General features: G+C 42.5%; 1 protein-coding gene across 1 annotated transcript; it reads right to left on the bottom strand.

Annotated features, from left to right (window-relative positions):
- Positions 1 to 48959: 48959 nt before the first annotated feature.
- On the bottom strand, positions 48960 to 134818 carry FGF10 (fibroblast growth factor 10). Its single transcript, XM_083703720.1, has 4 exons — positions 133911 to 134818; positions 132802 to 133757; positions 60319 to 60422; positions 48960 to 54602 (listed from the first exon to the last, which is right to left on the bottom strand). Exons 2-4 carry the CDS (start codon positions 133196 to 133198, stop codon positions 54384 to 54386), a joined length of 720 nt encoding a protein of 239 aa, XP_083559846.1. The 5' UTR covers positions 133199 to 133757; positions 133911 to 134818; the 3' UTR covers positions 48960 to 54383.
- Positions 134819 to 144179: the final 9361 nt, after the last annotated feature.

The following is a 144179-nucleotide window of genomic DNA, read 5'->3' as shown; positions in this document are numbered from 1 at the left end:
GAGTAGAGGGAGAAACAGTTTCCAGCCATTCAGAAGACCAGCTATTGATGGCGATTAGCCAATCTTCTTTCTAAAAAGAAAGGTTAAGTAGCAACTTTCCTGGAGAGCCAGTGTGGTGTAGTGGTTAAGAGCGGTAGTCTCGTAATCCTGGGTAACCGGGTTCGTGTCTCCACTCCTCCACATGCAGCTGCTGGGTGACCTTGGGCCAGTCACACTTCCTTGAAGTCTCTCAGCCCCACTCACCTCACAGAGTGTTTGTTGTGGGGGAGGAAGGGAAAGGAGAATGTTAGCCGCTTTGAGACTCCTTAAAGGGAGTGAAAGGCGGGATATCAAATCCAAACTCTTCTTCTTCTTCTTCTGGGACTATTAAGACAGTCACCCACTCCCTTAACCTTCTCCTGTTGAAATACACACCCCTCAGTCTTTCAGCAATACAGTGGTACCTTGGGTTAAGTACTTAATTTGTTCCAGAGGTCCATTCTTAACCTGAAACTGTTCTTAACCTGAAGCACCACTTTAGCTAATGGGGCCTCCTGCTGCCGCCGCGCCGCCGGAGCACGGTTTCTGTTCTCATCCTGAAGCAAAGTTCTAAACCCGAGGTACTATTTCTGGGTTAGCAGAGTCTGTAACCTGAAGCGTATGTAACCTGAAGCGTATGTAACCCGAGGTACCACTGTACTGTGGTTGCAGTAAGCCATTGGTGTGTGCACTTGTTTGAATCATTGATGTGGCAACTGCAGTGTATCTCCCACTGGAGATTTTCAGGGGGAATTCAAAAGCATTCTTTTGAAAGCATTACCCAGGCATTTGGTGGTTGCAGGATATTGTTCCTGGCAACCTAGAAGATAATATTTTTAACTGTTTTAAAAATTCTTTTAAAATAATAATAATATTGATGTGCTTGCTGCACTGGCTTCCTTTGGGTAGAAGGGCATGATACAAATGGAATAAATACATAAATGCAATGATATAAACAACTGCTCATCATTTGCTAGGTGAAATGGCAGCCACCCTGAGCACAGTTGATTACTCTTATATGTGAGCAAATGGGAATGATCAGTTGAGGTAGATGAAGGGAGCATTATTCCAAAGTCCCTGCTGTTCTCACTGAAGATAAGTCCATTTGTTGGGTCTTAGCTTGTGAAGGATAGTCAGTGGACAAAATGAGTGTTGAATAGCCTTCAACGTTTATTCAAAATATGGCCCCAGTTTGAAAAGAGCTAATAAATACCCAGTTTAGGGACAGGTAAGAAAAACAACTACCGATATGCAGTAAGTGTACTGGAATTTCACTGATTGCAGAAAATGTAGCTGCTATGAAGCAATTTGTCTTTGTAAGAAGATACGTCCATCAAGAATCCCAAGATGGAGCACACAATGTGGTTAGAAGATTTTTGCTTAATACTTTCCCCCAAGGTGCTTGACTGTATAAATGTACACAATTCATATAAATGGAGTCTATTGTTTGGTAATGGCACCAGAAAACAAATGGAACTGATGCATGCCCTGTTTTTTTTGTTTTTGTTTTTGTTTAAAAGCATCAACAGATTCCCCAGAAGACTTGGCAGGGTTTTCTTCTAGCTTTGCGTCTCTTCATCGCTTCCTGCACCACAAAATTGAAATGTGGTCAATTGTTTGTTTTCATAATTCCCAGCCTCCAGTTCTTTCTCATTCAATTGGAGTCATTTTTTATTAGAGTAAAGTTAGGCTGTCTTCCAGAAAATGATAGCTATTTTGCCCACAAGAAACTTTCAGAAGATGACATGCTTATTAATCCAGTTTTGTTTGTGTTCCAAAATCCTTGAGAATTCCGGTTTCTAGTTCTGTCTAAGGATGGGCTCAGAGTGCAAGGCAACATTCATAGTTAGACAGTCTCTCTCTCTCTCTGCTGGAATCTGCTGCTGGACTCTTTGTCAGGAAGACTTGCATGGCTGAATACCTCATTGAAGTGGGTCCATCCTTTGCAAACCTAGTGCCCTCCAGATGTTCTGAACCACAATTCCCATCAGCTCCAGCCAGAACGTGGCTGATGAGAGTTGTAGTCCAAAACAGATGAAGGTGTCCAGTTGGTGAAGGCTGATTTACAGAGTGCCTCTAAAAAACACATATACAAGGCTTCATTCAAGGTGGCGATAAAGTTTTGTCAGGGCTCAGGCAGAAGAAAGAAAGTACTTCTTCACACAACACATCATCAATTTATGGAATTCGCTGCCCCAGGATGTGGTGATAGCTGCTAGCTTACATGGCTTTAAAGGAGATCTGACAAATTCATGAAGTATTGGTGTCTCAAAGGTCTATTCACCGTGATGGCTATATGGAATCTCCAGATTCAGAGGCTGCAGGCTGTTAAATGCCAGTTGCTGGTTGAGCAACAACAGGTCCACATCCAGTCTACAGGCTGTCCAGAGGCATGTTAGATGGCTGTAAAAGTGAATTAGACAAATTCATAGAGAATAAGGCACTGTTTATGTTCTAATTCCCCCATTGGAGGCAGTGCCTCTGTGTCGGTTGTTGGGAATCAAAAGAAGGCAGAGTGCTTTTGTGCTTAGATCCTGCTTTTAAGAACAATTTTAAAATTACCTGGAGAATTCTGATTTGAATAATACTCTGCCTATCATATGTGTGAAATTCCTTATTGCTCAATGGTGCCAGGTTTATCTTGCAAAAGAAACTGGATGGTATGTTGTTTTATATCACTTTGATTTTAACTGCTGCTCCATTTGTTTTGTTTTTTAAGATTTGTTATAATTTCTAATTACGTGTGCCTTCAGTTATTAGATTTTGATGTTGTTCTACTGTATTTTTTCTTTATCATTTCTTGGTGATCAGTCACTTTAGGAGGACATTTTGTTTGAAAAGCAGCATAAATATTGTGTACACACACACACGCACACACACGCACACACACACACTTCTAGTCCCTAGACTACTGTTTAGAGGCTAGGCTGGTTCTCAGATTGGCCAACCTTGCTGTAGACGAAACATGTTGCATCTGATATAATCCTAGATCTGCTAGAGCTTGTATAATATCTTACAATATTCTGTCTTGCTTTCTGCCAGATCGACTTTCCTATACAGTGGTACCTCAGGTTACATACGCTTCAGGTTACATACACTTCAGGTTACAGACTCCGCTAACCCGGAAATAGTGCTTCAGGTTAAGAACTTTGCTTCAGGATGAGAACAGAAATCATGCTCTGGCGGTGCAGCGGCAGCAGGAGGCCCCATTAGTTAAAGTGGTGCTTCAGGTTAAGAACAGTTTCAGGTTAAGTACGGACCTCCGGAACGAATTAAGTACTTAACCCGAGGTACCATTGTACATGCTTTGATTATAGTGTTTGAGCTAAACACCCCCCCCCGGGCCAAATGAAAACCACACATTATTGGAAAGTAGATATAGAAGGCAAGGTGGATGCTGTCATGAACAAAATTGTAGAATCCATACCTATAACCGCCTCTCTTTGTGTGTTCCATTTATTGAGCAAGACAAGCCCAATGGCTCAGGCAACTTAGTTACTGGAAAGAAGCTTAAGTATTCTAAGAGCCAAAGGGCGAATGACTAATAGAATCTGCGGAGCCTCAGATCTTGTGTATATGAGTGGGGAGCTATTATATAAATATACATGTTTATTTATTTATCCATCAAGATGCTTCCTGAACTGATAGCTCCAAGTCCTGTTTTCTTCTGAATTAAACTCGAAGGCACACTTCATTCTCAGAATAAGACCTACCCAGCCCCATACATCCACCTGCCGGTAAGTCTCACTGAACTCAGTGGGGCTTGTATTTGAGTAGACATATCTAAGAATGCACCGTGAGTCACTTTTCTGGGCATACAGAAAGTAGGAAATTGCAAGCCTGGAACAGTTAGTCACTGTGATGTCATAGAAGTTCATAATTTCCTGGACTGGAATGTTCAGTATATTTATGAATTGAGCATCTGCAACAACCCCCCCCCCCCAGTTCTAATTGTCCCAAATTGTGAAATGGGATTGCGTGCATGGTACAGTCATCATTTAGCATACCCTTTCTCTTCATTCTCACTGCAGCATCTAAGAACATAAGCTGAGACTGCTGGATCAGGCCAATGGCTCAGCTAACCCAGCATCCAGTTGCTTATGGGAAGCTTTAAAGCATTATATTCTATGAAGGTTATCCATACTTTGGACAAACCTTTGTGATCTAAGACCTTTAAGGTTTTAGTTATATATTAAATTTTCATAAATGTACCAACCAAGCACGTACATAGATCAGCACAGGAAGACCGACCTGAAACCATTTTTGATTCCCAAACTGAACCAAATGTTTTCTTTACAAGGAGGGAGGGGGTCAGGGAGCCTTCCCATTGTCTCAGGAATTGAGTAATCAGCATTTTAATGGGCGACAGACTATCAGGAAAGGCAATCAGATAACCTTGCAGACAGGAAAAACATTCAAATTTCCGTTTTAGACCACCTTTTTTGTGATGTGGTTATGTGGCGGGTATGTCACGCTGGCCACGTGACCCGGAAGTGTCTCCGGACAGCACTGGCCCCTGGCCTCTTGAGTGAGATGGGCGCACAACCCCAGAGTCTGGCAAGACTGGCCCCTACGGGCAGGGGTACCTTTACCTTTACCTTTACCTATGTGGCGGGTGGTCTTGGGTTACACCCCTTTTGTGATGTATGTATGATGTATGGAGGGGTGGTCTTGAGCTCCAGGGCAGGGAATTAAAAATGTCTATATAAGGGCAGGCACACCTTGGTTCTGGGTTCCTCCTCCTTTCCAGCATGTGAGGGGAGCACCCTGTTGCAACAGATCAATAAAGATCAGGCTTACTAGCTGCTTTGCTTCTCAATATTCTCTGGTTGGCCTCTGTTATTTTCTCCTATCAATAGGGACCAACGTAAGGACTCTATACGGGCTCTTGGATACCCCATAAGGGAAAAAGGGCAGATGTTTTATTTACAACACCTTACATTGATTGCAGTCCACTCTAAGTCCAGACTACTTAGACATTGAGTTGGAAGGGATCTCAAAACTCATCTACTCCAACCCCAGCTGATGCAGGAAACCTGCTGTTACATTTCCGATAGGAGGCCATCCAGCCTCTGCATAGAAACCTCTAAACACCTTCTGGAGCACCCTGTTCCATGCTGAACAGTTCATACCCAGTGGCGGAGGAAGGGGTGTGTGGTGGGTGCGGGTCGCCCTGGGTGTCATCACTGAGGGGTGTGTGTGACAAAATGGCAATGCAGTGCCCCACTGCTACTACTGCAGTAGGATTCACTACTGTACGTGGAATGAGTGCATGTGTGCACCAGTTTGCCCCTATGCCCCAGGCTGGAAAATGTCTTGGGCTGGCTTTGAAGGCAATACACTTAAAATTTGTTGTTGTTTAGTCGTTTAGTCGTGTCTGACTCTTCGTGACCCCATGGACCAGAGTGCGCCAGGCACTTCTGTCTTCCACTGTCTCCCGCAGTTTGGTCAGACTCATGCTGGTAGCTTCGAGAACACTGTCCAACCATCTCGTCCTCTGTCATCCCCTTCTCCTAGTGCCTTCCATCTTTCCCACACTTAAAATTAAGCACATCTGAATACATGCTCAAAGAAAGAATTCACTTTCAGTAGAAGTGAGCTTGCAGTCCTTTCAGACAAAAATCCACTCCTCGTTCCTTCTCCCCAATATTTTTTTTTAAAATTTCACCAGCAGTGAAAGGGTGTGGAGGGGAGAGGCTTTATTGTTAATGCTAGTGATAGAAGAATTGGGAGTAATATATTGTGAATCTTCTGAAAATCCATCAGAGATTTGCTGGTAGGTGGGGAGATCTATCTTCTGACTTCTTTTGGTTTAGAATGTGCCCAATGGGATTATTTTTAAAAAATTAAAAAGAAGAACAAAATGTTGACTCAGGGACCTCTGCTTGCTTGGTAATGAAACCTGGCAGACTTGGATAAAAACTTGCAAGACAATTCTCTTTTACTATAGCCTATCCAACTATGCTCATAAACCACAGGCTATGTATCTAATAGGAGAACAATAGATCTAAATTTAGAATTTTCTGATCTGGTTTGCAAAAGACCAGTAAAAGCTAGCAATTGTGGTGATTGGCAAAAGTCCTCTTCACCTTTCCAGAGTCATAGAGCAAATACCTGGATAACATGAAACATTTATTAGTCCTAAATGTTGTAAGATGGTTAAGCACTGTCACAGTCAAATCATCCAAGTTCTTTTTAAACACACACACACACACACACACACACACACACACACACGCTAGTTCTATCCAAAGCTCAACTTGTTTGAGTTGTGATGTCTATATTAGCACAATGGAGGGCAGCAGATGTAGACGGAAAGCTACTGGGTTGATCTGTTCCTCTACCTCAAAGGGACCAATATACTTTGGGTTCAACTTCTTACTCAGTGGTAGAGCATCTGCTTTGTATGCAGAAGAATACAGGGATAGGGATAGGAGAGATGTTGCCATATACAGTTACTGACTCACACTTGCATGCATGGAAGAGTTAACCTGAGCCTCAGCTCAAGTTAGCAGGCTCTCAAGAGCCTCCGCTCCCTGCTCCCTGAAGAAGGAGCCATGTGGCTATGGCTCCCTGCAAGTGAACTGAATCTCTAAAATGAGATTTTACAGCCTGAATCTTTGCTAATCCAAAGATTGTGCGATCCTTTTTGTTAGGAAACCAAATACTTTTCTTTTTAAGTCAGTTAGAACCTTTTTCTTTTCCTTTCTTTTACTGCCAACAGATGGAAACTGCTTTGATGCAATTTCTGGAAACTCTGTGAGCAAAACATTAACTTATTTTCAAAGCTAGGTGTCTGTGGTTTATTCTAGCCTAAGTGTTTTTGGTGGGAACATTTGTTTAAAGGTGGATGAGGGCAGATATAATCTAACCAAGTTTTAACATGTTTGGAGTAGTCACCCTTGTGCTTAAATCTGCTATGAGAGAGTAAGGATCTCTCTCCCAAACCTCTCTTTTCAACAGGAGACCCCTGCCTGAAACTCTGGACAGCTGCTGCCAGTCTTACATGGAGACTTACTTGTAGCCTTCCAGCTTTACAGAGAGGTAAGATAAGCTTCCCTGAAAGACAGCTTGCACACCACCAGTGTAGCCATGTGCCCTACTTTCCAGAGGACACTTCCAAGATAGAAAAGGAACCATAATAAGGGGATGCAGGGGCCTTAACATTGCTGGTCAAGAATGATCTCCTGGACAGCAGACTGAACAGGTCACCTTGTCACTGTCTTCTCCTCTATGGCAAGATGTGCTGCCTTTCTAGTTAAATTGCAGATATAATTTCTAAATTAGCATGTATAAATTTTATGTGCATCTTTGGATTGGGGGGGGGGTATGTCTTCTTCGTTTTTGCTATGCAAAGTTGCCACCCTACTGAAATTCCTATGCAACATATATGAAGTGTTGGGTGCCCCCCAGAGAACATTCTCAGTTTATGCAGGTGAAAACAGGACTGGCCACCAGCTCTAAAACAAGCTCATAAACCCCATTTCCAAGTAATACAAGGATTCCTTGGAGAAAACCAGATAGGGACAGGGCTTTGAGAAGAAAGAAAATTTCTGATCTAAGCCATTTCTGGCTCTTCTGAGGCAGGCGTTTATGTACTTGCTGGTCTTCTCTGGTTGATTCCTCTACAGAATATATGGTCAAAAAGGATTTCAGTTTAATTCATAAACAGAAATGTAGGAAAGCCAGCTGTTGCTGCAGAGAGGGGGGGGGGGAGCAACTAAAAAAAAAGAAAAAAGGAATGCACGACAGCTTGACTTGCTGTTGACTTCTTAAGTGACCAGTTCAAATAGCCAGGGGATATGTTAACTAAACCGACAACCAGATTCCAGCGGGTGGAGGTTATGACAACATTTGTCTTTCCAGCTGCGCGCTTGCCAAAATGGTCACAGGCAAATCTCTCCCGCTTCTGAAGCCAGCCTCTACCACACACTGTAGTTCTGTGTTTTTCATTCATTCAGCCGGTTGCTGTCACACAATTCAATCACTGGGTGAAAGACCAATTATGGAACAGTCCTAGTGCGCATTTTAAAGGCCAAATTAGATTTACTCATTATAACCAAGAATGTGTATCTGTGCCCTTTGGCAACTGTGGGGAGAAGTGTGGGGGAGAAGATTCAGATGTAAACTATCCATTCAACAAAAAGAAAAAGGAAAAAAAAATCACAGAAGGGACATACATATGAAGCTGCTTAATGCTGAATGGGACCATTTCCCCTTCCAGTCCAGGGACTCATTCTGACCAACAGCTGTTCTCCCAAATCACAAGTGGGGATCTTTTTTAGACTTTTGATTTTTTTAGTGGCAGTACGAGGGACTTGAATCTGGGATCTTCTGCCTAGAAGGCATGTGCCCATCCCCAACATTGCACTCACTGTTTTACACTAGCAATACTTAACTCGAGATGGGGCTTATGAGGCTTAGCTGCACCACCTGTTTTCAATGCCAGAGCACGAATCCATGGCACATGTGAAGCAATATGAAAGAAGGGAATAACTGAGTGTCTTCCTTCACTTTGATGTTTCTACATCTTGTTCCTCACATAGGAAGGATTTAGCGGGTCAATGGGGATGACTTCTACATGGCTTAGAGGCTTGATGCCCTTTTGTTTTGTAGCTCAGTAGTAACAATGTTCCTGGCTCACAACCAACCTTACGAAAGTGTCCATTGCAAAATAGTCCAGGCAACATTTGATACAAATGTCCCCATGTTCAGAGGTTAGGTGGGTAGCTACTGGACAGAGGACCTTTTCTGTTGTTCCACCATCATTGTGGAACACCCTCTCCAGAAACACTTGTCTAGCATCATTTTTAAATAATTATTTACATGTGCACTAGATCCATCTGGTTTCTCTTGGTTTTAATACTGAACATTGATCCAATGTTGACCTGCCTCCTATTTTTTTTTACTTTTTTGAACTGCTTGGGTTTTAGATCAGCTGGGATCAAGCTTCCATACTGTAAACCAGGGGTGGCTAATCTCTAGCCCTCCAGACTTTGTTGAATTAAATTCCCATCATCCATGGCCCTTAGCCATGTTGACAGGCTGGTAGGAGTTGGTCCTTCAACATCTAGAGGGCTACATCTGCTCTAAACAGATAATGGCATTTAGAAGACTCAATAGAGCCTTCAGCAACTTGTAAACAGAAAAGAAGGCTCAGGAAGTAATCCTTGGTATCATAAGTGGGGAGTTACAACCATCTCCGTGCTTTCATACATGAAATGATGGAGGGTATGAGACTGAGGCTAACACTTAAGGGAAGGGCCATCACTCAGTGGTACATTGCTATGCAAAAGGCCATGGGCTCACTTCTTAGTATCTCCCAGTAGGGCTGGGAACGAGTCCCTATCCAAAACACTGGAGACCTGATGCCAAATGGTGTTGAAAATACTGACCCAGAGGGGGGAAATGATATGACTTTGTATAAAGCAGCTTCCTAGGGACTGGAATCATTTTCTTATATGTCTTTCAGGGGAAAGCTTGTCTCACCCCTTATTTTAGCAGGGGCATAGTTGATGCTGATGCTAATAAGAAGAACAATACTCAAAACACATTGGGATTATGGCATTTCAATACTTATTTCTTCATTTATTGTACAGGCTTGATATTTTTAATCCCACACATGTGTTTTCCACATTTCCTCCCCCTCTTTTTAAATGACTGTTGGTGCAGTCCTTTCTCTAGCTCAGTATAAGGCACAGTTAGGCCTAGGAAGAAGACATTTCATAAACGGTGCAAGAATGTGGTGTTTTGGGTTATTGGGCCACTGTGTCTTTTGAATAGTCAAGTCTTGAACTGGAATACTCCTGTAAAAGCTACCTGATGAAGGAGCAAGGCTGCATTCAGATTAGGGATGAGGGAGAACTTTGATTCCATTCTCATTCACCTAATTTGCACTTTCTGAATCAGCAATGTAGTCCTCCAGGCAAGTAATGTGTACAAAAATGCACATGCTATGTAATGTTTGCATATATATACATATATGTATGAAAACATATACAATGCATATATTAGGAATAATTGTGTATATTAGGAGAAACTGGCATTAAATGTAGGTGAATTTTCATGAGGACTAATGTGGAAATGTAGAGAAACTGAATTTAAGATTGGAAAAATCAAAACTGAGAGAAACCAAAATTGGTACATTTACCCATCCCTTATTCAAGTAAGATTACCTTCCCCCACTCTGAGCATCTTTGCAGATCCTAAAACACATTGCTGGTTTCTGAATTCCTTGACTTCAAGCTCTGCAATTGCCCCTTGAACCAATAACTTGCAGGTTAATTGCAGGATAGGAAGTGGAGGGGAAGTACAGTAATTTGCCAAATAAAGAATTGAGTTTTTCAGCAACAGAGCAATTACAGACCTTGCTCCATGGTTCAGTGGGAATAATAATAATCATCATCATCCATCATTAACATTTATAAAATAGGTTTTTTTTAATCAGAAATACACAAAGCGCTGTACAATTTAGAAAGCAGAAAGATAAAATCAGCAGTTCAAATGCAAAGGGCACATGCATAATTTTTTATGAAATAAATAAAAATAGCCTACTCAGATGCTTGTAAAGCTGAGGTAATTTTAATCTGTTTTGGTATATTAACTTTTGTATGTTTTAAATTATGGTTGTGAATTTACACAGTTTCACTGGGTTTTTTTTTTTTTGTAAACCTCTTCAATGTTGTTTTTTTAAACAATCAAGCCATGTATAAATCTTATGAAATAAGAAAATATGTAAATAAATGTCATAAGTCAACACAGTCATAACAAAATATAACCTGCTCATCAGCCCCAAGGAAAGCTTTACCCAAGTATGAACTTGGCTACCTCTTAAGACAACATAGCCTCATTTTTCTTGATGGTTCCTGAGGTCAAGGAGCTGGTATTTATGTATTTTGTATCTACGTTTGGATAAAATAAGATGCCATTTTGAATAAGCATGGTGGACCAAAGCTTTCAAAACTTCATTGATCTTAGCCACTGACTTCAAATTTTTGGTCCCTGAGAATTCCTGAGCAGCTCTGGGTACAAGGCTGTGAGTAAATGATAAAACCAATATTCTAAACAGGCCCATTTAAGTGAAACAATATTCACTTAAAAACAGGCAATGATAGAATCAGATGTACCTCTCCTGGGAGGCCATTCTACATCACAGGTGCCACAACTGAAAAGGCCCTGTTCCAAATACAGTGGTGCCTCGCTAGACGAAATTAATCCGTTCCGCGATTCTCTTCGTCTAGCGGTTTTTTCGTCTTGCGAAGCAAGCCCATTGACAGCTTAGCGGATTAGTGCTAGAGCTGTCAAGCGGCTTCCAGCGATCAGCTGTTAAGCGGCTTATCAGCGGAACAGCTGATAAGCGGCTTAGCGGCTTAGGAAAAGGGCAAAAAAAGCAAAAAAAACCCGCTGGGGGACGCAAGATTTTTTCGTCTTGTGAAGCAACCCCATAGGGAAATTCGTTTTGCGAAGCGCCTCCAAAACAGAAAAACCCTTTCGTCTAGCGGGTTTTTCGTCTTGCGAGGCGTTCGTCTTGCGGGGCACCACTGTACTCATTCACTGTATTATTTCAGATGGTGGTGGGTCCCAAATGAGAGTGTCCAAAATGGAAGGGCCAAAGACTGTATAAATCAGCCAAACTGTAGAATTGGAAGGTAACCCAAAGGTCATCTAGTCCAACTCTCTGCAATGCAGGAATCTCAACTAAAGCATCCATGACAGATGGCCACCCAACCTCTCTTTATAAAACCTCAAAGAAAGGAGAGCCCACCGCCTTCTGAGCAAGTCCGTTCCACTGTTGAACAGCTCTTACCACCATAAAGTTCTGCCTCATGTTGAGTCAGAATCTCTTTTCTTGCAAGTCAGAAGCTCCTTGCCGCCTGCTCACAAAATGGATGCCCTCTGAGAAAGTGCTTGAAATTGCATTTGCACAGCACAGCCTTTTCCAACCTGGTGCCTTCCAGTGGCGTAGTGTGGGTTGTTAGCACCCGCGGCAAGGCAAGTAATTTGCTCCCCCTAACCCGTGGATTTGCGCCCCCTAACCCGTGGATTTGCACCCCCTAACCCTAACCCCCAGATGTTGTGCCCGGTGCAGCCGGTCCCCCTGCGCCTCCCACGCTACGCCACTGGTGCCTTCCAGGTGTTTTGGACAACTACAACCATGCTGGGGGTGGCTAATGGGAGCTGTAGTCCAAATATCGGGAGGACTCCAAGCCGGATGAAGGTTGGCGTGAGGAGGTTCTCCACACAATGAACTTCTAGCATGAGGCGTCTAGCCATATGTGCTGGCTGCCTGCAGTTGGCATGCAGTTTCCCTCCATGCTATTGCAAAGCACTGACAGAAATGTTTTGCAGCGATACAGAGAGTGCGGCATTGGCCGATCTAAGGTGACAGCAAATGCTAATCCTTAAAAGCTGACGACTGATAAAACAGTGAAAAGAACAGTAGCATCCCCAGTTCCCACAGAGCCTTCTCCACACAGCTGCTATCTCAAATGCCGTCTGTGCGAAGCAGATCTGAGTCCATATCCAATCACCAATTCATTCTCTTTTCTGAAGCTGATTTGCAAGGCTCTTGACATCTGTTTCTACTCAGAAGATGAGTAAAAGTATGTAGGATTTTGAAAACGAGGGATGAGATAATAAATTGTGATAGAATTAAAAGCCATGCAGACTTTTGACTGAAACGTACATGGAACCAGAGCTGAAATGTTTTGTTCAGGTTGGGGAAGAAGCTTAAGTTAAAAAGCAATAACAAAGTTAGTGTTTGCGTGCCTTTGCTATCCCTGGTTCTGGCAGATATGGGCAGCTAGAACGCCAAAATCCTGCAAGGCAGACTGTTTTTACTGTGTTTCTGGCCTAGTACTAGAGACTCTAAAATGTTTTAAAGGGGTTGGATAAAGCTTGACAAACACCTAAAAGCTTGGATGGTTATCACAGCCAAACCTCGGAATCCTTTGAAGTCTGTACATTCCCAGGGGGAGGAAAAAAATCATCTGAAAAAAAAATTTATTGCGGTATCTATTTTTCATTATTTTATCTTCATTATTCTATCTTCCTTAAAGGTAAAAGAGCCTACCAAATCTTCATGAGGTTGGGGTACATACATGCAGTGGTTTCCATAAGGTTATATGGGCTCATGAAACAGGGGTCCTTAATTTACCCCAGTGGGAAACAGGGTTGTAACCAAACAGCTCCTGTTGAAAAGATTGATTTTAAATACACCAGCAGAAGAACAGCAAATGCATTTCAGCTTACAAAAGCTGTAAGAATAATATAAAAGAGAAATCAATACCACATTGTACATGGATGAATCTTGGGGAATGGAAAAATAAGGAACAATCTATGCAACTAGGGATTACATGGGAAAAGATAGAATTTGAATATGCAGCTCAACAGTTTACTCAGAGGAACAACATGCAACTTAGTTTGCAAACAATGATTATGGCATGCAAAACTAACATTTTTAACTATTATGCAACTGTACTTTTATTGGTCCTCCAAAACACCCCACTTCTGAACTAGTTAAAAACCTTTGCTATCCTCCAGCTACATAGTAGGTAGCCCTGTTTAGGGAACTTTTTAATGTCTGAAGTTTTATTCTTGTTAAGTTGTGGGTGAACATATCAGACGACACAGTGATTCTTCAAACAGCTCTTGTTTATTCACAGGCCAGAACAGAACAGAACTGAAGGGTTCAGCCAGCCTGCTTATATAGAGCTCCACTAGAACGCAACAGTAACCATTTTCTGTAACTATCCAATCACTGAAGGTCACTTTCAATCCCTTATTTGCATATGTGGACCTGAACTATCTACAGTATCCCCCTGCTGGCCCAGGATGAGAACTTCAGTACATAACAATTCTCTTTTTAGTCCTTTGTTGGGAGCCGCCCAGAGTGGCTGGGGAAACCCAGCCAGGTGGCGGGGTATTATTATTATTATTATTATTATTATTATTATTATTATTAATAATCCTAAATGTTAAGGAAAGAGGAAAGAGAGACTATGTTGCCACCTACCCAAGCAGGGATTCAAAGGAACCAGTTTCTGTGGGTTCAGGGGCGAGCTGAGAGATGACTGTCAAGGTCCTTTGAGTAGGACCAGTGGATTCCAGATGAAGGAAAAAAGGTTGGGAAAATAAAATGGTGAAGTATAAACCTCACCCAGGAACAAGGAAAAATCAAAATCTGTTCAAAATTGTTTATTGCCACAGCCAACTTCAAATCTGAAGATGGGACAAGTTCAAAGCAAGATATCCCTTCCTCTCTTAAAAAGAAGGCAAAAAGACAATCTGTCTCCCTGCAAAACAAAATGCATTTCTGTACTGGTAATCAAGAGGACATAGGAGTGCAAAAACACGTTTCCATTATTTCAGGGGTTGGCATGTTTCCAGGCCTTGTTGGGGTACAGGGAGACTCTCAAAGGGACATTAATTGTGGAGGCATCCATAAACCAAGAGAAAGAGGGGTGAATTCTATTCTTGTAATGGTGAACCCTCCACAAGGGACTTAATTGCAAGCACAATGTAGTATAAAAATCTAAATTTGCAATAGGAGGCAGTTTGCCCACTGAAAAATTATATTTGGATGTGTGAGAGCTTTCTCCTCTTTGCCTCAGATTGACCTGGAGATTATCAAGTTCTTTCTCCAAAACGAGAAGAACTCAAGATTGTTTTTCAAGCCAATCAGAGTCTTAGAAAATGATCCCTTTGTCTGCCATGCCAACCCTCTCAAATTTTCTCTTCCTGTTACTTTTCTGGCCAACAGTGGTGGGAGAAGTGGCTGTGTGCCCAAGAGAGAAGATGTGAGGGCTGCCATTCCTCTCCTTTCCATCAAGGTTTAATGGCCTATGAGGCTTGTAGGCTTCCAAATAGCTATTGCAATGGTAATGAAGGCATTGGGCTGGATGTTTTTGATGGGTGTGTATGTGAGAGAATTTGATGGCCCCTTCCAAGTGTCCTTTCTATGGTGAATTCTTTGGTGCTCATGACAGTACAGTGGTACCTCGGGTTAAGTACTTAATTCGTTCCGGAGGTCCGTTCTTAACCTCAAATTGTTCTTAACCTGCAGCACCACTTTAGCTAATGGGGCCTTCTGCTGCCACCTTGCCGCCGGAGCATGATTTCTGTTCTCATCCTGAAGCAAAGTTCTTAACCCAAGGTAATATTTTTGGGTTAGTGGAGTCTGTAACCTGAAGCGTATGTAACCTGAAGTGTATGTAACCCGAGGTACCACTGCATCAGGGGAGTTAAATGCAATCTTGCTTTCAATACTGTTTGTGCACGCAAAACGTTTTGGGTGGACAGACAGCTTTATTTCCAGGTTGTGCGCGTCTTATACCTTCCAGATGAAATCTCATAAAATTTCACAGCACAAATGTTCCAGGGCTGTTGTTCTTTTTGTTCTGCTTTTGCAGTGTTGCGGCATAAGGGTGCCCCTCGTGATGGCAATAATACCATATAATTTTAATGTGTGACATTTTGATGTATTTTTAATCTTTGTTGGAAGCTGCCCAGAGTGGCTGGGGAAACCCAGTCAGATGGGCAGGGTACAAATAAATTATTATTATTATTATTATTATTATTATTATTATTATTATTATTACACTGGGGGAAGTGTCACAGAACAAGTAATAAAGCAGAATGATATGTGTCTGGCCCAGCATAAACCCACCAGTTGCAGAATACAGTTGCCAAAAGAAAATCCTCACCACTTTGAAACGTCCCTGAACCAATCTGATTCAATGTGGGGAACCCCACACACCATAGGCAACACTCACACGGCAGCAACAATGTGTGTCAGAATTAGGCAGAAGTGAAAGCCTGACAACCTCACTGCTGATCTCACGTACTTCCCCTTTCCATTCAGAATATATGCCACAAATTCCAAGTACCTGTGCCATTTGAGTGTGTTAGAACCTGTTCTTTCGGTGCTTTATTCCAGTTTCACCATACTATGGACCCACCTCATCTGATGCAGCTAGTACAGTTAGGATGATTAATTTTATTTATAGATAGATAAATCTCCCCCTTCCTTTCTGTCTCTGTCTTATGCATGCATCTCACCAACAAATAAAGTAAGTAATGAAAAAGAGGTGAATATTTATAGCTGTTGCTCTCAAGCAGGAAAAGAAAGAAAAAAGGATGATCCTCACCATAAATTGTCACTACCTCTTCCTGCCCCTTTCATCTTTTCTTTCTTCCCCTTTGGTGTTTCTTAAAAGGATTATCACTGGTTCCCATTTGGGCCTCACAGGAAAACTCCCTTTTAAACTTCCAAGCCAAGTTGAAAACACTCTCTCTTGCACACACTTAACCATCAATCAAATTTGGAAGAGAGAGGGGAAAAAATCACAGGAAGGAACAGTTAAAAGATAGGATGTAACATTCTAGATAAGTTAAATCAATATTAAATCTCTCACAAAGAGTAAGTGTTGTGGACATTAATAGAAGAAGCCATAGATAGATGATAGATAGACAGACAGACAGACAGATGATAGATCGATAGAAAGATGATAGATAACAATATATATCAATCTATCTAAAAAAAATATCTATACAGCCTTGGACACCCCAATCCAGAACATCTGTGTGAATGTATTTCCACTTTTAATGCTGGTATAACAGTATAACATCCTTCTAAGGTCAGTGAAATGCCATATTGTTTGATATTACACCAGCATAGCTCATGATACATCCCAACTAAACATTCAGAACTGGTCTGTAAGCATGTTAATGAAATAATATATTTGTCACTGGTTAAGAACGTACTTGATTTCCTCATTTTTTTCATGTATCTGTTTCTTATTATAAAACCCTCATTGAAATAAATGAGGCTTAAATAGTCTTAATTTTGAATGACCACATATCTCCACCCACTACATTCATAATTTTTTATTTTTTTTTTAAGATTCTGAGGGAGGGAATTGTCATTTCATTATATTTTTATGTGATGGGCCACGATGTGCTCAGGATAACAGAAGCCACCCCTCCATATGACCTGCACAAAGCTAACGTTGAAGTTAGATCATATCGGGTCTTTTTTGAGCATTCATCCTGGTTTGTGGGGAAATGTCATGACCATGAGTATTTATCCTGAATTCATCCCAGCTTGCTTGACAAGCAATTTTAAGTCTTCCCATTAATCATTCGTTCATTTTACATAACTGCAATAAGTCAATTTCATTTTTAAAGTGGCACCGTTACATGAAGGCAACAGAGCAGTTTAATCCACTTTAATTTGCGCCTACACCTCCTTTCCCCCTCCCACAAAATGAGTGACAACCTAGAGGCAAAAGCAGAAAAGATCCAGAGAATTTGGAAGGCTTCTCCTTGACCAAAACATCTGAGAAATTTAAGCAGAGCTCCAGTAAAACCAGCAACATTTAGCAGGAATTGTGGGTGATGGTTGCACACTATGAGGTTCCCACCAAATTCCACCTACAGCTAAAACAGAGGCGTCAATCGGGTAAAAAATTATATGCTGTATAAAATGACACAGGGTGTGGAGAATGTGGGTAGAGGATTTTTTTCTCCCTCTCAGAACTCAGGGTCACCAAGTGCAGCTGACTGGTTTGGCAGTAGATTCAGAACAGACAAAAGAAAGTAGGTCACATAACACATACTTAAAATCTTCCTATGTTCTGAACATGTAAATGCATATGCAACCAGGGTGGTTAACCTGTGGCCCTCTCATCACCACTGACCATTGCCCATGTTGGCTGGGCCTTATGAGAGTTTAGACATCCCATAATATTTCAAAGTATATTTTAACATACAATGCACAATGTAATTGTGAGGCTATGCAATTTATATTGACGTGTAGGGGGCACCCAATGCTGTATGTCTGCCGATAGAAGGAATCTGTCAGTGGAACAGGGGAAGCAGATAAGTGTGAGGTTCCCCCCGTTCTCAGGATAAGATTTGGGGTGTGGGGGGACAGCCCTGGACACAACTCATAGTTGATTTGTGATATTTGTGTTTTGTTGTTGAGGTAATTTTGGCATGTATATATGTATGTATATATGTGTGTTTTAAATGTTGGACATGTTTTTGTTCAAAACAACCAAAAAATGAAAAATGAAAACAAAAGTTCACATGCAAAAATAAATCACCAAATAAAAGCCACACATTTATAAAGGCAGCACAAAACGGTCAGCAGAATCCAAATGTATTTGCATGACACCAAAAGGCCAATAAAAGTTGTTTCTGGGTAGGGATGGTCACATTGTTCAGTTTCATTATCTCATTTATCAAATCTTTTATTCAGTTCTCCACATTTCCATATCAGTTTGCAATTCTTTAAAAATCAAAGTTCTCACGAAAGTTCTCTCTCTCACACACAGAAATCTCGCATATATTTATCAGGATTTTAGCACATTTTCCTCCCACATCTATTCATTCACATTCAATGTTACCCAATATATACATTCTTGCAAACAATAATCTCTAATACAATGACTTTTTGCATGGTCTTTTCACTAATAAATGCATTTTTGAATACACATTCCACTAGCACATACATTTTTGTATGTGAGGTTAGAGGACCACATTGCAAAATTCAGAAAAGTATGAATTTCAAAGGGTAACTGCATTTCAGTTTGCGTATTGTTTCTGGAGACATGAATTGGACAGGTTCACAATATGATGATGATAATAATAATAATAATAATAATAATAATAATAATAATAATAATAAACCTGAATGAAATTTCTCGCCCATCCCCAGTGCCAGGCAAACCTGTCTGGGGAGAGTGTTCCACAATCGGCCAACTACACCTTCCGATGGCAGAGGCACCTGCAGAAGGTTAGGCATGGAGACAAGGAGTCCTTTGAGTACCCGGTTCCTACATTGTAAACTGGTTAAAAGATCAAAGTCTGCCCTTTGAGTTGGGCTCAGAAAAGATGGACTTGGAGCCAGTGAAGTTGGCACAGTCTAGGCAAGAAGCATGAAGACATTCAACTGCCTACTAATTTGCTGTTTAGAGATAAGCCACCAATAAGTCTTAACTAACCGTTTTATTTAGCGTCTCCCAGACATTGCACATTATAGACAAAATCCCCATCTTGCAAGGTGTTCAGATAACAGGGCTGTTCTGTATTGCCTGATAATATATAATTACCCCAACTGTTGTTTCAACAAAATTGACTCATACTTGATAATGTACAGTTTACATATAAAAAATATTTATCATGTGAATACATGAGAAAGGACCCTGCCTGCCAGATGTGTTGACATTGCTAAATTGGTTACACATGGATCCCCCTCTTCTAACTCTGATTTACTTAATGGCTTTGTTTTGCTTACTTTTCTCTCTCATCTTGCTTCTATTTTCTCTTTAATCTATGGAAAAAATGCCCCTAGGATTTTGTCATGACACTCTCTAAATGGACTTGGGTTAATGTATCTATGATAGCATAGGGAACTCCAAAAGTGTATTTATGCTTATATGTTTACATGAGTATGCAGCAAAAGATTTACTGTATTAAGTTTCCAATAATAAATGAGAGCAATTAGCTCCCTGTGAGTTCAGCTCACTGATGGGAAAAAAAGTTAAAAGAGGGTGTACGTTAAAAAGGTACCATCTTTCTTAAAATAAAAAAGTGCCATTTCTAAGCTGAGTTACCTTAAACTCTCGCAAAAGGTTCCCAGAGTATTTAATACTTTCTCTTTGAAAATAGAAAACACACACACACACACACACACACACACACATATATATGTTAATTTTGGCTTCTCTCAGTTTCTCATTTTCCCACTCTTAATTTCAGTTCACATTTCCACATCAGTCTGTGATTTTTAAAATATAAAAATCCTCTTGAAAAATTCACCGGCATTATAGTACAAATTCTTCTTAATATACACATTTCTGTATGTAATTTTGCATAACAGAAACATTTTTGCAAGGCAATTTCCCCAAATACAATGCACGCTTGTATGTTAGGTAGCTTCATATTTAAATGAGAATTGAATCAATTTTCTTCCCCATCTCTAGCTGTCCATCATATGTTGTAGAATGAGGAAAGATTTAGACTCTCCCATACAACCAAACAGGTGATCTGTGCTGTCGAAAGGACTGATCTATCAATGCAGCTGGTACCATGTTCACAGGGCATCGTGGACCATATTAGACTACAGGAACCGTCTGATTCAGCAGCCTGTTCTCTCAGTGGCCAATCAGATACCTGTGGGAAGCTCACAAGCAGAACCTGAGCACCCTCCTCTCCTGAAGTCCCCAACAACTGGTATTAAGAAGCACTCTGCCTTCAACAGTGGAGGTAGAGCATAACTGTCAGGGTTAATAGCCACTGACAGCTTTATCCTCCCATGAATTTTTGTCTAACCCTCATTTAAAGTCATCCACGTTGGTGACCATGACTGTCTCTTATGGGAGTGCATTCTACAGCTTAGCTTTGTGCTATGTGTGGAAGTACAGTGGTACCTCGGGTTAAGAATTTAATTCGTTCCGGAGGTCCGTTCTTAACCTGAAACTGTTCTTAACCTGAGCTACCACTTTAGCTAATGGGGCCTCCCGCTGCCACTGCTGCCGTCACCACCGTGCGATATCTGTTCTCATCTTGAAGCAAAGTTCTTAACCCGAGGTTTCTGGGTTAAGCGGGTTAGCGGAGTCTGTAACCTGAAGCGTCTGTAACCTGAAGCGTCTGTAATCTGAAGCATCTGTAACCCGAGGTACCACTGTACTTCTTTTTGTCCAACCTGAATCTTCCAACATTCAGCTTCATTGAATGTCTGAGGGAGAAAGTTCTCTCTGTCCATTTTCTCCACGCTGTGCATGCTTTCATCCACCTCTCATCATGTGCCCTCTTGCCTTTTCTCTACCCAAAAAACCCCCAGTTGTCACCTTTCCTCAGAGGGCAGCTGCTCCATCCTCTGGGTCATTTTGGTTGTCCTTTTTGAACCTTTGCCAGATCCACAACATCCTTTTTGAGGTGAGCTGACCAGACCAGAAAAGAACAGAATAGTATACAGTATTCAAAGTGCGGACACATCATAAATTTGTATGACAACATTATGGTATCAGCAGTTTTATTTTCAATTCCTTTCCTAATGATTCCTCTCATGAAGTTCACCTTTTTCATACCTGTCACGCACTGAGTCAACATGTTCATCAAGTTATCCACTTCGACCCCAAGGTCTCATTCCTGCTCCGTCACCACCAGTTCAGACCCCATCAGGAGTTTTATTTTCAATTCCTTTCCTAATGATTCCTCCCATAACACACATCCAATTGACACACAACCAACTTTGTAAATTAATACAAGGACATTGAACATGAATTGGTAGTAGATGGGCAGCCATAATTGTTATTTATACTGGAGTTGTGTAGCTTTTACGCAGTTACACTTCAGCTTTGCTAAACCAACTTTGAAAGGGACTTAGGAGCCCAGTGTAGAATAGGCCACGAGCTCTGCAGATATTATTGCTTCATGAGAAGTCTGGATGAGAAATGAAGTGCTCTGTACTTTGATAGTTTCAAGATGTCTCCCTGAGGTTAAAATGTTGCTCAGTCGCATGGTATCGATGGGGTTAATTGGTGCTCTTGCCCTGTTCAACTGTTTGAGTGATTGGCCATGACTTTTGTCAAATTGCTGGTTGGTTCTTTCTGGGTTTAAAACACACTCAATCATTTAATGCCACAGACTGGGTTAAATTAAAAACTTTGTATCAGTAAATGGCTTTAACGGGTCATCAGCTTGCCCAGAAAAATCTAACATTAAAGCCAGAAATTATTTTCAAGTTTCCAAGACACAAATATCTGGTATTTAAGGTTTAATTTAATAAGAAACTATTAGCATACATGAAAGCCGAAACTCATCACATCTATGGTTCCTCTCCAGCCTTTGTGGGAGATTGGAGGTATTTTTTGCACCAAAAAACATCATTAGTTATAATCTCTAATTAAGGATTTGCCTCTATTACTGTGCTTCCTATCTCCCAGAAAACAGTGAACCACAGACAGAAAATGGGGAACCAATTTGAAAAATGCCAAAAAAAGACATCTAACTTTGCCCACAGGAATGATGGAAACATTGTAGAGGGTAAACAAAGTAAGGTAACCATTATTCCATCTAGAGGCAGGCGCTATTCAGTGACCACTGAGAAGTCCTAATGTTTGAGAAAAGTCTGCATGGCGAAGGCAAATATTTAGCACAGTTCGCTGAAACTTTACAAAACTATGATGGTTTCAGCAGGATGGATGCTGGAGTAAGGGTGGGGCAGAAACAATGAACTGAAAATGAGCTACCCTTCAAAGTTCACACTTTTCTGAATTTTGCAATACTGTTTTCCAACCAAAAATAAAGTCAATAAAGATGCCCATAAAAACATCATTTGAAACATCAACAAAACCAATTGGATTTCTTTTTAAAAAAGAAAATTCATATTACAAAGGCCTGTCTTAAACAAAATAAGTTTTCAAAAGCTGTCTGAAAGAGAGAAGAAGCATAACAGAATTGAAGATGTATATTATTCTGTTTATTTTCATCTTTCTCTTTTCTTCTCTCTGTTGCCTTCACTGTGCAGCAGATTGTAAGATCCTCCTGTCTGCAAAGCACCACATATAATAATGACACTATCTTCATCATCACCATCAAAATTTGTCCCTGACTCCAGTCTGCATAGAATGCCATGTAACTGAAAAACATATAGGAATGAATTCCACAGTCCCAAATATTCTGAAGGAAATGTTTTATGAAATGAAGTTCCAACTAAACTTTAGTGAATCCTAGGTACTCAGTGTCTCTGGCTAGTCATGAACATACTGGATTCAAAGTCCCATAGAAATCAGGAGAATTTATTCCCGAGTAAGGATTTTGTTGCATGGTCTCAAGATGCTAATGTGCAGTTATACTGTACATAATATATAGTTATACTGAAGCCTGTTGGGTTACTTTGGAATAAATCATTTGAGTATCAGAACCACGCTCTCTGGTAGCATGACTGAAACCAAAATGGAAGCCAATCCCATAATGACTGCAGTCTAAGCTTTCTGTGGGGAAAAAAAAAATCCACAAAAAGTGACTTGTTTGTGGAGAGGTTACCCTGCATATACATCAACAATAAAATCATGCTTTAACGTATTTTGGAACATGTTGTAAAAAGGTGGCTTTTCTATGATGGAGTAAAGAGAGATCCTTTTGGGTGGGATGGTATGAAAGCATTTCTTCCTGTTTCACCAGATCTAGATATATTTAGTGTGGACCTTTAAAGTTAGATCCTCCATGACGTGCCTTCCCTTAAACTGAATCCTCCCTCAAATGCCTTCCTTTGACAAATCTGACCCAAGGCCCAAATTTGGGTTACCTATGCAACAAGAATAAAATGTGTTCCTTATTTTTGGATCTGGACTAGCCAGTATGGAATTGCTGTTGCTGCAACAACTGTCAACTCGCGGGGAGTGAATTGGGTGACGCACTTGTAAAGATGCAGTCAAGAGGCTGATGTTATGAACAGAAGCATTTAGCCTGACAGCATATTTATTTTCATAAAAGTTTGAGAAGAGGAACCCATTTCGTCGAATGTGTGTGTGTCTATTTTTAAATTATAGGAGTGTAAGAAAGCAAACAAAATTGATAGGGGGATGGGGGTAGAGGAAGTTACTACTTGCAGATGTCCCTCCACACTTCCATAACTCAAACAATGCTTTGTTTGCTCACACTGAAATCTTGCAGACACCCTTTTTCATAACATGGAGCTTGTAGACTGGTACTTTTGAGAAATAAACATCTACCATAGCTGAGCATATTTGTGGGGAACTGCCATGAAGTGACCCGTTTTTGCACTTGATTTCTTGCTGATGATCAGTGGAACTTTCTTCCCTGGGCATCTGGAAGATGGTTATTTAGATGGCCCATTAAAGTTGGAGGTTACTCCCAAGAAGGGCACACTTCCCAGCCTGGGTAGGGTGATAAATGATAAATGTTCTGAAGGTTTGTATGTGTATCCGTGCAAAGAATTAAAAATAAAAAGATTGGTTTTGGAGATGGAATTTGACCAAAAAGACACAGAGATCTGAGACTTGCAGCTGGCTAGAAGACACAGCCTTGGGTAAAGCAACAGGGGTGAGACCAGGTGGATGCTATTTGCAATTGAGGGAAGGGATATTGTAATGGGAAAAGGGGGCTGCTCGTGCGTAAGCGTTTAAGCCCTCCAAGCTTTGCCATCAGTTCCTAAACTCTCCCAGTCCGCGGAGCCATGGGTGCATGGCTACCTCAATCACTGGCAGAATCCGTCAGTGGGCGCTTCCGGAATTTACGCCAACATAAGAGTTCCTTGACGGAAACTCTCCTTCTGGATTCTCTGTGTGACAGTTTCCTGCGCGGAGTGGGCGTCCCCAGCGGAGGTCCTGAGCCCTCCCCGCTGTTCTCACTGGAAACATCTTGGAGCCATTCCTCCGATTGAGTTTCTGCAGGAACTCTCCCTCTCCCCCTACTGGTTCCTTCCTCCGCATTCGAAGGTCTCCTAGCCTCCTGGAGCCCTTCCACCACCTGACTCTCCGTTGGCAGTTCCCTGACAGATATTTTTGTTTTTTTAACAGACTAGTGTATCCTGCCTGCTCCCCCTTGCTCAACTGGTGTATTGTACGTACACATACACACATAAAAAGGAGACACGAAAAGGAAACAGATTTTTGGGACCACAATAGCAATACATTTTTTTTTTACACTTAAAAGATCTGCCAACAGGTAACAACTGCTATGTGAACTGAATCAGAACAGTGCTGGATCTTATAAATCTGAAGCATGCAAACATTTTACCCATGCTTCAAGTTTTTGGGTGAACACCCTTGGCTCAGGGTCTCCAGGTAATTTCTGCTCCCCACTTTCCCCTGAAAGAGGCCTGACTGACTGAATGAAACATTGGGCCAGAGCACTTCATGCTGCAATTTTTTGTTGCTACTCCCATTTTTGTCTATTGGATTAAACCATTGTTTTAAACCAGAAACCAGCAGAGTTGAATTGCTGTCAGAAAGTGGTAAATTGATGTGGTTAGAAAAAAAAAAGCCATGACAGTCAAACTGGTATCAAAATGATACATGTCTGTAGTACAGGAATGTTCTAAGGACTGTGTTATTCTTCCCAATGTAAGGGCATCACTTGAGAAAGGAATGTAATTTGTATTATCAATACATTTTAATATAATAAAATACATAGCCGCTATGTCCATGACTCAGAAGGTACAATTCCACGCTCTGTTCTAATGAAAGGCCCACATAGGAAGAGCTATTATTTCTTGGATATATAAAGCTCTTGTTAATTGCTTTCAATTTCCCCTCTTTGTTGAAAAGTTTGATTCTGCTGAGAAAGTATTAGTCTCTCTAGAAAAAGCTGGAAAATATGAATGCCTTTAAAATTCTTTTAAAAACCCACAGAGCCAAGTAATGGAAGATTCGTCTCAACCACAAATTATAGTTAGATTCCTTACTCAGCATATTCTGATTGTTTCATGGGGTCAGTGAATATTTGGAGACTGCGATTCATTGTTAGAACACGTGCATACACAAACAGATCTTAGGCCACTTGGCCTGAGGGAATAATTGTACAACCGCTTTAGGATGTATTGCTCTAGTCTAGACACTGAGTACAGTGGTACCTCGGTTTACGAACTTAATCCGTTCCAGAAGTCCGTTCTTAAACCAAATCCTTAAACCGAGGCTCGCTTTCCCTAATGAGGCCTACCACCGCCAGTGCCCTTCCACCTTTCGGCTTCCATTCATAGACTGAGGTAAAGTTCACAAACCAGAGCACTACTTCCGGTTTTGCGGAGTTCGTAAACCGAGTAGTTTGTAAACAGGACTGTTCATAAACCGAGGTACCACTGTATAGGCGGTCATGTAACTGTGCTGAAATCCAATATCACATGCTATTGATCAGAGAAGCAATACAGTGTTGTGTAGTGGTTAGAATGTTGGACTAGGGCCTTGGAGACCAGGGTTCAAATCCTGAAAGGTAAGGTAGAAAAATAATGTAGGTTATGTAAATGCATATGAAGTGTTGAAAATACAAGGGGGGGGGCAAGGTTTCCCAATACCATAGACACAGCTGAGCAGATAATTTCAGTTTAGTCCCAACAATGGGACCTGGAACAAAAAAGTTGCAGTGCATCCTCCCTCCAGCAGGAGTGCTGTTCTAGTTTGCTATTCCATCCATCCCCACCCACCCCAACTGATGCTCAACATTCTATGGCTACTTAGCATGCTCTGTGCTCATTGGGCTGTTTGCCTCCAGTTCCATCAGAATTCGCCACCTGAGTTTGCTCTTAGAAAGAGTGACTAATGGTCAAACAACCTGGCTCATTAAAATTATACCGCCATGCTTCATCCATGGTCTAGTTATCTCCCGCTTGGACTACTGCAATGCGCTCTACGTGGGGCTACGTTTGAAGGTGACCGGGAAACTACAACTAATCCAGAATGCGGCAGCTAGACTTGTGACTGGGGGTGACCGCCGAGACCACATAACACCGGTCTTGAAAGACCTACATTGGCTCCCAGTATGTTTCCGAGCACAGTTCAAAGTGTTGGTGCTGACCTTTAAAGCCCTAACCGGCCTTGGCCCAGTATACCTGAAGGAGCGTCTCCTCCCCCATTGTTCTGTCCGGACGCTGAGGTCCAGCGCCGAGGGCCTTCTGGCGGTTCCCTCATTGCGAGAAGCAAAGCTACAGGGAACCAGGCAGAGGGCCTTCTTGGTAGTGGCACCTGTCCTGTGGAACGCCCTTCCATCAGATGTCAAAGAGATAAACAACTACCTCACATTCAGAAGACATCTTAAGGCAGCCCTGTTCAGGGAAGTTTTTAATGTATGACGTATCAGTGTATTTTTGGTCTTTGTGGAAGCCGCCCAGAGTGGCTGGGGAAACCCAGCCAGATGGGCGGGGTACAAATTATTATTATTATTATTATTATTATTATTATTATTATTATTATTATTATTATTATCCACCATCACACACATGCTACTCTGCAGACCCACTGCCACCAGTCACATGAATGAAGCTCACAAAGCACTGATTTCTAGCATTCCTAGCCTTGCTCTTCAGCTGAAAAGGCTACCGCTAACAGGTTAAATGGTGCCACGTCTTTGCAAGTTTGCTTGCATTGCAGCTGGCTAAATATATTTTTGTTGAAGCTCAAAGTACGTTAAAATTTAAAGCAGGGCTGTCGGAGGTAAGTCCCACTCAGTTCAATGATGCTTACTTCCAGGAAACTATGAAAAGAGTTTTTCACTCATGCTGACCCCAGTAAAATAGATGTTGTGGTATGTACTTGCTGCTCTTTGATGTGAGATGGGCCAACACAGTAGTTTGCATGCTGGGTTTCTACTTATGGGTGTGACCACGGGGACTCTCGTGAGCTCCTGCCGCACTAGGGAGTGGAGGAACCAAGAACAGGTAATCTCTCAACATAGCAGATGGATTTCCCTTCTTCCCATCTCTCCTTCTTCTGCAGTTGGATGGAATGGCTCCTTCCCTGTCCTCTAAATCATACTTACCAGGCCCTACTCCACCTCCTGTGATCATAACCGCTCACAGTAAAGGTAAAGGTAAAGGTACCCCTGCCCGTACGGGCCAGTCTTGACAGACTCTGGGGTTGTGCGCCCATCTCACTCAAGAGGCCAGCGCTGTCCGGAGACACTTCCGGGTCACATGGCCAGCGTGACATCGCTGCTCTGGTGAGCCAGAGCCGCACACGGAAACGCTGTTTACCTTCCCGCTGGTAAGCGGTCCCTATTTATCTACTTGCACCCGGAGGTGCTTTCGAACTGCTAGGTTGGCAGGCGCTGGGACCGAGCAGCGGGAGCGCACCCCGCCGCAGGGATTCGAACCGCCGACCTTTCGATCGGCAAGTCCTAGGCGCTGAGGCTTTAACCCACAGCGCCACCTGCGTCCCACAGTATTGCTCCATAAATCACCTTAAAGCCAACTATCTGAACTTAGCTGGCTTGTGGATTGAAGTGGCAGTTTATATTGGCTATGAATCTGGGCTATTTTCCCCAGTTCCATTTATATAGCTGCTCAAAATAAAGCAGAGTTATTGTAAGAGATTGCATTGTATTGAGAAAATAAACTAGCTAAAAATGTCAGGAATTGTGGTCTTTCAACACTGCAAATTTTGAACTATTTTTAACCTTAGGGGGCAAACCCAGATCACTGTCAACTGAATAAGGTTCACTGAAACTTTGTTGTAAGGATCTGAAAAGTGTCTGGTAATTATTATTATTATTATGCCTAATGTTTCATCTTACCTCCCCCCCGCCAAGCCTAAATGCTGAATGGAATAATATTATTATCCACAAATGCTGTTAAGTGTGTCAGTTTGTTATATATGGTGCCAGAATAATATCAATATTTCAACACTGTATTTTACAGATAAATAAATTAATGTATCTGCGTCACTGTCCGTTCCCAATAGTCCCTTTGTCACCTTGACTAAGGCTGTAGTCCTACATGCAGTTACCTGAATGAACTCAGTAGGGTTTACTTCTGAGTAGAAATGCATAGGATTGTGGTGAAGGGTTACACAACCATGGAAGTAAGCCTCATTGAATTAAATGGGACTTATTTTTGTATAAATGTTTATAGGATTTGCCTGCACACAGTAGAACCCCGGCAGGTCTCTGCAGGTAGGTGTGACCTTGGTTGTCAGTAGCCTCTTATGGAGTTCTATGTGACAAAATAGGCTGGCTGCAATTGACAACACAGTTGGGGGAGGGCCTAAATGTCGCCCCCCCCTCAAATTGGAGGCAATAGGGGCAGGAAGTTGGTAACATCAGGCGGGATGGATGAATTGTGTCAATTTCAGTTTCTTTCTCTTTTCTTTCATTCTTAATAAGTTCAGTTCTCTACATATCGACGTCAGTTTGCAATACTGATCTGGCCCACGGAAAGGCTGATATTCCCCCCTCCAGCAAATGTTTCTGCTCATCCTTCAAGACTCCAGCAATTTAGACAGGGATGGCAAAAAGAAAATAAAGACAGTGCTGGGGTGAGCAGGGGATTAAACACCTCTATTCGACCCAGTACCCTGACTGGGGGAAGAAGAAGAAGAAGAAGAAGAAGAAGAAGAAGAAGAAGAAGAAGAAGAGGAGGAGGAGTTTGGATTTGATATCCCGCTTTATCACTACCTGAAGGAGTCTCAAAGCGGCTAACATTCTCCTTTCCCTTCCTCCCCCACAACAAACACTCTGTGAGGTGAGTGGGGCTGAGAGACTTCAGAGAAGCGTGAGTAGCCCAAGGTCACCCAGCAGCTGCACGTGGAGGAGCAGAGACGCAAACCCAGTTCACCAGATTACGAGTCTACCGCTCTTAACCACTACACCACACTGGGAAGCAAATTGCCGCATCTCTGATAATCAGATCAATGATTCAATGAGCTGAGAGGAGACAATAATATTAGTATGGATCAGCTGAGGGTGGGGGGAGCTGTGAGGTGCACTTAAGAGTGATCATTCATGGCCACTACTGGCATCTCCCCCCCCCCCCCGGAGGGTTATCCAAGCAATTATCCCGAAGGCTAATAAAATAAACCACTCCTACTTCTGGATAGTGTATGAAAAAAAACAATAATTCTGCGGTATGCTGAGCGATGTTTCACTCAAGCCATTCTGCCAATAGATGAAACGCCGTCTTGTCAACATCCCTGCCGTTTCACTTCCACACTTCCATGGCTCCTTCCCAGCCCTGTTTTTGTTTTCAGATCTAGATGTTCTGCTGTCCAGCAGGAAATTCTCCAACTATGGTGTTGTTTAAAACTCACAAGCCCAAAATCAACATGGTAAATAAACTGGAATCACATCTGTCTGGAATTATAGTTCTTTTCCCCCCCTTTCTCTTTTGTAATGTGTCTCACATGAAACTACTTTTCAATCCAATTAATAATTGAAAAGGATTTAACATAAACAGAGAAGATAAACAAAGACAGATAATTCTATTAGTGATCGCAAAATACAAACCTGATAGGAGAACTTGGGATCTTGGGGAGGAGGGAGGTAGCTTGTTCCCTGATTCCAGAACTAGCATGACCCTGGTCCCAGCCCTAGTAAGACGTTGCCCAGAACACATCAGCCGTTACTGCTGGGATGGAGAACTTGTAACACTCCAGATGTTTTAGGGTTCCAACTTTGATCAGTCCCAGCCAACCTGGCCAAGCATCAGGGATAATGGTAGTTGTAGTCCAACAACATCTGGGGAAGAGTGCAAGTTTCCCTCCCCATCTCTACTGTAAATGGCAAGGAGAGTATACTGTAAGCGGCATGTTTTGCATGCAGAAGATCCAGGTTCAGTCCTCAGCATTTCCAGGAAGGAATTGGAAATATTCGTGTCTGAAAGCTTGGGTACTTGCTGCCAGTCAGAGTAGACCAGGCATGTCCAAAGTCCATGCAGAATGTAGGCACCTTATATATAGAATCGAGCAAACCAGGGATATTTTAGGGAGCAGGCTAGCAGGCGGGACCCATTACTTACATCATAGGAGCCTACACAACACAAGACACTGTTGCTATATGTAGGTTTTATTTTATTTGTTTTTTCATCTTATATTTTGGAAATGTACATCCAGTTGTTTTTTTCCTTTAATTTTTTTGGGGGCCCCCAAGAGAGTGGGGCCCAAGCTATAGCTTATTTAGCTTTTACATAAATCCAGCACTGGATATCTCCTTTGCTCCAAATTTAATTAAGATCTACCCTTTCCAGCAGAAATTAGGTAATTTAAAAAAACCATAAACACTGTTGCCCATTTCTGATAGTGTCTTGTTTGCAAATTAAGCTCCTTCCATCTTGAAGCAACCAGGACTGATCAGCTTTGAACAAAGCTGACCTGAGAAGCAATGCCTTAAAAGAACCTCAAGAAATAAGCCATGGCTCAATTTGTCTTCTTGAAAATGTGGTTGAAAACCAAGGGTGCCATAATTAAGTGCCACTTGCCAATATTTTCCAGTTTGGGGTAGTTAAATGCACATATAAAACATATTGTCCCCTGTTGTTGGCTTTTTACTTTTTATGATCCTCCATCTATAGTAAACCCTAGACTTCAGGATGTAATTTTGCTCAGGAAACCACAATAAGGTCTTGGAATAATTGAAACGAAACACAAAGATTGAAAGTAAGATTTTGGGGTGGGTGAAGGATGAAAATTCTACATAAAAATAACTTGTTAAGGGCAGTCATCGTAATGACCCATTTCTTTATGAAGACAAATTCTAGCAAGCAAATGGGCATTTATGGTTGCCACACACACACACACACACACACACACACACGACTGCATACAATTTGACTTAGGCATGAATTCTCCCCACAGCAGGCTTAATTCTCAACCAGAAAAAGAAAACATTTTGCTATGATAGTTTACAATCACTTGCAGCTGCAAACAGTCCCCCTAAACAAAACAGCCAGCCCAAAGACAATATTGGACACTGCTGAAAATATAGTCTATATTAAATACTTAGAATTAGAGTTGATTTTGTTCTGATACATAAAGGCAAGGGAAGGCTGGAGGAGAACACAGGCAGTTTGCTCAGTGGCTTTTATGGCTAGGATTTGGAATGTTATGCAGAATCTTGTACTCTGGTGCTTTCCATGATATTTCATTATAAAGACCTCCATTAATTTGAGTCTTTATTTTTGCTGGACTGTTCCAGATGACCTGTTTACTGAACATGCATCCTGATTTGCTTGCGCAAAGCTTACACAGAGGTTAGACAATGTCTGGTTTGGAGCATTTGTTCCAATTTGTTTTCAGGGAGGTTACACAGCAATTAACATTTGTGCTAATTTGCTCGTGGGCTGTTTACACATCTTCTCATTAGTCATCCATCCCACATTTTTCAGTGCCAATTTAAAACCCTGTCACTTTCAAAACCTCGAAATATCTGGGCTTTTTAAAAAGTGGATTTGTTGGACGAGGGTGACACAAGCACTTGAAACATGCTAGATCTCCATAACATCTAAGTCAGGAGAGGCTGTGCATAATGTGGACTGTGCAATGGTGGAGTGGATAAAGGCCAAGAACCTGAGCTGTAACCCTGGAGTAACTGTGGGTTGGTGAACCCCATATCTGGAAGGTTGGTTAGTTGCCTGTTCTGGTTGGGGTTGCCCTGCCTCTGAAGGAGCAGGTTCAGAATTTGGGGGGTACTCGTGAATCTATCTTGTTGCTGGAGGCTCAGGTGGCCTCAGTGGCTATGCATCTTGGGTAAACTGGTCAAGGTTTTCTACATTCAATATTGAGATTTATGAACTCAAACCATGGCACCTATTAGCTCATTTATTTTGATGTAGTGCAATACACACCTATTTGTCACTCCTTAAGTTTGGCAAGGGCCATATCACATCTGCTTTGCATGCAGAAAGTCCCAGGTCCAACATCTGGCATCTCAAGGTAGGGCTGAAAGAGAACTTGTGCTGGAGAACTGTTGCCAGTCAGTGTAGATAGCACTGTGCTAGATGGACCTGACTGCGTATAAACCAGCTTCCTTAGTTCTGTGTTACATTTCCCACCCCTTCTGGCCACACTGAGTTTGTTTTCGCAGACCAGGTTAGGGTTGGATGGAAAACTCTTGGGAGCCATTTCCCCCTCAACAAACAGCTGAGTTCAAAGCAGCAGAGGCTTAGCAGTACAAACATTATGCCAGATTATGCAAAATATGTCAATTATTGGAAAAATAATTGACTTAGTGATAATGATCCCGGCTTGGGAGTGGAGCAAACCGAATACTCTGAGGTTGTCCTTTCCAGTTAGAAGAGGTTTCTATGACTGAGCTAGATCCAATGGATGCTAAAATATTCTCCGTGCTTGAATGTTCACAATAGTAACATGGTGAGGTGTAAGAGCTGCCTAGGGCTGAAAACTAGGAGCCTTGCAGTATCTGGTTCAAATCTTACCTGACTAAGACACCATTTTCCTTGCCACCTGCAGTATGGTTTTAATAAAGCTGACTTCCCCCTACAGGGATCTTACTAAGGCCTGATTTGAACATAGGTTTTCTCATACCACTGGGGGGGGAGCCTTTTTCTGTATGAACCCCATAACACCCTGTGGGCAAATGTCTGGGGGCTGTTATGCCATGTGGTGGACAGGCCAAACCAAATATTTCTGCAATAATAATAATAATAATAATAATGATAAGAAAATAATAACAATGATGAGTTTTATTATTTGTATCCTGCCCATCTGACTGGGTTTCCCTAGCCACTCTGGACGGCTTCCAACAAATATAAAAACAACACATCAAACATTTAAAACTTTCCTATATAGAGCTGCCTTCAGATGTCTTCTAAATGTTGTATAGTTACTTATCTCCTTGACATCTAATGGAAGGGCGTTCCACAAGGAGGGAGCCACTGCTGAGAAGGCCCTCAGTAACCCTGTAACCTCGCTTCTCACAGTGAGGGAACCGCCAGAAGGCCCTCGCTGCTGGACCTCAGTGTCTGGGCTGAACAATGGGGGTGGAGATGCTCCTTCAGGTATACAGGGCCAAGCCCATTTTGAGCTTTAAAGGTCAGACCAAAATCTGACTTGTGCTCAGAAACATACTGGGAGCCCATTTACCGTAAGTCTTTCAGGACCAGTATTATATGCTCCCAGCCGCTGTTCCCAGTCACCAGTGTAGCTGCTGCATTCTGGATTAGTTGTAGTTTCTGAGTCACCTTCGAAAGTAGTCCCATGTAGAGCACATTGCACTAGTCCAAGCTTTCTACATGCTATAGTTTTGCAAGGAAGGCAATTCTGTCCTATGAATCCCCACCCACAGTCTAATATGGTACAGAAGAGACATATGTTTAGCACCTCATTGAGGGCTAGGCCTGATGGCGCCATGTAGAGAGGCAACTGCTCCTGGAAAACAGAGGTAAGTGTGGCTTACAAAGTGCTAGAAAGCCATGTCCCAAGAGCCTCTAACATTATGCAATGTGTGCGCGCTGGTTCTGAGTCTATGGGAACAATGAGATACAGAAGCATCCAAGAAATGATGTCATTGATGGTGACCTTTCAACAGACACAAGGCATTTCATAAGTGTTGATACATGCCATATGCACCAGTATACAGAGAGTGAGTGAGGGGGGGATTCTATTATTGTTTTCCTAATTGGAATTAAGCCTGAAATCCCGAGCACAGTTACAAGAGAGAAAGTCCCACTGAACTATGTGGGGCTTACATCTGAGTAAACACGCTTTGGACCATTCTCTAAATTAAATACACAGCCGTTCTAGAGTTTCCCATGCAGCTTCAATTCCTACAAGTAAAACAAGGCCTCCTTTTGAAATCTTTTGTTTAATTAAGAAAACAACTAAGGCATCACGGAGCAGTGGAAATGCAATGACTTCACCGAGTTAACAAAGAGGAAGAAGCAACCGTTGCTAATATATTATAACTTCTTGGGGCTGCCCCTGCCCTGTTCGGTTCCCATAAAACATGTACCAATACGTGTAACTACAAAGGGTTTTGCTCAAAGTACAGATGTGATCCATCCGGCACAGCACAGGTGCAGGGAACTACTGGGAAGCAAAACAGAGAACTTGATCCCCCACTCATGGAGGAGGCTGGGGAGGGGGATGAGACGACCCAACAACAAACTGCTGTTCAGCCACCGACTTTCTCATAATTACTCAGGCAAAGGCAGAACAAAGGAAGAGAGCGGATTTGTAGTGGGGAAGCCTCATCTGTGGCTGTTCAGAAATTGATGGCCAAGCTGCCAGAGTTAGTGTCTACACAGAGGGTTAAAGAAGCACTGTGAAATGTGAGAAGTATTGTTAAAAGGGAATAGAAAAAGAAAGGCTCAAATAATGACAATACAAACCAAAGAAATGTGTAAATTAAATAATGACTACGAATGATTTACGGAAAAACTGAAGGAAGTCCAGAAAAGAAATACTTTGTGAAAAATTGGATGTGAAATTATTGTGTGTTTTTGTTTTTGTTGTAAATTAATAACAAATATTTATTTAAAAAAAATAGTGTCTTCACAGAGGGGGTTTCAGTTTCTTCTGTGTTTGGGAGCATACCAACCCATTTTGCCCCTCCCCAGGACCCATGCAAATCAAAATCTAGATATGAAGATCACCCTGCATAATCTAAATACTGATACACTCTACAGCCCAACAATTAGGGACGGGGGAGAAATTTGATTCAGTTCAGATCTAAAGATGAACCTACTTAATTCAGACTTTTTTAAAAAAACAATATGCTATTCCAAACACAACTATCCTTCAAATTTGCACTTTTCTGAATTTTTCAGTGCATTTATCCGGCCAAGTAATGGGTAGCACATTTTTAAGGCAAATCATCATTGTTCAGTGATGTCTAAGTGCAATTTCGCACTCATACGGCAGCTAATGAGGCCTGCTTGAAATGGTTCAACCAACAAATTATGAGACAATTTGTATCTAGGCTGTGGCTGCACCATTTTTTTCTTCGTTGGCTAATTATATTGTGTTCATGGGCTATGTCTCTCCAAACCCCATCATAGCTACTTATCCAGATAGTGTGAGAAGAAATAAATAAAACAGGCATTTGGGCTACCACTATTCTGGAAGTACTATCACAGCCACTGTAAGATTAAACATTGTATTAAACATTAAAGAAATGGAGAGTGTTGTAGTTTCTTTACTAGCACACCTGCTTCAAAAGCCAACACGGAACAGGTTATTGCAGGGTAAATGAATGCAGGCGGTAGAGGGGAGCATTTAGCACTGTGGATGGGAGAGAGATTAGGCAGTGGTTATTGGTGGGAAGCTTGAGGTATTACAAATACACCATACTGTCATTTTTTTCATGTGTAAAACATTGGAAAATGGTGGATTTGATTATTGCCTTTGATATGAGAAGAAGGCAGAGTGCTAGAACATAGGGTGGTACTGTTGATCAGTGAGAGAGCCCATACTTTGAACTGATGAGGTCTCCAGCTCAGACCTCTTTATCTCCAGTTAAAGGGTCTTAGGTGTGATATGAATGACATGTATGGGATTGCTCACCTCCTCTCTGCTGACCATAGCTGAATGGAATTTCAAAATAATTTTGAAAGACACTTTATGTATCCTGCACGTCACATCCAGTTTGGATTCCACATAGTAGGGTCGAAAATATGCTAATGATTGTTAGTGGTGCCAGCAGGGCAGGACTTGGGGTGTGTGTGTGCAGAAGTCCAGGGCCTCACCTAGCAGAATGAACAAGAGGACACCCCACCCCAAAAAAATATATCAGGGTTGCCTCACCATATTTTAAAGTAAGTGCGGTAATGCACATGAACCATTTAAATAGCCAATCCCCATTTATGACCATTTAGTCCTCCCTGCACCTCTGATGACTCTGCTGTTTTGTGACATCCTGCAGAGGTTGGTTAGTAGAGCTGGGCATTTACATTTTGCTACACAAAAACACAAGTGACAATAGTGTTCGATACATGGAAATTCTAGGAGGATGGAATTATTTGCGTCCCTTGATCTGAATTTATCACCCGCCATCTTTATTAGATGAAAGTGATTTCCTGGGAGCTCCTGCATATCAAGCAACACTTCTGTATAAAATGTGAGAACAGCTGCATTTAAGTTATCCTTTTCCTAAGGCACTGGGGGGGGGGGGAGAACAATAATTTACAAGCTCTCCTGGTTCTGAATTGTGTTAACCAGCTGCTCATAACTTTTATGGACGTTACAGCCTCCCCCTACTTCAGCTCATGTAATATTTGTGGGTAATTATCAGAAAAAGGTCATTACTGAAGTCATCTAAGGCAGTTATTTCCAGCCCCTAACAATATAACTTTTGGTTCATGGGATCATACTTAATTGCTAGAGCAATAGGGAGCTGCTTGTTTGGATTGTTGCAATGCTTTGTGTGTGAGATTGCCTTAGAAAATGGCCTGGGATCTTTGGTTGGTCCTGAATAGATTTAAGTGCAGAACTGTTAGATTGGAGTAAGGTAAAGGTAAAGGTACCCCAGCCCGTACGGGCCAGTCTTGACAGACTCTGGGGTTATGCGCCCATCTCACTCAAGAGGCCAGGGGCCAGCGCTGTCCGGAGACACTTCCGGGTCACGTGGCCAGCGTGACATCGCAGCTCTGGCGAGCCAGAGCCGCACACGGAAACGCCGTTTACCTTTCCGCTGGTAAGCGGTCCCTATTTATCTACTTGCACCCGGAGGTGCTTTCGAACTGCCAGGTTGGCAGGCGCTGGGACCGAGCAGCGGGAGCGCACCCCGCCGCAGGGATTCGAACCGCCGACCTTTCGATCGGCAAGTCCTAGGCGCTGAGGCTTTAACCCACAGCGCCACCTGCGTCCCTCAAGATTGGAGTAGTCAAAACAAAAAAAATTCCTTCCAGTAGCACCTTAAAGACCAACTAAGTTAGTTCTTGGTATGAGCTTTCGTGTGCATGCACACTTCTTCAGATACCATCTGAAGAAGTATCTGAAGAAGTGTGCATGCACACGAAAGCTCATACCAAGAACTAACTTAGTTGGTCTTTAAGGTGCTACTGGAAGGATTTTTTTTCCTTTTGACTATGGCAGACCAACACGGCTACCTATCTGAGATTGGAGTAGGCAATTCAACCATATTATGCCAGGACTTCGCTGGATATCTTTAAAAGAGCATTAGACACATCAATGGCCATCAATAGCTACTAACCACAATGGCTTTATACCACCTCCAGTACTGGCTTCAAGTCTGTTTCCTGTGTGTGTCATTTGGCTTCCCCTGTGCTCCCCACCTAAGCTATCCTGCCACCCTTTGGTGCAGGATGCTGTCCCATTGCCAGTGTTGAAATAAGACTCAACTGCCAACCTGGTTGGCTTCTACCATCTTGTCATTTGCCTCTTAGAAGCCTTTGAAGAGGGATTATGCAAATTCGTGGAGGACAGAGCCATGAATGGATTTGAGCCATGGAGCTCGCATCTCAAGAGGCTATATATACCCTTGAATACAAAACGCTGGGGGCAAATGAGAAAGGAGGAATATTGGCAGACCTTCTAGAAGCATCTCCTGGCCTCTGTAGAAAACAGAATGCTGGATTAGATGGACACCCCCCCTTGATCCAGTATGGCTCTTCTTCATAGCCTTAAACGCATTGTAGTTTGCAAATGAAAAAAAGAAAAGAAAAGAAAAGCAGATTAAGTCTTGCCTCTGAGATGTGTCATCAGGGAAAGAGATGACATCAGGGAAAGCTACTGTTATTCCAAAAATCACATGCTGAAAATGTCTCCACAGTTAGTTTCATGGGGAAGCTTCTGAGAAACATGTCAGACTGACCTATCATCCTGGGACAAAAGACACCAATTGTTTAGTCAGAATTTAAATCATTTGTGGAGTTTGCAACCACGGGTATATAAAAATCTGGTGCCCTTGTTGATCCAGCAGAGCAGGAGAAGAAGAAGAAGAAGAAGAAGAAGAAGAAGAAGAAGAAGAAGAAGAAGAAGAAGAAGAGTGAAATACATATTGAAAGCTCACCCTGAAGGGACACCTATGTTACACATCTTAAAACTTTTGAGACATAGCATATGATTGACAGTATTCCCTTGCTTATCCCATCACTGTTGCTGCACCATGAATGAGCTGTTCAGCGAAAGATCCATGATGTCACAGCCATGGAAAGCAGCATAAGAAGCTGCCTTATACTGACAGACCATTGGTCCTTCTGGTTCAGCTTTGTCTACACTGTCTAGGCTTCAGACAGGTAATCTCTCCTATTCCTACCTGGAGATGCCAGTGATTCAGTTTGAGTAGTTTAGTCATCAGTTACTCTTCACAGGGAACTCTGAGAACTGTAGCTCTGTGATGGTAATAGCGGCCTCCTAATATCTCTGAGCACCTTTAACATACTGCAGTTCCCATAATTCTTTGGGCAAAGCCATGGCTGTTTAAAATGGTGACCATAGCACTTTAAATGTATGGTGTGAATGTGGCCCTCTACTTAAAAGCAGGCCTCCCCAACTGCTCTAGAACAGCTTCTCTCTTCCTGTGCCAGCCTAGATTGCTGGAATGTTAATAAAATATTGATTTGTTGACGAATCTGACAACACTTACTAGCAAAAAAGAAACATTTCACCACCATATTGGCTTCACTATTAAGGCACTATATTAATTCCATCAGAGAATACCCTTAACCACTCCTAAAACAATTAACTTCCTTTTGTTGTCTTAAAAAGGACCTCTTGTTGACACTTTGATCTCAGGACATACAGGGGTACCTTGGGTTAATTTGTTCTGGAGGTCCGTTCTTAACCTGAAACTGTTCTTAACCTGAAGCACCACTTTGGCTAATGGGGCCTCCTGCTGCTGTCACGCTGCCAGAGCACAATTTCTGTTCTCATCCTGAAGCAAAGTTCTTAAACTGAAACACTGTTTCTGGGTTAGCGGAGTCTGTAACCTGAAGCGTATGTGTCAGAGCTGCCCCTAGGTCCCAGCTCGCAGAGGACCAACGCCAGATCGTCGTTATGTACAAAAGTCTTTATTGAAGTTTAGTTTCCATTCCAAAGCCGCAGCGCGCAGCTCTACGTCTTAAACCCTAGACCGGCGAAGTCCCGTCTGAATCTCATCCCACCTCTGACACCAGTTTAAGATTCTAGCCCTGCTCCACCTCTTCCTCTCCTCTCTCCTCCTCTGGGTCCTCCTGCCCGCCGAGGCATTCACCTCTCTGGACTCTTCTGACGCTGAGTTGCCTGACTCCTCCCCCTGTCTCCAGCGGGCTTTAGGACCGGGTTCCCAATCCTCGTTCTCTGCTGTCCCGTTCTCCTGTACATTTGAACTTGGCTCTCGCGCCAACCCAGTGACCCTCCTCCTGACCGTTACACTGCTTCTATCACTGCTTCCTTCTTCCTGGATGCTGGCTGGACCTGACCTCCCCTCCGTTGCCTGACTCTCCGATGGAGGTGTGGCCAACCCTGACTCATCTTCTCTCCCTGGTGGTGAATACGTTGGCCCCGATACCTGGGACTCCTCCCCCCCACTACGCTCTGGTGGGGAAGCCGGTCCTGATCTCCAACTGCTGCTCTGGGAGTCCCCGCTGGCCCCTTGTTTCTGGAGTGTCCCCCTTGGGGCCCCCCTTGCCCTGGCCACCGGTGCCCCCTTCTGTGAATCTTCCGATTCGCTGGAGAGGCTCATGGAATCTCTCAGGCTACTGTCATCTTCTCCTACGCTGCCCTCAGATTCTTCCCCTTCGCTCTCCATTTCCTCCCTTCCCTGTGCTCCCGCTCCTGAGCCCCTGACAGTATGTAACCTGAAGTGTATGTAACCCAAGGTACCACTGTACCTGCAAATACCTCCAACAGCGGGCATATAAATTAGCAAAATTCCCAACACCCGAACAGCTGCTTCTCTCTTTTGGGCCCAGCCTGGATTTCGGGAATCTTCTCAATGTAGTCAGTCGCTTCTCCAAATGCTACCTACTGAGCATGTTCAAACAGCTAGATCTTGGAAGAGACGGGGTGGGGGAGAGGACAATTCTGTTGATGCTCTGTATTACAACCTTTGCCCCACCTAATACCTTGATTTTTCTATTTCTTTGGTCACTGCTCTCAAAGAACTTGGGCTTTTCAAGTGTTTGCTCCAAAAGCCTTGAAAGCACAATTTTTGAAATTTATTTTTGCTCAGCGTGTTTCCAAAAGACTCTACAAACGTGAAAGGGAAGTTGTATCTCGTTCAATTCTACCTAGGTGGCAAGAAATCTGTTATGTATTTCATGCTCAATAAAAAAAGAGCAAACCTCACAAGATTTCTGTGTATTATATGAGGACCGCCATCTGTCCTCTATTTAATTAGGGCTGCACTAGTTATACGGTGAAGTATTAAAGGCGATCTGGCTCGACTTAAGAAAATTCTTTGTATTTACATGAGGCACAGCAATGTTACTGGAGAAATGTTAACAACACAGAGAAACTGGGAAGGCCTCAAACAAACAAAGACAACATCAATAATTAAAACCAAAAAGTGGCTGCGTGTTGCAGACAGGAGAAGCAGTTGGGATAAAATGCAGTTTGGGTCCATTCTGAAACTTTGCTGAACCTGAAAAAGGTATGGCGTGGGATATTTAAGCAATGAGGAAGTTAACTCTTAAACACCTCCTACCCCCACCCAGTACTGAGTCTCAGCCAGGAGCTTGAGGAGGGGGAGGAAGGAAACAGCTTACTACTTGTGATGGTCTGTAAGCTCCAATTGTCACTATTTAAAGGTAAAGGGACCCCTGACCATGAGGTCCAGTCGTGACTCTGGAGTTGCGGCGCTCACCTCGCTTTATTGGCCGAGGGAGCCGGCATACAGCTTCTGGGTCATGTGGCCAGCATGACTAAGCCGCTTCTGGCGAACCCGAGCAGTGCATAGAAACGCCGTTTACCTTCCTGCCGGAGCAGTACCTATTTATCTACTTGCACTTTGACATGCTTTCAAACTGCTAGGTTGGCAGGAGCAGGGACCGAGCAACGGGAGCTCACCCCGTCACAGGGATTCGAACTGCCAATCTTCTGATCAGCAAGTCCTAGGCTCTGTGGTTTAACCCACAGCGCCACTTGCGTCCCTAGCTTTTTACTATTTACTAGTCATTATTTACGCCAGGACTTTTTTTTTTGGTCAAAGTTCCTGTTAATTGCTGTCCCTAATTTGTCCCCACTTTTGCCTTTTGAGAATGCCTTGTTAAAGTTTTATTAGTTGCGAGTTGTAACTTGATCAGACTTTGGATTCCTCCAAAGATTCTCTAGAATAAAATCTCAGAATGAGTTTTTGTCTCCTGTGTAAACAGCATGCTCCCCCCCCCCACCTTTTGGGCAAATGGAATCCTTCCCAAACACAGAATATAAGGGTTCATCTTGATAGCCCATCAGGATGGAGAAGAGGTGATATGATAGCCGATTTCAAAAAGGACCCCAGTTATTGCTGCCATATGCACTTAGGAGCAGATGGATCTTCTGTTGCCCCAGAACAGGCTCTCTCAGCCCAGTGCCATCCAGATGTTTTCAGACTATAACACCCATCAGCTTAGCATGGCCAATGGTCAGCAGTGTTTCAAAATATCTGGAAGGCACCAGGCTTGGGGAAGGCAGCTCCAGAGGGCAGAAGCCATAACACCAGGTTCAAATGACAGGAAAGTGGATTTTGAAGGAAAAGTAGAAAGAACCTAAACGTTGTATGACAGTGGAACAGACTGCCTTGGAAGGTGATAAACTCTCCTTCATTGGAGGTTTGTTTGTTTGTTTGCTTATTTATTTATTTATAAAGCAGAGGCTGGATAGTCACCTTGTAGGCAGGCAGGCTGCATGGACAGAGGGTTGGACATGATAATCTTTGAGGGACCTTCCAACTCCATGATTCTATGGAGGGAGGTCCCAAACATTGCAAAGCACTCCCATTCTTCCTTGACTTGTCCCACCCTTTCATATGCATAGCCCTATCTTAGGTTCTGTTTCTTGGACACACTTCCAATGTTCATGTTTCATGTCCAATAACATCTGGGTGGCACTACATGGACCACCCCAATTCAGGAAAAATGGAGTCCTCTCTGTGACCTCTCTCACTTCTAGGCTTCCTGTTCCTTGATCAACCATCCCATGGACAAGTCATCTCATGATTGTCAGCAATAATCAAGAGAGATCTGGACAAAAAGCACTGGTGGGCTAGACATAGCTGCCTTGCATACTTTACCTACCATAACATGGTTGGTCTTGTTGCTCTCAAATTGCACCAGACATACATTTCACCACTTAGTCAGCAAAACAAAGAAACAAACACAAAACTGCCCCCAAACAGAGTTGGGTTGGCTTCCATATCTTTTAAGTTGCTAAGGCTTTAGCTGCTTATGTTTCCTAGTCTGTTCAACACTCTAAGCACACTTGTACACTTAATTCTGGGAGACTGGATGGCTCAGGGGATTTGTAATAGGATATGGTGCACTTCCTTTCTAAGTTGTTGCCTTGCATTTGACCTCAGGTTGTTAATGATGGAAAACTATTACCAGTAATGGCTGTGTAGTGTTTTTACATAGGAGCACATGCCTGGTGGTCTCAGTCTTGTTCCCTGTGGACAGGTAAATGCACATTACATCACATAACAGCCACAACCACTGAAAATAACTAGCAGTTTTAACAGGCACTGAAGGCTAAATGAGAATTTGAAACACCTGCTGATATCCAGCTGATGGCCAGCTATGTCCCCAATACTTGTATAGATCAAGAAGCAAAACAGAAATGCAGATAACTTCACAAATGGTACCTCTGTGATAATGCCACAAATACCTCTGGAATACTGGTTTGCCCTCAATTTGCATGTATAATAAGCTCCTGGAAGCAGTGGTGTATCACAATAGAGTCACAATGTAATGTAATGGTAATTAGATTCCAACTGTCCAGAGAGCTGCCAGGATATATGTACAGAGGACTGCCAGGTACACTTTATGGAAAATATGTACACTGTATGGGGGGGAAAAGTAGTATAAACACCAACAATTGGGAAACACTTGCCTGCGAGTGCTCCAATTGGAGAACAGCCTATACCAAAGGTGTCAGGGGCTTTGAAGACACTCGAACTCAGGACACAAAGAAACATGCTAAGAGGAAGGCATGCTTGGCAAATCCACACCGTGATCAACTCCCACCCAGAAACCAATGTCTCCACTGTGGAAGGACATGTGGATCCAAAATTGGCCTCCACAGTCACCTATGGACTCAAAACCGTGTTTATGGAAGACAATCTTACTTGGCTAACAGTAATCCCATATTTTCCTGAATTCAGGGAAGCCCTTGGAGCACCTCATTAAGTTTTTTGAAAGTGTGCAGATTTTTTTTCAAGGCATAGGGACGGAATGAAGTTGCTGATCTAATGTACAAGGGACATACACCAGATCAAGACTGTTTTGTTCACTGGTATGTGCAATACTCCTGAAAATGGGTGCAAATCATCCTGTCAGTTTCTTTCTTTCTTTCTTTTTATTTCAGTGCAAAATTACAACAAAAATTACAAACATTGAATCCAAAATAAAGGTATACAAACAAGAAAGAAAAACAAAACACAAAAAAGGAAAAAGGAAAAAGAAAAGAAACAAAACAAAACCACACACACACGCAGGGTTAAAGAAAAAGAAAAATGATGTAAAAAGTATAAAGATAGAGGTAATCTACATTAGACACAACAATTTAAAAAGAGTAATTTTTTTGAGGTCTTAGAACAAAGGAAGGAAGTCAATATTTGTATATGTATGTATGACTAGATTAGAATGTAGATACAGTTTTATTTGTAGTCATCCTGCCAGTTTCATAGTAATAGTCAAACAGGAAAAATTACATGTGCTCACACCATACCCTAAGAACCAATAGCAAAAACATCAACCAATACCGCTCCAATGGCACTGGACAGCCCTTTGCCGCCATAGAATTAACACATCACTTATCATCCCTCTACTGGAGAGGATGCCTGAAATTGGCACTATCATGTGGTGGACCTGTACAAAGATGACCAGCCTCTGGAGGGATATATTTGCCACCCAGTTCTCCATCTCTGGACACAGCACACTGCTCAGCCCAGTCACAGCCCTCCTGTCAATCACTGAAATAGACAATATACCCACCCATATTAAAGCGCTCCTCTCTGTGCTATTGGTGGCAGCCAGATCGGAAAAGCTTCAAATTGAAAGGATGCAGCAGGCCTCCCATATGGCAAGTAGCTAAATAGAGTCTGACCTGGCTTGGAAGGGGCACCACCAAAACCAGGACTGGTCCCATGCTATATGCAGGGACGTAGCTAGGGGGTGGTGAGGTAGGCCCCCACCAGGGGCGCAAGCGATGGAGGGGAGCAAAATTGGCTAAAAATATGTCCATAAATATAAATATAAATATTGATTATTGCATCATAAGAAAGGGTTTTAAAAAGAGGGTGGATTGAATGGGTGGAAGGGCAGGCTAGCTACAGCTCTGGCTGTATGGCAGCCATTTGTTGATTTTATCAACCATCAGCAGGACTTAGGTTCCACTCCATACAATCTTTTGGAGAGGTCTCGTCCTTAACAAAGCCAACTCTGTATGAAGTGACACGCTCACTGCAAATGTTATGTAACCATTTTTATGTTAAGAGTTTAATAAAAAATATTTTAAAGCACCCACAACAAGAGCAACCAATTGCAATAAAGATTGTAATGCACTTTGCAGATTAAAAAGCTTTGTCTAAAAGATGGCAAGTACCCTTTTTTTGCAAGACTGAAGGCTGTGGAAAGTGGGGTAAAGTAAAACAAGAAAGGGTGATGAGATTCATTCTGGAACTGACAGGGAAGCCAGCAAAGAGAACTGAGAGATTGTAATGGCAAAGACTCTGTATTTTTATTTTCAAACAAATATGCTGATCTCAAGGCAAAGGATGCCAAAGGAGTCCTAAGAGCCTGGGAGGAAGGGGGGAAAAAGCCAAATCAGCAAGAAGAGCTGAAAGAAATGGATGACAAAAATCACAGAAAATTGGCACCGTTCAGAAATAATAAATTGCTTTGTGTGTTAGCGATTGTATTTGCCTTGAGTCTTTAAAAGGAGCTGTCAGATATGAGTCATACTCCGTAGGCATGCCAAAGTCCTCCTCTCAGTGGGGAGACAGCTGAGCAAATGATTTAACAGCCTACCTTCCACTGCATCAGTTCCTCTCCCCCCTGCTAACATCTGGTTGCATTAATATGTTGTAGCATCCAACCCTATTGCATGACATTTTCACATGTAACAATGGGCTCCTTTACTACCTGTGGGATTCAAAGTTAGGAGATTCAACAAGAGTCCATTTCCAGTGCAATAATAAAGGTATGAGCTAGATAATGGCATCTGAATGAACTCAAAGAGAAGATACTCTTGGAAATAGGTTTGCAAAGGAGAAGGCTGCCCTGTTTCCTCGTGAGTAACATCAACTTGTACATAGAAGAAAGTAGAATATCAAAAGACATCAAAAATAAAATACATATAGACTCCACATAAAGTATACCATTTATATATTCGTATATAAGTATACAATCCACATATCAGCATACAATTTTGCATTTGATTTTGCTAAATCAACTAGAATTTAAAACATTAAAAGTTAAATAGGAGAGGTGCATGTCCAATAGAATCTATATCCTTAGAACAAGATTCTCTCTCACAATGGTCTAAAATGGATTCCAACTAGCTTTCCCTATAACTGGAGATCCTTTACCACAAAAGAGAGCACCTTTGGGCTAAGATCAGCCTTTACGTGCATGCATGGGTACATAAGGTGATTTATAGGGTGCTTGTGCGTTTGCCACCCTGGGCTCCTTCAGGAAGATATAAGTTCTATAAACAGTAAAAAAGAAGTTGTTGCTGCAGCAGTATGGGACACCACCCCTCTCTGCTTGTCCTGAACCCCTGGTCTACTTGGCAGCAAGTCAGTATGCCAAGTCCAAAGTTCAAAGTCCAGGGGTTAATCCACACAAGCAAAGTCCAAAGGTCAAGAGACACAGTACAGGGTTAACCCAAGGAGCCAAGTCTGAAGTCTAGCAGTCAGGATACGGTCCAGAGTCAAACACAAAGCACACTCCCATAGAGGTCCAGTAGCATCCAAGCCAAGATCTATCAACGTGGGCAGTTGAGTAGACACAGTATCTCAGTGCTGTTTCTCTTTTTTACTTTGTGAGCCTACTCCAGCTGAGGAATCACACACCTCCTTCCAGAGCTGGCCAGCTAGGGAGCTGGGCTGTGGGTACTTACCTGCCTCAGCCTCCTTGAACATCCCTCCCAATGCTCCCTCAGAGCCTGCTGTTGTGTTTGTGGAAACAGTGACCCCTCTGGCTCTGGTGATGGGTCCTGTTGCTCTGGTTCTTGTGCACCAACCCCCCATCCCCTTGCCATCCTCCATCACCTGTGAGTACTTCCTTCCCCATCCCCTGCTTGCCCCAGTGTATCCCAGTCCTGGCTATACCCTTCGCTATCCTCTTCCTCCTCTTCCTTCTCCTTTTCATCCTGCCAGTTCACATCATCACTCCAGTAATGTACAAAATGGGCCTCTATCTGTTGCCTTCCCTACATCCGAAACACCCATGGAAGGATGTTCTTTCTTTGCTTTGGTGCAGCGCTGATGCAAATCCTGGCAAAGCAGAGCTGACTTTGATCCTGCTTCAGACCAGTGGGACTGGTGGGGACACTTTAGCAGAGAGAGAAATAAGTTGTTTCACGCTCCAGGACGAGAGTTTGCTGGTGTGGATATTGTTCCTCCCACCCCCTGGCTTGTAGGATTTCCTCCCTCTTTTTTACCTCCAGGCTCTGGGTATTACAATGTGGGGTTAATTGAGCATGTTGTTTCCTGGCTGGGTAGGTTGTGGTGGGAGAGAGGAGGAGTTTCTGCCACAGGGAGAGAACCCGTTGGTGGAACAGGAGGGCAGTTTGTACCTGCCGACTTGTTGGGTGGTGTCTCTGTTTCTTGCCAGAGGGTTACGTGGCATTCCTAAGGTATATTCAGTGTGATTGATGGGTAGTTTGGGACTTTGCTATTGTTTTGAATGATTAGTTGTGCTTTTATTGCATATAGTGGTACCTCGAGTTACAGACGCTTCAGGTTACAGACTCCACTAACCCAGAAATAGTACCTTGGGTTAAGAACTTTGCTTCAGGATGAGAACAGAAATCTTGCTCCGGCGGCACGGCTCATTAGCTAAAGTGGTACCTCAGGTTAAGAACAGTTTCAGGTTAAGAATGGACCTCCAGAACGAATTAAGTTCTTAACCTGAGGTACCACTGTATTTCTCTTGCATTAATATGCTGTTGACCAATGGGGGGCGGGGCGGCTTTGGTATTAAACCCTTGAAGTTGATGGTTCTTGCACATTTGGGATTGTATTACGAGTGTTACCTGGAGGGGAACTCTTGTGCTATAGTACAGCGAAAGTGGACACCCCAACCATGCCAGGAACATTAGTGGTATAAAAAGTTACAGGAATTCAACAGGTAGTTGTGGGACATGTGGTAGATGGGAATGAAGCCAAAGGTCCACCCCATAACTTTTGCAGGCACTAACAATATAGCCCAATACCGCCATGAACAAAAATCATACTGATTACATAATAAAAAGGACCATTGGAGGATCCCTGCTGCAGTTCATCTTCCATGATAAGTGATGTTTTGCAACCACCATCCACTGTGGTGAAATTACATCATTAAGTTATTAAAAAGGTAAAGGGACCCCTGACCATTAGCTCCAGTCATGACCGACTCTGGAGTTGCGGCGCTCATCTTGCTTTATTGGCTGAGGGAGCCGGCGTACAGCTTCCGGGTCATGTGGCCAGCATAACTAAACCGCTTCTGGCGAACCAGAACAGCGCACGGAAACACCGTTTACCTTCCCGCCGGAGCGGTACCTATTTATCTACTTGCACTGCATGCTTTCAAACTGCTAGATTGGCAGGAGAAAGGACCGAGCAATGGGAGCTCTCCCCGTCGTGGGGATTCGAACCGCTGACCTAGGCACCCACAGTGCCACCCGTGTTCCTTACGTTATTACCACCCCATTAATAATTACGTTATTACCACCCCATTAATTTCAATGGAAAGAAAACACAATGCAAAAGGGGGAGAAATGTAATCAATTATCACCTATCATTTATGGGCTGAAAGCAGCAACAGCAAACACCGATTGTATTCCTTGGTAATTTCTAGTCCCGTTTCAATTTTTATCAAAATTCTCTGTACCTATCAGTGGCCATGGACTATGGCACTTTTTCTTCCATGAAATTCAGCTTATTATTATTATTAGTAATTATTATTATTATTATTATTTTAGTGTAATGGAGTCAGTCAAGGTGACTGTTCCAACCTGTATTAAATGAGTATATTTTTTATTTGATTTCCCCCTTACCCAGTGTTTGTATGGAGGCTCACAAACCCCACCCTTCATGGCACAATGCTCTTTTCTTCCTTTGCATTCATCGGTTACAGTTCATGTTGTTTCAAAGTAGTAAAACAAAAACACACACATACAAAAACATTCTCTATTCCCAGAATTTTATTATTTTTTATTATTTAAATATACTATACATGTTCAATCTTTTTTTTTTAATAAAAAAACACCATACAATAACCTTCTTTTTATCTTGTCTCATATTTATGACGGAGACAGAAAAATACTTAGGGCATGTCTACCTGGGAACTTCCCTGGCACAAGCTTCTTTGCAATGAATGAGAATCCTACTGATTCATTTCAATTAGATTTGTGCACAATTAAGTTCCTTGAGGATCATGCCGGTGTTCTGGTGGAACGGTATTACTCTGGGAAACCCAACTGCAGCACAGTCCTGCAACAGAGGGCACCAAAGCACGTCAGCTGAACAAAGGCTTTTGGCAGCTTTGGGGGCGGGGGGGGGGGGGGAGAAAGAAAATCTCCAGGAACCAGCAAAGTGGTTAAAAGCTTCCACTTAAAGAGGTATTCCCAAAATTTTGCTTAAAGCAAAATGCGAAGAGAATTTGGTGGGTCTTCCTCAAGAGAAATGCTACCTGGAGGATTTCAAAGTAAACCCCAGAGGAATTTCAATAAGAATAGCAGAATTTATCAGGGAGTGAGTTTTACTTTCAGCACACCCCAGGATTGTCTCCCGAGTTCACTGAAAGCAAACTAAAAATCAAATATGGATGTTTGCTCCTCAGGTAAAACATCAGCGGGATTTTGAGGTGGGAGGGGTAGAACAAACAAATTTCTATAAGGCTATAAAAGAAAAATTCAGCTACTCCCACCCCAAAGAAAACACATATCCATACTCTTGTCTTTCGGCATGATGGGATGGGGACTATTGCTTCCAAGCTTCTGCAAGCAGCAGTATATCTTTTTTTCTTTTTGCAAGAAGCTTTTTTTTTAAAAAAAACAAAAAACTTTCCGAAATGCTATAATTATGAATGTTTACACACACCCCTCCCCCCCAGACCCCAAAGCAACGTTAATGGTTCTGTGACATGAGAACCTTGTTTGTACCCTAGATGCTGTTCAGAAGAGTGGTCATTCAATCCTTTATTTGCCAAACAAACATTTAATTTTTGTTGTGGGTGGTCCACGGTGCCTTGTCAGATGCAATTATCACTTTGAAAACAAAACAAAAGCAAATGTAACGCAAGGGGAGTGCTCTCCTGATATGACAACGAGCATTTCGTTATTCAGTCTGAGGTTACCAGATTTACCTCCAGCATCTCAAAACACCCACTGCCTGTAGCTTTACATATATATTTTTTCCATCCACAAACGAAATTAAGAGTATGCATTAGCCCCAGGGTAGTCAGTGTGGTGCTCTCTACAAGTTGGTGGACCTCAGCTTCCATCAGCAAGGCCCAGTGGCGATGTGAGCTGTAGTCCAGCAAGATATGGAGCACACCATCTTAGCCACACGTCCTAAGGCTGCCTCGTCGGCTCAGGCCACATCAGACTGGGATTGCCATGTGTTTCACTGGAGGGGGGGTGCGCCTTGTGTAGAAGAACTTCCTAGTGTATCCCATGTATAAGGGAAGCACTTTTTTAAAGGGAGACTTCAGGAAATACAGCTTGAACATTTCATACTTCGAGGAGAAAGCTGTAGGCACATTCCATCCTAGCACACATCTATGGTCCAAATAGGAAAGAACTGGCTTTGGGCTCAGTTGAATGTTCTGGCCCTTTTGGCCAAATGACTCTGAGTAACTCGCAACCAGGTGCGAGGGAAAGCCGGATGAGGATAGTTTGATGCACTCTCCTTCCATAGCCCATATCACATGGCTCAGGTGACGCATTGCACATCTGCCAAAAATGGAGTGAACAGCAGCCAGGCTGTGTTTTCCCTATACCAATCCCTTCCACACTATAATGGATTGTGCATATAGATTTTCCCCTCATGCTGGTTTAACAGGGACTCGGGTAAGTAGCTAATAGATAATAACAGATTGCAATATCATCAGCCTTTGTAGAGGTTATACATTAGTTTGTTTTTTTAAAAAGGGACACAATTAACAAATCTCTGTATCAAAATTCTATTTCCAAACAAAATGAGAAACCAAACTGACTTCTTTCGTGACGAGAAATATCAAAGTCACAGCATCGACATAGTCCCTTAAAGTATTTTGAACAAAATCAAAGTATTAACAAAACTACTTCTGTTTCCCGCTACAGACACTGCAAAGAAGACATACGCATTTATTCATTTATTTAGTGGAATACAATGTGAAGAGAGTGGTACATGTTGGCTTGATGTACAGTATTCTACTTAACTTGCTCTAACAAAATGAATCTCTTTATGGTTATATTGATGAACTATCCACAGCTTTCTAACGTTAAAGGAAAAAAAAAGTAAAACAAAAAAAATCATATAGGTGTTTTTTTTCAGATTGAACGAAGTTGATAATTATGTTTAACTGAAGATCGCATTTGCTCAGTGTAAGCTGTGAAAATATGAGCACTTCATTTTAAAAATGTGCCCAATAATGCATTTCAGAGCCATTGTATATATTGCGATAAATGAAGAACATTTAAGATGTTGCTTTTAGACTGGCTCTCAGAAGTTATATACACATATGAATAATAGTGGCTGCAATCCTCAAGTCACTTACTTCAGAGTAGATCTGTTCACTTTAGTGTGGTTATTCTAGTCAGTGTTAAAGTGGGCAAGAATGGCAGTATCCACCTTGCCAGTGAGGGGTTATGAAACGTCTACCGCAAGAGGGCAAACAGCTTTATTCAGAATCATAGAGTTGGAAGGGAACTTGTAGGCCACACAGCCCATTCCTGCTAAATGCAGGAAATCCTGGGCTCTAGAGTTAAAATCATAGAGTTGGAGGGGACCTTGTACGCCATGTTGCCCAATCCAGAGCTAAAGCATCCCCAACAGCTTGAAGACCTCCAGTCTCACATCTAGTCTACACAAACAGCAGATCACATGGTCAAACTGTTTCCAGGCTCAGACCACTCTTTGAATATTCTCCCATGGAAAAGTCCCTACACATTTAAACAAAAAACAATATACCACCAGGAAGAATGCTAGAAAGGAATCTGCTATCTCCCTGGTACCTTCATTTCTCTACACTGAGTGTATACAGTATATGTTGATGCCCTCCCTAACGGACTGAAATGGCAAAGTCCAGGAATAGTTTTATCACATGGTCTGCTCTTTGTATAAGCTATCAGTGATTCAGAGGCACTTTGCAGGGAGGGGGTTCCAGATATCCCTATTTGTCCGAGTTGGTTTAAGAAAGGACTATGCAGTTCTTCCATGTTAGGTCCCAGTCAGACAGAGACACAAGGGCCTGTCACCGGCTCTCGACACATTGCCATGTGCATGGTGAGCAAAGCAAAGCTGGCTTGGGGTGCCTTATATGTCATTGGTTCTTTTCAGTGAAACAAAGAAAGGGATAAAATTAAAATGGCATAAAGCTGAAAGAATGCTCTCGCCCGCTCCTACCTCAGAGGTACAGCTAAATCTCCAAACTATCACAGTGTTGACATGAGAGAAGCACGAGACAACTGCTCGGTCTTGCTTATCAGTCCCTGGTGTTTGTAGGACCCCCTGCTGCCCGTTCTGCACAAAAAGTTGACCTTCCCACTTACATGTTCTGCCATTTTGCACTCAGCCATTGTTCCTCAGGTTTTCAAAAGCAAGGGAATGAGAGCACAAGAGTTGATGCACAATGCTCTCATCAGATAGCAAATTAACATCCAACCCAACCCCATATCTTCAGTTAAGAACATATTCCCGGTTGTTTCCAAATGATTGTAATAGGGGCTACCACTAACTTTTGCTATTTCACACCAGTGGTATGCATGTTGTATCCAAAGCCAGTATGATGATGAAGAGCTCTGGGCCAGCTTCCAAATGTTACATAGGAGCAGCATGGGCCCACTCCTTGTTGGAATGTTAGTATCTTTCCCACAGATAGAGATATGAAGCACCTGCATCTCTCCAGAGGACCATAGCCATTCACTCCTACATCTTCTCCCTCAGGTCTTATGTAACATCTGAAGCTACCCTATGTTAAAAAGGGAAGATTATTCAGATTGAGGCTGCAATTTTTCAACACCACATACATCCCGGCTCTTCTGAAATTGTTTGACTGCAGTCAAAAGATTTGACTCTTTTCTGTCTTACTTTTTTTCAGGGGTAGAAGGAGAAGGCAAATTTGTTCTGTCAGAAGTTAGCAACTCCATAGACTTAATTCAGCTTTAGTCTGAAAACATATAATCCCACCAATATAAGATGCAGTTGGATGCATTTACGGTCTGTTCCACAAAACCTGCCGAAGAGCTCTGATTAAATTTCAGCATCTTTGGGACCAGGCATTTAACTGAAATATGTTGGAGAGAAATGTACATCTGGGTACCAGTTCAACTCAGCCCATTTCAAAACAGCAGCAAGACTCTTCAGATGATGCAGGATGAGAACTTTTGTTCCTGTGGCAGGGAAAGACTATCAGTGATGCTGACAAAAGCCACACACACACACACACACACACACACACACACACACACACACCAAACACACAGGTCACGTTGCAGTTCCCATGCATATCTGATCCTATTGATTTTAAGTGCAAAATTAAAAAAAGAAAAAAGAAACCCAGTTTCAAGAGGAAAAACAAACAAACAAACAAACAAACAAACAAACAAACAAACAAGATCAAACAAAAACCACAGCCCTAGCCTTATCTATTCTCTGCTCTTGGACACTTGTGTGAGCTTTTTGACATCTGACTTCGTCAATCTTGTATGAAACACAGAGAAGGAAAAAGAACAACAACGCAACAGGAAGCAACTGAGAAAATCCTTCAAACGAACAAACAAAAAAGAGAGAAGAAAGATATTTAACATCCTATTAAATAAATAACTTAGGGAGAAGTACAAAAGCATGGCATAAGCATACAAGGCGGGGGAACCATACTATTTATTTTGTTAGAACAGTTTTACTCTAATGTGCTTATATTTCTTAATCCTATTCATTTCTTTCACAAGACCATTCCAGAATCTTCTTTATCGCTGCATATGAGGATCCATGAATTTCCAGTAAATGCTTGCGTGCCTAACTGTTCATGGGATCATTAGGCTTGAATGAGCAATGAAGGTCTTTGATATGAGTTAGTATTCCATAAATAACTTTCCCCCAACATCATTCCATACATTGTCTCAAGTCCTTTAAGTTCTATCGCGGAGATAAAAAATAATATTAATAATAATAATAATTTTGTTCACACTGGAAAGAGCTCCCATCCCATTTGATTCAGCTTGTGTCTTGATTATAAGATATGACACAGAACTAATTAGCAGTACTTCACGTGCCAGCAGAGAGCACAAAACCTTCAAAGGCTTCCCCCCTCTTTTCAATCAAGCAGACGTCTGCACTGTTTCTGCCTTTCCTCTTCAAGAGGATTACCAAGTATTCCTGACAAATGATCTTTGGTTCAACTGCTATCAATAGAACAGGCCCTTCATCTGTTGCTCGACGACCATGGGGAGAAAATGAGCGGTTGTGTTTTTCCTCCTGGTTCTCTGTCCTTTCCTCGTGGCTCCCTTTCCATTCAAGGCCACAAACATTTGCCTCCCGTTGTTTCTCCAAAACAGCGACGCATACGTATTGTATCCATTTTCTTCTATTCTCTCCTTTAGTTTGCAGTCATTGTTAAACTCCCTCTGTTTCACATGAAAAAAAAAGAAACATATGGACAGAGTGAAGGTTAGAATGCAAAGTGATGAAAGAAAGAAAGAACTGGTAAATTTTGGGCACATCTGCACTGTGCATTCAAAGCCCTATTATACCACTTTAATAGTCATAGAGAAAGGTGTAAACTGTAGATTGTGTAGGGCAGGCTTCCTCAACCTTGGCCCTTCATTTGATTTTGGCCTACAGCTCTCATGATCCCTAGCTAGTGGTCAGGGATGATGGGAATTGTAGTCTCAAAACATCTGGAGGGCCGAGGTTGAGGAAGCCTAGTGTAGGGTGAGGACGTCAAAGAGCTGCAGTTCCCAGCACTCTTGACAACTGCAATTCCCAGGATTTTCCATAACTGTTAATGTCAGATAACAGTGCTTTAAATGCATGATTTCCAGCTACACTGGCTCCCGGTGGAGTACAGGGTCAGATTTAAGGTGCTGGTTTTGACCTATAAAGCCCTTCACGGTCTAGGACCCTCGTACCTACGGGACCGCCTCTCCCGGTATGCCCTATGGAGAACCTCAGGATCCATAAATAGCAACACCCTAGTGGTCCTGGGCCCTAAGGAAGTTAGATTAGCCTCAACCAGAGCCAGGGCTTTCTCAACACTGGCTCCAGCCTGGTGGAAGGCTCTGCCTCATGAGACTAGGGCCCTGCAGGATCTGATTTCTTTCCGCAGGGCCTGTAAGACAGAGTTGTTCCGCCTGGCCTTTGGCTTGGAGCCAATTTGATTCCCCCCCTCTTTCTTTTTCCTTTTTCCTTTCTCCTCCTGTGATGAGGCTGCATTTTAATATTTTAATGTTTCAATATTTTAATGTTGTATTTTAATCTTGTTTTTAAGTTGAATTCATTCAACTTGTTTTTATTATTGCTTGTTAGCTGCCCTGAGCCCGGCCTTGGCTGGGAAGGGCGGGGTATAAATAATAATATTATTATTATTAATAATAATAATAATAATAATAATAATAATAATATGGATATGAATTTGCATTTACTTGGGGGGGGGCTGATTTTTGCATGACTTCTTTCACAGGGTTGTGCCCCACACTGCAGCATTCATGCCTAGAAGGGAAAAAACTTCAGAGTGCAGTTTGGCTCATGTGGGAAGCAATTGCACCATTCACCCAGCCACCTGCCCAGTTGATTTCTCCCCCATGTCAAGTATTAGAGTAGTGTGGCATGGGATCTGATCACGCTGAAGCAGTATCCACCCATCAAAGACAGCATGATGAGCATAAACGCAGGATAGTAGAGAAGATTCAGGCAACGTCTGCGTTGGGCACATACTGGCATCTATCAGTACAGCCAACTTTCACAAGCCACACCACACTTGGTGCCTAGCTTGTCTCACACATTCTCAGCTGCACTGCTGTTCTTAAAGGAGAGGAGCTGTAGCTCTGGGGTATAGCACTGGCTTAGCTTGCAGGTCCCAGCATTACCAGGTAGGGCTGAGGGAGCCTCCTCTCTGTAATCCTCGAAAGCCACTGTCAATCACAGCAGACAATACTGAGCAAATGATCTGAATATGGACCAGTGATCTGACTCCGTATAAGGCAGTCAGTATGAGGTAGTTTCCTGTGTGGTGGGTTTTTCTTTCTTTTAAAAAAAGAAAGAAGCATAGGAAAGTAAATTTAATCTAATTCATTTAAAATGCCTTCCTCCCGCTTTCCAAGGAAGCTAACATAACAACAACAACAACAACAGCGATATACCCCACCCATGTGGCTGGGTTTCCCCAGCCACTCTGGGTGGCTTCCAACAAAATATTAAAATACAGTAGTCCTTCAGATATTAAAAGCTTCCCTAAACAGGGCTGCCTTCAGATGTCTCCTAAAAGTCTGGTAGTTGTTTATGGCAGGGTGTTCCACAGGGTGGGCACCACTACAGATAAGGCCCTCCTCTGCCTGATTCCCTGTAACTTTGCTTCTCACAGTGAGGGAACTGCCAGAAGGCCCTCAACGCTGGGCCTCAGTTTCTGGGCTGAACAATGGGGTGGAGATGCTCCTTCAGGTATACTGGACCAAGGCCGTTTAGGGCTTTTAGGGCCTAAACAGTGGTACATACAGTGGTACCTCGATTTACGAACTTAATCCGTTCCTGAAGTCTGTTCTTAAAGCGAATCTGTTCTTAAACTGAGGTGTGCTTTCTCTCCCGCAGTCAGTGCCCTTCCACCATTTGGATTCTGTTCATAGACCAAGGTAAAGTTCACAACCGGAACACTACTTCCGGTTTTGCAGAGTTTGTAAACCGAATAGTTCGTAAACAGGACTGTTCGTAAACCGAGGTACCACTGTTTGTGACTCAAACAAGAGGATAGGGATTGGCAAATTAGATAATTTTGGTTTCTCTTTGTTTTTCATTTCCCCCACTCTTAATTTCTTCACATTTCCACATCAGTTTGTGATTTTTTTAAAAAAAGTTATCGTACCAGTTTATCAGTGTTATAGTGTGAATTTCTCCTGATATGCACACATTTGTTTGCATTTTTTTGCCTAATACACATTTTTGAAAATTATTTCCCCCTTATAGAATGCATTTTTGCATGCTATTTGCACTAATATGTGCACTTTTATGCAAGCTTTACCCTAGTGAGTATATATTTTCATAGACACTACTTGCCAAGAGAACTGCATTGCAAAATTCAGAGAAGTGCAAATTTCAAAGTATATGTGTGCAGTGAATAGTCTCTCTCCCTGCATGAAGATAGCTCCATGGAGGTTCTGTTGAGCATCAAGTCTATGAACTGATTTTGCCTTTGCTCTACACATGTTCTGCACATGCCTCATATCTTATTGAAAAAACTAGGCTGGAAATCTTTGAGAGCTTTCCCTAGGAAAAATTTATTGAGGCTATTTTTCATATCCATCTGCTTATAAAAGCCAAACATCTATGCCAGTCTGAATCCAGGCATAGGAGGTCTTGTTGGGAATAAAAGTTCTAACTAGAACATTCTGGAAAGGTTATAAAATAACCTGTTAATCATGGGTTTGGTGCTAAGGTACAAAACGTTCTGCATATCAGAGCCAATAGGGAACTTTCACTCTCGACCCTCTGGTATTTTGATCTCAATTCCAGACAGCCAAATCTGGATCATAAGCATGTGGGTTCCATTGTTCTGACTATACAACGGCCTCTGGAAAAATATGCAATTTTTAAATACCTATTTTGCAGGCAGGCATTCCTTCTTTGACTTATGGGAGGAGGAAAGGTCAATCTCCAACACCTTAATTTTTTTAAAATTAGCAATAAATATTTTGTGAATTTTAGATGTTTGGAGTTGAGTCTGCAATCCTAATCACATTTACCTGGGAGTAAGCCTCCATGAACTGAGTAAGATTTACTTCTGAGGAGACATTGTCAGGATTGCGCTGTGACGTAGGAAGTCAACGGGTGGGCATAAATATGTTATGGATCAACGTCTAGCTTGGAAAACTGCAGCTTGATTAAATCAATCAATTAAATCATTTTTAAGAAGCCCAAAAGGCACGCCTGATTTGTTGGGCAACAATATAAATTATTTTAAAAATAGAAGTATTTTTAGAAATTGCAAGCGACAGGCATTGTCCCTTTTTTTGCAAACGGGGTGGGCTGATCTCAAATCCCAGTTCTCAAATCCCACTGCTGCAGTCCTGCTTTCACATTATGTGATGTTACAACACAGTTGTGAGAGACATATCACGGCAAGTTTGTTTGGCAAAAATGGTGAAAAGAAAACTGAACACACACCTGAGAGTTACTTAAAAGCTTTTGATTATTTCTTTTAAAAAATAATGCAGCTGGGCTTCAGTTTTATTCGAGATTTCATAACACGGCTTTCAAACTGTGTAGCTACTGAATGGCAGGTGTTTATTTTCATAGGCAGCAATGAAGTTTAAATAGCATAAGATTTCAGGGGCTATTTAATCCAGGAAGCAAATATAAGCATTTCTTGAAATAATTAACACCCAACTTCTTAGGCAAAACGAGCTGATGAGAGAATTCTCTAGCTACTTGTTTGAGTCATGAGTGGAGCATTGCGCACTCAAGAGTGAAGAGGTAGTTTTACCTTGAAAGGACAGACAATAGCTCAGTGGTAGAACACATGATTGGCAGGTAGAACTTTCCAGGTTCTATCCCTGGCATCACCAGTTAAAGGGATCAAATAATAATAATAATAATAATAATAATAATAATAATAATTTATACCCCACTCATACGGCTGGGTTGCCCCAGTCACCGCGGGTGGGTTCTGACATACATAAAAACATAATAAAACTTCCTGATACAGGGCTGCCTTTCAGATGTCTTCTAAAAGCTATATAGTTATTTATCTCCTTGACAACTGATGGGGGGCATTCCACAGGGAGGGCGCCACTGCAGAGAAGGAAAATAGTTTGACCTGGTAGGAGGTGGCTTCATTGTTAAGGAAAGAGCCATAGCTCAGTGGAAGGGCCTATGTTTTGGATGCCAAAGGGCCCCGTTCCAATCCCTGCCAACAGCAAAGACTTCTGTAGTTTTGAGAGTTCCCTGGATTGACGTGTAAGCCACTCTCCGAATTGTAGCTCTGGGAGGGGAGCAGAATTCTCCTAACAACTCTCAGCACCCTTAACAAACTACAGCTTCCAGAAGTCTTTTGGGTAAGCCATGACAGTTTAAAGCAGTGTCAAAGAGCTTTAGAATGTATGGTGTGAAGTGATAAAGCAAGCTTCCTATAGTTCAGGAATCAGGCAGAGTGAATATGGAATATTGGAAGCTGCCTTAAGCCATTGGTCCATGTAGCTCAGTAATGTCTACATTGGGTGACAGGCAGGGTGTCTAGGGGGAATCTCCTGGTTTTACATTGAGATTGAATCTGGGATCTTCTTCATGCAAAGCAGTTGGCTCTACTACTGAGCTACTGTATCATTTAGCATCTGGTACAACCTAGCAATGTTCATTACATTAAAGAGGCAATATGGTTAAAACAGTTGGGCATGAGAGAAGTGGAAGAGACCAGCTGGGGATTCCAACAAATTATGGGGCTTGGCCAGACAGCCACAGATTCATGACATCTTCTTGGGCTGAGTTGTAGATCATCAGAAAATGATAGAGCTAATGATTCTAGAAAAGGGGAGGAGCTCTCAAACCACTATGTTTGAAACTATTTTAATGGTGGCTAAAAATAGAGCAAAAGGGTTGCTTTCTGAACTATACAGAGCATTAATAGACTGGGGAAATTTAATAGGGCTGCAAAAGGTTTGAAAGAAGATTGAGGTGAGGTGATAAGAGGATCAAGATTAGATATTTATATTTTTTTAAAAGCAATATTCTTCAAACCTTGGGTCCCCAGATGTTTTGGGACTACAACTCCCAACTCCCCTGGCCATTGGTACATTGGTTTAGGATGATGGGAGTTGTAGTCCAACAATACCTGGAGACCAATGGTTGAAGAACAGTGGTCTAAAACTTCAGTAAACATGGCCTCAAATCAAATGCCATAATCTATGCCAAAACTTGTTCAGAGATGATATATTACTCCGGTATATATATATATATATATATATATATATATATATATATTACATATATATATGCAAAAAACCAACTGCTTCTGAAAACAAGTTAGCAGACTGTCTTTCAGCCCAATTCCAAAAACAGTCCTACTCAGTACAATAGGACCAGCGTAGGAACAGTATACAACAGATTAAATAAATAAAGGCAGAGAAACATACTTACCGAACCATAGACTTTTCCATTCTTGTTCATGGCTAGATAATAGTTGCTGCTAATGGATTTAACTGCTACAACTCCAATTTCCACTGATGTTATCTCCAATATGCCTACAATCCAAGGAGAAAAGGAAAAGGAAAATGAGAATGGTTCAGGTCTAAGATTTGGAATCTCATCATTAAAGCTGGGAGAGAGAGTGGGGGGCAGGAAGGGCGGATGTTTTGGATAACTATGATAAAGAGCTAGAATTAAAATGGATCTTTTCAAACCTCACTCAAATCCTGTTAATATCCAGAGCGACTGACAAACCCGTTTCAGAAACTTTCACGGCAAGAATATACACAAATGTTGTTTCAATTACCGTGTTTCCTTTCCTATTCCTCTATTTGAAACTCCATAAATATTGAAATAGCTCAACCCTTCTTAGTGTAGATTTTCACCGAAATTTATCAAAAGAGACATAGGAACCACAGCATTAAATTAAATCTATAGCATATGGCAATAGAGCGGCAGAGTCATCCCAAAACACAGAAACAGTGGTAAGCACTTTATTCCTTTTAGGACATTAAGATAAAACTAAATCTCCCAGCCATATAAAGCTGATACATCCACTCTTGGCAAGCGTGTCTGACATTCTGGAGTATAGTTAGGCTAACTCTGATGCCACACATTGTCTTGCTCAGTCAGATAACAGAAAAACCACTCCAGTCTGTTCATAATAAAATATGTTTAGCTTCCCTCACCCGCCTCCAACAACTATGGGCAAAGTTTCACAGGGATGGGCTGTGCGTACACGTCCAGCACTTCCAAATACACACTTAAAAAAGCAGATTAGCTTTATTGGCCATATACACGCAAACACAAAATATATCAACACTAATCTACATACTTCTTTGGTCTTAGTAGCTGTCTGAAAACTTGCATATTCATTTATTTATAAAATGTTTATACCACTTGATATAATCAAAATCTCTAAATGCTGGTAACATTTTCTAAAAGAGATGGATTGGTACAGATTTCAAGAGACCTTTGTGCTGCCCTAGACACTATGTGTGAATTAGGACAAGTACAGTGGCATGTCATATATGAGACCCTTCCTAAATCAGATTGTGCCCTTGAATCAATTTCAAAGCCAACTTTCCTATATAGTAAAGTCTTTTGTTAAGGGTGGAGGAAGGGCAGAGTGCCGACTTCTCCAGTTAGAATCAAATGGAACTCAATCTTCAGAAAGGACTGGCTCAAAAAATGGACTCCAGAGCCACTGTTTGTTGGAAACGCTACAGTTATGTGGTTCAATGGTCATGGGGGTATGGAGCCCATCACATGTTAAACACCATACAGACAGACTGGTGCCATCTGGTATCTGACTCACAGATGGCATGGCAGTCTCAAAAAGAACGGTGCAAAAAAAATTCTGTCCATTTTAATCTAGTTTTGTTAAATAGGAAGGAGAAAACGGTCAGGCTGATTATGTGCACTCTGCTGCAATCCGCCGTTGGCAAATGGCAGGGCCGGCCTAGTTGTTTCCCACTGTCGCTTTAGCTGGCATCTTTTCCCTGTCGTGATTGATATCCTTTTGGTCCTTCACTTGTTAGACAGAAATGGGGAAGAACACAAGCTATTATTTCATAAGGACATGTTTGTTTGTTGTGGCTTCTGTTGCAATGCCAGGTTGGATTAATTCCTCACAGCATTAGCATTTTCAAGGAATTTTATTAGTTTATGCTCAAACGGTTTCAAAATTGAATTATATATTTTTATCATATTATAGTTGTAAGGATTGCAACACATTAAAACAAACTGCAGTTGGATCGACTAATAAAGTATCATTTTTCAAATGTTTGTGAAACTTCTGGGTGCTGTAGAGTGGGAAAGCAGATTGTTTAAATCTGAAACTGGCGAGTGTTGCGGACTGGAATGATCCAGCCATGTCTTTTGCTTTGATCCAGCCGCTTGGCTTGTGCAGTGCATTTTAATACAATATATCACAATGCAACACTTTTCTACAAACACTTGGTCACATCCTCACATTTATCCTTTATAGCCTTATAGTTTTAGGTAACCTAGAAGAAGCTCATCAGAAGTGAAGTTATCACATTTACACTGTATGCCACAGGAATGAAATGTGAATGTGTTCCACTCTGCTTGTTTAAATCAAACCAGATATGATGCTGTCACAGTCTAGCTGCATCAGCAACACTGCAAACCCTTTATGGACTGGGTTCACAATTCCCCAGAGTAAACAAAAGGCAGAGTTTTAATGAACTATGAAAACAAATCCGCAGTAAACTGAAATCTGGGGTGGATGCAATCAGGACCAGCAATCTACCAAACCAGGAATGGAGAACCTGAAGGTCAGCGGATGTTGTTGGACTACAACTCCCAATCATCCCAAATCATTGACCAAGTTGACTGGGGCTAATGGGAGCTGAAATCCTACAACATCCAGAGGACCACAAGTTTCCCATCCCATTCCTGCTCTAAACCCATCTGCACCTGGCTAGTCCCCTGTACCTGCCCCTGTCTTCCTTTTCCAACTGTCCATTGACAAAATCCCTCCACACTTCCTTCAACTCTCCCCTCCTGCTTACCTTAACACTCCAAGTTATCTCCACCCTGTTCTACTCCAAACACAAGCCCTGACCTTGGGGTTTCATTGCATCAACTGTGTTGGTTTGTGGTCTAGACCTGCAAGGTGCACACTATGTACTGTTAGGCTACACTGCATTTGTAGCTTAATTGGCAAAAAGTGAGATGGATCAGGATTGTGGGCATTGTGGCTTCTGAGGCCAACTCTCAAAGAGTGGTAAAATTCAAAGGTTAGGTATCAGCATGGGAGAGCTGGACTCAAATCCCTCCCCATAATCCCGTAGGTTGCATTGGCTCAGTCAAAATTTCTTGGGGGTAACAGGAAAAGGGTGTTGTGAAGGTGGTGGAGATAAAAGTAGAGTGAACAAAAGTGTGGTTTCATTTTCCTTATGTAATGTCAGACCTTTAACCAACAGGCATAACAAAAGCTTACAGAAAATGGCAAACACTTTCTAACTTAGGAGTCATGCTTCAAAACTCTTAACTTACTCTCCTGAAGACTGTTCACTCTTACTCTTACAGTCTTCACTGGTTCTTAGAACCTTGACGAGAATTTCTGGGCTTACATGAATGACGTCTATATGGCTCAACCTGACAATCGTTGATATTTTCTGTTCAGTTTCACAATACCACAACATACATGAAACCCTAAAGCCTCTAGAATCTGCAGCAGTTTGTCAAATCACTCAAGAACTCTTCCCGGAGAATTTGTAATTCTTCACTAAGGCAGACCATACCTTAAACAGAACATCAGTATTCTTTCAAGAGATTATAAAACTTAGGATGCCGGACTAGTTGGATCCGCAAAGGAATCATCAGTCCATCTAGCATAATGCAGATACGACTCAAGAAAGAAAGAAAGATTCCAAGCAACAGTTGCCCTGGGACTGCAAACCAAAGAAAGGAAAGCTGTATTCATCAGCCAGAGCTGTACGCGCTGCTGCCCTGTGTATGTATGTGCAAATATTGGCTGCTATTTTTTGTACTATTGCAACTTGTTGCAAACCACTGTAAAAAGGCATTAGAATGAAAGACAGGATATAAATCATGAAAAGCAGCAAACAACTACATGCCTGACATGTCTGAGTGTTTGAGCCATTTGCCTGCATGTTAAAGGAAAGTCAGGATCTGGGCCTTATCTTGTCAGTTTCCAAACCTGGAGGGCTGGATTGAAGAAGCATGTCTACAAAAGTACAAACTATAACAGAAAGCATGTGAGGACACTATTCTGTAAAATAGTGTAAAACACATCATTAGACTGCAGTAATGTTGTATAAGCTATGGGTTTGGAAGACAGATCTTAAATAGTTTCACAATTTCCCACAAAGTTCCTATTGATTTTTTTTTTTAAGTTGTCAGTTTACTATTTCTTTACTAGGGCTGGAGATATTGATGCCTGAAGTAACGATATCCACTTAAAACTTTATTTCTCTTAGTAATAATGCTGCAAAGCAGGTGTGAGGAACTTCAGGGCTTCCAGATGATGTTGAAGTACAATGTCCATCAGCCTCAGCAATCACAGCCAATGGGTAGGGATTATGGGAGTTGTAGTACGGCAACATCTGGAGGGTCAAAAGTTTCCCCAAACCCACAATAAAAGCTCCTAAGTCCAAGCTACAGATGACATTTGTCCTTCAATTTTTCTTTCACAAATTGGCAGGGTGGGGATGACCTAATCCAGATCAGAACCCTGATGTGGGTGATAGGAGGCATTAACCCTTTGCCTCCCCTGTAGCCTCAATACCTTTGCCTCCCCCCGACCCAGCCAATGAAAATATCAGATGCAGGGGTGAACTTACCTCCCAAGTCATGGCCCTGATCCAGATTGCCATTTTATGAAAGAAATGCTTGCACTCAAGAGAAAACCACGCAATTAATGTCACATACAGTTTGGTCCCAAATAGCTCTCTGAAAATAGCACAAAATATCAGATGTACAAGGCATTTCTCCTTCTTGCCTCTCGGTAGATCCAGACCTCAGCTGTTCTACATATTATGCAGAATAAAGTACTTGCCAGAGGTGATGAAATTCTGGGATCTACCGTTTCAGGTTGCATGTGTGTCTGTCTTATTTTTTCATGTTTCCCTACATAAAAACACACTTCCTGCACACAATAAACTAGCATATTGGGCAGAGCGCTATGCTAAACCTGTCAGTCTGGTTTGTTAGCTGGCTACATATGGATAATTTTGTTGTTGAAGAAGAAGAATTAGGGACATAATTGAAAAGTGTGTGATGTAGTGGTATACCAAACCTTCTCCTACCATAGGATCTCCCATCTCATTCTGTGTAATTTATAAACTAGCTCTCAATGGGAATAATAGGACCCAATGTAAAATATTAAAAATACTGGCTGGAATTCAATGTAGCACAAAGTGCGGTATGCACACAGGGAACAAGGTCTCTGTGTGCAACAAGACTGCCTCCTTGCATGCACCATGTGGACCCCCTAAACCTGTTCAGTTCTGCTGTTCAGGGAGTGGGAAGTGCCGTTGTGTGAATGGACTTCGTTTTGCTCATGCAGCAACTGAGTTTAATCCCATGCATAGATGTTCAAAACAACACTGTGCTTGCTTAACCCAAACAACAAAATATTTTGAAAGTTTCACTTCTGGAAAATATTCAAGCCAAGCGAAAGTAACAGTGCAGAGTACAAATCCAGGGACGCTTGGGTTCAAACCCCCTTTCAGCCATGAATCTTAGTCACTAGATCTCTGTCCAGAATTCTTGCTTGCAGGGAGGTTTCTTAGAGCATTCCATTGGACTTGCCTTTTTAAAAAAACCCAACACCTTTGTGAAAGGACTTTTCTGCACTTATCATTTATAGTGGTATAGCTGCTGGGCTTTAAAAAAGATTCTCAAGATTTTCTGGCATTATTCAGCTAATGTTCAGGAATGACATACTACCCCCACCTCCACTTTTTCTTTTTCTGTAAAAAAATATACAGCTTTTGTGAAAGATCTGTAAGGTCTGCTTAATATTTTAATTCACGTGGCATGTGTGCAAGCATCATCCCAGCTTCTGAGTGAAGGGGCTGGTGGGCGTATCATGGAAGACACCGCTTCCCTTTGACCGGTGCAAGCTGTGAGCTCAGTTCAGAGGAGAGATTTGGTAGATAAGAGACAGTAAGTTGAAGTGCTTCCCCATGACATCAGTCATTAACTGCAGACAAAATGTCATTACAATAAGCTAGTTCACCATAGCTGAGGTGTACGCAGAGTTTCCCTTCTAATCTACAAGATTAAAATTTGAGAATGCTAGGCATCATTCATACACACACACACACACACCACAAATGCCCTCTTGCACGTTCTCATTCTCTGACATTTGCTGGCTGAAGGAATACGAGAGTAAATAAGGGGTGCGACTACAGCCTATTCACTTTTCTCAGTTTAGGAACAACTCGCATCTCGTATGGAAATGAAAGCCATTTACTCACTCTGTAGTAACAGTGACATGTGACCAAAGGAACAGACCATCAGCTACAAATTCATTCTTAAAAACTCTGGGTTCAACAGCAACTGTATATGGTAAGTGCAGAAAGGTCCTTAGTTGGTGAAGATCTGATAAACAACCCACCGCCAGACTGGGACCTTGTATGCGTACCCCTGTCCTGAATTTAACCTTTCAACACTCCCCTTAACATATCATCATCGTTATTATCATTATTTATTGGGGTGTACGGGGATGCAGGTGGAAGTGGGACGCAGGTGGCGCTGTGGGTTAAAGCCTCAGCACCTAGGACTTGCCGATCGAAAGGTCGGCGGTTCGAATCCCTGCGGCGGGGTGCGCTCCCGCTGCTCGGTCCCAGCGCCTGCCAACCTAGCAGTTCGAAAGCACCTCCGGGTGCAAGTAGATAAATAGGGACCGCTTACCAGCGGGAAGGTAAACGGCGTTTCCGTGTGCGGCTCTGGCTCGCCAGAGCAGCGATGTCACGCTGGCCACGTGACCCGGAAGTGTCTCCGGACAGCGCTGGCCCCTGGCCTCTTGAGTGAGATGGGCGCACAACCCCAGAGTCTGTCAAGACTGGCCCGTACGGGCAGGGGTACCTTTACCTTTACCTTTACCTTTACCTTTTACGGGGTGTTAGGGGAGGGGTGGTAGCTCTGGTTGGGGACACGTCATACTCCTTCTGAGGTAGTTTGCCCACCTTTGGTCCTACGCTGCACTCAGTTCTCACCTGTGGCTCCTAGAAACTACCAGCATGCAACAGTGGCCACATCCTGGGAAATGGCTTCGACTGGCTGGCTAAATGAGGCAAGAGTAGTCAATTGTTCTCAAATCCTCAGTGACTTAGCAACTTCCCCCGCAGGCTCTGGTGGATGGAGCAGATGAGGCTAATAGTTGGTCCAATGGTCAAGAATTAGTTTCTGCATGTGCTGTAGAAAGTGAGAGGCAGGTGGGGCTCATCAGCCTAGGAAGGTAGCCCATCTAGGAGAAGGAAAACTCTGATCCTAACGCTCTGCTGCCTTGCAGGATATCTTGAGAAGAAGAAAAGGCTAAGGAGCAAACCATACGCAAATCTAGAGTGGACTCTCTAAGAAGGTTGGATGTTGCCTTGTAGGCCTCCTTCCAGCAGCCAAGCTGGTGCCAAACCTATTTCTCTGTTTTCCTTTGGACCACATCAGTGAGGCTGAGAAAGGGGGGAGGGTGTCTTGTCATCTAGGCAGCCCAGGACATCCATGCACACTGCCCAGGCTTGCACCCCAGGGAGGTCACTTCAGTGCTGCTAACTTTACCCACAGAGGCACACTCCATTGTTTCTTGAGACAGCTGGATGTCAACAATTTATTTACAGTACACCCCACCTTTACTCCCCAGTCTGGGACTCAAGGGGGCTTGAGTCACCACAGGTTTATTTATTATTTCTACTCTACCTTTCCACCAAGGAGCTCAATGTGCTGTACATTGTCCCCTTCCTCCCTATTTTGTCCCCACAGCAACCCTGTGAGGTAAATTTGGCTGACTGACTGGCTCAAGATCACCTAGTGAACTTCATGGTTGAGTAGGGATATGAACCCTGATCTGCCATACCCTTGGCCAACACTCTACCTGCTACTCCACAGTGGCTCTCATGGTAGTTGCATGCATACAACGGGCTTATTCCTTGTTGAATGTCCTAAGCTCCTTGGATGAAAGCTGAGATACAAATGTGGTAAATGAATACATTGGTACCTTGGGTTACAGACTCTTCAGGTTACAGACTCCGCTAACCCAGAAATAGTACCTCGGGTTAAGAACTTTGCTTCGGGATGAGAACAGAAATCTTGCTCCGGTGGCGCGGCTCATTAGCTAAAGTGGTACCTCAGGTTAAGAACAGTTTCAGGTTAAGAACGGACCTCCAGAACGAATTAAGTTCTTAACCCAAGGTACCACTGTAAATGATTCCAATGAACCTCCAATGCAAGGAAGTCTTATAACCACAAAGGTTACAGACTAGCATAGGTACAAAACAAGATTTATTAAAAAAAAGAAAAAAAGAAAAGGGAATCCCAAAATGCTTTGTGCACATCAGAGGGGAATTCTACTCCCGATCATCACTGATTCTGTTCTTTTGGATCCCTGCTAACTGGGTGCACCACCTTCTTAGTTTTTCTACATCTGTGATGCTGCAACCAAGGAAGGAGGAGGGGGCACGGACACATCTACTCAGGCTCTTGCCATTTGACCTGTGCAAGTGTGGTTGCATTAAGCTGGTGTTTCTGATTGATTTTAGTGATTGTGAAGGCTCACAGTCTCTAAGGCTCTGAGGTCCCCAGGAAGGTTCAGATAATAAAAGCTGGGAACAGCGGTTTTAATGATAAAAAGCATTTACCTCTGCTAGATGTGTAAAACAGAAGACGACATCGACAACAAGCAAAAAAGCAATAAAACAATGTTACCAATTCTCGTCAGTAGTTGCTCAATTCATGTTTGCTCCCTGTGGAATTTTGGGAACACACACTTGTGGTCTCTATAATTGTTTTAAGACAGATAGCACACTGAGGGTTTTCTTTTGCAGTCGGAACTCTGTAAACTGCAACAATTATGGTAAATCCCACTTGACCACATCCACTGTAAAAGCATGGTTCTCAGTGCCTGAATCATTCCCAACTCATTATAATTAGAAACATTCCAAATATCAACATGAGATATGCCCTGTGGACATTACATGTGCTCGCTTTATAGGTCCCTGAAGTCTGAAGCATGTTCCCCAGAGGAGCCAAATATACTTACCTTAAAATCAACTGGCCTTTTATAGTTAAAGCAAGTACTCATTACACAAAATGACAAGGGAGAGAAAGAATGGCTGGTCATCTTGCCCCACAAAGGGGAATCATTAGCAAGAGCCCTATGTGGTTGTGCACATTGTTTCCTAACTTCTTTGCGCTCACATTTTTTCAAAAAATATTGACAAGCAAACTGAATGCATTTGGAAAAAATCACAGGCAACTGTGGAAAGAGTCAAAGGCTGGTGATGAAATAGCAATTTGCTAAAACAGCAAACTACTACATAGGCTAGTACTACTGGTCTATCGACTGAATTTTCAGGAAATCTACATATTATAGCATTCAAGGAAGATCAGTTCCCAGATCCAGGAACAATTTGTTCATGGGTGGCACCAGGCCTCTGGGAGTCCTTTGGCAAGAGCCCCTCAACTAGGAGTGGGGGATTCCAAGAGCTTTGCAGGTCCATGGTAGGTCCACCCCCCTGGTCCACCTAGGTCCTTTCTCCTAGTACATCCTATTCTTAGTGGCATTCAAAAAGAACCACAGTTCCAGGACCTCTCCAGTCCTGCTTAGCACCCAGTTTCTTAACCCAAGACTGATTATGTGATTGGCTGTGCTGGCTGGGGCTTCAACTTCTGGAAAGTACCACATTGATGAATCCTGATCTCTATAAAACAAAGTGTCACACTGCATTTTAATAATTTTGTCTGACAGGCAGGAGTAATTGCTATTTTTCTCCTTACTTATAGGACAGGATGCCCTTCCAAAATCATGAGTGCTTGGAGGATGCTATTCAGCAGATCCTACATTTATACATGACAAGAAAGGGAACAAAGTTCACATAAATAAATCCAGATTTGTGTGGTGTCATTTTCCCCCCTCATAAAAAGAAAGAAAACCAACAACTATCAACTGTGGGTAGAATAAATGTTCTCTTGGAATATTTCTAAAAGCATGAACCATTTTTCAACTTTTCAGTAGATGCAACTCACATTATTAACAGTTTGTTTTCATAGGTGATCCCACTTCTTCATTTAAATCAATATTTGAAAATGTTACAGAGCCCACGGGCAAATGGTTATGCATTCATAATTCAAATACTTGCAAATAACTGGTTTCATTTTTAGTTCAATTCCCATTTCAGATATTTGCAAAATTGGGAGTGCATTAGATATTATGGAACAGGCTTTCTGCTTCGCAGCATCAATTGAATATCATCAGATTATGAAATGAGCTTGGAATCTTGTCCTAAAATGAACCAAGAATTGTCCTTTGTGCCCCAGGGAGGTCACTTTGGCACTGCTAACGCAGGAGTTCGACTTCACCCCTGAAGGAACACTCCATTGTCTCTTGAGACAGATGGATGCCAACAACTTCATTAAAGAAAGTTTAGAACTTACCCACAGAAGGGAGGATGATTGATCAGAGTGCTTGTTTAGTTTAATATCAGAAAGAAAACACAGTGTTTGTCTGGCATGTAGCAAAAGATACACTCGTTTCCACCAGGATCATGCACAGGGTCACCCAGTAGTTATGGCAATAAGTGACTTTTGACTTCTAAAGAGTCATAGTTATGCCCAGCGGTTTGCCCAGTGAGGATTGCAAGAGTGTGGAGAAATTTATTCACAGCTATCCTTAATGCTCTGCTAGATCAGGGATAGTAGCCCTCCAAATGTTGTTAGACTCCAAATCCCATCAGCCATAGCCAGCGAAGCCAACGGTCAGGGATGATGGGAGCTGCAGTCTAGGAACACCTGGAGGACTAGAGGTTAGAGGCCGCCCATCCCTGCTCTAGAGACTTCAGACTTTGCATGTGAGGATATTCTGAAAGCACTGTGTTCTTCTGTTTGTTGGCTTTTGGTAGCTGAGGTTAAGCTAGTATTCAATATATGTGTTAAGTATTACTCTCTCCCTTGCAAGTGGCTTGCTTTGTAGTTTTTAAATGCATCGTTAGCTTTTGGGTATGAAGCAAGAGAGAGCTTCAAAGGCAAATAAGAAACAGAACCAAAGATACTTGTCGGATATATTTGTTTTGTTCGCCTTCACAGCGGGAAAGTAGCAAGAGCGTATTCTGGGCCCAAAATTAGATGCACCCTTTTCTCAATAGTGTTGCTGCGTACTCTTCGCAGTCACTCTCATGGGTGGGCTCATTTGAGTAAGCAAGTGAATATTTCTTAAGTGACTCGGTCCAGTAGCGTTAGTCATTCCATGCTGGAATGACTGTCAGATGAAGAAGAATGAGCACTGCTTCCAGCTGAAACAAATTGACAAATCTGCCTTGGTTTACTTTTCAACTAATTCTCCATGCCATGTTTGGTACTTCTTGTTTGCTTTCTTCAGCAATAAGTACTAAGAGCTGCCACTGCATTAGGGCAAGTAAGATCAGACCATGTTAAATTAGGCAGCCAGTAGCTTTGCCACCTCATGAATTCATGGGTCATGAGTAACACAAGGGCACATCTGCACTACAACTGGTATATATTGTCATAGCCTCCCCACAGTGCAATAAGCCTAGGAATTATAGTCTGGTGAGGATGCTAAGAATTCTCTCTTGAAGGTCCCCAACTCCTTCACAGAACTACTTTCCTTGGTTTAGCAGTAGCCAGCCCTTTTTTGGTGTATGCCGGGAAGTGTCCCATAATGCTAGTCAAAAGCACAAGAATGCGCCATCTAGTCTGACCTGCTGGGAGACCGAGGGCCCCATTCCTGCCTCTCTCTACCTGGCCCAGGGCGGGACCTGAGAGGCTTCATAAGAACTGCTGCTTCTGCTGCTGCCACCCAGCAAGGACTGGGGTATTTGGAGGGAAGTTTTGTCGGGAGTTTTTGCTGTTATTGAAATTAATTTTTCATATCTTTATTTTTATGTGGAAATTGTTCAGTTTGGTTATGTAGTTTTTGATGTGTTTTATTTATCTTTATGACTACTTTGCTATGTTTGTAACCATGTGAATTTTTTCATATTGTAAGCCGCCTTGAGCATTGTTTTAACTGTGGAAAGGTGGATTACAAATAAAATGATGATGATGATGATGAACTGCATGTATGCAACCCCAATCTGCCTAGGTGTGCTCCAAGTCTTCTGAGCCAGGAATCAGCACAGAATGGGACAGCCAGTTCCCAGGTGTGTGGTTCTTACTCAGATGTGACACACACTCCTGCCATGTATCACACATGCTGCACTCATACCACAAGTTGGGCATCATCCGTGCTTTGTTCCTTATCGGCAGCTCTGAGTCTGAGAGTTAAAGAAGATGGAAAGTGATTTACATCTAGAGACATGTCCCCCACAATCCACTTACGGATTTTTGAATTTTTCTTATGGAGCAACATTCACAAATGGTTCCAACTTTCAATTGTTCTCCTCCCTTTTTATCAGCTCACTTAAAACCCCTAAGGATTGCAAACATAAACATGCCTAACCCCAATGTATATTTTATTTGCATCACTAGCTGTAAAATTCCTGAAGCCCTCTCTATGAACTATTTGGTTGGTGGGCTAGCCCAACTTAATGGTAATCCAATTAGGAGTCTGACCAGAAACCCCCTTCCCCTCCATTCCCTTCGGAGCAACTGGGTGACAAGCACCACTGATAAAGCAGCTGTTGTGTTAAGAAGTCAAAAGACAGGCACAGGTTTGAGAGGGTGCAGGTTCCCTGCAGCAGAGCTACTTCAGGGAGGGCTTCTTATCAGTTCTCTTAGATCGCTACATACTTAGTCAAAACTATGTTATCTTACCAGATGGTCACCTACCAGTTAAATATTTCAGGAGCTCAAGGCAATGCTAAAAACTGAGGCCTTGGGGTTATTGGAACTTGCATTATTAATCCTCCGGCTGTGCCCCACTTAAAAGTTAATGATGCAAAATCATTCCAGTCCTCTGAATCACTTTTAGTGTATCCTTTGCCTATTGCTGCCTGTTGCTGCAAGACAGCCGTCTTTGCTGTCTTCTTTCCCTTGACCCACACAAGGCGCAGATCTCTCCTCTCTCCTTGAATTAGATCTCTCCTTAAATTAGATTGTGTTCTAGCATTTACAAGGCCTGGATAACTCACTATTGTCCAATTTGCTGTCACTTTCGCAAAATGAAGTCAGCCCACTACTCTCTTTTGCCTCTCTCTGTACAAATTCATCTGCTTGACTGACTGGTCATCCAAAAAAAGGTGATCAGAAATGAAACCATTTAGAAATAACTGAACTGAAACACTCCATTTTTGATGAGATGGGTTTTCATCCCCTAGTTGCACTGCTGATATCTTCTTGAAACTGCTAGGAAGTGCGGCTGTATGAGAAGGACTGTAGCTCAGTGGTACAGCACCTGCTTTGCGCACAGAAGGCCCCAGATTCAATTCCTAGGATCTCCAGCTAGAGCTGGAAACCTTGGCGAACCACTGTCAGTTAGTGTAGATAATACGAAGCAAGATGGAGCAACAGCCTGACTCAGTGTAAGGCAGATAGCTTCCTAGGGTCTTATGTCTTGGGGGAAGGGCTGCAGCTCAATGGCTGTCAGGCTTCAGGGAATCAGCTTCCTCCCCGCTTTGGCAGTATATAAGCAGAACAAAGGGAAAGGAGTCTTCTTACCAGTTAGAAACTTTAATGATCACAGCGAGAGAACAAAGAATCTATTCATAGGAATGAAGGTGCTCCCAATTAAGGGTTCCACCCGCTTCCTCCCTAGTCACCCACGTCACTACCGCGTCTTGTAACCTGACCTCATAACCACTGTGCTTTCTGTGCTGCCACCTTAGCTGCTCTTTGACCTTGGGCTGAGCGGATGAATGCTTTCCAGAGACAGTGTTAACCCTCTCTCTCCCAGTGCTTCTCCTAGCTGTTCCCCATCCAGTATTTCCCAGCTTCTGCCTTCTGAACTATGTCCCTCTGCAAACCGCTGTTCCAAATCCATACTGTCCTCCTGCTCCTGGGAAGATTCAGGATCCTGATCAGGAGCAGGGGGAGGCTCCCACCATTCCTCCTCACTGCAGCCCTCCTCAGCATGGTCCATGATAGTGACACAGCTTCTGTTTTGCTGGCCGAATGTCCCAGAATCTCCAGGTAGGCCTGCAAGAGAACCATTTCTGAAATCCTGGAAAGTCTCTGCCTGTCACTGCAGACAACACTGAGTTAGATGCGCCAATGCTGTGACTCAGTATAAAGCAGTTTCCTTTATTCGGACAGGACACGCCTTCCAATAAAGTAAATATCCTTTATCTCAATCAGAATAAGAGCGTAATGAATTTCTACGGGTCATGGAGACATAGTGGACTTGGCTGTAGTTTTTATTGACTTCCTCTTCAACTTTGATGAGATCTCTGCACCCCAATGGCAACTTGCTGTGGTTCAAAAAAACTGCTCATTGCTACGCTTTGGTTAACAAGGTGCCTTTCCACGCTCCCTATGCAATTGTAATAAAAACAACCCAAGACCGCTGACTCTCGGACACATATGTAAACAATTGCGCACTATACTGCATGCACCTGACATATGTCTTTCTCAGTATTTTCATCTTTTATACCCAACCGCTTGTCTGGATCATGTGGCTTGTCTCCCCGGAGCAAATGCTTTAACATTCACTCTGATGTAATAACAATAAGTACCATTTCCCTAAACATTCTTTCAACACCTCATTAAAACAAAACAAAACAAAAAAACCAGAACCGAAAGCAGGACGGCAAAGTTTCAAGTCTTGCTGGGAAATCTGGAAGGCCTGTCTGAAGAGCACAATTGTTTTGTGCCCCCTCCAGATCTCATTATGCGCCAGTCTACTTCTGTATCGCTTTACCAGCTTGCTTTCCAATAGCCTCAGATGATAGGCAGTCATTGCATTCTGTGCAGTGGACCTCATGGTCTGATTGCGCAAGCCTGTTGCCCCATGTCTCGGCTAGCCACAATAATTCTACTTCCTCCTTTCAGAAATAAGGTGAAGACCCTCTTCCTAATACAGAACCTTTTCACACAGATTTCAAGCATTTACATGGAAAACAAAGCCCAGTTCTATCCATGCTTACTTGAGTATCATAGAACTTAAGCATGAACTTAATTTACCTTAGCCTCAGTGAAAAAGTGTAATCCAATGTGCTTTACCAAATGTAAAAGGTAAAGGTAAAGGGACCCCTGACCATTAGGTCCAGTCATGACCGACTCTGGGATTGCGGTGCTCATCTCGCTTTATTGATCGAGGGAGCTTCCGGGTCATGTGGCCAGCATGACAAAGCCGCTTCTGGCGAACCAGAGCAGAGCACGGAAACGCCGTTTACCTTCCCGCCGGAGTGGTCCCTATTTATCTACTTTGACGTGCTTTCGAACTGCTAGGTTGGCAGGAGCAGGGACCGTGCAATGAGAGCTCACCCTGTCATGGGGATTCGAACCGCCCACCTTCTGATCAGCAAGTCGTAGGCTCTGTGGTTTAACCCACAGCACCACCCGCGTCCCTTTACCAAATGTAGCTCTCCCCCAAGTCTGCTTTTCTTTCAGCAGTCAGAATACCAGTTGCTGAAAACTACAGAAGAGACGAGACTGCTCTTGTGTTTGGGTCCTGCCTTGAGGGTTTCCCAGAGGCATCTGGTCGGCTATGGAGAGAAGAGGATGCTGGACCAGATGGGCTTTGAGCCTGATCCAGAAGATTTCTTCTTCTGTTCATTATCAACTATGATGGGACACTGCCATACTGGAATCTCTGAGTCAAAGTATCTCCACTGAATACTTCAGAGTAAATATTATCTTCTTGGATATAGAAGTGAGTGGTTTCACCCCAAGTCACTTTAAATCCATTTCAGCGCAAGATCCCTATTATGTCAACACTATGATTTGGAGAATATGATTTGTACAGAACGTATTTGGCTCTCTAGCAAATTTAGGGTGAACAATATGTTTTCTGCTGAAAGTCCCTGGCTAATGCCACGGGGACATTTTCAGTTCCAAACTCAAGTTTTGTTTACTTATTTAGGTTTTTAGCCTGCTGTATGCTAGGAGGCTCTACAGAAGTTGTTGGAACAGAACTGATAAAGTCCAACTGCACACAATGAACCAGACTTCTAATTTCAAACTTTAAAAAAATTTCTGTATTTGTGGTTTCATGGTGTTTCTGCCATTCTGGTGAAAGGTGGTAAAAAAGCAATTTAAATATATATTAATGGGGGTGGGTGCCTGGTTGGCACTGACCTGTGACAGGTCCTTTTCAGTGATGGCTCCCTATTCGTGGAACTTTCTTTATGGTGAAATGTTTCTGTCTCCCACATTAGAGACTTTCAGGAGGAAAATCAAAACATTCCTGTTTATTCAGGCTATTGATGGCTGAAAACTACAGTTCCCGGCAGCCCTGGAAACATCAGTTGAGAAAATATTTGAAATTGTTTTTAGAATGCTTTAAAAAAAGTTGCACCGATGTATTTGCTGCCCTGGGCTCCTTCAGAAGCAAGAGCAGGATATAAATTGAATAAATAATACATGCACAGGAAACTTGTTTACTGCAAGCAAAATCACAAATCTTTGCCATCAGCTGAAAACAAGCCTTTTGTTTGTCCTCTACTATATACCTTAAATTTTTAGTTACTTTCCCCAGCAATAGCTATTGTTCAGAATTGACTGGGTTCCGGCTGGCCCTCTGAGTTCAGTGGAATTTACTTCTAGGTAAGCTTGATTAGGACTGGATCATTTGGACATTTATTGAAGAGCATATTCCAGAATCACACAGATCACAGAAGTTAATAGGGTCTTTGCAAGCCACTTTAGTGAGAGGAAGGAAAGGCCCTAAATCCAATAATATATGTGCATAGTTTAGCTCTCCCAAGACATCTTAGCTTGGACAAGAGACTGGTTAAGGGGGCGCTATAAACTATGCAGACTGTGACAGCTGGTTCCTACATGTGGATTATGTTACCATGCACACAATCTTGAACCTTTCATCTCAAGCCATTGCAAAGGTGAAAGCTTGTCGGGGCTCATTCTTTAATTAAGCCTGACTTAAAATTCACCTAAGTTAGACTAACATAGATAGGAAGTCAGGTTCTGTTAGGTGTGCCACCTTTCACTTTACCACACATCTGGGAAATATTCCGTTCAAGATCATAACCTTGAAGTTTGGCATTAACTGCCTAAAACGAACAAAACATTAAGATATCACCAACAACTTGCCTTTGACTGGGAAAATTAGAAGCATATTTAGGATGTAAACACTGGTGTGCCACTAATATTGCTGGTAATGATTAAAGGCTGTGAACTTTTATTATAGGAGAGTAAAGCAAAGCTGACATTCTTCGTTTCTTTCTTTTTGTTAAAGCAAGATAAGGAAATCCCAAAAGTGTGGGGGCGGGGGCATGAGAATGAAATGCTCATGAGGGGTGCAGTTATGAGTAGTTCTTGAACAGAAGGGCATTAAAAAAGAAAAAAAAGATTGCAGTCATAAAAAATCAGTGAAAGTGGAGTGGCGTAACCAATCTGTGGTGGGGGGGGGGGGGAAAGAAATGGAAGAAAAAACGACTTAGGTTTATAGAATTACAAAAGTTGATAAAATTATACTTGACCTGGTTCACATATTAGGCTAAGCCAAACCTTGGCTTAGTCTTAACAAGGAACATGCAGGTTTCTGGAGCATAGGATTGTGATTGTGGCTAATATCTCTTGGGTCCTCCTCCTGCTGCTGTACCACTTGTGGCTGAGTCATGAGTTGGCTTTGTGTCACATCTGAACCCAGGCTCATGGTTTATCTTGCTCCAGAAAAACCCCACAAGCTGTAGCCAAGGTTTGCTGCTGGTTTACCGCTCCTGGTTTGTCTGTGGGAGAAAAACCACGAGCCTGGGTTCTTCTGACATAATGCTAAGCCAAAACCATGGAATAGCTTGGGGTACTGTGACAGCAGCATGACTGTGTGAGGAGTGCAGCAGCTGTGATCTGCGCTCTGCCATGTTCACTCCTTCCTGCTAAGCCAAGGTTTGTGAACTGCGAGAAAAGATATTTTGAAATCTTCTTTTCACATTCCTCGAGGGGGGTTTGCACAGGTTGAAAATATGTGTGAGAGGGATGAATGGATCCTGCCAGTGGTGCCTGCGTTGGCCGTGGCTGCTTCTGGCCATCCATTTGACAACAGCATGAAAGGGCCAGAAGGAGAGGCTACAATTCCCAGAGTGGTTTAATAATCAACCCTTCTTCCCAGGGAAGTCTGGGCATTGCCACTCTGTGAGGGGGATAGGATCCTTTGTGGGAAAACACAACTGCTTAGAGCAGTCTGATACCTACGGCTTTAAATGTACGGTGCAGATGGGACCTTAGCTAGGTCCATTAATTTCAATGAGTAAAACCTAGTTGAATACCACCCTTTGTTTTATTCTAAACCCAGTGCTCTTCATACAGCCAGCACAATGGTGACATTTTAAAGTAGCCGTCAAGCAGCAGTTCTTTTCAGAGACTGGATGCCCTTGCGTACCCTGGTCTTGGAAAGTTTACGATTCAAAAGGGAGAGACTCTTGAGTTTTTAACTGCCTGGATTTGACAGCACTGTGTTCATCCCCCAGTACATATGCATTTTATATTTGTTTCCACATAAAAAGAACCTCATGGTCCTCCTGGCTTCTCTCCTCTGGAAGAGGGCAATTGAGGCCCTGCTTGCAGAAAATAAGAGGTATTTTGGATGGTACTTTTAAAAGTTATTTATGAACTGCCCGTGTGTGGAAGTTTGGCAACAGGGAGAAGACAGTATTATATTCTACAGATGAGCAATTCCAAAAGAAAGTAATTTTTCAGTCTCCTCATTGTTCCCACAGACATGCCTCAGACAGATACTTTCAGTGCAAATGGTCAATTTCAGTAGAGCCTCTTGGTGAATAAAAGCAAGGATTTCTACTTTTGAATAGGGATGTGCCATACAGTCCTGTTCTTTAAATCAAGGTCGGATCCACACTGACGACTCTCCAGCCTGCAAGTCAGCACTGTACTGGTATATCTTGCAAATACAATCACCACAACTGGTTCCCATTCATACTGTAGAATGCAACTCACATATTTATAATGTGATTCTATGTTATGAGGCAACTGGAAGTGCAATAAAAAGTGGGAGGATGTTCATTCGTTCTTTTTTTAAAGCCAGGTCATGCTAATAAAACAGAGTTACACACACTTACACACACTGTTTTATGTTTCTGCTTATGTATTAGTTACTTAGGAAACCTGGGACTCAGCTAGACTGGTTAAGAAAAAGCAATTTATATGCGTTGTATATGCGATATAACATTGTGCCACCAGATGGTGACATGGAGCCCTCTTTTTCTCTGCCTGTTTTCCCTGTTTACATTTACGCTTTAAACTGAAACGTTTATTTGATGTGTCTAGATCCAGCCCCGGAGTTAAATATATGCATATAATATTGTATGTGTAATAATGAACATAAAATGTGAGAATTGTTCCAAAAAAGTAGCACAATCAGGGGTTGGGGGTGGTAAGTTTGCTTAGGACTGTAGTCAGAAATTAGAAAATATATATGTGGAAGCCTGCCATGAGGCTTTCAGAAAATTCAATTTCTGGTAAATGCTCAGCACCACATATAAAGTGTTTAAATGCATTTACACAAGCAAATGAGAAAAAAACAAACCGATTTTCCCATGGGATCAAACTTAAAAACACATGAATAAAACCCTGCTGGATGAAACTAAAGACCTACAGTGGTACCTCAGGTTACAGACGCTTCAGGTTACAGTCTCCACTAACCCAGAAATAGTACCTTGGGTTAAGAACTTTGCTTCAGGATGAGAACAGAAAGCACGCGGCAGCGGTGTGGTAGCAGCAGGAGGCCCCATTAGCTAAAGTGGTAGCTCATGTTAAGAAGAGTTTCGGGTTAAGAACGGACCTCCAGAATGAATTAAGTACTTAACCCGAGGCACCACTGTATTTGGTCCAGCGTCTCGCTCCTCACATAGATCAATAAGGTGCTCATTGGAAGCCCATGGTATTCAGAGGCACGATGCCTTTGATCCTGAATGTAGCATATAGCCATTCCTGGGAGCATCAGAGCAAGAAGCACCTTTATCCTCATGCCTGAAGACAGTTCCATCAGAAAGCTCCCCGTTCTGCTAGCTACCAGCTGCCATTACTGAAGCTGCCAGAGGGAGAATAAGAAGCAGCCCTTCTTCCACTGTGCTTGGATCCAGTTCCATGACCTGCTCAATTTCTTCCTGTCACGTGGATGTGAAGGGCTTTGGATATGAAGCCAAGATGGTCTAAACCATGCCTGACGGTCTAACCACGATGTTCAAATTCCAAAATCTTCCCAGCGTTATAACAAAAAAGAAATCCACAGACAGAGGCACAGGTCCGTCTGAGGTGGGGGCTGGAGCCAAAAGGGGAAGGCATAATAAGGGTTCGGACACAGAAGCATGCATTACAAGTGGATGTGGGAAAGGAAGATACGTAACTGAGGGGTCTGGACCATTGCAAGTGAAATGTAATGGGAATCATTTGGAAACACAATGTTTCTGCTATTAATCCGAAGCATATTTATCCTACTATGAATATCTGAAAATCTTTTTCTTTTGTTAGCTGTCTTGAGGGGGGGGGGGTTGTCCTGAAAACTCTACAATATCATAGTTAAGTATTTAAGTACTTATGTATATAAGTATAATGGCTGATGACCAGCGATAGCTTTACCCTCTGTGAGTTTGATCCTTTTTTAAAGCCATCTAAATTTATGGCATTCGCCACATCTTGCATAGTTTAACTATGCACTGTGTGGAGAAACAAGTCCCCTTGTTCTTCTAACACTCAGCTTCATCGGATGGGCTAATTCTAGTATCCCGAAAGAGAGAAACTTCTTTCTACACACTTTTCACCACACCCTTCAAAGGTTTACACACCCATGTTCCCCATTTAGAATCATAGAATCATAGAGTTGGAAGAGGCCACAAGGGCCATCGAGTCCAACCCCCTGCCAAGCAGGAAACACCATCAGAGCACTCCTGACATATGGTTGTCAAGCCTCTGCTTAAAGACCTCCAAAGAAGGAGACTCCACCACACTCCTTGGCAGCAAATTCCACTGTCAAACAGCTCTTACTGTCAGGAAGTTCTTCCTAATGCTTAGGTGGAATCTTCTTTCTTGTAGTTTGGATCCATTGCTCCGTGTCCGCTTCTCTGGAGCAGCAGAAAACAACCTTTCTCCCTCCTCTATGTGACATCCTTTTATATATTTGAACATGGCTATCATATCACCCCTTAACCTCCTCTTCTCCAGGCTAAACATGCCCAGCTCCCTTAGCCGTTCCTCATAGGGCATCATTTCCAGGCCTTTGACCATTTTGGTTGCCCTCCTCTGGACACGTTCCAGTTTGTCAGTGTCCTTCTTGAACTGTGGTGCCCAGAACTGGACACAGTACTCCAGGTGAGGTCCGACCAGAGCAGAATACAGTGGCACTATTACTTCCCTTGCTCACCATTTCTCTAAGTGAAAAAGCCCCAAACTTAATCTTGGATGCTACGATTAAAATCAAAACACATCATCATGGCTATCAAAAGGTTTAACTATGCATTCATGTTAGCTCCCAAATAGTTTCACCAATACAACTCACAAGCATCAGAAACTATATATACTTCTTTGGCTGGTGTCCTGTTGCACACCAAAACATACAAGCTATGCATCCTCTTAACTTGGAAGAGTGCCAATAATGTGATGTCATTGTGCTGTTCCAAGTTCATTTCTCCTATGAGATCATTGGATGCACCCACACAATCCATTGGAGAATGCCTGTTTGGTCAGAGTTTTGTCAAAAGGTCCTTGCAGTGACAACGTAGGGTTTAGCATGAGAAACAAACAAAGCAATGCTATATATAAGCCCTGCATTGGGCTCAATGCCCGCATACAGAAACTGCCAAATCACAAGCAGTAAGTTTTTTTGTGGGGGGTTTATACATTGCTCATCAGATAAGTTGCCACGTGAAAAACAAAAGAAAAGCAGAAGTATCCATATTTCTGTAGTCTAAGGAAATGGCCAAGGTTTACCAGACACAGATCAACTGGTGCACCTGTTCCTTGAAATGAGGTGAGCCAAAGCCTCGTTTCCCAGAAATAACAAATTCCACTCTCTCCCCCCCCCAGCCCGCCCACCCTCCAGCTTTGGCCAGAAGCTTAAAACACATTCCATATGCCTCTCTGATCATGTTGTTTTGCTCCAGGGCTGCAGAGACAGGAAAGGAGAGTGCAAGATGCTGAAGCTGCGGAACAGAGGGCCAGCACTGTCACACGGAGGTAAAGTTCAGCCACAACCTCCTCTTCTCACCATTGTTTCAGCAGGTTTCTGTGGGGCATCATCACTTGAACTGGCAGATGCCACGATGGATATTGACTGAGGCCCTGTATTATTATCCTGGTGTTATGCTAGCACTCCCCCCTTCTTATTGGTAGGAAACGGGAATGATTGTGCTGCGGAAGATGGGAAGAGGAGATATTCGCCAGGTCGACAAAAGCATCTGTCCAACGTGTTTAGTTTCTTAAGCCTTTGATGTGCTTAGAATTTCAGGAAAACCCTTTTCTCATCTTTCCCCCTCATTGAGGTACAAGTTCAAAGAACTACAAGGAGGTTAAATGTAACCAAAGCTTCCTAGCCGCTTTGAACTGCTGCAACACCAAAGAAGCATCAGTATAACTTTATTTATCAGAAATGCCTCCACATCTGAGTCAAAGTCATGTAGCCTATTAATTTTAGTGAGCGGTGTAATGATGAGTATATTCCGTTTCATCTAGCACACTCTGAAAGAGTTGCATGGACCTCCTCTCCCTCCCTCAGGTGCAGAGACAAAGATAATATAAAAAAGTTTGATGTGCATGTGGGAGGTGTTTGAACCCAGGATATGCCCCCCCATTCACTTTTTAAGTCCAGTTTCCAAAGATTATAGCTGGAATGTTGTGAATAAAGGGAATCCAGTGATTCCCCCTATTGATTATTAAAACTGAAATTTAAAATATGAGGGAGGGAGGGGGGAAAGCAAGTTGTAAAATAGGGTGGGAACTCCCTATAGCCTTCCAATCCCTGTGGCCTATCTGGCCCTCAGGAGTCCCTCTAAAGGCCACCCTCACTCTCTAGACGCACACCTGCCCAGCTTCACACCCTCCCGGAGTGTTTTTACCTGGCTGCAATGTGTCAAATCCTGATAGTGAAGTTATTACAGGCTTACTCAAAGCAAGGGACAAAGTCCCCATGGAGAATATTGGAGGGTCATGGGTTGTTGCCAACCATACTTGCCCTTGCAATATCTATATCTTAACCTGAAACCAACCTGCACATATAGGAACAATAATTAGACTAATACATGTTAATATAAACTGTGTGTTATTTAAATTTGTGGATTTGTTTAAGGGAGAACTGGAGAATTCGCGGGCCATTTTATTTATGCATGCCAAAGTCAACCCATACAACTTTTTCAAGAAGAGCTGAATAGCCTGCACTGCTTTTTGAAGGAAGATGCACCGAGGACATATTGTTAAAGGCATTTCAATAAATGTTGCTACCGTTTTCCTGTAGACCAGTCCTACCGCTCCTTTGTTTCTTTTTCCCATTGCCAGGCACCTTGGTTGGAAAGTGTGCATGTGCTGTTGAAATGAAAGGGCCACTGCAGCTACAGGTGGTTGTTTCAAAGAAGGAACCATATAAGTGAAGAGGGAATTAAGGTCGTATGAAGAGCAGGAGCTGGAGATCTTAGAAAGAGAAGGCAGCTACAATAAAAAGTCACCTCTTCAAAATGGGACGATATGCATGCTGAGCCATTCAGCTCAGTAAAGTTCACCAAAGTCGGGAGTCACCAATGTTTTTCAGCCTGTGGGTACATTTGCAAACTGGAGAAATGGATGTGGGCACTCACACCTTTCCCAGCCAAGCAAATACCACAGCCTATCCCATTCAAGTCCAATTTCAGCAGCAGCAGGAGACCTTTTAAGTCCAACAGTGGGATATAAATGCTTTGGATTTCTTAAAAAATTTTTTAGCAGGGATATAAGCGGCAGTTCCCAGCTCCATCAACTTTTGCATACAGAAGCCGGCTGTAGAACTGAATGCCAAGACTCACTCTTGAGACTGGGTACACAATTACATCTGGTGATCCCCACCCCTGGACACCTACACATTGCAGACTGCATGAAGAAGGACTATGCATGAGACACAACACGTCAGTTGCAAGTTGAAGGACAACTTAGGAATTCAAGAGTTGGTCAATAAAGGCGATCATTTTACTTGTGCTGAACTCTGTCAATAGCAATGTAATCTTAAGAACTAAATGTAAGTCAGAGATGAAGCTCAGCTACGGTCAAAGCACATTGGGCCAGATCAAACTAAATAGATGTGCTAGTGGGAGCCACTAGCACAATGAGACATTCTCTCCTCTCCTCTCCTCCCCACATATGCCCCCCAACAGGTTGGTAGGGGCAGGAGAACTCCCAGAATAGTGCATGGGATAGAGAGGAGAGAGGATATTGTTCTGTCTGGCAAGCAAGAATGCTTCCACTGATGGAACAATCAGTTCCATCCAAGCAATGTTGAATTCCTCCCAACTTCTCATTTGCAATTATTGGGAGGTATTAAACTAAGTCTTGCTCAGAGTAGACCTACTGAAATTAATGAACATGACTGAATTAGGGCCATTAATTTAAGTTGGGTCTACTCGGAGTAAAACTTGGTTGACTCTATCAATAATTTGGGGGAAGATTTTTCAGTATGGGTATCCAAGGACAAAAAAATCTCTGCATTGGATCTTGAACTTGAGCTACAGGTTCTGCTTGTTGCAAAACAATATTTTGAGCTCCCTGCACCAATTATAAATGGCTGTCCACAGGCCAGACAACTAACTCTAAAGCAAGAGCTGTGATCACAAGTATGTCACACACCATAAGCATAATGATCACCCGCTGACAGATTAAAGTGCCTCTGCTCTCAAGTGCTTTTGAGCATTTGACACCTTCTCTATCTGTCAGAGTTATGTGAGCTGCCAGGTACTACATCAACTGAAAAGGTTAACTCTAATGCAATAGATTTTTTGTGTGTGTCTAAGAGGGGAAGGGGAAGGGGAAGGAGAAATTTATGATGATAGGAGTCACAGTGTGTGGGGCCACACTACCCAGCACAGGATTATGACAAGCCCTCCTGGCAACTTCCTCTTCAGCAGCGGGGGGTGGGGGGAAGGGGGGAGCTGGGAAAAATAACTTCTACAGTTTCATGGAATTCAGTAGGGAAGTGGGTGATGGAACATCTTTCTTCACAAAATCCCCCTGCTCTAAAAGACAGCTGTTTCTTGAGGTTCAACTGATTAATGTGTTCCTAAATATTTTCCTAGAGTGTGGCAAAAAAAAAAAAAGGCAAGATCATATTTTTTTTAAAAAAATTAAAAGTACTACAAGAAATAGGATAACATGAATTTTTCGCAGTCCTTGCATGCCGCAACACCAGTTTTACACCTCGTAGAAGACAATGTTGCAAAGTCATGTTATAAATGTAAAGAAAGATTCGAAGGATTGTATCCATTGCTAGTCTGACTCAGATGGGACTCACTGAATTTAATGGATGTGGCCAATTTCAGTGGGTCTACTCAGAGCGCTACTTAGTTTGATACAAAAGGCAAGAGTCACACCAGTTGTTTCACCCACTTTTGCCCCTGGCCCTGCCACACTACTAGCATGTGGGACGCAGAAGGTTGCCCACAAAGGACTGTGGCCCATTGGCTGGAAAAAGCTCCTCACCTTTGTGTTACACAGTAAGCTGCCTTGTACTGAGCTGGATTTGCTAGAGCTAGAATTACTTGCTCCAACTGGCAGAGGCACACCACAACTTAAGGCAGAGGTATTTTCTAGTTGCTGTATCTGAGATCTATTCAACTGGAGATACAAGGGATTGGACCTGGGACTCCCTGCATGTACGGGGACCTGTTGCATATCTGTGGTCTGCATGGTAATTAAAACGAACCCTCTTTTTTTACTAAGCTTTTGGAAATTGGTCCTTTTGGAACAAAGGCACTGGAAGCTAATTGTACGTGATAAAACCTGGTCAATAATATGTGTTCTGCAGAATATGCACTCTGGCTGCGTTTAGGTGGCACTTTATTCCATCTTCATGGAATATCTGTTCATTTTCACGTTTTATGTGATTTTTGTACATTTTGTAAAAGGCCACTTCTGGAAATCTAGTGGAAGCTAGTCGAAAATTAGCTCTCATTTCCCTGCTGTTTCCAGAAAAAAAATGTTTGCAACCCATCTTAACTTAGGAAATCACAAGAGATTTAAGGCAGTATTCTGGCATACAGTTCTTTCCTGTCATTTAAAATGTAGCATGACGGGACAATATATAGGTGAAAAGGCCACAGGTCCATAATGCAAACAGCTACTGTGGTGTAAAATCAATGTTGGAAACCAGGACAGATGCCCTATTGTTATAACCAGCAAAACCAATGCAATAAACCCATGTCAGAATGCAGTCTCAGTTGTAACTCTGTTGGGCATGGAGAATGTGTGTAACCAAAGTTAACTCATGATTACTATCCCCCAAGCCCTGGAAAATTCAAGCCTAGAGGAATTATTGCAACTTTAGATTACTATCAATAACTCAGGTGAGATAGTATAATATTTGGGGAGGGACTACACCTTAGTGCCAAAGCACTAAGATTCCATGTTCAACTTCTTACTCTTCTAACTAAAAACATCAGGCAGCAGCACCTGAGACTCTGGAGAGCAACTACAGGGCTTGCCACACATAGTCTGACCTAGCAGCAGACAGCTTCCTATGTTCTTACACTCTTTGAAGGGATTCGACAATTGCTTTTTAATCCCAACAGGATTTCTGGGATGATTGAGACTGTGCTCAGGTGCAAACTATGTCATTGATTACTGAGACAGGGTCATGTGAAGTCTTTGAATGTTCAAATGCAGAACACTAATGCTGCAATGAAGGTGGCAATGAATAAGACTTCAGATAGTCGTTTTTTGTAAGCATTGCTACACACTTTTTGAAGGTCAAGAAGAAGAACCTCTCCACTTTGTCACTCCCATCCTAGATTCTTTGATTTCATATTCCAACCCCCCCCCCCCGTATTAATCTATTTTTTGCCCGCTGATAAAAGTCTGGTCTGTATACTTTGGCCGAGGACTAATTATCTTAGTGATGGATCAATATAAGATAAGCACTCAAATTGTTGGCAGATTTGCTCTAATGACCTGAATGATTTCAATATTTATCGTGTTGCAGTTGAGTTAAATAATAGGTGGATTATGACCAAGAAATTCTGTGTCAAGGTTGATCCTGCTTTATCTATCCATCTATCACCATGAGATACAATTCATTATAGAGACTGGAGTGAGAAAGACCTAAGAAATGTGGAATATATGAGTAAAAAAAGGGTTTTTCTAGTGACCAGGCCTCAAGATATCAGTAAAATCTACGTAATCCAAGTGGGGTCCAAGTAGTACCAAGGGTTAAGTACTTAATTCATTCTGGAGGTCTGTTCTTAACCTGAAACTGTTCTTAACCTGAAGCACCACTTTATCTAATGGGGCCTCCCGCTGCCGCCGTCGTGTGATTTCTGTTCTCATCCTGAAGCAAAGTTCTTAACCCAAGGTATAATTCTGGGTTAGCGAAGTCTGTAACCTGAAGCGTATGTAACCCGAGGTACCACTGTAAGGGCTTTTGCTGAGATAAGGAAACAAACTTTTCTGATTTGTCAAGGGCAAGTTCAGGGTCACGTTGAAAATACTACCCAGAATGGAATGTTTTGAGTCTTAGACATTATCTGCACTATACATTTTAAGCAGTATCATACAACTTTAAACCATTATGGCTTCTCTCAAAGAATCACAGCTAAGGGCTCTTCCAGGTGACATGTTTACTGAGCATTCATCTTGCTTGCACAAGGCTTACATGGTGGTTAAACTAAGACCCCACCTGCACCACACATTTAAATCAGTATCACACCACATTAAACAATCATGGCTGCCCCATGTTGCCAACAGTCAGCCACTCTTCCCAGGGAACTCAGGGAATTGTAGCTCTCTGGGAGGAATATGAGTCTCCTAACAACAATCAGACCCTTTACAAACTACAGTTCCCAAGATACTTTGTGGGAAGCCATGACTATTTATAGTGGCATGATACCGCTTTAATTGTAGAGTGCAGATGGGTCTTGTTATTTGTATTTTGTGGGCCTGGACTACTTGTGATCAGCTAAGGTCTACTCACCAATCATGGGCTCAATGACTATGTTTTTCATACCTGCTTGGGATTGCCCTCTAGTTTTTGTTGGACTACAATTCCCATCATCCCTAGCCAATAATTATGCTGGGTGAGGCTGAAGGAGTTGGAAGTCCAACAGCATTTGGAAGGCTGCAGGTTCACAATCCCTGATCTAAATCAACAAACAGCAAGTGCAGGTTGTCGTGCAGGAGTTGCATAAGTGCAAAGCTAAAAATGTCAAACATGAATGTGACAAATGTGTATTATACTTTTGGGGAAACTGGATTGAGTGGCACTCCCTGTTGAGTGTGTAAAGGTAAAGGGACCCCTGACCATTAGGTCCAGTCATGACCGACTCTGGGGTTGCGGCGCACATCTCACTTTATTGGCCGAAGGAGCTGGCGTACACCTTCCGGGTCATGTGGCCAGCATGATTAAGCCACTTCTGGCGAACAAGAGCAGCGCACGGAAACGCATTTACCTTCCTGCCAGAGTGGTACCTATTTATCTACTTGCACTTTGCCGTGCTTTCAAACTGCTAGGTTGGCAGGAGCAGGGACCGAGCAACGGGAGCTCACCACGTCGTGGGGATTCGTTGAGTGTGTATGCAGTGGCAAATTTGGCTTGCCTTGCGTAATGTGTGAAACAGCTCTTTAGAAGTTATTGAGTGTAGCAAATATATTTTTCAGCGTTCAACAGCAGGATTAGAATTAGCAGCAGATCCCAACCACGGAGCCCTGTTAAAACAAAAACAAAAACCCTGAATCCTTAGCTGAAAAAATTCCCATCTGCTGAAACATTTGTTTTTTATTTGGGCACCTCCCTATTTTGAATTGCACTTGGCACAATAATTTATCAGCAACTGTCTCACTCAGCAGCTCTCACTCATTCTTTTGGGACATAAATACTTATGAAGAGAGCAGGAGAACGTTTAGCAAGCAGCGAAGTTGGCAAAAGCTGACTGACAAGTACATACCACCTACTTTGAAACACTCCAATCAAATGAAGATGGAAGCACACCATCTAGCAATGGAATGCTCTCCTGCAACTAGCTCTTGCAGACCTCTGCTTCACCACACGATGCATTTAAAGCACATTTAAAATGACAGTTCTTCGGTTTCTTGGGGAAGATGTGTCATGCACTTTGATTGTATGGTGTGGATGTGACCCAGGATTAGTATTTCTTGAAGGGAAGGTGGGGGGGGGACACTACTCTCACAGATTTCTTAGAGAATTATGCTATGTCATTAACAACATACACATGTTAAATGTTCTTGGCCCAATTCTGTATGCCTCAGCAGCAGCCATGCATTGCGCTCTACCATGTGCTTGATAACAGCTGGGTCCCCCCTCCCGCCCCAGTCACTGGCAGGCATCAAAAGCAGGCGGTTTAATGAGCTCTGCTGGCTGGGCTCATGTGCTGTCTTCAGCCTGGGAGGGTCACACATTCAACAATCCTGGCAAGGACAGAAAACAGCAGGATCCAAAGAGGCAAAAGAAAGCATCCATCTTATTGCAATACTAGCTGTGATGATTGTGAGTGACTGAATTACTAAGAATTCCAGGAGTCGGGCCCAGAGGCGGAGCTAGCTGCTCTGGCACCCAGAGCGACGCACGTGCTGTGCATCTGGAGGCGGGGCTAGCAATGTCACCCCCCCCAGGGATGACATCTGGGGTGGACCACACCCACCGCACCCCCTTCCTCCGCCAGTGGTCAGGCCTAGGACGAAATCTGAGATGCCTTGTGTGGGAAACAATAGGGGAGTACATGGTCCACCAATTTTCTGGCCGCATACGATGAAACTGTAGGACAGTATTGTTCAGTGATCATTGGTCAGATGGTAGCCACCCAAAAGCCAGATCCTGCCTGTGAGTTGCTACTTTTAGACACTGTATGGCACCACTACCATCCATATACCAAACTCACCCTGATTACTTTCATGGCATACGAGCATAAGGCCAAAGTTCCATCTAGTCCAACATTCCTGTTCTCATAGTGGCCAACCAAATGACCCAAAATGAAGATTGCAAGCAGGTTGTGAGTGCATCACCACTCTCCCCACAAGCGTTCACCAGCAAATGGAAACAGAACATAGCCATCATGTCTAGTTGCCATTGATCACTTTACCCTCCATTAATTTGTCTAATCCTTTTTTAAAGCCATCCAAGTCAGTGGGCTCTTGAGATGAATTCCGTAGTTTAACTATGCACTGTGTGAAGAACTACTTTATTTTGTCTGTTCTGAATCTGTTCTGAACATTCAGCTTCACTGGGTGTTCCCAAGTGCTAGCGTTATGAGAGAGGAAGAAAATCTGTCCTCTATTCCTTTTCTTCACACCAATGCATCATTTTATACATCTCTATCATGCCTCCTTTGACTCACCTTTTCTCCAAACTTTTCTCCCATGAATCTCAAACCACTGTGTAGAAATGTGCTGACTGCATCTGCTGTATGTGTGATTCTCAGTTGAAACGAGAACACATCGCCAGGCCAAGCCAAAGTTACTAAGTCTACATGAAAACAAATAATCTCTGCTTGACAGATGGAACAATCTTCCCTTTTCCTCCTCTGTTCTCGGGTGGCGGTGGTGGAAACAGGGTTCTTCCAACCTCCCTGAACCAATGGGGTGGGTTGCGCAGAAATGAAAGTGGGGAAAGTCCCACTGCACAAGCAGAAGTCCTTGCACAAGCTTCTGGTAGCGGCACTGGTTAGTGGACTACAGATCCATATGTCCAATAAGCAATAAAGTAGAAAGAAAGTTTATTTGCCCCATGGGGAAATTCTTTTGTACAATTAAGAGTTGTCATTGGCTGGATATATTTAGCTGGCGCATAAAACTTTCCTCTAATGAGGCGTGTGTGTGGTGGAAATCATACAAATTTGAAAAGTTAAAAACTTTCTGGAAACTGTAGAGAAGATACTCGAAATGCTTATAACGAACCAATTCATGTTCCATAAATAAACGTTCTGGCATATACCTGTTTGTCAACCTTCTTCAGCATGGGTGTACTTGTCAAATCCAAAGTATGAAAGAATGGCATTCTAGTGCTCAGTACATAAAGTACACTGACAGTCATCTTCACCCTGAGTTGAGTCCACTGTACAGGTGGTGCATGGACTCCATGGGCAGAAGACAAACAGCTTCTTTCAAGTTGCCATGATTTCAGAAATTGTGCCAGTCACATGCCCAGCTTGTAAGTTCCATGCAATCTGCTCCTCTACACATGCAACGAGAGCCAACAAGCAGCCACCCTTGCTCCCAACTTGTGGGGGGCTGCCAAATTTATAAACCCATTTTCAGCGTTAGCTTAAACTGACTGTGCTCCCCCAACCCCACAGACGCGATCCCAATTTATATGCCTTTTTCCTTAATAAATAAGTATCTATGTTCTTGTATTGGAACGCGGGTGGTGCTGTGGTCTAAACCACTGAGCCTCTTGGGCTTGCTGATCAGAAGGTCGGTGGTTTGGCTCCCTGTGATGGGGTGAGCTCTCGTTGCTCGGCCCCAGCTCCTGCCAACCTAGCAGTTCAAAAGCACGCCCCCCAAATTGCAAGCAGATAAATAGGTACCGCTCCTGTGGGAAGGTAAACGGTGTTTCCGTGTGCTGCTCTGGTTTTGGTGTTCTGTTGCGCCAGAAGCGGCTTAGTCATGCTGGCCACATGACCCGGAAAAACTGTCTGCAGATAAACGCTAGCTCCCTTGGCCTGTAAAGTGAGATGAGCACCGCAACCCCAGAGTCGTCTGCGACTGGACTTAACTGTCAGGGGTCCTTTACCTTTACCTTTTTATGTTCTTATATAATATACTGAAGTAGTAAGCTTGTAGTTTTGAGTGGTGCTATTCTTTATCTATTTATCTGGGAATTGGAACACATGAAGCTGCCGTAATAGTCAGGCTATTGGTGCATCTAGCTCAATATTGTCTACAATGACTGACAACAGTGGGTCTTATCCAGTCTTACTGGATGCCAGGGATAGCTCAATGGGACTTCAATTCCTAGTAGATTTCTATAGTACTGAGACACTGCTCTATGAATATACTACTTTGTGGACGTCCTAAGGCCAAACATGTTGATTGGACACATGAAAAAGCCAGGGCATATTTTTTGGGGGTAAGAAGGACCCATGAAGGACTGTTGCACATAGCCAAGACTTCCAATTATTTTTTGCTTCAGACACTGAGCTCCAACTAGCCCAATACCAGGGTGTTTAGCTGAGCCAATTTCCCGCTTAGTCCAACAGACTGATTAAAGCTGCACTGCTCCATTCCATGCTAAGCCCTACTAAAACTTTATTGCTTCCTGTGCTTCTGGAACATTAATTAGTTTACATTTTCAAAGCTTTTGCAAATGTAAAGTGCACATGCTTGATATAATTAGCCTGTTGAATGGATGTGCCTTGCCAGAAAGTCACACATTCTTAAGCACTTGACAGAGAGATCCTCCAAAGAAGGTTATAAATCGAGAGACGTTAGAAAAATATTACAGTGCAAGGGGAATGTTTTTTTTTGCACGGATGAGCAAATGATGAAAACGTCCCCTCGAAATGTGTATTTCGAGTCATTATAAAGTTTGCATATCCATTCCCCCATACCATTGCTGAACTATCAATGCACAAACGTGAAATAACAATCTGAATCTTTTAAAAACTTCCCACAGCAGGCAGTTTGTTTATCAAACTGCAGTTCATCAAAACATTCAGTTCTCCACATTTCCAGCTTGCAAATTCCATTTTTAAAGAAGTCCTCATGAACATTTGTCAGCATTTTAGAGCAGATTCTCAATTTTTATAAGGAATTTTCCCTAACATGATGCATTGCTGTATGTCTATGCACACTTCCCTCTAATGTATGTATTTTTGCACAGGTTACTTGGTTGGAGAATTCAAAGTAATAGTTATAAAAGAAAAAAAATTAAGGTGATGGGAGCCAGGGAGCATGAATGCCCATATTGGAGGAGATGGCGGGCTGAAACTCTGTTAGGATCTTTTTTGTCCCAAACCTGCAAGTCCAAAACTAACTAAGCCCTGACTGCCTGTCACTATCATTCTGACATTCCCTGTGCTGTTTCTAGTGTGCCCAACTCTTTGTCCCGATTCTAATCCATGTGGCATAAAAAGCACTAGAAATGTATGGAGAAACACTGGGAAAGGTCTTTCACTAATTCCAAATCCCCATAGGTTGTAGAGGCTAATTCCCAAATTGTGCATCACAAAAAGAGTCACTAGGGGCATATGGTCTATTCAGAGCAGGAATTGCCCTAGGCGCAAAGAGAGAAATGCTTCAATTTCCTGAGATTTGCAGTTTAGATAACGTTCTTATGATTTGTTTAAAAAATCAGTTTGACTCCAAAAGTTCAGCCCTTTGAGAATATGATGCACTGTGAGGAAAGAGTGTACAGAGAAGGATCCTGAATTTTCTGGAAGTGCAATAAGAAGACCTCCCACTTTTGACTGTCTTTCAATGGCTGTATTAAGCATATATGCTTATATATGTTTTCTGAGTTGTTTTCTCCCGAGTTTTTCTCCAGTGTTTTTTGAATTGTTTTCTGAGTTTTTATCCAGTGACTTGTATGAATCATAAATCAAAATGCTGAAAAATTAAATTTAATATGTCACATAAAGCATATTAGTATTTGACTCCTTATAGACATTGTTTATTCTCAAAAATGATAAGATTGAAAAAAGAACAAGGTTTGAAGGAGCCAGGAAAATGAAATATGGGGTAAGGAGAAAAAGAAATAAGATAAGGCAGTGTAGCTCAGTTGTCACTTTCAAATGTGTACCTCCTTTGCAGTCACACTGTTTTATACCTGGTTCTTTCCTTATTAAAAAAGATTGCTCTGATATAAGCACGGCCAAGGATTTCAGAAGCCTGAGTGTGGGTGTTGGTATTCAGCAGCTTACATGTTGTTTATTAGCAGAATCAGCTCTTAAAATGCTGATCTGGAGGATTTTAAACTGCAGCATTCGCCAAGCCTATTTCAATTACTTCGAAAGAAATGCTTTTCCATGAATAGCCTGAGATGTACACTCAGTTTAAATCCATGCAGCCCAGGACAGTAAGATTAATTATTCAATCAGCTTAACTACCTAGTTCTCTTCTTACACAACACATTAAAATGTTATAAACATCACTTTTGGCACAGAGGATTTCAGAATGAGAACCAAGTTGGACAGCACAGCGCAACATTTGGCGACTGACCATCTTGGATTTCGCATGCAGTATTAATGTATAAACAAATGCAGACATTTACTGGCACCTGACACCAGCAAAATGTGTACCTCTTTTCCCCTCCCCAACCCCCCGCAACATCCTGCTGGCCTCTGCTATACATTTCTAAGCACATTTTGACAGCAAGAAATGTCTTGCGTTATATCTCCACACTTGCACATGCATTTTCGTTTCTAACTTTAAAATGAAATCCATTATTATTTTTTGTCAAGGAATGCTTTGGGGAAAAGATTTTAATTGTATGTGCCTTGGCACTCTTGGCCCACAAGCTATTTCAGGAAAGCTCATAGGGCCCCCTCTGCACTATAAATGTAAAGCAGTCTCAAACCACAGCCAGGAACCCTGGGAACTGTAGCTTGATAAAGGTGCTGAGAGTTGAGGAAAATGCTGTTCACCTCACAGAACTACAATTCCTAGAAGGTTCTGGGAAGAGGCACTGATGGTTAAAACACTCTGAGAACTGTAGCTTTGTGAGGGGAATTATAATTCCCAGGATTCTTTGGGAGAATGCATATTGGTTTAAAGTGGTATGATACTGCTCTAAATGTAGAGTGAAGATGGGACCTATGCAAAATTGCACATTAACTATATCTGCTGTCCCCAGACAGTAACAACTGCACAGTGGCAGCCATGGCAGGTATCCTTGGGAGATGAGAGTTTATCCCATGGGGAAATGTGGCAACAGGAGACACACACACCCCTGCCAAGGTAGGTGACCTCTGAGGCTTGGGATTCCTTTAGTAATTAGTTAAATTTATTTAAGAACATATAATATAGGCAGAGTTGGGTTGAGTGGAAGAAAAGAACTTGCAGGTACGTAGGCAACTCCAAGCTAAGGATGTAAGGACTTAGGTATAGGGATGGGTGCAGTTTGCATTTATAGGTGAACCTTCTTAACTGGCATGTTCCAAAGCAACATGTGAACTGATACACAGTCATCCTTTGAAATGGACTCTTCTCTGAATTTTGCAATGCCAAATAACATAGAAAAACACATACAAAAATGGCATATGAAAAAACATAATGTAAGATAAAATTGCTTTGCAGAAATGTTTAGATTGAACAAAACTGCATACAAGGATGTCTATATAGGGAGAAATTCACACTAAAGAGCAGTTGAATTTTCACGAGGCCTTAAAACTATCACAAACTGATGGGGAAATGTAGAGAACTGAACTTAAGATTGGAAAAATGAAAAACCAAGGGAAATTAGAATTTACAGATTTACCCACCCCTACACAGGAAGTTGTCTTACAGTAGGTTACACTATTTGACTGTCTAGTCTAGAGCTATCTGCTGTGACTTACAATGAACCCTAGGCCTTAGGCAGAGGACTTTACCAACACCTGCTGCCTCATCCCTTTTTAATGTGAAATGTTGGAAACTAAGCCTAGGACCTTACCCATGTGAAACACATACATACATACATAATTTTATTTGTATGCCACCTTTCCATAATTCAAACCATGCTCAAGGTGGCTAACAACACGACAAAAGTACCTAACTGCTTTATCCCACTGTAGGCTCTGTAGGTTTTTGAAACAAGAGTAGCTTACAGAAACCTGTTTGCCAGTAGAAAAGGGAAATGAGAATACACATGGTGAGCTGCGATCTCTCTTTCAAACTGCTTTCAACTCTCTACTGGGAAAACATACACACCACTTTCTCCATCTTCGGAGCAGCAACAGGCCACAGCATGACTCACAAACCAACTTCTTGCCAGCCTATAGCAAAAACTCAATCCAGCCCTCCTATGTCCAGAGAAGGCAGCGTACTGGCCTCAGTCTCCACCGTGGCAGGCAGGTATGAACTGCACTCCTGGTTCTAGACACATCAAGTGAACATCAGTGCTCACGGAGTAAGCAAATTCACTTATCCAGCTAATTAAATGCCTACGATCTCTTTCCTTTGCATGACTGAATGACATAGCTCATCAACAGTGCTCAAATTGCGGGGGGAAAGGCAGGTCTCCCAACTCCTCCACCCTTCCTCCTCCTCCTACTGCTCCTCCTCCTCTTCCTAGCTTTAGCTGATTCATGCTCCCTACAGCTTTCTAAAAACAGTAATTAAGGGGGAGGCATCTCAAAAGGTAAGGAGGCAAGGGCAAACGGACTCTGGCCCTCTTGTAATCCGAGCACTGGACATGGGTCTTTCTGGATAGGTAGCACAAGTAAACAAAATGAGACTGAGCTGAAGACCAGACTGCCTGCCTTAGCCAAGAACAGAGCCACAGAGAGACATGTGGGATGTGTGCATGGGAAATCATTCCCCCAAGCACTCCAAAGTTTAGACTCTAAACCAGGGGTAGGCAACCTAAGGCCCGGGGGTCGGATGCGGCCCAATTGCCTTCTCAATCCGGCCCATGGACGGTCCGGGAAACAGTGTGTTTTTACATGAGTAGAATGTGTCCTTTTATTTAAAATGCATCTCTGGGTTATTTGTGGGGCATAGGAATTCGTTCATTCCCCCTCCCCCCCAAAAAAATATAGTCCAGCCCCCCACATGGTCTGAGGGATGGTGGATCGGCCCATGGCTGGAAAAGGTTGCTGACCCCTGATCTAAACCAATAGCTAAAGGGGGCCATTACAAAGGGGAAGAAGGGCACTGCCACCCTGTAATTTGCACACTGCCCATCACCCATGTTTTTAAAAGGTTGCTTTGCTGTGGTTGAAGATGGCATGGATGTTCATGCCCAAAGTGAAGTAAAGAGTATAGAGGTACCATGTAATCATCATGAGCAGTAGCTCACTTCCCGTAAAAGTCCTTAGTTTACTTTAATTGTTGGTACATGTGCACAGCACAGTAACTTTCTTTCCAGTGTTGTCAGATCAGTGCATTCTGATCCTGTAGCTAAACTATTTAAACATGTAAAGAGTATTGGTACGATATACTCGTTGGGCTAGTGTTAAGACTGAAAGAAAAGCTGAAGGGTGCGTAGACAGCCTTTCCCAACCTGGAGTTGGACCACAACCTCATCCAGCCTGGCCAGTGGTCAGGGATGATGGCAGTTGCAGTGCGAAATATCTGGAGAGCATCAGGTTTAGGAGCCTGCATTACATCAATAAGAAGGGGAAAGGGAATCCTCCAGTGTCTGAACATTTCAGAAGAGCTCTAATTTTTCAAGCATCTGCCAGAGTGGTTTGAAACAGCTGCACTAATACGCTCAGCTCATCAATGTATATATACTAGCCTAGGGAACCTTTCTTCATCCATTCCTCATGGCAGGCTGAAAAATGAATATTTCAAATTCCTAAGGGCTATCCCTCAAGTTTGAAGAGATAGCAGCACTTCCCCCTCACCCCCTATCCCCACTAAAACTGTTCGTTTCCCCAAGTATCAGCATCAAGCAGCTGGGTTGGAGATTTTCAGTTTTCTCCCTTCCTACCCGTCTTTCCTGGCTGAATACAAATGGAGGAGAAAGTATAGGCCAAAGAAGAAAGAAACAGAATAATGGGATGAATGGTAAGGTGGAGGGGGCAGGAATACATAGAAAAAAATGCCAAAGGGTAGAGATGAAAGTGGTGGTTTGGGGCAGAGGGATAATGGTAAGTTGATAAACACATAGTTATTTAATCGGGCATTGGCCAGGTCTGGATTCTCAAATATTCTCTAATGTATTTGGATATTTTAGATATTTTATAGCATCTCTCTTATGTAATTAATCCCATACTTTGCAGATACAGAGGACCTGAGCATATCTACTGTACATGACATTCCTTTAACCTTGCCTCCCTCAAAGAGACCAAGAGGGTTTCCATTCACTTTTTGAATGGAGTTGTACATGGAGTTTTGAAGCTGAGCTGGTGAAACCTGGATTCAAATGCCCATCTATCCATGAGGCTCACAGGGAGGCCTTGAATTTTTATCCTAACCAACTTCACATGGCTGTTGTGAAGGCAAAATAGGGTGGGTGATCTATGTTGTCTTCAGTTCCTAGTCTGAAGGGTCTATGTTCCTCTTAAAATCACAAGTATCTGTTCTTAACTTCCTTAAACACGATTTACCATTTGACAAGGAGGAAAGACTGATAAACTTTTTAAATTACCAATCTTAACAAGTGAGATTGCAGAGAATCTCAGCCACATCTCTCCAAGGAATCTGAAGTGGCAGTATATTGTTTTGGTTTACATACGCCTTAGTCATTCACCTGTGATCAGTTCAGATGCAGCCTAAGAAAATTCTCAATCCTGCCTCTTTCAGGATAGGTTCCCCAACAAGAGCAGGGTGGAGGGGAGACAGTGCTAAGGTAATATGTAATGAATCATTTGTTAAAGTCTTTAAGTTTACATTCACTGTTTCACACTACACAATGAATTGATGTTTGCTATTGTGTGGACAGCCTTCTATGACAGTTATCATGAAGATCTCCCTCTGTAATAAAGTCCACTAAGGAGACAGCATACCTGCCAACAAGACATGTCCCAAATCTGAAACACCATCTTCCAGGTGATTGTGGACTGGGAAAAGTGCTTTTTCAGGGTGAGAGCTCAGTCCCCAAGAGCATGGTACCCAAAATGGCAGCCATGTTCCCACAGGAAAAAGCAACATGTCCCTTATTTTTGCAGGGCAGTTAATGTGTATGAAACACACCTCATGATGACACCAGTACGATGCCACATTATTTCCTCTCTAGATGACACACAGAGAGGATGAAGGAGATGCACGACTGCTGTTGATGGTACCTTAAATTTACCTTTATGCTTGAGTTTCTTAGCAAGTGTGAATTGGCCAGAAAAGAAGGCTGACATCTTCTCTTCTTTCAAATCCTAATAGCTTCAGCAGTAAGGGAAGGTACATGGCTCAGGGATAGAGCCAATGTTTTGCATACAGAAGGTCCCAGGTTCAGCCCGAGAGCCAGTGTGGTGTAGTGGTTAAGAGCGGCAGTCACATAATCTGGGGAACCGGGTTCGTGTCTCCGCTCCTCCACATGCAGCTGCTGGGTGACCTTGGGCCAGTCACACTTCTGTGAAGTCTCTCAGCCCCACTCACCTCACAGAGTGTTTGTTGTGGGGGAGGAAGGGAAAGGAGGTTGTTAGCCGCTTTGAGACTCCTGAAGGGGAGTGAAAGGCGGGATATCAAATCCAAACTCCTCCTCCTCCTCCTCTTCTTCTTCTTCTTCTTCTTCTTCTTCTTCTTCAGTACTTCCTGTTGGGGATGGGAAAGACCCCTCTCAGAAACCCTGAAGAACTGCAGCCTGTTTGTAGAAAACAGCCTGTTTGTTTGTTTGGCCTGGGGGCCAGATGTGGTCCTCCAGACCTCTCCACCTGGTATTTGGAACTCTCCCTGGTCCACACCCCTCATTATCCCTGCTTTGAACTCTGATAATAACTCTTGCTCGTCCAGGTGGAAGACACAGAGTGGAGTACTTGAGTATGCTGAAACTAGCTTACTGTACAAAGGTAAAAATTACAATTGTTGCTCAGTCCACATTTGTCTCTGGTATGTGGCTCTTGGAAGGGTTCCTAGAAAGGCTGAAAAATGTCCCCATCCCCTATTCTAGGCAATACTAACCTAGATGGCCCAGAGGTCTGATTCCACTTCCTTATATTCCTAGCTGTAGTTTATTTATTTTTTCACATATAGAAATTTACATTTTCTACAGTTTGGCCTGATGACTTGGCCCCCGAAAATACTCCTTCCAAGAAAGGAAGGGTAGAGAGAAAAAAAGGAGGAAGACAGAGGGAGAAAGGGGAAAGGGGTTGTCGAAAGGGACATAATGAAAGAAACGGTGCCCAGCGTTGCCCTTGCCAGGAAAAATTAGAAAAGCGGCAGCTCACTGAGTCTCCCTTGTGGTCTCAGAGCCACTGGCAAAGGGGATAACCAGAGGGATGGAAGACCCATACGTCAGGAGGTGCAAAAGACAGTGGGAGTGGGCTTTGTACAGTCAGAGACAGAACTTCGGCAGCCCTCCCAAAGATATTGCCGCCAGTTAAGGAAAATGCTGGCTGATTTCTCCTTCCACTAATAACACCTCCCCAATTGTTTATATAGCTTTCCGAGAGCGTCAGCTGATGCAGATAGCACTGGAAACCTTCAGGCATAATTAACTCCTGTAGTCTCTTAATGCAGCTTCACCTATAATCCACAGTTATATTCTACAGAAGAGTGTAATGGCTCTTCCAATCCAAGATTGCAACATTTCATGGATTAGTCAATGATTAAAGCCAGACGCGAAGATGGATTCTTAAAGGAAAAAACCAAAAAGCCCAACCAACCATGTGGTGTACATTATCTGCATACATCAGTTGTAATGGCGAACACTCTAGCCATGACATATTTTAAAAGTCAGTTTGCTGAGAATATCCCCTGTTGATACATCTGTCAGGAAAAGTGATGAACAGATAAAACGGCACACACTGGCCCCAGGAAATATTATATTAGAAAGATCTGTCACAATAGGAAAACACATCTATCAAGGTTTCTATTCATTTGTTTATTTTAAACGCTCCTGAAACAGAGGTATTGGTGGATCATAGATAGGAGGTGTTTATAGAATGGTCTTACTAAATTTTGCTAAAATGTGTTCTTTGTGCTTTACATACTCAAAGAGCCACATTACATACTAAAATAAAGGTACATTTTGATATTGAATAAGGTTCTGGATCTTTCATATCTCACCTTTCAAAAAAGAGAGAAAGAAATGGCACTTTTTAGTGGATAAGTCGCTATCAGTGATTAAAAGTTAATTCATGCAAGTACCAGATATTAAATGCATTATGCTACTGTTTTTGAGCGGAGTAACAGTATAGAGCATGGACTATACTTGCACCACAAAATTAGCTACAATATTATATCCATCCTCTCCTGGAATAAAAATCTGCCTGTTACTCATTTCCATATGTTTACATAGTGCAGGTAATTGTAAATACTGTTATTTGCTTAAAATGTGGTTGTTGCTTTTTAGGAGTGATGGTGATTGGTCAGCTTCAATCCTGGTTTGTAAATTCCAGGAGCTTTTTCATGACCTAAGGTGGATTTGTGTGGTACAAACAAGTTGCACTTGGTGATTGCCCCAAACCCATGGGCTTCTGGCTAAGGAGCCAAGTAGCAATATTTGGGTTCCGATAGATTAAATGCTTAGATTAGGCTTTCGGAACACCAGATTTAATATTTTGGTCTGGCATCCTATTTCTGTTGCATAGTACTGGATGGAAAACTTCTAAAGGTTTCTGAGAACTTCTAGAGGTAAAACGATGAATGAAATATATAATAATGCAAACTTTGTGATCAGAACAGTGTGTAGCTCAGAGCTTCTGTCCATGTTCCACAAACTTCTAGATCAAAACAAAAAAATTCCTTCCAGTAGCACCTTAAAGACCAACTCTTGGTATGAGCTTTCGTGTGCATGCACACTTCTTCAGATACACACGAAAGCTCATACCAAGAACTAACTTAGTTGGTCTTTAAGGTGCTACTGGAAGGAATTTTTTTGTTTTGACTATGGCAGACCAACACGGCTACCTATCTGTAACTGAAACTTCTAGATCTGTATCTTAAGATGCACCACACAGAGTTGGATCTCAGGAGCCAGCATGAGGCTTGCATGTGAATATGATTCAATGTTTAAGATTTCAAATCCATAAAACATACAACATTATAAAATACAAAAAAACTGCTCACAATATATCAACAATCATAAAAGTAATAGCAGACCCCAAACCTTCCTTCCGCCAACCATCATCTTAACTCTTGAGTGATTAGCAAGCTAGGGATTTCTTATACCATGTATCCATTATTTTATGTATATTTATCATCTATCTAGGGGACGCGGGTGGCACTGTAGTCTAAACCACTGACCCTCTTGGGCTTGCCGATCAGAAAGTCGGCGGTTTGCATCCCCGCAACGGGGTGAGCTCCCGTTGCTTGGTCCCAGCTCCTGCCAACCTAGCAGTTCAAAAGCACACCAAACAATGCAAGTAGATAAATAGGTACCGCTCCAGTAAGAAGGTAAACGGCGTTTCCGTGCGCAGCTCTGGTTTCACCAGAAGCGGTTTAGTCATGCTAGCCACATGACCCAGAAAAACTATCTGCAGACAAACGCCAGCTCCCTTGGCCTGTACAACCCCAGAGTCGTCTGCGACTGGACTTAACTGTCAGGGTCCTTACCTTTACCTTTATCATCTATCTATTGGTATTGCAGATAGGAGTCCCAAACATGAAACAAAGTTACAAGAACAATTGTAGTTGTTGCAACCCTATACCAACTTTCTTGGGAGTGATTCCGACTGAACTCAGTGAGGCATGCTTTTAAATCATCTACTTGGTAAGCTGTTCCAAAATTGCATATCATTCCTGGAGCATTAAATGGTGAACTGTATGACTGTATGTTTGAAGAAGCTATCACTGATGCTATGATTACCCCACATCAACTCATTCAGTTTATTGTGCATGACACCAGTTCACACATTCAGCTGTAAATCAAGAGAGGCAATGAAGATGCAATTCAGTGCTGTGAAAATGCAGCAGCAAAGCTAATATGGCACTCCTACTGGTTTGCTTGCACAGTGCCATATTAGCTTTGCCTCACCCCCCACCCCAATGTCCTCCTCCTGCCCCAGTAAGCAGAAGTGACTCAGTTGCTGGGACGTCACTCCATCTGCCACTGCCACCAATTACCCTCTGAGGAAAATCACAATGACTTGTTATGTTTTGATATAGCTTACAATAATTTGATTAAACTGTCTTGACAAGATTTGGTCCTGAAACTTGGGATATAATAAATAACTAAAATAAATGACTAATAATAATAATAATAAAAAGCATTGAGCAATAAGGTGTGGGAGCCAGCCATCTCCCAGACCGTCTCATAAATGACAACAGTCTAGGATACATCTGCACCTCATAGAATCTAGGGACAAGTGAAAATCGCCTCCCAAAATTCTCCATGCTCTTTGTGGTCAGCAAGAGTGGGAAGAGGAATCTGCCAACAGTTTTTCTCAGAAAATTGTCATTTGAAAGATTTTGGCCCACTCAATATATGAAGGAGATTTCGGTGCTGATGTTTGCTTTAGGGTGTTAGAATATTTCTATAATTCAGTTTTCATCTCTTCATTGGTGTGGGGCTCATCAACCTAGGAAGGTAGCACATCTAGGAGAAGGAAAACTTTGATACTAAACCCCCGTTGCCTTGTGGGATATCCTCAGGAGAAGAAAAGGAAGGAAACCCTTCACAAATCTGGAGTCGAATGCCTAAGACAGTTGGATGGTGCCTTGTAGGCGTCATTTTGGCAACTTCTGCAAACAAGCTGGTGCCAAACATACTGCTGTGCTTTCCTTTGCCCCACATGAGTGAGGCCAAGAGTGGGGGATCTTGTGTCTAGGCAGCTCAAGACCTCCATATACACTGCCCAGGCTTATGCCCCAGGAAGATCACTTCAATGCTGCTAACACAGTGGTTTAACTTCACCCCCGGAGGTGCACTCCACTGTCTTTCGAGACAGACAGAGGCCAAAAAGAAACCATTCTTGAGTTAAACTCTGTTGCTAGTTCATTCTAGTGGGTGAAGGATGCAATGCACTAGGAGAGGAAGGCAGGTAGGATTTGGGGACAAGTCCATTGCTTCCTTCAATACTATTAAAGTAACATTAATCAATATTACACCTGAATACAAAATTAATGGATGGTGAAATTGGGGAGGCACTGAATATTGTCCAGGAAGGACTGAAGTTCTGAAGGAGTTTGAAAAAAGAAAAACCGAGGAAAGTTTAAATTTTTGTTGTTAAGAACCGTATGTTAAGAGCAGCTAAAAGGAATGACATACCTTACAGTTATGCACATATCATTTTAGGTTATTTGTGTAGATCTTCTGATCTTATTGCTTGCCATTTCCTCCTTTCTCTCTGCCCAAACCCTTTCTTTTGCTGGACTCAAAAGCTTAAGAAAAATATATATCCATCATTGGGTTTCAGGTTTGATTTGGAACAAAATAATGTTTCCAAACTCGGCGTCAGATGCTTGGAGGGGGTGCAGAAGAGACGAGGCAGGGAGGGAAGAGATGATTTTACGATGTCTGAGAAACTGCTTGAATATATTTTTGCAATCAATCTTTCTACAGAATATGTGCAGAGGCACAAGATGTGGAGATGTTCCATTAAATCAATGATTTCCTGCCATGGATTCCATGCAGATCTCAGGAGATCTGTTATATTTGGGAAGAGATAATAAATTTCATCCTGTACCACCACAGCCACCAGTATGGGGTGTGCCAGAAAGTATTCCTTGTTTCTTGTTGATGCACTGCACATTTCAGATATAATATGTTCAGCAGACTGTCAAAGCAATTGCAGATGGAAGCAATGAGGCAAAAGGCATGGAACAACAAAGAAATGTATTCAATGAGCGCTCCATAGAGTTTGCTGCTTTTAATGCTGGACTTTAAAACTTTATTCAAAAAATGTGTGTGTGGCTGAAGAAACACTGAATGTTCTGTCCAGGCATACCCAAAATACACATGAAGGACATAGGAATATAAGAAGAACCTACTAGGTCAGGCCAAAGGCTCATCTAGTCCAGCACTTTGTTCTCACAAGGTGCCCATGGGGTCAAGTGCACCAACTCCATGGGGACAAGGTGCCACCTGAATGTTGGACTTCCTGACAATTTCAACGAGGCACACCAGGGTGAAGTGTCCTCACTGTGCATGTCCCTTTGAAGATTGGGAAGGTGTGTTGGTGATCTCAAAGGGATGCACCAGGGCAGGTGCATCCTTGGGCCTTTTCACATCAGGAAGTACAGGCAGCCAGGGAGGCTGCAGAGTGCAGGGAAAACATTTAATGGAAAGATGAAGTGGTGGTGGTGAGGAACCCACCCAATGCACCAAAACCCTAAAGAAATTCTAAGGTGCCCTGCGAATGACATAGAAAACCCAAAGCATAAGGAAGCTTTATGAAAACTGCACAACTGGTTTGGGCACAGCACTAATTAGTAATAATTGCTGCAGGATGAGAGTTTATATACATCATTAATAAATCACCAAAGACTCTTTAACTTAAACTTCAAACGTACAGCATACCTTTCAGTAGTGTTTAAACCTACAAATTCATTTTCTAATGCATTACCTGGCACCTTTTTGATGTTCTTGGTTACAGCTCCAATCAGCCCTAGCCAGTAGAGTGAAGGGTGTTCTAGAAATGATCATTGTTAAAACTTCAGCCGTTTTCCAGAAAGGATTATACATGGCTCATGTTGAGTATTTTTGGAGTGTTTTGCTTTTCTCTCATGGCCTATCTCAACTCATCACCATCATCATCACCACAATATTTATACCCCACCTAACTTGGATATCTTCTATGAAACCATGCACTAATCATGCACTGTTGCATGTGTGAGTTCAATTCACGACCAGAAGATTAGCAGCACCATGCAGCACCATTAACATAATGTCCCTGAACTCTGAAAAGCAGCCTGGAATCCCTCCACCTGGAAAACTTGATTTGCTTTTTTAGAAAAGGAAGCAGCTAGGCTGAAGTGATTTGGCTGAGCAGCTAGCAATGCCTGTGCCAGGGAAGCCATTTTCAGAGATCTCTGGAAGGGTCGTCCAATAGCATTGGCCCAAACTACAAGAGGTCTCCAAGTGGGTGATTAGCTTTGCATCTCTCACAAGATTTCCACCATTTTCTGGCTCTGTCCTTTGCCCTAGGCTTCCTGCCTTTGCTAGATCCCTTTGATCTGGGAGGAGGGCGACGGGGAAGAGGGTGACCATGTTGCAGTTGTCAGGCAACCACCAAGCAATGGTGTCACCTCCATTCTCCTGGCAGAGTAGCCTGGAATTGATGGTGCTGTTGCTTGAATAGGTAGAGGGCACTGCTATTATTATAGCCAACTTCATGCAGGTATGAAGATTATTATCAGAGGTTGAGGGGAAGAGAAAAGGGAATCAGCCTGTCTATCAAGCAAGAGCATTTGCTACCTCTAGGTTATGCATACACTCCAACATTTCTCCGATAGAAATAGGGATGTCCTATTCCATAACAACAACAACAACAATTTTATTTTTTATACCCCGCAGTATAAATGCTCCAGCCATTCTGGGCGACTTCCAACATATATAAAAACAAAATAAATCATTAAACACTAAAACTTCCCTATACAGGGCTGCCTTCAGATGTCTTCTAAAAGGTGTATAGTTATTTATCTCCTTGGCTCGGGGGTTGCATAACTCCGCAACCTCCAACATTTCACTCACGAAAATAGGGACGTCCTACCATAACCTCCAGCATTTCTCTCGTGAAAATAGAGATGTCCTAAGGAAAAGCAGGACATTCTTCGATCAAATCAGAAACTGGGGCAGCTTCTGTAAATCTTGGACTGTCCCTGGAAAACAGGGAGACTTGGAGGGTCTGGATTAGCTATGAAGTACCCAGTTCTCTACTTCCTCTTTCTTGAATGTAATTCCATGCCAACATGAAACTGGCTCTAATGTTATAGAAATTATGGCTACACAATCCGGTGCGGGGGAGCACAGGGACACAGAGGAGGACATTTTTTAAAGGCCACAATTGGCTTGGAGCTGCCAGATGTTGACCACGCCTGGACATTTTTGGGAAATACACATAAACATGATAGGCTGCTCCAAAGTACAGAACATTCCAGGGGCAGATAATTTGCAATATGGCATATCCCTTCTGGTCTTCCTTCCTCTCCCCTACATTGCCACATTACAACATGTCGTGCCATTACCTTTATTGCTGGCCACTCTGTTCTGTTACTCTTGGGATTTCAGAATGTTTTCCCCACCCATGTGTCAAATAGGGCCAAAGTATATTATCTTTCTTCCTAGAGCCTTATGAAAACATGTTGGGTAGATGCTAGACTCACAGCATGAGCACTTTAGTTCCCTGGGTTTGCCAAGTGTAAAGTACAAAGGAATGGTTTTTTTATTTATTTGTTTTTTTTTCTTTTTCATTTCTTGAAAAAAGAAAGAAAGATTGAGATTTTGGCTTGCAACACCGAAATTTAGGGCCAAGCCCACCCTCTCAGTTCAAAGCTGGAGTAATATTTAAGATTTTTTTTAACCTGAACATACCACACAGCCCAGTTTTTGTTTTCTACCCCTGGGGTCCTTTTATACCTGTTTTAATCCATCACTGGCGAAAACAGGAAATGCCATAAAGAATTGTCAAACTAATACAGCATCTAAGTTGTCAGTGTAACAGCCTAAGGTTTTGGAGTTCAGCATCCATAACCAAAAAAGATGTTAAGTAGAGAGAGATGGAATGCCCTGTATGCATGGAAAATTCCCCCTCTCCCTGACTTCTTATTTAGGAGCCATTTTGGAGTCTAAACATGAAGGAATTAATTCCTTCCAAATGTTTGATTTTGAAAAACGAGCACTAGCATATTATTATATTTCTGAAAGTGTACTAGGCATGTGCCTTCTTTATTCCTTTACACAATTCACTGAAACAAGATGAGGTGATGGTTGCTAGCCAACAAAGCATCTCAACCTCCCTTTATGGCAGGCTCATGGGGTTCGAATGGGTGGAAATGCCCCTTTTCCTGCCTTGCCAGCCTTCGTTGGCATTCAGTTGGTTGTTGCCTATGGAATGACACAAACTCATTCTGCCCACTGGACTTGTGAGCAGCCAGAACTGCAGTTGGTAGGATCCAAGTCGATGGCAGCTAGCCATTGGATCCCATGCTAGCTTAGGTGCTGTCATGTGACAGAATTTAGCCCAATCACTGTGGTAGCTCCAAGCTGGCACAGCAATCTGCCTGCCTGCCCCCGCTCCCCTCCCTGGTGGGATTTAATAACATACCAGCAAACCAGGTTTCCCAATTAAAACTGTTTTATTTTTTTTCAGGGAAGCAGGTTTTCTCCAAACTTTTTGCAATAAGGAAAGTGACAGTGAAATGTGCTGGAAAGTATAGGATGACAACCTGCCTTGACATCATACAGCAAACAAATCAGAATGAATGCTCATTAAATAGCCAATGTTGTCAAATCTACATGCAAAAAATCAGGCTGAATGCTTGGTAAACACATCATCTGGAAGCACCCATAGATAGAGAAACAGATAGGCAAACAGATGTGATTCTATTGCAAAGGAATATAGCTCTGTAGAAGCAAGACCTGCCTAATTCTCTTGACTGTATATGTGGAACATTCCCCACACTGAAAGAGATGTGCAGAGAGTCATGTGGAGCTCGGGATCTCAGCCAATGGGTCTATAGCACTGGCCACAGAAACTAGAATCAGTAATTCCCAAGGCATACCTAGGAAATTCTGAATAATGAGCAAAGATAATTGCTTTGCAAGGTATGCCATCTATGGAACAGGGTAATAAATGGCAAAATAGCTAAAATATTTAAAACAGATCAAACTGATTAGCCATCCAAAACTGAAAACAGAGTGTAAGGAACATGTTGACTGATGGATGAGAGATGCCCTAAAAATTTCAAGTTCAGTGTTTGCTGTCAGCACCTTTGCAACATAGGGGTGTCAGAATGAGCTACTGTAATACAGAAGTGAAGTAACTGATCTGAGGTGATGTCGGGGACAGGCAGGAGTCCGAAGGGTGGGCAAAGGAGGCGGCAGAGGTGGCAGAAGGAGAATACAGAGGAAGGGGCCAGTGATTTGGGGGTTCTGTGCCACCCATGAGGCAGGGAGGAAGGAAATGCATCAGGCAGAGAAGGGAGAAGAGGAAGGAGGTGCAGACGTAGAAGATACAGTCCCAGAGAGAGTTGAACCATTAAAATCTCCCCCTCCAACACTGTCCCCAAGGACTGATGCACAGAAGTTGCTTGTGAGGGTTTTAACTGTGGTTGTGCTGTTGCTCCAACCGTCTGGGTTGGGGCACAGGTCTGAAGAAGGTGATGCCTAGATAGCTATTTAGCAGGAACAGTGCCTGCTGTTCTTGCACCTTAGGAGCTGATGTACTTTGCCAATAAAGAACTAAATTTCCAATTGTAGTATCACCATTGGGGGTCTGGATATATTTGGGACGGGTCCCCAGTTGAAATCTCCTCTTTGCCATGAATATACTGGGTGGCCTTAGGTAAATATTTCTGCGCTTTCAGCTTTGGATTTTCCTAACTGTCCAAACTGCATTTAGGATTATTCTTTTTACCTGGTGCAGATAATAGTTTAGAAGATAGCAGGGAGGTGAGGCTGGAAGGAAACCAGTTACAGAATGCCTTTTTTTGTTGTTGTATATGAACTACAGATTCAATTTTTCCGCATGTGTGACATCTGAGAGACCACAGACAGAAAAACATCATAGTTCATGTTGAAATGGTTGAAGCCAGAAAAGGAGGAGGTGAAAAAAGAAGGCAGGACTTGTAAACGTTGACGCTGTTTAGAGGTTTCACCATTGAGGGCATGGCTTTCATTATATTTAAGTGAATTAGGCTGTTTCCTTGAAAGGAGAAGATATTAACAAGCCACCAAAAGCCTGCTGTGGGATTCTGACACTTTTAGTGGCTTCTGACATACGATTTGTGAGTACCAGCCGCCCCCCATCTGCCCACTCAACGCACGCCAGAAAAAACAAATCTACCATTTGTACACAGAATGCTAACATTCAGTTGCAAATTACTGAAAACTGATATAAAGAGGGAAGGTCATTAACAAGGCGTTTGCTGAAACAGGAAAAGACTTTATCCAAATGAAATTTGGGATTAGTTTTAGACATCCTGTAAATCTGTGGAATATCTGTCAAACATGAAGCCATTCTACCATGAGGGAGGGGAAACTCTACGTCAAAAGGGCGAACAAGGCTTCTATCATCACAGAAGACATTTAGCCATTTTTCTACCCTCTCCCAGTTGATTGGTTTAACTTCATGCTCATGATTGGTTTTACTTCACGCCAGACCAGTTTTGCAAACGTGAGGTTTGATTTGGGATGTTAAGGCTGGGATTACGTTCAGTGTATGGCTGCTATGTGCAAAGTATTTGTTTTGTGGGGAACCTTCTGCCAGTTTACAATTGTCCCAGAGAAAGAGATTTGTGAATTGGCGATGAAACTTAGGAGTCCGGTACTTGGGGAATTCAGACACAAACGGAAGTGGGAACAGAAATTGCGAGTGTTCGTTTATTTGTCCCATGTCTGGAATGGAAATCAATCCACCAAATACAACCGCTATTGCTTTCAGTCTGCTAACAATATGCAACTGATTATAGCTTTTCAACATTTGCATTGCGTTTCTTCTGCATTGAAATGAAAGGGGTGGATTAACATAATGACAACGTAATTTACACAAATTACTTAAGTTGTGTATTTTCACCAAGGGCAGACAGCAAGAACCAATAATGTACCTTTTGGCAGAAGATGGATTGCAGCGGAACAGAAACAGAGCTGCATGCGACAAACACAGGATGGAATGAAAAACAATGCGTACTTACATCCTTATCTGTAGGAAAAGCTGTCAGACTTATAGGAGTAGGTGCTACAGACAAGGCTGTGTTTTGGTTGAGCACACAACTCTGTGGACTGAATACAATACACACACACATGAATTTTCTTCCTTCATGAGCTCTTTTTCAATTGTTGGGAAACTTCAGTCCTTGTCTGGAAAATTATTTTTTTTTGCAACACAGCCTTCTGACTTTCACCACCCATGAATTTTGGGTGTAACTGTGGGTCCAGTTTTAATATTGTTTATATTAATATTCTTGAAGGAAGCAATGGGATTGTCTCCTAATCCTCCCAGTCCTCCACTTTCAGCTCATTAATTCCATTATTCATCAATATGAAATAGCAACAGAGTTTTAAACAGCATCAACTGAGCCAAAATCTCTCAGAGATTCTTTATTTATTTCTTTGGGGGAAAAAAGTCTTGGAAAATTAACCCCACAAATGCTTGTTCCATGTTTACCACTCACGAATAGCACTCAGTTCTGTTTATTTATTGCTGTTTACCCTTTGCATCACTCTCTGTACATGTACAGAGTGTGGTCAATAAGGGGTTCCATGAAGAAAAGAGACTGCTTCCAAATGCAGCTTGCTGTTGCTGGATTGTGCCAAACTGTGGTGGAAAAAAATCTCCTGCTTTTTGTCAATTTTATGAATTGGCTGCTAGGAAGTAACCCAAAATGGCATCATAGAGAGGCACTGTGCCAATTATAGCATTAGATGTAACTTCACAGGATATAACAAATTGTCTTCCCAAGCTCCATAACAAAAAACAAAAACACACACCAAAGAAAACTTTTAACATTCATGTGCCCAGCCACATTCAGTTTATTAGATTGATCACCCCACCACATCCCTTAATACTCTGCAGATTGTAGTTAATAGCAAGTGCTGTAAACAGCCAAAGGCCCTTAAGCATATCTGATTAATTTTATTGCGTAACTGGAGCTGTACAAAACAATATTTGCAAAAGAAAATTTCAACCTGCCTTCAAAGCGGGTAATAATATTACACAGCAAACAGGAATTATATAGTAACATTCTTATGGCTCACCTTTTACATTAAAAGCATAACATGAACAATTTTTTGTGCACAATCAATCCGGTCTTGAAGAATTTTGGAGAGGATAATCTGCACCTGCTCAACAACACCGTCTCTCTAGCCCCAGATTATTTGACCACTGTTAGTCCAACACAAATTTAAGTTCCCAGATGGCCTCTTTGCAAGAGGTCCTGCAGCTGCTCAAAATCATTGGCCAACTCAAGTTGCTGGATAGCCAGTTTGCTGAGATCAACTGAACCAGGATTGCAAAACTTTCCTTCAAACAAGACACCCTTCAGGCAGCAGTAAGGATCTGGCTGGCTGTGAGGCAAGCATGTCTGGTTTTCTTATATCCCATGTAGCCTTACAAAGTGAGCATGATTACTTGGCAGGAATATTTTGATACAAGCAAGGGGGAAAACACATTAGGGCTGGTAGTGACCATGTTTTGGGCAGTTTCACAAGCAGTGTATTTTCTGGTGATGTGTTTTAAGTCAGGGTTGTGGCCCTCAGATTTTGTAGGATGCCAGCTCCCATCAGCTCCACCCAGCATGGCCACTGGTCAGAGATTATGGGAGCTGAAAGCCAGGAACATCTGAAAAGCCACAAGTTCCCAGCTCTGGTCAACATGATATTATATTTCAAATTCATCCCATGCACATGTATTTTGCTTCCCCCACACTGGCTCCTACTTGCTGCCAGTTCTAGATCCTATACCCATTTGAAGGCTGAACAGACATGCTTTGTTTCTTCTCTGGTGTATCTCTGCCCTCATTCGTGTTATGTTTTTAGTACGAAGGTTTGCTCAGAAAACAAGCGTCATCAGTACTGGATGATTGCAAGAAAGGTGGTGAGAGGCCATTTATGTCACCATCATGGTGTGGGGCTGGAGCTCCTGGAGACTGACTTCTATAAGGTATGCCTGTGTATGTCTAGCCTGAATAAGGCTCCATTACATGAATGATATGATGGCCATGTTCAAATATTTGAAGATCTGTCACAAAAAATGATGGAGCTAAGCAAAGACCTGAACAAAGGTTGAAATTGTGAGAGAGGAGATTAGGAGGAATGTCCTGACGGTATGGACTGTTTGACAATAGAACAGATTGCCTTGGAAGATGATGGACCATCCTCCTTTGGAGACTGTTAAGCAGAGCCCAGGAGGCCACCAATCAGAAATGCTGTAGCAGCAGATACACTATATCAGCAGAGGGTTGGACTAGATGAGCTCTGAGGTCACTTCCAGCTCCAGGATTCACCATTGTGAATTGCTGTAATGCAGTGAATGAATGATGAATATGCTGACTTCTCATGTTAACAGCATGGCCTATGGCTTAGTATGAAAAAAGATTCTTAAGGTGCACTGGAAATAGTTTGGAAACACATTCCTCTTCAAACCCCTTTGCCACATCAGAATGTTGTTTTTTATTATCATTACCCCAAGACAGGCCATCCTGTCTGAGCCTTATTCACCGTCATAACGCATGCACAGAACCGGTGGTGAAGGGAACATTGCCTTTTTCAAAATAATCTCTTTGTAGAAGCCCTCGTTCTCTTTCCTACTCCTCCTCCCTTTGTGAACCTTTTGCCATTGCAAAACACTTCCTGTTCCATAAGCAGAATCAGCTGTGAGCTCTGTCTGCAAGTGTATATGTGGCAAAATGTGAGAAGCAAAGCCAATACGGTAAATTTTGAGCAAAAATCTGGATGCTTCTTTCTGGGTGTGTGGTCTGAGGCGCAAAGCCACAGAATACCGTTTACTAACTGAAATGAATTTCACATATTCCCTTAAGTCAGGTCATGGAGAAGTGACCATACAGATAGGAGGGGCTCATTACACATCTAATACCAGACTAGATCAATTCCTTTCTGAATTTTTGAACACTTCCAGATGCTGTTTTATTATATAATCAGGACTTCAGGATGGTGCAGTTGGTAATGGAATAGACCAGGGATAAGCAACCTGCTGCCCTCCCTTGACCATGCTGACTGGGGCTGAAGAGAGAAGTAATCTGGAATATCTGTAGCTCATCCCAATGTCTATCTTTGGAAAACCCAACTTCTCTCCAGGTTGGGAGAAGGAGGGGGAAAAACTGTCCCCTATAGGAGGGGTGATGGGAAAGTTGCCAAAAAAGCACTGAAGCTGCATTATTTATTCCTTCAGGCATTATCAGGCAGAACTGTTTAGTAAGCAATAGTTGTGTTATAAGGAGAGACCACTTTGGTAGATAGTTCCAAACTCATGGCTGGCTAGATTACAAAATCCACCTAAGCCAGCCTTCCTCAACCTGGTGCCCTCCAGCTTAGCTGGGCTACAACTACCATTCTACCTGACCACTGGCTGTGTTGGTTGATGCAAACTTGGGGGTGGCTAGTCAAAGTTGTTGCTTGATGCAGAAATCTTTTTAGGGGTGCCCATGAAGGCATCACATGATCTTAGAGGGATGCCTCCCTCGGGATCCCCTATAAAGGCTTCAGCTTAAAGTTGCACCCCAGAATCCAAAGCTACGTAGGAGAGCAAGCTATCCTGGGCTGCACCTGTCCAAATTGGCAGATCCCTTGCTAAGGTATGCTGTGCAGGTTAATCCAGTTTGCAGCTTGCCTACTAAATAGCCTGTGGGATGACGAATGAGAACCTGCAAGGGAACATGGCAGCATCTGCCTGCTTACATTCTTTATTCTACCCTAGTGTTGATTTGATTTTGCTTTACTTTCCCTGATTTATGTGGGCACATAATAATAATAAAAATAATGCTGGTCCTGGTATATGTCCATTCGGCATATAAATGACCTTCAAGAAGTTTTACGCAGTTCCATTCTCAAACTAATGAGGTTCTTTGGCTTGCAGCACTGTTCTGCGCAAACGATTCAGCTTTTATTTGATCTCCAAGTTAGATTTATTAATGAACCTTATATAACCTTACCATAGGGGCCTCACTGGTGAGTGAAATTTCTCCACTATGTTCTGTAGTATTCCTTGAGGTAATTATCCAATATAGATTACATCTCCACCCTTCACTCTCAGTGGTCTTTCATTTTTCCTTTCCCCTTGTTGAACACACTTTTTTTTTACATTCTTGAAATGCTTGTGCAGAAAAACAAATTGTAGCATCAAAAAAAATCAAAACCAGAAATATTATTCTCCTGATGAGTAAAGTGGGTCAAGTGTGAGTTAGCATTTATAGCAGGGATAGGGGACCTGTGTTGGTCCAGATGTCGATGGACTCCAACTCCTATCAGTCCTGATCACAGGCCATGTTGGCTGAGGTTGATGTGATTTGGAGTTCAACAACATCTGGAGAGCCACAGGCTCTTCCCATCCCTGAATCATAGTATCAGACTCAAACTGGGGAGTCCCAGATTCAAATCCCCACTCAGCCTTGAAAGTTTTGGGGTGACTCTGGGCACAGTCACTATCTCTCAGCTTAACCTAGTGTCCAAGGCTGTTTATGAGGAGGCAATGATCATAACTATGTATGCCACCTTGAGTTTCTTGGAGGCAAGGCAGGGTAAAAGTGAAATTTAATAAATAAAAGTGGGTCCCAAAACAGGCATCGAGTGAAGGGGAATAGGAAGAAGAAAGACAGAAAACCAAGGACAGGAATATTTGCTTAAAAATAAATGTAACTCCAAGCACAACATGGGCTCAAGCTGGACCTCAGATCTTAAAAGGTTTAAAGCTATTGAATTATGCCATCATTGAACCCCTTAAACACATTTAAAACCCCACAAGTGCAGAAATACATGCAACTGTGTTGCTGCAGGTAAAAAAGGCAACTGGGTGTGTAATGCGCCCTTTCCAAATCTATTGCATGAGGTAGTGTGCACACATTCTGCTGTCTTCTCCAGAAAGGAGGTGGGATGAAAACAAGAAAGAAAAGAAGAATAAAAAAAACATGTTTTTGAGAGACCGCATGGGAAGGGAGGAAAATCAGGGACAGAGTTCTCCATGGGACAAGTGGTGAAAACCCATATTCAGATGTTAAATGCAGATGTTATTTGATATGCTTCCCTCCTTCCTGCCAGAGAGAGAGACAGAGAGACAGGACTTCTAGGGCCAAAATAGGCTTTCCAAAGTACCACAATCAACTGCTGTTTATCTTGCAATTGCTGGTTTTGTGTGAAACCATATTCACAGAGGATTGCGTCTGCAGGAGAGAGAAACAATTATGATAATGTTCAAGGTTACAAATGGTGCCAAATATCAAACCACATTAACTCAAATCATACTGGAAATCTACCACTAGGAGCACTCGGTTTCCAACTGGTGCTTTTATTACGAAATGATTGATTTTCCTGCATTGTGCCAGAGTATATTGGGATCTTTTAATTTTGTGCTATAGTTATTGATTTGTGTATGATACAGATAGTAACTAAGATGCTTTAAGCATGGAGGTGAATTTCTTTCAGTCCATGTTTTTAAGGAAGTAACCTAATTCACAAGTCCCAGTCTAATGCATAGATGAGGATGCTATTATCCTTCAGATTTCACACTTATCTTAATATTGCAACAGAGTTTTCAGCTCAAAGAAATGCATACATTAAGATAATATACTTATTTCAACATTATTGAGGTGTGTATCTAAATATTACTGTTCATGGTGGTTGGTTTTGTTTTTTGAAAAAATGCAGATTTATGCAGAAATGGGACAGAATGGATTTATGAATGAACATATGGTAAAATTGACATGGAGTACAAAAAGGTCGCGGGTGGCGCTGTGGTCTAAACCACTGAGCCTCTTGGGCTTGCCAATCAGAAGGTCGGTGGTTCGAATCCCCACAACGGGGTGAGCTCCCGTTGCTCAGTCCCAGATCATGTCAACCTAGCAGTTCGAAAGCATGCCAAAAAGTGCAAGTAGATAAATAGGTACCGCTCTGGTGGGAATGTAAACGGCATTTCTGTGCACTGCTCTGGTTTCGGTGTTCCATTGTGCCAGAAGTGGCTTAGTCATGCCGGCCACATGACCTGGAAAAACTGTCTGCGGACAAATGCCAGCTCCCTCAGCCTGTAAAGCGAGATGAGCACTGCAACCCCAGAGTCATCTGCAACTGGACTTAACAGTCAGGGGTCCTTTACCTTTACCTTTACAAAGAGACAAATCCACCCATCCATAGGAGCTACCTAATATTGACAATGAAATGTTACATAAAGAGAGCCAGCGTGGTGCAGAGATTAAGAGTGGTGGATTCATAATCTGGTGAACTGGGTTCGCTTCCCCATTCCTCCACATGCAGCTGCTGGGTGACCTTGGGCTAGTCACACTTCTCTGAAGTCTCTCAGCCCCACTCACCTCACAGAGTGTGGAAAGGGAAAGGAGAATGTTAGCTGCTTTGAGACTCCTTAAGGGGAGTGAAAGGCAGGATATCAAGTCCAAACTCCTCCTCCTCCCCTTCTTCCTTAGTACCCAATGCCTTGATGGTGGCATACAGGTGTGCAGGTGGGTTGCACATTACTCCCAAGAAGATAAGGCACTGCATGATCAGATTGGAGATTGGTGCACTGCTAGAGTGCACTCCCAGTCTTTTAACTGTGGTTAACAGGAAGCCTACACTACTTGGTACCTGGTCCAATAAGTTTCATCTGGCTGCATGGCAAAACAATTTCTACGTACCACATACACACCACTGATCAGAACCCGAGCAGAAAAGGTTGTGATAGGATCAAGTCCACCATATGACATGGCCACAGATGACTGGCTCTCCAGATGAATGCATGTATGCCAGTGGCTGCCAAACCCCCAAAAACATTTGGCTAAATGCATGCGTACGTGCCTAGAAAGATGCTTCCAGGCCACAGCCAAAAAATATACTGGGGAGAACTGAATTTTATTTTATTTCTTTCTGATGACACAACATGACTTTGCAATATTCTCTCTCGAAAGCATAAAGAGAAAACAACAGCTGCCCAAGGGAAGGTAACTACCAGGAAGATGTTATTAATTCATTCCTTTTCTTGCATACCACACATTTTTGAACCAAAAACTCATGTGAAATAGGTATCTTAAAGGGCAGCACTTCACTTCTATGGACATTTGAAAAGGGGGTGGGAGTGGGGATTGTAAAGTTATTCAGGCACATTTGTCAGATTGTTTAGCCCAGTAGTGGAGGCTATTTCTATATGACAGTTCTTCATGGAATGGACACAGAAATTGCTGGTCATTGGAGAAGATGACCCTTGGGGTCCCTTGCAACTCTATACAGTGATACCTCGGGTTACATACGCTTCAGGTTACATACACTTCAGGTTACAACTCCGCTAACCCAGAAATAGTACCTCGGGTTAAGAATTTTGCTTCAGGATAAGAACAGAAATTGTGCAGCGGTGGTGCAGCAGCAGCGGGACGCCCCATTAGCTAAAGTGGTGCTTCAGGTTAAGAACAGTTTCAGGTTAATAATAATAATAATAATAATAATAATAATTTATTATTTATACCCTGCCCATCTGGCTGAGTTTCCCCAGCTACTCTGGGCGGCTTCCAATCAAGTGTTAAAAACAATACAGCATCAAATATTAAAAACTTCCCTAAACAGAGCTGTCTTCAGATGTTTTTTTTTAAGAGAAGATAGCTGCTTATTTCCTTCACATCTGAAGGGAGAGCGTTCCACAGGACAGGCGCCACCACCAAGAAGGCCCTCTGTCTGGTTCCCTGTGACCTCACTTCTCGCAATGAGGGAACCGCCAGAAGGCCCTCGGCACTGGATCTCAGGCTGAACAATGGGGGTGGAGATGCTCCTTCAGAACGTTAAGAACGGACCTCCGGAATGAATTAAGTATGTAACCAGAGGTACCACTGTACTTGAATCTCATCTCAAACAAAACTTTTCAATTGAGACAATTCACACATTGACCAAGAGTCATCGGGTACTGAAGAATCAAGTAAAGGAAGAAATGCATTTGTGCACCAGCACACTCTCTCTCTCTCTCTCTCTCTCTCTCTCTCTTTGTGTGTGTGTGTGTTAAAAGTTGTAACTTAAATTAAAGGCATTCCTGATATCTTCAGTTGTGTCTTTATGTTTTACTTTAATTTTTGTAAGCTGTATTGAGAGCCAATAAAATAAGTAGGCCAACAGATTTTAAGCCTGTGCGACTTCCCCTAACATGCTGCCTAAGAAAGGATTTAGCTGGGGGCTGAACTGTGCCTGCCTTTCCCCTCAGCACAGTTTCCAGACCAATTCCAACCTACACCATGCTGAAATATCATCACTTAGTGCCAGAACTGGACAAGACTATGTCAAACATTGTTATTTTGGCATCTCACAGGCTTCTGTGTTTGGCAGGAGACACTGAAGTTTCTCTCTCTCAACTTGCCAATTTCTATGCACAACACAAAAGTTGTGGATACTACTTTTGAACAAGTGTATATAATATCTTAATATTAACTAAAAGGCATAAGGTAATATTTCACCTCAGTATTTGAAATGTCTGAGTTTAATTGCAGGGTAGCTCAGGGAAGCATATAACATGCTGAATTATCATAACATTTCTTTTGTTTCCTTTACTTAATTCGTTTCTAGAAAGCAAAGGTAGTGAGCTTTAGAGTTCCAGATGTTCTTCAACTCCAACTACAAGCATGGTCAATTGTCAAGCATGAAGAAAGCCTAGTCTAGCAACTTTAGAGGGGTCACAGGTTCCCCAGCCCTGTTACAAAGTCTCACCATTTTTTAAAAGCTAACTTAACACATTCACAAAGTATATATTTCAAGTTGCAAGGCCAATTTGGACAATTTAACCAGAAGTAGCAACACATTCTGAGGTTCTTCTCAGCCATTTAAAATGGCTATGAATTGTAGTCTTCTTCACTGGGGATGGGTGGATCTGACAATTTTGATTTCTCTAAGTTTTTCATTTTCCTAACCTTGGGAAATGAAATTATGTGGTATTTTTTTAGTCCTCATGAAAATTAACCAGCATTTTACTGCATGTTTCTCCTTATAGACACATTTTTGCCTAACACAGATAGGTTTGTAAAGCCATTTATGTTAGTTTCACTAATATATACCTTTAGGTGCTCACTTTAACCTATTACATGCATTTCGGTACTTATTGCTTGTCTGGATAAATTCTGCACTGCAAAATTTGGAGAAGTGTGAAGTTTGCATATTGTTGTGAAGAGTGTGCTGAAAATTCCCCAATCCCTACAGAAACTTCTATTGAGACAAGTAAGTGACTGTTAACAGTCTAATTATGTGGTCCCCTTAAAAGGATGAAATAATGACTGCCAATCATCAGCCAAGAGTAAATGCCAGGAAACCTCAGAAAGAGAATTCTGGATAGGCTGAAGAAGAGAAGATAGATTAGAAAGTGAAGCGAAGAGGAAACAATGATATTTCCACCAGAAACCTGTTGCATCTAAGATCTCAGCATGTGAACAGAACTTCTCTTTCCTATAACAAAAATTAAGTCCAAAAAGAAGCTTTCCAATATACTAATCACTGTAGATTAACTAAATATCCACAACAACTCCGAAGGAATTCACAGCTTTATACCGTGACAATGTTCTGCCAACACTTATCATCAGAACATCTGAGAGGCGGGGATGTGAAAATAGGCTTCTTAACACAAACACCATGGCTACAACATGTAGTTTTCTTGGCCTATAACTACTCAGTGACCCTATCCTAATCCATTGTCCCATGCTTTTGTTTCTGATTTACCACCCAACGGAGTGGTAAACAGAAAACGTTTCTATTTGCTGCTGCATGAACAGGGCTTGGAAAGGCAGCAAACATGTATCGATTTTACACCAGGGTAGACAAATATTTATTCATTACCTATTAAACACACTTATAAACCGCTTCATAGCATAAAAACATCAAGGCAGTATAGAAAATAAAAAACACAAGCCCTAAAAACAATAATATCAATCCAACACTAAAAAGGATAAACCCATCCACACAACCTTTAAAAGCAACAACACCATCTCACTAGCTATAAAATTTATCTTCCATTAATGACATTAATATCTTCCATTAAAGCCTTCCTAAGCAGAAATGTCTTCAGTAGGCGCCTAAACAGCAACATGCTAGGTGCCTGCCTGATTTTGTCAGGTAAATAATTCTAGGGAGCTGCACCTCCAGCACTAAAAGCCTGTTTTCTTTTATAGGCTAAGTCCACCTCTGGGTCTTGCACCACAACATCTGACATGTGAGGACAAATCTGCTCGCATTTCAGAAGCCATTTGAGCAGGCTGATCTAAATGTGTATGCACACAGGAGTCAGTAAATTTACCCCTCCCCTCCTGCAGTTGTGTTACTTGATCAAAGCTAGTTTTCTAACCAAGCTACGTACGCTAGCTCCAGTAGTTGTATAGGGAGAAGAACCATCAAGTCCAACAAGGGTGTGCAGCTACCAATAAGAATTGCCCATATTTAACAAGCTTTCAACTCTGATTATGGAAAACACAGCTTTTCCAGATGCAATCTGGAGCTGTTTCCACTTGGGGTGGGGGACAGAAGAAACACTCATTTCTCTGTCCAGATGTGTACAGTCAAATCCAATGCAGAATTCAGTCAGAAGTAATGCACGTTGACTTCAATGTAACCTACTCCTAAATAGATGTACACTAGATTAAGAGGATTTGAATAATCTCATGGATTGAGGCAATAAAAGGGTAGGAATCAACACTACAAACTGAAAATAAATGGACTTGAATGTCATAGATTCAAATGGCTAGAAGAAGAACAATCAAAGGCTATTACTTTCCACCAGTGTGATTTGCCTATAAAGCAAACCCAGTTGATGAACGCACTCTGCCTCGGCCTGAATGCAAAACTCTGAGGTATGGACATGTTAGATATAGCTAGCTTCTGCACCATTTGCATATGTCATGTTCGTATATTAGAATAATAACCAGAAGGATGTGAAGAATTGGGAGAACTGAAAATCTGGAGAAAATTGAGATAGAATTAATAAACTACATTTAACAGTCTAGTCCTATTCATGCCTACTCAGTCATAAGCCCCACTGAGTTCAGTGAGAATTCTTCCCAGGTAAATAAGCATAGGACTGTGATATACCAAAAGGAAATACATTTTCTGAACAAGAAACCCAGAATGATACAGTGATCAATCAATGGAAGTGGAATAAAGAGAATCCTTTGCAGGTATGTATGGGATGGGTAAGTCATGACCTATGCAAAGGGGTAAGGGAAAAATCTATTTGCTACTGTTTTTTTGTTTTTGCTTTCGCAAATATCTAAGCTTGAGAACACAAATACTTATCTGCAAGTGTGATATCTCTTATGTCATCTAAGACCCTGATTTAACATATCTTAGGGTACCTTAAGCTCTTCTTCCAGCAAAAGGCATGTAGAAGGTATGCCTCAATTCATTAATTAACGTCAAGTAAATGCAGGAGGAGATTGGCTTTAGCTGAACAATGAAACAAGGCAATGCTTTCATACTGACACCATGTCTCTTAACAGGCAATAACAGAATGCACTGCACATGTTAGGAGCAGTAATAAGGCACAGTCCAGTTGTCCACCTTAGAAGGGAATCTATTCTGCATATCGTCAATGATTTATTGTTCCAATTAGAACAGAGTGTTCAAAGAAAGAACACCAGTGACCTAATTTAAAAGCAAAGAATGCCTGTAAAGCTGTTATTTAAATGTGTGACCCAAGTCACATTTTAAAGGTCCTCATATCTCCTAGATCACATTTGAGTAAAAATAAAAATAAAAATCTGGACCAAATATAATTAACCTTGCTTTAATAACCAAACCACTGGAGAAGGAAAATACAGAATTCTGAGAAATGGTTTGTACTTTCTTTTTGTGTGTGCTTTAGAATGTATCCTGATTTATTCCAAAGAAGATTGGAGCATGATAAGTAAAAAAAAAAGGGGGAGTAAGTGCAAAAAGGTTTATGATTTTAAGATTTTGTAGTAAATGTTATCCCTAAACAAATTAGATCCCAAAACTGAAGTAATCCAAAGCTGCTCTGTCCATTTCACCATAGATTGAGAAGCAGGGGTGGGTGGGTGTCCAGTTCATGTACATGTGTGAATCCACACACATTTTGGGGGGTTAATAATTATGTTATTCATATTACAGTGGGGTACGTGTACAAGCTCTCATCACCCAGCTCTACTGTATTTTTTTTTTTTAATGATATACCCAGCTCTACTGTAGACTGTTGTGCCTTAAGTACAAGAGTGAAGGTAGACTATGGTCCCCATCAAACTTTTCACTGAAGCCAATGGAAAACTACACAGTATTTGTAGAGTTTGTTAAACTTGTTGTTTCAAAGGTTTAAAAAAGGCAATTCCCTAACATATTAACTCCCAGAGGCTTAAACAAGTCTCTAGCGGGAGTACTTTAGATGTGAGTGCTTTGCATACAAAAATATTTATTTCTAAGCTAAAGGTGCAACGTAAGACCGATACACACAAAGAGAGAGACACGTGTACACTTGGTTTCTCAACCCTTCAGTGGCTGAATGGGTGACTTGAAGTTCAGTGGCTGAATATGAAAGTTTTACCTGATGGCAATTTAATATCTGATGACTCAGATATGCAGATCTTCACGAAATGTTGAAGATGTATTAACCATCCCTGATCATCACAGTATCACCGAGGGTCCACCTAAATCACCTGTGGAGAGGCCCTTTATCACTGAGCAGGTGGCACCATTTTTAAACCTTTGCCCGAGCTCTTAGACCAGCTGCAATTGTCAGTTTGTAGTTCTCCACTTTTTATAATCAGTTTTCTTGAGGTTGAGAACTTGTTCCAACACGGTGACGATGAGATTAAGGAGGGGGAAGCTGACAGGCAGTGTCACCCACCAAGCTGGTTGTAAGTATGAAGGCAGGTGACAGGAGCAAACCTGCAGTAAATTACACCAAGCAAGTGGACTTAGCAAAAACAGGATCTGCACAGGAGTGTCAGGCCTAATGGGCACAGCAGCTCATCTTTGGTAAGTCTTTCCCCTATGAAGCAGTTGCTAAGACTGAAGGTCCCTGCCTCTCCACAGCTGCTTAAGTCCCCCTCTCTCCAAGGTTTTCCCAAAGCAATCTGAGACTGTGGCCGCATGAAACTACCTTCTCCTCTCACTAAGCCCTGTAACCTCTTCAGCTTCTGATACCTCCTCCTCCTCCCAGTCTTCTCCCTCTGACTACTCATCATCATCATCCCACCACCTCTCCCTGGGCACTGAGCCTGCTTCCCTTGGGGGTTCCCCAGCTGGTTCCTCCAGCATTCCTTTGCGTCCATCCAGTTTCTGACAGCAGGTAAGGGGTGGTACTGGTGCTGGCTGAGGACAGATTGAGGTTGGTGGGGCCATGACCCATTTCCCCTACTTTATGTTCCTATGTGATGCTCCATCTCCCTGTGCAAAATCCCCACCAGAGCATGTGTTTTTTGCTTATATAAGGCCGTAAGATTAGCCCTGTTGAAATAGCGTGGGACACTCAAGCTCCTTTGGCCTTTGTGTTGTACTCCTCTCAGGTTGTCAGGGTGATTCCTACCAAATGTTTTCATAGTCATCTTTAGCAGGTGGCTATAAATCAGATTTATGAAGACAAAGGCTCCTTGCAACTGTATATTTTTAATGGATTTATGATAAAGCTTTGGTGATGTGTGTGGAGGGTCTACCCTATGGGAATGTGGTAAAGGTAACAGGAGAGTGTCATGTAGACACTAAAGAATACAATCCCTTCCGCATTCATAAATCCTAAATGCCCACAGTTGTAAGTCACTGGTTATAAATTATGTAACCTGGGTCCAGGCTTAAATGAGAAAGCAGTTGGTATAATAAAAAGCAACAACTTCCCTACCCAGGAAACAGCAGTATCTATTAGAAGGCCGTATATAATTTTCTATTTTCTGGATGCCATGTTTGTTTGTTTGTTTTATCTATCAGCAACATGAACTAACCTTTATTAGAAAGTGAAAAACAGTAATATTGTGAAGACTTATTTCTAAGAAAAACCAATTTACTTGTTTAACAAGTAAAGACAAGACTTTGAAGGAACATTAAATGTGATTTTACAGAAGCATTTTCATTCAGTATAAAATAGCACACATTGCTAATTCTGCTTTTATTCTGTTTAAGGTTTTAGCTCTGAATTTAACGTGCCGTTATCTCACTTATTTTATAAAATTGTTGAAATGATTTAATTACTCTTGACAGCAAGTAAGATCTGTCTCTTAATGTGGAAACTACTGAAAGAAAATAACCAAATAGCAGTTTTGCCACATACATTTTTGAAAACATCATTCATATATATATATATATATATATATATATATATATATATATATGAAGTCCTCCTCCAAAATGAAAGAAAGTAAGCAGTTCCCCATTAAATTTCAAAACAATCAGAGCAAGAATAGAAACTGATACTCAAGGTTGCCGACATGGACAAATTTACAGATTAGATCCAATCTCAAAATAAGACGAGCAGTGTTGATGGCAGAGAAATTGATCCCATTTGTATTTTATAGGACATATTTGAAAAAAGAGAGCAGCATATTTGTGAAATGCTTTTAGTACAATGAAAACCAATTGCTGCATTTCCATTCAAAGTCTCATGTTACTACAACGAAGCCTTATCACAGGCATAGACAAACTCGGCCCTCCAGATGTTTTGGAACTACAGTGGACCTGACCACTGGTCCTGTTAGCTAGGGGTGATGGTAGTTGTTGTCCCAAAACATCTGGAGGGCCAAGTTTGCCTATGCCTGCCTTATCCCAAGCTGGGACACGATCTGCAGCAATCAGTGATTTCTAAGTGACATGGTTAGAATGAGATATATAACTGCATCACTAATAATGCTGTAGTCAGGGGAACATCCAAACACCAGTTATAAATAATATAGGAGTCCTAATTTGAAGGAAGACTCGGGTAACAGTTATTTATTTAATAATTTTATCCCTCTCTTCATCCGAAGAAGGCTCCCAGAGCAGCTTGAAGACCAATAAAGGAAAAGATGGTCCCTGGCCTCAGGATTACAATCTAAAGATGCAACGCAAATGGAAAGTGGATTGGAAGGCAGAAGGATATTGAACTGGACATGCATACTATTAAAAAACAAATAAATGCCTAATTTATTGCATTCAGGCTGCATTTAACATTTAACATTTATTGCTTAGAGAATGTTAACTCGGGTCAACCCTAAATGATGCATCAGTGGTGTGTAATAACCTTCACAACGAATCCAGGAACAGAATGCTACTCTGGTGTAGGAAGCACCGTAACAGTATTTCAGCAAGTGGATTGACCTGTCCACTTATCCTTCTCCCATAAAACATCTAAGAACTTCTGCCTAATCCAAAAGATTCATTCCTTCTCATGGTCACCTGTTGTTCGTCACATTCTTATTTCCCATTTAACCTTTCCAACAGTCCTTCAAGTTAATATAATGGCCAGCAAAGACTCAAGAGGAACCAACATTTTTACGTAACCAGACACTGCAAAGCCTGTTCAGTAAGTGCAAACTGGCCATACTATTGTTTGATGGTTTTAAAACTGAGGAGCTGGACTCAGGCTATGTTGGGAAGAAACCCCCTGTGACATGAACTATGCTGCATAGCAGTAGCTTTCAAACGAAATACTGGGGATCTTCAGGAACCCCAAGTATTTGGGTCAATGACAAGAGCAATGGCAGACAAACTTCTGAGAAAGACAATGGGTATGTTCTAGGGCGTAGGTGCAACAGAAGCCAACTTTGTTCAAAGCAGAAGAACAGGGATGAGGAAGCAGTGGCTCTCCAGATGAGGTGGGACTTCCAATTCCCATCAGTCCCAACCAGCATGGCCAATGGCCAAGGGATGATGGGAAGTGCAGTACTGCAGCACCTGGAGGGCCACAGGTTTCTTAGCCCTAGCCTACAATATGTCCCAGAATCCTCTGCAAGTAAACAGAGGGCTTCCACGGCAGGCGGGAAGCGTCTCTTCAGTAAACAAGCTGAAGTTGAAAGTGATTATTTAAGGAGAAGTTTGGAAAGGTTGACAGCTATGCTGTTCAATAGCCCATACCCCTGTGAATATGCAACCTCCTTTTTGTGAAATTATTTCATATTGTGTTTATGTTCCACATTTCCCCATGAGATGCATGGCTGAGTGAGAATTTGGATCCTGGTCTCAAAGAACCTTGTTAACACTGGTGAATCCATAATGTGTGCATGTGTGTGTTTAACCTTTTAGGTGGCTGTCATTTCTCCCACTGCAGCTCCCTCTCCCCTTGATGCTTTTCTTCCTAGGGGTTACCATTTAACTGGAACTCACAAGGCTGGGTGTATGTATCAGCTTGGGAAAGGATAGCTGCTGTACAAAAGTGGCAAGAGGAAAAATCACTGAAGAAGAGCGGCAGGAGGAGAATGGCTTACGCACCCCTCCCCTGCACTTCTCTACTTGAAACTGTCCCCTACCAAATTGGCTTTTCCCTAGGAAAAAGCAGCTGTCAAGGTTTATATGTAATGCATCCTTAGGCTATTGACTCGTTTTGCTTCCCAGTTTCAAATTGCTTTTGACAACTTTTATTATTCAGAGCCTGAAGCCCCCAAAACTATTGCTTGAAAGATCAGCAGAACATATTCCTAATGCAACCCCAAGATTGCAACTACAAAAACAAGCACCTCTCCCCCCCCCCCATCAGTAGCTTATCACTGTGAAATTCACATGGGTCTACATTTGCCATCTTTAGACCAATACTGGGGTTGCAATCCTATACGAACTTATCCAGAATGGAAGTAAGGCAGATTAAACTTGTTAGGGCTTAATTCTGAGTAATCGTGTTTAGGACAGAATTGCAAACATCCCAAAATTTGGTCCTCTATTTTGCAATCTACTACAGATGAGAGAGACCCAATCCTCAAACTTTTCATGGGCCATCTCTGGGGTGAAGTTGGAGTGCTTACTCCTAACTATTATTTCACACATGTTATAAGTCGTCATCATCAGAGAGAGACTTACAGCTGCTTTGTTCACTCCTGGAAATCAGCTTCTCAGGAGCAGCTTTGCAGCTGCAACACTGAGGTAAGAAGGAGTGCTGAGTGGTCAAGTTTCAGGGCAAAGCTCTAACTGCAAAGAAAATAAAACAAAACCCAAGCCATCCTACGCGTATCTAGTGACAGATATACTCCAGCAATGCTAAATTATGCAAGCTGTCCCAGACTTTTGACAGAACCACCATAATTCACCCCCAATTCCCATTATCCTAAAGGTATAGAAAAGGCTGAGGTAATAGCTCTGTGTAATCAAGTTGGAAAACATCTGCCAAAGTAAACCTTTATTTAGTGCTTAATATACAGTATTTATAGAGCAAACCTGCTATGGAAATGAATCTTGTTGAAGCTACTTTAATCAGCGGGTGCTGGTTACTCTCCCCAACTTTCTGTTTATTCTCCCCACCCCACCCCCTCTGAAACCCTAAGCATAACCTAGGAAATCAGGCCCAGTGAAGTCAGGACCCATTTAAATGCATGACTCCAGAATTGGCACGAAGAATTGGCCCAGGTGGCATTGCACATGCCCCATGCCTTGACATAGCAGCCTGCCCTGAACTCTGCTGTGCTAGTGCTGCATACACAGACAAGGAAAATCAGTTTAAATAAGGCTCCAAGTTATGTCCTCCTTGTTCACCTGGTATCACTCTGAATTTTGCTCCCAAGCACCCATCTTTAAACTGCTGTCATTATGTTCATCCCCAGCATCTGCCCAAGATAATGGCACCTGCAGTAGAAAGCTCAGATTGCAAACAAATGGACAACTGACAATTTGCTGCCATTAGGTGCAGCCATTCTCTGTCGCCTGAAGTCCTCTGCATCCCAGCTTACCCATGTGGCAAACGTTCCACGTGAATCTTACTTGCAAGAAATGCAAAAACTCAAAAACCTGAAGAGCATCCAAAATGAATCCCAAAACAAAAGAGAATGTGTCCCAGAGGGCTGAAAATAAAATGTGGGTTTTATTTTTGTGAATGTCTGTTCAGAGGTCTTCTTCTGTGGCCACACTGAGAAATAGCCTGCAGGGTTCTCTGTTAGATACATCTCCTGTTAACATAAAGTCACAAGTTAATTTTAATGGGAGATGCAGTGGCGTAGCACGGGTTGTCAGCACCCGGGGCAAGGCAAGTAATTTGTGCCCCCTAACCCGTGGATTTGCGCCCCCTAACCCTAACCCCCAGATGTTGCGCCCGGTGCGGCCAGCCCCCCTGCACCCCCCACGCTACGCCACTGGGGAGATGTATCTAACAAATATCTTCCTATGAGAAGCATAGACTAATGGTGGACTCAAACCATTTGCACCCACATTAGTCATCAACTCATGAGTCGGGACCCACTCCTTCACCACAGGTGGGTTGCAACGGCAGTACTACCACCCTACACACCTCTGTGTCAAGTTGTGGATCATGTTAAAAAGCTGCAGAGGCAGAGAGGCAGAGAGCCAGGTGGCAACCATATCACCATGTTATTTTCCAGGGTCAGAATTATGACCAAACAAAATTCTATTTCCAAAAGCAAAATGCATAGGAAGACAGAATGCACTGTGACTGAGAGGGCAGCAAATTCAGAATGGGAAAGAATGAGAATTGCCCTGTTGGATCTGACCCAAACACTATCCAGATGGCTATGGGAAGCTAACAGGCAGGGCATGAAACCAACAGCCTTCTCTAGCATGTTTGTCCAGCACCTGGTACTAAGGGGTATACTCTACTTGTTTGTGGAGGTTCCATTAAGCTATCATGGCTGATAGCTGTTGACAGACCTCCACGAGTCTAATAATCCTTTTCAAAGCAGTTTAAGCTGTCAGCCATCACTATATCTTGCAGCGGTTGAATTCTGCAAGTTACGCAAAGAAGCCTGCCTTGAAAAGGGCTGCCCTGTCAGCTTCATTTGGTAAATCTTAATTCTAGGGTTGTGAGACAGAGAAGGAGCAGAGGGGAACTTCTGATCAGAATACATGCAGCCTACTTCTAACATAAGGTGACGACAGATGGCAACATCTCTAGGATAAAACTAATATACCCTAGAGAAAATCCTGCAAAGGCGAAAAAAGAAAAAAGAAAAGCACAAGCCCTAAGAACTGCACTCTCCGTAAACACAATGAGCCAGCTCTGTAAGAGGAGATGCCAACATGAATAAAGATAACAGCCAGTCGAAAACAAAGGTCTGCTTCATATGTCAACGCCGGCTTGACACAAGTACACAGTAAATATTTAGCATGCAGAATTTAATACTACCACCACATAAAACAGGGGCAACTGTATGTGCTCAGTTCCTCAAATGGCATACTCAGCCCACACCTGGGGAGCAACTCTGGTGCCCTGCAATGTGTTTTCATGAACACAGCAGGACGAATATGCAGAGCTAAGGTTGTCTTTAGAGAATAGAAGCTCATGGCCTCAACCATACTGTGCACAAAGCTCTCAAGGAGGTTTGGCTGGCTGTTCATACAGATCTGTGAAAGGGGTTCATGCCACCAGCTACTGACAGTCCATGTTTGTTTGGCATGACTGTGAATGCAAGGCTCTGAGCAGGAACCCTGGCCAATCCCATACTAACATTTGCACATTCACTGAACACATGAAAATGGGTTTGTTGTCTGGACAGCTCTGGTCAGAGGCAGTATTAGAAAACTCTGAGTTTGCTTGTTGCACCTTTGTCACAAGCATAACCACTTAAGCTGTCACCACTCCCAATGCTTTGAGCCTGTTGGATATTATTATTATATATTTGAAAACAAAAAATATTAATAATATCATTTCCATGGATCTCACGGCGGTTGTCCAATTTCTGTGTCACAACAGCTCTGCAAAGTAGGTGAAGCAGAGCGAAGTCATTTGGACCCAGGTCTCCATTGTCTGAGTTTTTCACTGCACCAATACAATATGCTGCACTGTACAATATTTAATATGTACCTGCTTCTCCTGGAACTCACGAAGCAGTCCTCAGACATCCCAGAATACTCTGTGTCATATGATTGCTTTCTGGCATTACTGTTTCACAAAGCCTGAACTAAACAATGTCTCTGGCATATACAGTGGTTCTTCAACGGAGCAAGCATTTCCCGCTGCACACATTGACGCATGTGATAATAAATAACACAAGCCTGTGAAAGCAGACAGAAAGTCAAGTGTAGCCAGCCAGCAGGGGCCACAGCAGAGGAATGCATGAGTTGTTAAAAGCACAGCTGCTTTAACCAACTAAGCACAAATAAATGGGTTAGTGAGAGTTATACGGTAGTTATCTTCTGCAAGATGCAACATTGTCCACACTTCTCAAAACTGCACATTGCCTTTTGTTTAAAGAAGTCCCCCATTAGCTATGCTTCTTGTTTGGATTAAATTGGCACTGCTCTGTCCAGCTATAGCTGTGAGGCACAGAGTTAATCACACACTATTTATAGGTCGTGTTTGTGTGTGTGTGTGTAGAGCAGTGTACTTAAAAAGAAAAGAAGTGTACCTGTTTCTCCCTTGACTGTCTCCTGAGGCTAGTGTGGTAGACTGATTTGGCCAGAAAAGATCAGTATTCACACCTTCACACACTCCCTGAAACAAACCGGATCAACCTGCTCACATTCACCATGTCATCATTAGGTCTAATCTACTTTGCAAGGTTGTTGTGAGGATAAACCTGAGATGAGTGAGTGAGAAAGGGCCATGCGTGAACAAAACATTGAATAAAATGAATTCGCTGGATTCCCAACCAATATCAAGAGGTAATTTTTAATTATTATTTTTAAAATCAGCTTATCTAGAGACATTTGTCTTGGCAGTTATTTATTTATCTACCCACCAGGACAGAGTCGTTTAAAACTATCCTGAAACAGGCTGTGAGAAACAACTAAAAAAATAACTACTTATATCCACTTCAGTCTGGAAAGAGATATATATGTGAGAATGACTTCTTTTTTTAAAAGAAAAAAAAATGACAGGGAGATGTGTGTGAGGTCTGGATGACTTGATGCAGCCCCAGATGTTTACAAGGCTCTCTCAGGGATGCAACTTGAGACCGTTTAAAGCAGGGCGAGGGGGAGAAAGAAAGGACTGACAGGACGCCACCAAGCCACACATAGAATTTGACAACACAAAACACACACAAAACCCATGAGTGTCACGGTATAAACTCCATAGGGTACCAGCTTTTCCAGCTAATGAAATTTAAGGGGAAATTGAGAAGTTAAGGGGAACCCTCAAGCACCCACTGGCCATATAAAGAGATCTTGCTCGTTTTATCTGACAGTTGCCCTCCCCTCCCTTTGAAGAGATCGCCCCTCAATTTAAAAAGCACTGTCAAAAGAGAGCATTTGCTTCGTGTCAGGATACCGCCAGAGCTCCCTCCGCCCCAGCCCCTTCCTTCACTTCGCCGAGCCTTTTGATCTGCCGAGTCTGAGTGTGAGCAGACACACTAGCGCGCACCGGTTTTATTAATTCATTTTTGACACTTTCTAAGTTGTGCTCGGAACTTTCCTGGCTCTTGCCGCCTTTCCCGAAGACCTGACACTTTCCTGCCCCGGCTGAGGCGCAGCAAAGGGCCGGCTGGTTATTCCAGTGACGAGGGAGAGACAGCGCTGACCTGAAGGGATGCTGAGAGAGGCGGGGGGGGGGGGGGGAGAGAAAGCTTCACGATGAAAGCTTCTCTCTCTCTTCCCCACAGTGATTCCACCTCTGAGAGCGATGGAAAGGACGGTAACGGTATTTCAACAATGCCTGGGAAGTGGTTTGTGAAGAGAACTTCGCTCACACACATAAAACCAGGGCGCAATTCCGCAATTCCTCTCGCGCGCTCGGTTCCAAACCCCTCAGAAGGGCGAGGGCGCCTCTGAGCGCGCGCAGAGCGCCAACCTTCCTTGCGCGACGCCACCCTCCCCGCCCCACCACCCCCGCGTTTCGAGGGAAAGGCGAAGAGGAGGAAAAAAAGAAAAGAGAGAGAGAGACTTACTATAAGGGCAGTTCTCCCTCTTGGTGCCGCTGACGTTGCCGTTCTTCTCAATCCGGAGGAAGAACTTGTTGTAAGAGTAGAGCTTCCTCCAGCGCACGTCTCCTCGGAGGTGGTTGTAGCTCCGCACGTGTCTCCCCGCGCTGGCGGGCGAGGAGGAGGAAGAGGAGGAGGAGGATGGCGACGACGACGACGAAGAGTTGGTGGCCTTGAGGAGCAGCATGTCTTGGCCGTGCTCATGGCAGGGGGCAGCCAGGGACGACGACATCCAGAGCAGCAGCAGGAAGACGAAGCTGCGGCGGCGGCGGGAGGAGGAGGAGGAGGAAGAAGAAGAGGAGGAGGAGGAGGAAGGCAGGTGGGCGAAGGCTGAGGCACCCTGTATCAGTCTCCATTTGCACATTGTACTGAAGCTCTGGGCGCGGGGAGATGCCTCATGAAAAGAAACATACTGGAAGGGGGAACCCCGGGGAGAGGCGAGGGGACAGCTGATGGGGAGCCCTCCTGCTCACAGACCTCGGCGCGCTGATCTGGCCTGGAGGGAGGGCGCCGACTTCCATGCCTCAGGGGGCCAAGCGCTCCGCAGGAAACGGTGCCTTCGCTCCACTTTGGGTTCCCCCACTTCCACGCGCTCTCCTTGGTTCGGCTTCCTTCGCCCTCCTTTTATTAATCCTTCGAGTCCTTTCCAAGAACGCACAAGCGCACACACGCACACACACCACAAAGTTGCCTTACAGTTTTCTGGGCGAGCTCAGGCGGTTGTTTGGCTTGCAGATTTTCTTGGCGATCTTTTTCTTTCTCCCTCCTTCTTTCTTTCTCTTCCCCCAGGCCTTTCAACCCCCCATCACCAAACTCCTGGGGGCTGGTTTGCCGCTTTGCTGCTGCTGCTGCTGTTGCTGCTGCGAGCGCGCGAGGCTATTTCGCCCTGTGCACCATCTCTCGCAGAGGCAAGGAGGGAAAGTCTGCAAAGAGAGAGAGAGAGAGAGATGACAAGGCGGGTGAGCGACGACACTTGCAGCGGAGCTGGTGGTGGACAAGGGGGGAAAAATCCGGGAGAAAGCAAAAACGAAACGGGAGGGGGGTCAGCGCCCCCCCACCCTGAACAACTTCTGCACCTTCCTCTCACCGAAGTTCAGAAACGCAGTCCTTCTCAGAAGCAGAAAACAGGGGCTTGCACCCCCCTCTCTTGAATCTTCCAGAAATAGATAGATATCTGTATCTCAAATATCTGTATATATATATATATTTCCTGAAAAAAGTAAAAGAAAAAAAGATTGCAAAACAAGTCCTTTCCCCCTCTCTCTCCGTAGGGTTGCCAACAGGTTGGAAGCTGTATCCTAAATGCTAGAGATTAGGAAGGAGAGAGGTGGGACGTGCCTCTGGTGGTCAAGTTTTATTTGCAGGGGGTCAAGCAGCGGTGCTGGGACATCTGAAACCCTTTTGCAAGTTGCAATGAGCAAGCGCCTACTGGGAGCGGGAGAGAGAGAGCGAGAGAGAGACTCCAACAGAATCTGCCCTTTTCCCTTTTCCTTTTCCTTTCTTTTTTTCTTTTTTGCTTCTTCTCCTATAGCAGCAGCAGCAGCAAGCAGCAGCCTTCAGCTAATTGCTCCTCAAGCAGTCCTTCTGGCCACCAGCATGGCTTGAGAGATTCATGCTTTACTAATTTTCCTGTCTTCCCCTCTCAGCCAATCCCCTCTAGGGAGCCCTCCTCCTTCTCCCCCTCTTTTTAAAACTTGTTTTCTAGAGAAGGATTTTTATTTTATTTTTTTGGCAGTGTGTAGTTGAGAGCCACCTGGTGCTTGTGGCTTTGCTGACGGACTCTCTCTCCCCCTCCTCCCGCCCCAAGCACCCCTTCTATAAAGAAAGGAGGCCGTGTGGGTAAGATCTGGAAGAAAGGATATAAGTGCAGACAAATTCTAAGAAAGCAGTTTATAAGCTGGTCCGACGGAAATACAGATATCCATAATTAGCTCCCTTTGCTTCCCCTCCTGCTAACTTCCTTGGAGGTCTCCAGCGCGCTCTCGCTCTCTCTTTTTCTTTCTTTCTTTCTCTCTTTCTCTCTTACTGCCTCTCCCATTTATTTTAACGAATCAATGATTTCTGGCTTCCGTTGCTGAAACCAAAAAAAAAAAAAAAGGGGGGGGGGTACTGCACTTTTAAAGCTTACTCTTCCTTTTGAGCGTCTCAAGATTTATCACTCCCCAACTCACCGCGAAATAAGCCCCCCTTAAATGAGCCAATTTCTAATTGCTAACATGACTCAACTTACCAAATCACGCCTTGGACTTCAAAAGAAAATAAGAGGGGGAAATGGGGGGGGGGGGACTTTTATTGGCATTGCAAAGGTTTGCCCATAAAATCTGTCTGTTTTTTTTTATATTATTAATGCAATTTCCTTTACCAGAAAGAAGCACATTTTCCATTTTGAAATCTTTTTTTTTTTTTGTAACCATCTATTGTTTATGAAGGGCAAGTAGTGATTTATTTCCCACAGAAGGTGCTGTTATTATCCACCCCTCCCAGGGAATTTGTCATGTTCCACAAGGGCTATCATGACAGATATACTAGGCTTTTCCTGTGATGAACTCTGTTGTTGCCAACACTTAACAGGCTTCCAGTGGGATGTGCCAAATTTGTATACCTTCCTCGATGTTAAGGAATCAGAGACTGCCTCTCTCTCTCTCTCTCTCTCTCTCTCTCTCTCTCTCTCTCTCTCTCTCTCTCTCTCTAGTTCCTAAGGACCTGTGAGATTACTCTGCTGTTAGAGAGTTACATGCCATGACAGTGTTGTGCTGGCATACGCCAGCATAAAGTAATTATTGCAACATTAGCCTTCCAAATTAAAAGACAGAAAGAAGGAAATTCTCTCATATGTAAACATACGGATTACTTGGAAGAAAGCATGATTTGAATAAAATGCTGATCCATGGAACGCAATGGAAAAATAGCCAGGGCATTTATATTATATCCATTTGGAATCAATTTTTCCTTGACTAGCTGAACATATGTACAGAACAAATAGTTCTCAGATTGGATTGATTCATTAGCTTGGGCTTTCGAGTGTATTGGGAATGCTGCAGCAGAAAATTAGGAATTATTTTCTTTAATTATGATGTGCACTTTGTTACCAAAGACTCATTTCTGAAATTTATGGGCTTTGATTCTGGGGGAAACATTTAAACAGCCTTCAAAATGAAAAAGAAAAAGAAAAGTCTAGTTCTGGAATTCATGTGTTTTATTACGTTGTTTGTGCCATTCTGAAATAGCTGTTCTTAATGTTTGATCCACGCGCTAAACGCTTTGGAAAGTTGTGGGGTTGCATTTGATTTAGGGAACGGTTGAGGTCTTTATTTACAGAGAAAAGGGGGGAAGCTATTGGGAACATACAGAAGCATAGCCATGTTTGTCTGTAAAAACAACAAAGAATTGTGCGGCACCTTTTCAATTTTATTATGGCATAAGTTTTCATGGACTACTACATCAGTTGCATAGTCCTCAATTGGCAAGTTTATATAATACAGGAGGGGGAATGTGTACATTGGGGAATTACATAGAGGCCCCAGAAATTATGGATATCTACTATAATCCAACTCACTCAGTGATATAACTAGCTGCTTAATAGGGTTATGAATGAAATGTCTGATGATCAGGCCAATGGCACATCTAGTTCTCACAGTGGCCAGTGCCAGATTTACGTATAAGCTAAACAAGCTTTAGCTAAGGGCCCCACTGTCTTGGGGCCCCTCAAAAAATTCAAAGCAAAAAAACCCCCCGATGTACATTTCCAAAATATAAGTTAAAAAACAAATAAAACCTACATACAGCAACAGTGTTGTGTATTGTGTAGGCTCCTATGATGTAAGTAATGGCCGCCGCCTGCTAGCCGGCTTCCTAAAATATCACTGGTTTGCTCGATTCTATATATATGGTGCCTACATTCTGCATGGACTGGTTACATGGCAACATGTGCAAATGGCTTTAGATACCTATTAGGTCCATAAATTACCATGTAGCATATACAGTGGTACCTTGGGTTACATACGCTTCAGGTTACATACGCTTCAGGTTACAGACTCCGCTAAACCAGAAATAGTGCTTCAGGTTAAGAATTTTGCTTCAGGATGAGAACAGAAATCGTGCTCTGGCGGCGCGGAAGCAGCAGGAGGGACCATTAGCTAAAGTGGTGCTTTAGGTTAAGAACAGTTTCAGGTTAAGAACGGACCTCCGGAACAAATTAAGTACTTAACCCGAGGTACCACTGTATTCAACACAAAGAAACAGCAACAATTTGTTGTTGACAAAGGACAGCTGGACATATAAAGGGCCCCATTACCTTTAGTAGCTTAGGACCTCATCAAACCTAAATCCGGCCCTGACAGTGGCCAACCAGATACACCTGCCTGTGATACATTTTGCCCTTGTAGAGGTAAATTTCAGCCCAATGGATAGGTTGACCCCCTTTACAAGTAGCTGCTGATAGATTCATCCCTCATGATTTTGTCTAATCCAGGCTTCCTCAACCTCAGCCCTCCAGATGTTTTTGGCCTACAACTCCCATGATCCCTAGCTAGCAGGACCAGTGGTGATGGGAATTGTAGTCTCAAAACATCTGGAGGGTCGAGGTTGAGGAAGCTTGGTCTGATCCCTCTTAAAGCCATCAAATTTGAATGTTTATCCTGATTCAGGCAACTAGAGATGATGTGTGTGACTAGTTGCACATCAGTAGAGCTGGTCAGTGGCCTTTATCTAAACAAGATCTGTGATACAATAGTGATGAAAATTGCAAGCAGTGTTCCATTTTTCAGTAGTGCTAATTCGTTAACTATTACTTCAGTAATTTTACAGGCAAATCCTATTTATCTTTTTAAAAAAACAACAACTATGAAGCCCCATTGAGTGAGGCTTACTCCTAATAAGTGCACATATAGGACTGCAGCCTTAATGTGCAATGTGCTTTCAGATTTTGGTTTTGTGGGTTTTTTTGAGGGAGGAGGGCAGTTATATCTTAAAGAAATGTACAGTGTTCTTACATTTTTTTAAAAAGAAATAATAAAGGCTTTATTATATGCAGCAGTTGGGGGCATTGCTACGTACTCTAAGGGTCTGGGACACGTGCCCATGGTGCAAGTGTTTTGTTATGTTACATTGCATATAAATACCCTAATACCCTGAGAAATTAAGATGGGTGGCAGCGGCTGGGAACTCATGCACCCACTTGTTTATTATGTTGCCTCAATGTGGGTCTCCCCTTCCACTTGGTCTGGAAGCTCCACCTGGTGCAAAATGCTGTGGTCGGACTATTGATGGGGTCAGACTATCACCAGCACAGCACACCAGTGCTTAAAAGGTTGTACTAGCTATCCAGGTTCTTGTAGTAATGTACAAGGCCCTTAGCAACTTGGGCCCAGGATAACGCTCAAGTACTCATTAGGGTATTTGGGTCTCTTCCTCCATGACATCTGAAGGAGGAGAGTCCCTGCAGGTCTTGGACTGGTGTCTAGATGAAGGCAAATAAGCTGAGCTTGAATCCCAGCAAGATAAAGGCTCTGCGGGTGAGTAGATTTTGTGTGTGCCAGGCTTCAGCTGGTTAGACAACTGCGGCTGTCCCTGGACCAGGGCTGCTTGCCACAGTGATTTAGGAACAGCTAACTTCGCAACTGGACTACTCCAGTGCACTCTGCATGGGGCTTCCCTTTTGCTTGATGTTAGTGCAAAATTCTACAGCATAATTGCTTACAGGAGTGAGAGTTTGTAAGCGTGTTGCACTTGTGCTCAAACATCTACTCTGGCTGCCAGTTCAATATCAGGTTGAGTTAAAAGTGTTACTACTGGTATATACATCCTTGACTGGCTTGGGACCAGTTTACTTAAGGGATTGTCTTACCCTATATGTGCTGTCTCAATCAGTCTACAGAACTTGACTTCTACAAGTGTGATGCAGTTTCCATTCTGCAGTCATGGCCTTAGTCTAGCAGAAGTTGCAGTTTGGGCAGGTGCCATCTTTGTGTTCTTCTAAATGTCTGTTGAAAACATTTCTGGTTGGGTGAGTATTCGGACACATGGTTAGTTACCTGCTTAATTGTTTTTAGATGTTTTTAGCAATTATATGTATTAATTTTAATTGCATTTTTTTTACAAATATGTTTCCTGCCCTGGGGTGCTTTTTTGGGTGGGATAGTGGGCTATATATTTGATAAGGAATACCTGATCACTTGTAGATCACAGAGAACCTTTGGGGGCTTTCTGTTGGTTTGGATGCATGGCTCATAACTCCTAGAATCTTTGCTTTCAGTGTTGTGGGTCCAAGCCTATGGAACCCACTTCCAGCCAAGATTAGACAGGCACCCTCCATGTTGAATTTCCAGTGCATGACAAATTGTTTCTTCTTCCAGCAGCCATTTTCAGGCAGTGGTTCAGGTTCCTGTTCAGTTTTATGATGATTCTTATTGTTCTATTCTGTACGGTTATTTTCGGTTCAACTCTTATAAATGCTAGTGGGCAAGTGGTATATAAATGCTTTAAATAAATAAAGTGGCAAATTTATAAAGTTTAAAAAAGAGCAAAGGAAAGATTAGGAGATCCAGGACCATTTGCAAAATACCTGGGTTGAAACCCTAACCCCTTGGGGCACCCCCCCCCAACAATGCTCCTGCTGTTAAAAGTTCTGCTTAGATCCTCTTTGCAGCTTTGGTTTGATTGCATGAACAAAATGTTTTATTTAAAAATAATCTTAGAAACTATCCTATTAAATCCAGCTACAGCAGGTGCAATATTTGGTGAAGAAACACTCATGGGCTCCTTTTTTCTGTATACTGTGTGATGACAGGATGGGCACTTACAAAACAGAGGCCCAATGAAAAGCTGACATAGCTTTTTAGATTATATCTCACTCCTTTTTTCCTACTTTCTGTATAGCCTTTCTTTTATAGCACAGTGGAATCCCTAAGTACCCTACTACTTTGTATTGTTAGGCCCCCTCTTAGGTTAGCCTGAAAAAGCCTGAGAAAAGTTCCAGAGGAAAGATCCACTATTTAACGGAATTCAATCTGTCCCAATAGATCTGAATCACTAACATAAATGTATGAATGTAGATTATATCTCTGTAATGAGGCCTGAATCATTCTCAGTTACTTCAAAGGACTGAAATTCAACCTTCCTTTTTAGCAGCAACAATCAGACCTTAATGGGTTCCTTTATTAATTGTTCCCCCTGCTAGGTTTGAAAGGGAGCTATCTTCAGTACAGGTCCTAGGTTAGAAGAGGTACCTACTACCTCTAAAATTGTGTTTCATTCTCTCTCGCTCTCTCCCCTCCAAGACCTTTGCAAATTTGCAAATTATTCATCTTGATGTAGTCCTACAAACATTTGTGAACTCTGACACATCCGTGCTGCAACGGGCTCATAATACAATTCAGAAAACAGAAAAGAGGTGTCACAATTTCACTTTATCAACTCAGTGTTTTGTTTTGTTTTTCAGGGCAAAGAATAAACCCTGAGCTTTTCACATTGAAGCAATAAGCTACCCCAGCAGAGGATATATGCTCAATCCATTTTAAATGATTTTGTAACATGATGAAACTGTATTCCTATTGTCTACTTTGTTTTTCACTTGAAAGTATTACCTTTACCCAAAGTTTATAACAAAGCAGTAGCCAGCCCCTGCCATGTTATTTTAGCTATCAGACATAGGAAGCTGCCGTATACAACACACACACACACACACACACACACAGAGAGAGAGAGAGAGAGAGAGAGAGAGAGAGAGAGAGAGAGAGAGATGTATAAACTGAGTCATGGCACCAATTTTTGCATTACAGCAGGAATGAGAAAACTTTGGTAAGAGATTATGGGAGTTTTAATCCCACAACTTCTGCAGGGCCACAGGTTTCCCATCCCTGCATTAGAGAGATCATGTGGTTTCTCTTATGGAAACCATTACACATAAGGATTATCCTTTAAAGACTAAGGGTTGTATATGACCCTAAGGTCACACACCTATGTCACAGCATACCCATTAAAACTAACAGGCCAGATTCTGCCAGCGGAGGTCCCTGCAAGGACTTCCAAAAGTGCAATGGGGCATTCCTTGCCTCTCCTCTCCCTGCAAAACCCCCTGTGCAAAATTGTCTTGGTGGAGTCAGGAGAGCCCCTGAAAAAGCAGATTGCTTAGGGGTGCACTTGCGTAATAAGATGCCCTGAGCGATGACAAAATTTGGTGCCCCTCCACCTAAATATTTATTATTTTCACAATAATTCATTTTGGTACAGTTGCTTGTTTATGGATCTTCTCTGTATGTACCCGTATAAATATAGGTTTTACTATTGTGTTATGCACCCCCTTGGCTCAGCATTCTGTGCGGGAGAACAGCCCACACCATGCTCAATCTGGGACTGTAGTTCCATCAGGCAAGCACAAATGCTTGCACTGATGGAGTGATCTGCTTAGTGCTGTCATAGCATGGTAAAAAATGTGGTGCACCGGGAAGGAAGAAAAGTTAGCATATAGAAAACCGCAGTACAAAGGGAGGGCAAGTGGTTGTTCTTTAACTGCCCCCCCCCCCCGGTTTTATTAGAGATGTATTAGCCAGCAGCATATTTGGCTTTTGTTCCTTAGGTACAAGGTATATCCTTCATATGTTTTGCTGATTCAGACATTTAACACTAGGTTATCTATGAAAAGGAAACAATCAGGATTGTTTGCGTAAAAAGTCATGTCTTCACCCAGGGGTGGGCTTGGGTATTTCAAATATCAGTGGTGCCCTGTGGGAAGCCAAAATTTGGTGCCCTCTCACCTTCATGTGCATGTGCACTACAACATAGTTGTGATTGCCTACGGTGCCCCTACCCCCAACTTGGCGCCCAGAGCGGGGAAACCAATCACGCTGCCTGAAATCCACCTCTGTGGGCACCATAGGCAGCCATCTAATTCTGATTTGATTAAAATAAACTAAAGGTAGAAAACAAAATGCTAATCTAGAACAGCCACATAACAAACTGAAAGATGCTAGACCCATTCATAGTTTTGGGAAACAATGTTATTCAGTAGCCATACTTAAGTTTATGAGTTTTTAATAACTTAATTTGTTCTTCATAGTGTTTCTCAATGTAATCTCAGATTCTGAGTTAAGAGTCATTTTAACTTCCTTTGAACCTTTAAATCTCAATGTTAAATCTTACCCACGATTCATGTTGACTGTGCACCAGATCACTGTTACCCAATGATAGTGCATAATCAACCCAGTAGCATTTGATTTCATTATTTGAAATGTATTTGAAGATTGATGTTGACAGGATAGTTGACATGTAGTCGTGTTTCATATTTGACAGCTGTCAGCTGGTAATATTTTATATTCGATACCTTCAAAAGCCAAAAATCTGGAGAATTTCAACATACAAATGTTGAAAATTGGACTAATATTGAATAACTACAATAACTAATTTCATTTTTACTATGAAGGCCAGCTTTATATTTTGGGGTATTCCCTCAGAGCTATCCCAATGGATGAGAGAGATCAGGAGTTTGGGAGGGGAGGGCTGTAAGTTTCAGTATCTGTTCTATATCATTCATAGAGGAAGATTAGACCATGCTACAATGAGGAAAGGGAAAGAGAGAAAAACAGGTATCTGTGCATAAGGCACTCAGTTTGATGTTCCTCAGTTCTGCACATGTATTTCAAGGTAGATCGGCAATTGCATTCAGCAGTATTGAGACCATGCTGTTGCAGAATTGTGACCCATCTTGCTTTCTCAAGAAGGGCTCCTGAACAAGTGACCTCTGGAAATTGGTAACAGGTACCTGGTTGCTGGTTTGAGAAAAAAATGTTGAAATATGGTGCCTCATTTCCTAAAAAAAAAAAAAAAAAAAAAACCTGCTGGAGGGCAACTGGTCAGTCAGGTTCAGTCTTTGTTTTATGGACTCCCAAGCCAGCTTCAATTTGAAGGGGAGAGCTAAGGTGTATATAAAGGCCACTGCTCATTCCCAGCATTGCTATTGTCATTTTTTAATTTTATTTTTTGTATCTTTGTGAAGCTTAATTACCTGCCATTGCTGTAGGCCACATGGCTTGGGATGGACCATACTTTTACAAGTTTGCTCTGGTTAGAATAATCTAATTAAATTGTGGGAAATGTCACACAACCTCTAAATACTGAAATGAATCAGGATTTAGAGCTATTAGCAAATTGCTTAGGCTTTCACAAACATCAGAGTGCATGAGCAAAAGCTTAATGATACGGTATCTTCTTTCGAGCATTATTTCAAATTCATCCAGCATGTTAGTTAGATTTAGTAGGCTGTCTGAAGTTTAGTCGTTCTATCTTACAACCCTTTGAGAAATTGGCCACACAGATCCAAATCACTGCAGCCTCATGCTAAGCTCCCCCTAAACACGCCACTAGGTTTGATGTGCACCTCATCCCACTGCAAACAATGGGATTTGCATCGCTTATGTTTCTATTTGCATGTGAAAAAATGGCATCATCTTCTGATAAATAGCAGCATATTAGAAAAGCCCAATGGGCGCTTTTCCAGAATCCACAGAGCAGCTAGCCACAGACTGTCCTAGCAAACCTACTTTGCCAACAGACAAGGCGTTTCTCCCATGTTTGTGAGCGTTGGAGACACTTCTTACAAAAGTGGTCTCACTCTGGTCATTTCCCAGAAGCAAAGGGGTCGAACCCATTACACCAAAACAGGTTGGGCTCCGGGAAAAAAGAAAGAAAGGAAATATCTGTGTTTCCTTGTCTTTGCTAGAACACGCACTGCTCCTCCCTGCTCTGCTCTTTACTATTTGCACGCCACCCTTCTATTATTGAGATCGTTTTTATGAAAGATGATTCACCCAATGTATTAGTTCAATGTCCTGTGTTTGACTGAGCTCCTGGTATGTCTCTGAGAAGCCAGCATCCCTTCTCACCCACTCTCTGCCTCAGAGACCCTGGGGCTTCAATAGGGTGGTCATGTGTCCTACAGTACTGAGGACATTCTTTGTGTTCTATAGACTCTCAGTGGGCATTCATATATATATATATATATATATATATGCTTTCGTAGATTTTCACGGGTACAGGAATGCAGGTTTTGGTGTCCTCGGGTGTCTTCCCGTGTAAAAGTTGGGGTGTCTAGGCGACGTTTCGACGAGGTCTCACTCGTCATCTTCAGGCTGGTGCTTTCGGCTTCTTGTTACTGGAACAGAGCGGGATCTCAATGTTTGAGTTCCTATAAATACTGTAGAGGGGGTGTGGTGTCTAGCCTCCAATGTTCTGGGCAGAGAGGAAGTTCCCAGGCTAGTGTGCCTTTTCTTCTTTTGTTCCTTAATTACTTGAGAGATACCTTGAGTGATTTCTTGAGTGATATCCTGAGTACCACTTAGGTGGGTCATTAG

This window comes from Podarcis gaigeae (assembly GCF_964106915.1).
Source record: "Podarcis gaigeae genome assembly, chromosome: 11".
NCBI classification, from domain to species: Eukaryota; Metazoa; Chordata; class Lepidosauria; order Squamata; family Lacertidae; genus Podarcis; species Podarcis gaigeae.
This window is presented reverse-complemented; position numbering and strand designations above follow the sequence as displayed.

What these genes read in the sequence shown, in the direction of transcription:
- FGF10 (XM_083703720.1), bottom strand. Translation starts at nt 133,198, where the DNA reads ATGTGCAAATGGAGACTGATACAGGGTGCCTCAGCCTTCGCCCACCTG. An exon ending in GAGGGAGAACTGCCCTTATA is followed by an intron (nt 60,423 to 132,801) that starts GTAAGTCTCTCT and finishes CTTGGATTGTAG; the next exon opens with GCATATTGGAGATAACATCA. An exon ending in ATGGAAAAGTCTATGGTTCG is followed by an intron (nt 54,603 to 60,318) that starts GTAAGTATGTTT and finishes CATGTGAAACAG; the next exon opens with AGGGAGTTTAACAATGACTG.